At 43.4% G+C, this 144,179-nt stretch overlaps 2 protein-coding genes and 2 long non-coding RNA genes across 5 annotated transcripts in view; 2 read left to right on the top strand and 2 right to left on the bottom strand.

Moving 5' to 3' along the window:
* TLN2 (talin 2) overlaps nt 1–41 on the bottom strand; it is a 438,278-nt gene extending 438,237 nt beyond the window's left edge. Inside the window, exon 1 of the mRNA XM_086710846.1 lies at nt 1–41. This exon is cut by the window's left edge and continues 109 nt beyond it. The gene's annotated coding sequence lies outside the window, so the exon portion shown is untranslated.
* An 83,274-nt stretch (nt 42–83,315) lies between these two features.
* On the bottom strand, nt 83,316–89,041 carry LOC147580262 (uncharacterized). Its single transcript, XR_015252697.1, has 2 exons — nt 88,786–89,041; nt 83,316–87,214 (listed from the first exon to the last, which is right to left on the bottom strand). It is a non-coding gene; the product is annotated as an uncharacterized LOC147580262 (long non-coding RNA).
* A 33,182-nt stretch (nt 89,042–122,223) lies between these two features.
* LOC147580261 (uncharacterized) lies at nt 122,224–134,709 on the top strand. Of its 2 annotated transcripts, none has more exons than XR_015252695.1 (2): nt 122,224–127,123; nt 134,465–134,709. It is a non-coding gene; the product is annotated as an uncharacterized LOC147580261 (long non-coding RNA). The 2 variants fall into 2 exon arrangements; XR_015252696.1 differs by lacking the exon at nt 122,224–127,123 and adding an exon at nt 129,019–130,711.
* A 6,586-nt stretch (nt 134,710–141,295) lies between these two features.
* Nucleotides 141,296–144,179, top strand: part of LOC147580260 (C2 calcium-dependent domain-containing protein 4A-like) — a 3,296-nt gene continuing 412 nt past the window's right edge. The window contains exon 1 of the mRNA XM_086710845.1: nt 141,296–144,179. This exon is cut by the window's right edge and continues 412 nt beyond it. Coding sequence (XP_086566971.1) covers nt 143,279–144,179 — 901 coding nt within the window. The 5' untranslated portion in view covers nt 141,296–143,278.

Below are 144,179 nucleotides of genomic sequence, written 5' to 3'. Positions count from 1 at the left end.
CGCCGCCGCTGGCTCCGGGCGCGGAACAAGAGCCGAGGGCGAGCGCGAGCGCACGGCCCGCGAGCGCCGGGAGGGCAGGAAGCGCGTCATCACTCGGGGACGGCGCGTCCCCGCGCGGCTCCGGTCCAGCAGCGGCGCCGTGCGGCACCCGGGCTGGGCCGGCACGGTCACCTCCTGGGTCTCTGCCGGGCGGCTTGGTGCTGGGAGGATCCGCGTGGGGAGGCAACGTGCCGGCCGAGTTGCCGTGGGGAGAAGGGGTCGCAGAATGACCCTGGCTTTCCGAACTCGGGCTCCGCTGTGAGGGAGATAGGAGAGGAGGGGAAGCGGCGTCTATGGAATGGGGCCCCTGGGACCGCAGAGCGCTTCCCGAGGACCACTGGCCACCCTGGAGCCAGGGGCGTGGTTCCCACGAGAGTCCAGTGGCGCGCTCTGGGGTCCTGCTGCGGCGCTGCTGACCGGAGCCGGCAGCTGGCTGTCCCTTTCTGCACGTGTTGCACACGCGACACAAATTGGTGGTCAGAGGTCACTTAGGGTTTTTGAGAAAGGCTCTCGGGACGGGGGGAAGAGGGGCGGGAAGCACTCTCTTAAATTCATAAGAAAAAATGTTCTCCTGCCTGCTATGCCTTTGAGTAAGGGCAATTATATACCTGTTACATTTACACAGTCATTAGGAAACGTAGGATGACATGAAACAACGGGAAGGTTATTAAGGGGACAAGGAGACAAATCAGAAAATACTGTGTACCATAAGATCTCATTTTCTTAAATTACGATAAATGGAGAGACGTAGAATAAACTGAACAGATAAACACTGGACAGAGGTTAACTAGATCCCTCAGTGATTGGTGGAAGTGTGGGTGATTTCTCTATTCCTGCTTAGTTCTCTAGTTTCTGATTTTTCTGTCAGGAACACATTACTTTTATAGTTAAAAAAAATTTTTTTTAATATACCTTGCATTTTTTTCCCAGCCCAACACAAAATGAGTAGGATAGACCTCTCTTCCAAAGAAATAAGTAGCAAATCTCTCCAGTTACTCATAAATGAAACTATGGCAACTTTTAAGTGTTTTTTCAGAGCATGAAACTGCCGTTGCTATGAACTGGAGAGTGGGTTGATTTTGTAAACTGAAACTATCGTGTAGAAGTCTATTGGGACGTTGGATAAGGCTGGACATTCTGTAAGAACAATGGCATGTTCTTGTCTGGGCTGATGAACTTGATTTTATTATGGCCACAGAGAGTAATACATAATACATTTATGATGTATTATAAGAGTACAGCTTTGTAACTTACGGAGAACAAACTTTAACATCACAAAGCACAATCAGAACCAATGAATTGGCAACTTGAGAAAGTCCTAGAAGTTACAGGACTGAGACTTGCTAATTACACAGGTAAAATGTTTCTGTTCATACCTTTCTTTAAATTTTTTTTTATGTTTTATTTATATTTAAGAGAGAGAGACAGAATGTGAGTAGGCAAGGGGCAGAGAAAGATGGAGACAGAATCTGAAGCAAGCTCCAGGCTCTGAGCTGTCAACACAGAACCCGACTCAGGGTTCCTTCGAACCCACAAACCGTGACATCATGACCTGAGGCGAAGTCAGACGCTTAACCGACTGAGCCACCCAGGTACCCCCTGTTCACACCTTTTTAAACAGTCACCAGTCTAACAGAGTAACTGGTGGTGATGGCAAATCACCTCAGGGGATGGTTAAAAAGTAAACGTTTACTGAAAAGTAAATTATTCCCGTGAGAGATTACTAATAAGCTCATTGAATTAATGCCACTTAAATTGTCCCTTGATTCACTGACAAAGAGCAACCGGGGTTTTATAGTTCAAATGCCAGGTTTACATAAGAAGCTCATCAAAACTGAGACAAAAATTGGTTGCAACTAAAGTAATTTTCTCTTCTACCTTAGTCCTTGGTTCATAGGGCCCGCTGGCTTCCCATCATACATCTTAAGATCAGTTTTGCTCCCCCAATCTAGACTTAAATTTTTTTCCATGACTTAATTTACCCTTAAAGTCTCCCTGTGCTCTTCCTCTGCCTGCCAGTGAAATGCTGTTTAATCTTAGAAGGTAAGCTCCATCAGAGCAAGGATCTTACCTGCATCTCTGTGCCTAAACGTGGGTCTGGCACATAGTGGGGGCTCGATAAATATTTATTTCATGATAATAGCATGTTTGTTCACTGTCTACTTGGCTAGACATCCTAAGATGTTTAAAAATTCCTCTCTGCTATTAGACCATCAGCGTAATCCTAGGATGGTAAGGGTTTGTAGAATTATAACCCTGGTTTAATTCAATAATCTCACTCTTCAAAATAACAGCCAAATCCTAAGACGTTTCAAGTGGTGGGATGCAGGTATCTGAATATCTCATTAATCCAATTAGTCCTATTCTGTGGCTCTCCGAGATCAATCAAACCCCTTTCCCCAGTGAGAAAGAACATCAGTCCTAGAATTCTTTGCTTTAGTCCTGACTTCTAACCAACTGACTTTTGCACCCTTCCCTTATTTTTATATTTTCTCATTTTCTCTAACCTCTCTATGACGTCAAAGCCATTTGCTATTTCTTTAGAAAAAAACAACTCTAACCATTCTATTGCATTATGTGTTTCAACAAGTTCCCCAAGAGAAGTAAAATTGATTTTACCAGTAACTTATGGTGAGTGCTTTGAAATTAAGATTCCTGCCCTAGACCTGAAAAGATACTTATTTCTAAATTTAGAGTCAGCTACTAGTAGTCTCTCTCTGTACTAGTCACAGTGATCATAGTTCAGTAGAGACCAAACAAAAACTTCTTTTAACAAGTTTGCCTGCTTGGACTTTGTCTCCACCCAGCAGAGGGAAACGTGCTGGCAGTTTTCTTAGAGTATCTAGGACCAGAGATAAAACTCATCCCATCGACACAATTTACCAAGGCTTCATATTGTCTCACTTCCTGCCAAGCAGATAATTAGAAACTGAAAACATACTCATTTTCTGTGAATAAAGAGTACAGCATTTGGGGAAGTAAATCAAAGAGATAGCTTCCAAGTGACTTATAAATGCATCTGGAACTACAATCCATTTTTTCCGCAAGCTAGAGCTGTAAATACCAAATAAGACATTGCTTGGTGTTAGAGCCAAATGCTACGACATTACTCCCCTCCTGTCATTGTACTATTCGCCTTAACCTCCTGACAACCTGTCTGCATGTGTGTATACCTGAGCAAACCCAACTGTGTCATACTGAAGGGCCAGAAGAAAGTTCGGTAAATATTGCTTCCCACTTTTGTTTATAAGGTCATAATTGGTGCTGTGTGAAGATATCTTCTAGGGCATCCTTGACATACACGTCAACAGTTCATGACATTTTCCCCTTTTTCAAAATTGTTGTATCCGTTCTCAGGAGCAAGGTAGATGTGGGAACCACATTTTCTAAAAATTGCCTGTTACTCAGAACCAGAAATGAAAACAAGATGCTCAGGCTTCTATTTTCATTTAACCTCTTTAGGTTTATAGAAATCTCTCCATTTCTTTTCTTGTTATAAGTTCTAGGAGAGAATATTACCCGATAATTATAGAGGGAATATTACCTGAGTTTCAATACAGCATATAGTCAATAAGTTACTTTCATTTTATTTCAAAGGCAGATGATTGACACTTTGCAAGAATTAATGTTTTAGTTTTATGGGGCCCCACCTCATTCCTCATTATTTGGGATGGAGTGATAGATGCAGATTCAGATTTCTTTCTTTTCTTTTTTTTTTTTTTTAAGAGCAAATTGCTTACATAGACTCAGGAAACCATTGTTATTATTCTACCCATCACAGGACATAGTTGATGATGATTTTTCTTTTCCTATGGTATATAGAACACACTATGGAATGTTCTTTTAAATGCCCCTGAAGAAACACGCTACCTAGAAGAATATTTATTATGCTAAATTGGAATTCATATTTAAATAAAATGTGAGGCAGGTTGTTTCTCTTTTGCTTGATTGCTCATAGACTGGAGAAAACATGTTTGGGGTTACACAGTGGTTAACAATATTTTTATAGTATTTTTATTGTGGATCATCAAAACTGTTTAAATTATACATGTAACTTTTAAGTCTCTGGTCATGTGGGGTTTTTTTAATGTTATGTAAATATGTTTTCATGAAACGTTCTACAATGCAAAGATACTATAGAAAGACTACAATTTATGGGGCGCCTGGGTGGCGCAGTCGGTTAAGTGTCCGACTTCAGCCAGGTCACGATCTCGTGGTCCGTGAGTTCGAGCCCTGCGTCGGGTCTGGGCTGATGGCTCAGAGCCTGGAGCCTGTTTCCGATTCTGTGTCTCCCTCTCTCTCTACCCCTCACCCGTTCATGCTCTGTCTCTCTCTGTCCCAAAAAATAAATAAATGTTGAAAAAAAAATTAAAAAAAAAAAAAGACTACAATTTAAAAAAATGTTTGTTTTAATCTGTGATCATAGCCAATTGCTTCTCTATCACGAAAACAAGTTGGATAAAACTGGTTTCCTTGTCTATGGAGATGGGTTTGTTTAACTCTTGTGAAAATACTTTGTTTAGGTATCAGACCAACTTTAATTTAAAAATAATATATTGATGGGGCACCGGGGTGGTCAGTGGGTTAAGTGTCCGACTTCGGCTTAGGTGGTGATCTCAAGGTTTGTGGGATTGAGTCCCACATGGGCTCTGTGCTGACAGCTCAGAGCCTGCAGCCTGTTTTGGATTCTATGTCTCACTCTCTCTTTCTCACAAATGAATAAACATTAAAAAAATCTTGAAAAATAATATACTGGGGCACCTGGCTGGCTCAGTTGGCAGAGCATGTGACTCTTGATCTCGGGGTGGTGAGTTGAAGCCCCGCATTGGGTGCAGAGTTTACTTTAAGAAATTAAAAAAATAAAAATAGCATATTCATTATCATGTAGGAAATATCATATGAAATCTACCTCAAATGAAATAAATTCTAAACAAATATGATTAAATTTTGTCCAAGTCATTGTTTTTTATGACAGGATTAAAAGTGAACTGCAATATAGAAAATGTACATAGAAATTAGATAATTTTAATGTAACTTTAGAGAAATAAGTGATGACTCTGTGTCTACATCAAAGATAAATATAGTGGCCCCTGGGTGGCTCAGTCACTTAAGCGTCTGACTCCTGATTTCTGCTCAGGTCATGATCTCACTGTTCATGAGGCCGAGCCCCACATGGGGCTCTGTGCTGGCAGTGCAGAGCCTGCTTGGAATTCTGTCTCCCTCTCTTTTCTGCACTTCCCCACTCATTTTCCCTCTCTCTATCTCTGTCTCTCAAAAACAAATAAATAAACATTTAAAGAAAGATAAATATATCCAGCACAATTGTTACTTGCCTGTTTCTTTAAATCAAACTAACAAATATTTATTAAATTAGTGCCAGGACCCATTATGACCAAAACACTCTTCTTCCCAGGTGGGCAGAATCCACCTGAATAAAGTACAACCCTTGCCTTTCAGGAGAGATGGAAAGATGAGAGAGGACACATCAGATATTCAAACTGCTATTGTTCATAAGAGATCTTGAATGGTCTTTCTCCCTGAGGAAAGTGACCAGAGGAAAGTTCCAGAGATTTAGAATACACACACACACACACACACACACACACACACACACACACACACAAAGATGTTTCTTCCTGACAGGACCAGTCCTTGATACAGAGGAATAGCTGTGGTCCTGTAGTCCCATGTTCCTGTGGCCCAGAGTAGCCCAAAGCAGCTGTCTTAGGATGTCAACTTGGTATCATCTAGTACCCACTTAAACCTTTAAGGTCAAGTACAAAGCAGGAGTTCTGATGGACTGGCTCATACATTATTTGTCTCCCTATTTTGAATATTTTATTCAAATCTTCACTTTTTCTTCCTGCTCCATCTCCTGGATCTATCTTCTCCAGGTTAGGAAGTCTGATTGTCTTCACATTGCCTCAAAAGGTGATTCCATTGACATTTGTCAGACTTTTGGCATTATCACGTTACTCTATTTTTATATTGCTACACTCAGATTTTTTTCAGTATAATCAGAACAACATTTGCAAAAACTGTAGTAAAGTTGGCATGGTACAGAGACGTGTAAAAGGTAAGCAAGTTGGGAGAGAAGTGGAAGAGATGGAAAAAGAAGGAAATATTCACTCAGATGATTTGTAATGCATCAGCACTTAACACTATCCTTTAAATATTTCCCCCAATGCAATTTGAATAAAATTAAAACAAAACAACCCCCCCAGCACCAAATCAACTATCTCAATTTTTTTTATCCAAAGATAAAATAGAAATAAGGGACCAACATCCTCCCTCACATCAGAAAGATTATTTGCAAAACTAGTGGTCTCCTATGAAATTAAAGGGTTTTTATCTTTTTTAATGTATTCATATGTAGCTCAGAACCACCAAGGCTACTATGGAAAAAATGAGACTCTTTATGTAATCAGTGGGATAAAGTGGTATTTTAATATCACTTAACTTTCTAATTCCACTCCACGACATTCTAACTTTTGTTTAATGACCCTTATTACGATAGCACCTAAGTACAGAGTACCCAACACCTCAACTTTCTACGTTCACTGGGTTTCAGTCACACTACTAACTGAGGAAAATCTTTCTTCATTATCCTTAGAACTTGGCACAGCTAAATAGATTTCTTAATGAGTCAGAAAGAAGACTGTCAAAATAAGAGAAGGGCCACCCTGAGGTTCCTTCTATATATGCCAAGAATAAAAAGGCATTAGTGAATTGGTGTTAAACCCCATCATTTTGATGATAAGTGACTCATCTTTTTGTTCTCTAAGACCTAGCACCCATAGCAGGCACTGAATACATGTTTATTAAAGAAATTTCTCTGTCATTTACATAAACTTTTTCAGTTCAATATGACCCACAAACTGTAAATGCCCAGTTTACAACCAGTAGATGACCAGGGCATTAGGAGGAATAAAACCAAACTTACAAGGGCCAAGTTCGCAGACCCAATTGTTCTCCTTATGTAATGTCTCTATCCTCTTTTCAAAAAATTATTTGAGTAGTCTCCTTTCCATCCCTGTCCCCGGTCACCTGGTTCCTCTCTCCAGAGGCAATCACTTTTGCCAGTTTCTTGGGTATCCTTCCAAGATATTCTATGTCTATACAAGCACAAATGTGTGTTCACTTTTTTCCATAAAGGGTGACACGCTATTCTATTGTTTGCTTTCTTGGTTATTCTTTGTAGGTAGATTTTTTTAATTTTAATATGCAATTATGAAAATACTAAAACATGTGGCAAAAGTAGAGAGGATCGTACAACGAACCCAATGTATCCCCATCACCCAATTTCAACAATCTCTATACATTACCACTTACTTCATCTATCTTTTGTGTATGCATCTTTTATTTTTTTAATTTTATTTATTCATTTTGAGAGAAACAGAGAGAGTGCAAGCATGAGCAAGGGAGGGGCAGAGCGAGAGGTAGAGAAAGCAGGCTCCACGCTGACAGCATATAGTCCTACATGGGGCTTGAATTCCCCAACCATGAGATCATAACCTGAGCTGAAATCAAGAGTCAGATGCTTAACCAACCAGCCACCCAGGCTCCCCTTTTTGTGTATGCTTATTTTAGAACAAATCTCAGACATCATGTCATTTCACCCCATCCACTAAAAACATTCTATCTGCTCTTTAAATCATATAGATGTTTTCTTATATAAGCACATTAGCATTATCACACCTAATAAAATTAATAATAATTCCATGGTATCATCTTGTGCTCACTCTATATTCAGATTTCCCTAATCGACTTAAAAATGCCAAACATCAGATTTTTTTCTTGTGTCTCTTTTCATGTTTTCTAGAGTTGCCCATCATTATGTTTTCTATGGTACTGACTTCAAGAAAACTGCTCAACTATCCTGTGGAATATTTATTCTATACTCCAGATCTATCTGTTGCTCCCTTGCAGCATTATTTAACTTGGTCCTCTATCCCCTATTTCTTGTAAACTGGGAAGATGTCTCTTGGAAGTTGTTTCTGTCAACTAAATTAGGCTCCAGTTTAACTTTTGGAGAAGCACACTTCATAGCTGGTGCTGTGTGTCTCTTACTGCATTATATCTGGGGGCACATAATGTCAGCTTGTCCACATATCAGTGAAGCTGAAATTGCCCAGTGGGGTCAGGGCCTACCATCCTGATCCCAACATTGTAAAGTTCCCATCAGGTTTTTATCAAGTGGTTTCCTTTACTGATGACTGTTGCCTGAATTAATGACTCTTTAAGGACTACAAAATGGAGATCATTCTAGTTCTAGCATTAGTGTGTGAAAGAATATATTTGGTGAGAAATACCTTCTTTCCCTGAAAAAGTTCATGAGACCTTAGAATTCACTGAACTGGAATATTTACAACAAAGCTCATGGAATTAACATCATCACAGAACATTAGCATTAAGAAGGCTCCAAATCACTCTAACTTCCATTCAAATGAAAATTGAAAGCCTGTAGTTTCAAAGGTTTTGTTTGTTTGTTTTTAGACATTGAAAAAGTCTAGGTCCAAGGTGACTGAGTAGCTCAATGGGTTGAGCATCCAACTCTTGATTTCAGCTCAGGTCATGATTTCAGGGTTTGTGAGATTGAGCCCCATGTCAGGCTCTGCGCTGAGTGTGGAGTCTGCTTGGTGGGATTCTCCCCCTCTCTGCCCCTTCCCTGCTCAAACTCTCTCTCTCAAAATAAATAAATAAAAATTTAATTAAGTAATTAATTAATAGTCTAGGTCCATTTAGGAGCAGCTGATATTGTCCCTTGGAGGAAGGAGGTTCTACAGTTATAAAATGTCCTAAATATAATCTATTGGGAATTTTTCCCATTTGCATGATAGGCCCATTCATATCTTCAGGAAGAAACATTCTCACCCAATCTGAAATTAAATATAGAATTATTCCATTTATAGAATGTTACAAAGATGGAAACAATACCCTCTGGAGATGAAATCTCCAGGGAGATGAATATTCTCAGAATTGCAGATGAGATCAAGCAGAGAACCAGTGTGTGGTCGGGAGGCTTTCTAAGTATTGGGCATTTCTCTAAAAGGAGGTGAGACTCTCATTAAGCAGAGGCTCTCAAACTTGGACTCACTAGGCTGCTCTTTCAAATGCCTAGGCCTTGCTCCATGAGAGCCAGATACACTAAGTCTCTTCCTTAAAAAGCATCCCAGGTAATAATGATGCAGTTAGTCGGGAGACAGCATTGGGAAAACCCTATCCTAAGTACCAGGAGGGTTCTGAGTTTCACACCCATGCCGGTTGAACATGGCCTAACAGAGTTGCTTCATTATAACACTATTTGTCCCTGAAGTGCTTCCTTAACAACTACAGTCCATGACACTACACTGTGAAGATGTACGCATTTTATCACACCTTGCTTGCAAATCAAAAGGAGGGCCCTCCTGCCCATGAACATCCGTGCACCTTACAGCAGGGGCTGGTCCATGTCAAACAGCCCTCTACTGGCCCTTGGGTCACGTGTGTCCTTCAACAACCACCTTATACTCCACCATGTACTGCTTCCTGCCATTCTTTTGTGTTCTTAAGAAGTTTTGACCCATGATGGCTGGCAAAATGCACCAGTGGTAGTGAGACCCATCATACAGGAACAAAGGCAGAGCCAACGTGGGAGTGAGAACACATGCTGGATAGGGCTGAAGGCCTTCCAGGAAGTCACTGATGAAAAGAAGGGTAAGGAGCCGTGGGCCAGAACAGATTGGGGGAGAGAGACTTTCCAGAGGATGAGGGGTATTGTGGGATGTAGCAGCAGGGTGGATGGCCCAACAAGAAACTAGGAAGGGAGGCCCGAGACTTCAGAAGAGACTAGAAGGGAAGTGAGGAGGGCCCACCAGTGCATGCAGTTGGGAACACCTACCTCCATGGTCACTGCTTCATAACAACCGCAGGCAGCACTGTGTCAGGGAGGCAACCTCACCCCAGTTCACCCCCATTTCCTCACAAAATCGCTTACTCCTGCATTGGTCTTTAGGCTGGATAATGAACCACATATGAAGGAAAAAGCTCCAAAGTGTCAAAGGTGAGTTTGTGCGTGTGCCCAGGCATACTATACTTCCAAGCTCTCCAGGAAGACCAGGAAACAGGAAGAGACACTGATGCGGCGTGGACCAGCAGTTTCCCCTAGGATGGGCTAGAGTAAACGAATTTGTGACTAAGTCCTCGAGGAGGGCTAGAGGGAAAATGTCCCGGATGGAAGAGTTTTGCTTGTTTCCAGGCTGTATTGAGGAACTCCTATTCTAGGGAAATAAGATAAGACTACAACACTAGAATGACTCAGTAGCAAAAAACTGGGAGCATGTCCCAAGTCAGAAGAGTCAAGAATAGGGGCGCCTGGGTGGCTCACTTGGCTGAGAGTCTGACTCTAGATTTCAGCTCAGGTTATGATCTCATGGTTCATGAGTTCAAGCCCCACATCAGGCTCGCTGCTGTCAGCTCGGAGCCTACTTCAGATCCTCTGTCCCCCCTCTCTCTTTGCCCCTCCCCTGCTTGTGCACTCACTCTAAAAAATTAATAAATATTAAAAAAAAGAAGAGTCAAGGACAGGTGAGATGCGGGAGCATGAGATGCAGGGACTGGGATCAGGGAGAAGCCAAGCTTTGATCTCCTGAATGAGACTTGATCTAGAATGGATGAGACACTTGGGTTCCCTCTACATGTGTGTGCTTCAGAAACAAAGCAAGACCAAACAGAAGTTTTAGTTCATTAAAACTCTTCACTCTTGAGAACTTCCTAACGAACGGTGCTGGGTCATTCTATTAGGTATATTTCTAGTATCTAGCACTGTGCTAGGTACATGGAAAGTTCCCAGTAAATTTCCAGGATGAATAAACAAATAATGGGTGGAGCTCAAGCCAAATGACGTGTTCTGCTGAGCAAAATAAACGGCTGGAACTCTTCGTACCACAGACACCTCTAGCACCATCCCACTCCTGATACTTCCACTATGTTTTTAATCATAACACTTATACTTGATTCATATTCATATATCTGTCTTGTCCCTGAGATCAAGCTTCCTGATGGCTGGGTTCCTGCGGGGTCATGTCTTACTTAACTTCCAGTCCTCAGTTCTTACAATAACACTTAGTATAAGTGGGTGCTGAGCAAATAGCTGTTGAAGGAATGAACAACTGGCAACTTGTCGAAGAACTCAGATCTTTAATACTAACCCAGCTCAGTGTCCTCTGAGCTGCCCTTTATGTCCCCTCCACCCCACAGTTCACCCTACATGTCAGAAGAAATAACTTATATGAAGAGGAAAAAAATGAGCTGGATGGTTCTAGAATAAAAGGAGACCCTTAGCAGATCATGCTATCTTTTGGAAAACAGTGAGCACTATAATAGGCTGCAGTTATGGTTTACCAAACAACCCTAACAGAAGCTGAATATCACCAGTGTGGTCTGGTGTTGACTCTGGTGGTTTCCTACCCACATGCTCTTTGGTGTTTTTTGGGAAAAGACTCAGAAACCATTTCTCATTTTCACAAATGAGCATAGCTGGGGCTGGCCAGTCCTTCAGAAGAGATGGTGGCCTCCCACATTGCCACAAATGGATGGAAAAGTTACAAAATATGAAATTGCTCATAAGCTGAGGGGAATCTTTCTAGGCCCATGTCTTGACTGACTGTTTTGATTTTTTTCTTTTTTATCTTTTTGGATTTTTGTTTGGTTGTTTTTGAGAGAGAGAGAATACGAACAAGGGGAGGGAAAAAGAGAGAGGAAGAGAGACAATCCCAAGCAGGCTCCATGCTATCAGCACAGAACCTGATGCGGGGCTCAATCTCACAACCATGAGATCATGACCCTCTGACCCAAAATCAAGAGTTGGACATTTAACTGGCTGAGCTACCCAGGCCCCCCTTGACTGACAGTTTTTAAGATCAAAGATATTTGTTTGAATTTAATTCTTCTGCGACTGAGGACCTATTTCAGGGATTCTGTTTTCTACTTTACCTGATTCTGTTCAAGATTACACAGATCAGTTCTGTGAAAAGTAATCCCTTTCAAAGGGAACTGTGTACTGAGGAGCAGAATAAGGCTTGAAATGGGAATCAGGAAATCCAGGTGACTTCACAGTAGATATGTGACCTTGGACATGTCCCTTGACTTTTAACATCAGAGTACTCTCGTTTGCAAATTGACCCTTTCAGTCAAATGATCCATAATTCCACTCCTAGCTTTCTACCATTTTTCTATGCATCTAATCAACAGTGCCACACATATGACACTTAAAATCCACTGCTTTATGCTGTAGTGAAAGCACATATCTTGTTCCCTCAACTAGAGTGTATGCTTCTTAATGGCTGAAATGCATCTTGTACTTTGTGGTGATTTCTGTGGTGCATCCACGGAGGCACTCCCCTCAGGTGCGGGAAGTGTTGGTGGCTGATGCCTCTCATCTAAGTCTCTGGGGACAGTCTTCCCCTGGACTGAGGGAAGTGTGCAACTCAAGGGGACAGACACAGCGAGTGTCTGATGACTAAATGGTTGATGGTGGTGGTAGTGGGTGTGATAAAGGGATCCCTGAGGTTCTTTTGTGACTACATCGCAGTCCAGCCTCTTCCTCTGTTTATCCTGCTTGCCTCGCTCTTTTATTCTCCGGGACCTCCTACATGCAAATCTCAGACCCTGAGTCTTTCTGGGGGTCATAATTATGTTCCCCACTACCTTCGCCTCTTACCTCATGTACCCATCATACCCCCGTGCAAGGTGAGTTAAAATGAACTGAAGTCCACAGCAAGGTGGGAGAGAAGCCCATGCTGGGAGACACCCTGTTCTTTACCTCCACAAATACCGAACCTGACAGTGTTTCTCCTGGGGCCCAAATCTCCACTGGCCACGCCGGGAGCAGAGACAATGTTCTCCATCGGTCAGGCAAGGGGAGTGTTTTGTTACCGCTCATCTCTTTTCATGAGAATGCCTAATTCCTGGAAGCAGCCAGAGTGGAGGGACTGGGCCCTACATAACTTGACTAAGACCAACAGAATATTTAAAAGTTGGCTGGTCTCCTGGTGCTTCTAAAGCCAGAGAAAGACCTTGGTTTTCAAACTGTTTCCTCTTTCAAATGAAAACCAGGAGGAAAGTGGTCACACAGTGATGGTCTGGGATCCATCAGCATAGATGGTGTCAAGGTGCTCCGTAAAGCTTGCTGTTCCCTTCCATAATAAAGGGGAAAATCGCTTTAGGCAACTGCTGGCTCCCCACGTGTTCTAATACATTTACTTTGTTCTTGCTCTTATGAGCGTGTTGCATCATTTTAACCAGATTAATTTAGAATCTACACGCACAGCCACACACACATCTTTACCTTTGGAGCCGACTGACCGCATTAAATCATCTTGTATTCACATAAACCTTTCAAACGAATACTTGCTTTTGTTACGCAATATCATTTCCTTTCTGCTGTACAGTTTCCTTGGATAGCCAGGAATATCTGTCCCTCATTTTTTTCCCCTCATTTTTTTTTTCTTTTTGGTTAGAATCTCAGACATTCGATATGATTTATGGAAGCCTAGCCCTTTGAAATGATAAGACAATGAACTGCAGACTTGGGGCATATTTAAATAATTCAAACATTGTCTGATATTGTGCGGTTCCAAGAGGAAAGAGGAACAGCCGACACCAGAAAATTTCCTGCTGGAATTCTGCCAAGGCATAGCTGGCCGTCTTGGGGAGGTCCATCATTATGGGACTTTGCTGTTTGTAAATTTAATAAACGGCTCACATCTGCTTATAATATTATGGAAGTCTGTGCTAGAAGTATTATGTAAAGCACATGGTTTATTTTACAAATCAATCAGTGCTTTCTGTTTGCAGGGTTTGTCAGGGTGCACAGGAAAACACTACACCTGCATTTACAAGAGAGTCTAGGCCATGGCATCGGTGTCCTGCCGTGTGCTTTGAACCATAGTGTGATAGGGTTGAAACCTTAGTAGTCATCTAGTCCTTGCACAGCATGGCACAGCAGAGACCCAGAAGAGGCGGGGGGCTTGAGGGCAGTTCACTCAGAGTTACTGACGGAGTCAGGGCTCAGAGGGTGTCACAGCCCCTTCTCCTTAGCTCCCTCCCTTCCTCCACTTCCTTCTTCCACTTCCTTCCTCCTTTCCTTCCTTCTTTCTTTCTTTCTTTCTCTTTCTTTCTTTCTTTCTTTCTTTTGTTTTTTACTGTTGTTTTTTAAGTTTCTATTTAAATTCAAGTTAGTTAACATACAGTCAGTATAATATTAGTCTCAGGTGTAGAATTCAGTGATTCATCATCCTTCCTTCTTGCTTGCTTCTCTGCATGACCTTAGTTCGTGTTACATTAGCAACATTGTGGGTCGGGGCATGGTCCCTCTCACAGTTGACCCCATGGACTACTTGCTTCCTGCCCTTTAGGCAGCCATTCTGATGTGTTTAATGTGCTTTGTTTCATTTTTATGAATCTCAAAAAGTACATATTTCCCCCTCCCCATCTTGATGCTATGCTTGGAAACCCTCCCATGTTGACACATGCATGTAACTCTGCCACTACAGAGCTCCCCCAGGCCACAGATTGTCACCCCAGGGATTATCTCTGTATCCCTTCATCCCACAGTGGTCCACGACAGCCAATGTTCATTACTTGTTCTCTCTCAAGCAAAAACCACATTTCCCCCCTTATTAAACTTATAAGGCAGAAAAAGCCCAAGGAATACAAGCAATTTAACAGTGGCTTCAGTAACCATTTACCTCTAGATAAATTACTGGTATGATTTAATACATTACAAACAGAAAGTGTTCAAAAGCTGTTTTTATTCCATCACAGTGGGCTGAGTGCCTTAAAAGTGTTTTGCCATCACAAATTTTGATTCTTAAGAGACATACCTTTATTGTTAGAGTTAATAACCTATTCTTCTCAAACTATTCAAAAATACAGAAAAGGAAGGAAACCTTCCAAATTCATTCTATGAGGCCAGCATTTCCCTAATACCAAAACCAGATAAAGACACTACAAAAGAGAAGGGAGGGGGGAGAGAGAGAGAGAGAGAGGGAATTACAAGTCAATATCTCTGATGAACATAGATGCAAAAATCCCCAACAAAATATTAGCAAACTGAATCCAACAATACATTAAAAAATCATTCACCACAATCAACTAGGATTTATTCCTGGGCTGCAAGGTGGTTCAATATTTGCAAATCAATCAACATGATACATCACATCAGTAAGAGAAAAGATAAAAACCATGCCATCATTTCAATAGATGCATAAAAAGCATTTGACAAAGTACAACATGCATTCATGATAAAAAAAAAAAAGTAGGTGTAGAGGGAACATACCTCAACATAATAAAGTCCATATATGAAAAACCCACAGTGAACATCATACTGTATTGTGAAAAATTGAGGGCTTTTCCCCTAAGGTGAGGAACAGATGTCCACTCTGACCACTTCTATTCAACATAGTACTGGAAGTTCTGGCCACAGCAATCATACAACAAAAAGAAATAAAAGTTATCCAGATTGAGAAGGAAGAAGTAAAACTTTCACTATTTGCAGATGGCATGATACTCTATGTAGATACCCTGAAAGACTCCACCCCAAAACTTCCAGAACTGATCAATGAATTCAGTAAACTCACAAGATATAAAATCAATGTACAGAAATCCATTGCAATTCTATACATTAACAATGAAGCAGCAAAAAGAGAAATTAAAAAACAATCCCATTTACAATTGCACCAAGAATAAAATACCTAGGGATAAACTTAACCAAAGAGGTGAAAGACCTGTACTCTGTTTTTTGTTGTTTTTTTTTAAATTTTTTTTTCAACGTTTATTTATTTTTGGGACAGAGAGAGACAGAGCATGAACGGGGGAGGGGCAGAGAGAGAGAGGGAGACACAGAATCGGAAACAGGCTCCAGGCTCTGAGCCATCAGCCCAGAGCCTGACGCGGGGCTTGAACTCACGGACTGCGAGATCATGACCTGGCTGAAGTCGGACGCTTAACCGACTGCGCCACCCAGGCGCGCCCCGAAAGACCTGTACTCTGAAAACTAAAAAACCAATAAAAGAAATTGAAGAGGACACAAAGAAATGGGAAGACATTCCATACTCATGGAGTGGAAGAACAAATGTTGTCAAAATGTCTATACTGTCCAAAGCAATCTATAGATTTAAAATGCAATCGCTATCAAAATACCAACATCTTTCACAGAACTAGAACAAAAATCCTAAAGTTGGTAGAGAACCACAAAGACCCCAAATAGCCAAAGCGATCTTAAAAAAGAAAAACAGGGGCACTTGGGTGGCTCGGTCAGTTAAGCATCTGACTCTTGATTTCAGCTCAGGTCATGATCTCGTGGTTTGTGAGATCAAGCCCCATGTCTGACTCTGTGCTGACAGTGCGGAACCTGCTTGGGATTCTATCTCCTCTCTCTCTGCCCCTCCCCCTGCTCACATGGACTCTCTCTCCCTTTTTCAAAATAAACAAAGACTTAAAAAAAACCTAAAAGAAAAACAAAGATGGAGTTATGACAATTCCAGGTTTCAACTTATATTACAAAGCTATAGGAATCAAAACAGGATGGTACTGGCACAAAAATAGACATCTGGATCAATGACAACAAATAGAAAGCCCAAAAACAAACCCATGATGATATGGTTAATTAATCTTTGACAAAACAGGCAAGAATATGCAATGGGAAAAAGATAGTCTCTTCAACAAATGGTGTTAGGAAAACTGGACAGCTACACACAAAAGAATGAAATTGTGCCATTTTCTTGCACCATACACAAAAGTAAACCCAAAATGGAGTAAGGACTAGATGTGAGGTCTGAAACCATAAAAACTCTAGAAGAGAGCACAGGCAGTAATTTCCCTGACATCAGCCATAGCAACATTTTTCTAGATATGTCTCCTGAGGCAAGGGAAACATAAGCAAAAATAATCTATTGAGACTACATCAAAATAAAAAGCTTCTACACAGCAAAGGAAACAATCAACAAAATTAAAAGGCAATCTACTGAATGGGGGAAGATATTTGCAAATGACATATCTGATAAAGGGTTAGTCTCCAAAATACATAAAGAACTTGTAAGCTCAACACCTGAAAAACAAATAATCCAATTTGAAAGATGGGCAGAGGACATGAACAGGCATTTCTGTAAGGAAGACATACAGGTGACCAACGGAACCTGAAAAGATGCTCAGTATTACTCATCATCAAGGAAATGCAAATCAAAACCACAGTGAGGTATCACCTCACACCTGTCAGAATGGCTAATATCAAAACCACAAGAAATAACAAGTGTTGGCTGAGGATGTGGAGAAAAAGGAACCTGCATTCACTGTTGGTAGGAATACAAACTGATGCAGCCACTGTGGAAAACAGTATGGAGGTTTCTTTAAAAATTAAAAAAAGAACCACCCTGTGATGCAGTAATTACACTACTGGGTATTTACCCAAAGAATACAAAAACACTAACTCGAAGGGATACATGCACCCCTATGTTTGTTGCAGCATTATTTACAATAGTCAAATTATGGAAGCAACCTAAGTGTCCATACAATAGATGAATGGATAAAGACAATGTGAGATAGATAGATAGATAGATAGATAGATAGATAGATAGATAGATAGACAGACAGACAGACATATAGATATAGATATCTCGAGTATTATTCAGCCATAAAAAATAATGAAATCTTGCCATTCACAACATGGATGAATCTAGAAAGTATATAATGCTAAGCAAAATAAGCCAATTAGAGAAAGACAAATACCATGTGATTTCACTAAAATGGGGGATTTAAAAAACAAAACAAATGAATAAAGGAAAAATAAAGAGACAAACCAAAACCCAGACTCGTAACTATAGAAAACAAACTGATGGTTCCCATAGGGGAGGTGGGTGGGGGGATGAGTAAAATAGGTGAAGGGTATTAAGAGTACACTTAGCCTGACAAGCCCTGAGTAATGGATAGAATTTTTGTACACCTGAAACTAATATAACACTATAGTTAACTATACTGGAATTAAAATTTTTTAGGGGTGCCTGGGTGACTCATCAGTTAAGCGTCAGACTTCGGCTCAGGTCATGATCTAAGAGTTCGTGGGTTCGAGCCCCACATCGGGCTCTGTGATGACAGTTCAGAGTCTGGGCCCTGCATCGAATTCTGTGCCTCCTTCTCTCTCTCTGCCCCTCCCCTACTCACACTCTGTCTCTCACTCTCAAAAAATGAATAAAACATTTTTTAAAAATTTAAAAAAATGTTTTCATGCATGAAATAGAAAAAAGTCTTCATTGTTAAAAAAAGAAAAGAAAGTTGGCAAGAGGATGGAGGAATGACCCATTTTTCTGAAAGGCAGTTTGGTAATATGCATCCAAAGCTCTTGATCTGGTAATTCGGCCTCTGGAAATTTATCACAAGGCAATAGTAAGGAGGGAGATGCAAAGATTCACCAAAGAACGTTCACTGCAGCATTTCTTGCAATTGTGAAAAAAGCTGGGCTCAGTCTCATTGTGCCACAATAAAGGAGAACTCTATTTTACTAATTAATTTATTCAACACATATTTATCGAGTTCCTGCTGTGTGCCAGGCACGGGGCTAAAGGCTGGGGGTATAAACAGGATCATAATAGATGAGGTCTCATTCCGGAAAGTAATGAGCCATTAGACCTGATGCATTGGGAACACTCATGATAAATAAATGATAAAAAAAAAAAAAAAAAAGTTAAAAGAAAGAGTATTATAATTACAAAGTGCAATGTTTGGTTTTTAGATTTATAATCATAGAGAGTCATTAAAAAAAAAAAAAAAAGCAAAGGTGTTCCTGTAAGTACAACGTAATAGATATGATTTAAAAAAAAGAAAATTACTCCAGGCAGCAGCCTGTCAGCAGAGCAACGGGCGCACCCTCGAAGGCAATAATGATGCCCAGAGGCTGCCTACTTGGGTAGGTGAGAGCCAACTCCATCATTATAAACCAAGTAGTTCTTGGGCCACTGAGCTGGGAGCTGGGAGGTCTGAGTTCCTGCTAAGACATCATGAGGTCAAAGACAAGCTTCCATCTGTTCATGACTCCACTTCCCACCGTAAAATGAAGGTGCTGGACTTGGGGCTCTCAAGCCGATGATAGGGTCCCCTGTGATTTCCTTCAGTCCTGAAGTTATTCCTTTTCTTGTGATCGGGTTCCACAGACTGTCATTTTTCTTTTTTTTTTTTTTTGGCTGTGTTGTGACATGTTTGTGTTTTTAAACTCTCTGAATGACTGAATTGGGTCACTGCTCCACAAATCCAATTGTCAGTGTGTCACCTGTGGAAATGACTGGAAATACTTGATTGCCCATGCTGAGAACAGTGAAGCTGTGCTGTCCCCGTATGTCCTTAGGGTTTTCTTCTCCGAACTGCATGTGTTACTAATAAATAGTAAAGCTGATTCTGCCAATCACACACAAAACAGTCGGGGTTTTTATAATTATATCCCACATCCTCTTCCTATTAAAAATGTTTCCTTATAGGGGCGCCTGGGTGGCGCAGTCGGTTAAGCGTCCGACTTCAGCCAGGTCACGATCTCGGGGTCCGTGAGTTCGAGCCCCGCGTCGGGCTCTGGGCTGATGGCTCGGACCCTGGAGCCTGTTTCGGATTCTGTGTCTCCCTCTCTCTCTGCCCCTCCCCCGTTCATGCTCTGTCTCTCTCTGTCCCAAAAATAAATAAATGTTGAAAAAAAAATTGAAAAACAAAATGTTTCCTTATATAGTTAATTTTCTACTTAAAGTAGATTTCAAATTTTCTCCCTTTTTATTTTAGAATTAGCAAGTCAAATGTTATTTCAAAATAAGAGCGTATTATTCCATCAAAACTCGTGGAAGCATTTCTTATTAACTTCCTTTACAATAAATGTATTTGTTTAATGTTTATTTTTGAGACAGAGAGAGACAGAGACAGAACATGAGGGGGGAGGGGCAGAGAGAGATACAGAATCTGAAGCAGGCTCCAGGCTCTGAGCTGTCAGCAAAGAGCCTGGTTCAGGGGCTCAAACCCACGAACCATGAGATCATGACCTGCGCTGAAGTCAGATGCTTAACCGACTGAACCACCCAGGCGCCCCTACAAAAAAATACCCTTTCTGGTTGCCACTGTACAATGATTGGACTTTGAGTTATTAAAAATCCAACATGGTTCCATTTTAGGAGATGGACAGTGCCTAGATGTTTAGAACAACTGAAATATTTGCTGGAAATATCTGACGGGCACTTGTCTGTATGACATCTCACTTGCTTGTATGCTGTCCCACCCTTGCCTAGTATTTCTGGACTTTTTTAGCTTTCACAATTTTAATCGATACAGTATTTGATCACGGCATCTTATGTATATTAACTAAGTTTTTCTAAAGGTGTAATCTGCACACCTTTGATTGGACAAACAACTTGCTATGCTCGTTAAAATCAGAGATTCCTGGACTCAGTCTTAGACCCTACTAAATTAGAATCTCTGGGGTTGAGGATTTGCGATCTGAATTTGTGGACAACCCCCTCCAGCCTCTCACCAAGTGATTCTTACAAGCACTTAAACTTGAGAATCCCTAAACTTTATATTTTATAATTAAATTTAGCCACTCTCAAGTGTTTTATCTGCTCACTTGCAATTCCATTTTCCTTTTGTCCAATATGTCATAATTCCCAGGACTGATCCTTGAAATAGTCTCCACAATTAACCTTTCCTCCTGGAAAATTGGCTATTAATTTCCTGAGTGTGTTTGTGTGTGTGTCTAGTTTTATCCAGAAAGGTCCCATGGCAGGATCTCATTTCTTCACCACTGTTATTATTTGGACCTTTTTTTTGGTTTGTTTTTTTTTTTAAGACACTAAGGTCCTTATGAAGACAAAGCTGATTTTATTCTATGGTGGCTTCTGGAATTAGAAAGTCTTTTTTTTTTTTTTTTTTTTTTTAAAGAGCAAAAGAAAGAAAATGACTGCTCATCATTCCCACTCAAGTACTTCTCCACTGATACTTGAGCAGCTTTAGATGTGGGTGGGGCACGCCCCCACCCAACATCAGCCTGCTTAGATCCTGCTCATGGAAAGAAAGGAGAAGAGAGAAAAGACTAACAGCACCTAAAGTCAAAGAACATGTTTTAAAAAGCAGATCATTGATGTAAAATATACTGGTCTTTCCCTTTCTCGCTGCAACCTCCCATCTCTCCCCTCTGAGAGTGAGTCCAGTCACTGGAATCTAGTGGTTAATTTTCTGACCAAATCTATCATATCATGAGTCACATATTCAGGTGACTTTCGGCTTAAGCAGTAAATATTTATTATCCCACAGTTTCTGTGGACTCAGGATTCCAGAGCAGCTTAGCTGGGTGGTGTGGTTCAAGGCTTTCATGAGGTTGTAGTCAAGATGTCTGCCAGAGCTGCAGGCTTCTGACAGCTTGCTGCAGCCAAAGGGCTTCCCTTCATGTGCCTGCCAGGTTAACACTGGTTGTTGGCCCTCACATCCTTCCCAGGTGGACCTCTCTACAGGCTGCTTGCGGGCCCTCACAACATGACAGCTGGCTTCCCCCAGAGGGAGTGATACAAGAGAGCAAGACAGAAGCCACAGTGCCTTTTAGAAGCTCACGTCTAAAGGCAGACTCCAACATTTCTGCAATTCCCTATTTAGTGTGGGAAGGATATGAATGCCAGAAATAAAAGAATCAGAAGGGAAAATCTCCTTTGTGTGGGGTTAGTTCTGGGACAGGCAACAACGGAAGGCCCGTTCAGAGAGGCACCGAGGGAGCTTAGGGACATGGAGTAGCTTTGGGAGTTTTTCTCAGACTCTCAAACTCTCCATTTCTGGGTCTGAGGTCATTTATGGTGGTTTTTGAGAGCTTTTACCAAAACTCACATTAGAAAAATGGTTGGGATATTTAAAAAAATGTTTTGGTTTTTGTGGCAAAAGACTGATGGTGAAGGAGGAAAGTAAAATTTTTGAATTCTCCAAAGATATACAGATTACAAGTAAGATTGTAATATGCTATATCTGGATTTGGATTAATAATCTCCTAGGCTTGCCTAAATGTTTTGAGGTCCAAGATGGGCTAGTTGTGAGAACACGTTTCCTTGAGTCTTTAGGAATTTGAGGCACAGGAAGTAGGGATTATCTATTGGAAATATATTTTGAAATGGATCAGAAGTATATTTGTAAGTCTTCCTCAACCCTGGGCATCTAGGCTTTTAATCAACTTATTTAGTTTTGCTGACATAGGAGGAAACAAAAGCCAGAACCAGCACTCTAGAGACTGGAGGCCTAATCTGACCTGGCCTCTGACATTATATATGATGCCTTGAGCCACGTTCTCCATAGGAATACATGGTTGATTATGCTTGTCTTCTTCTGTGTCAAGTAAGAGTCAAAATATCAAAGGTCCCATTATTCCTGAACAGCTTACCTAAAGACTAAAGAATGGGCCTGTTTAAGGCCCTGGAGTTAATCAGTAGATAAAGAGAAGGAGGGTGGTAGGAAGGAAAAGAAGAGAAGATTTTAGAAACAGTTCAGCCACCAGCTCTGCGTAAGCAGCTAACTCTGGGAGGTGAGAATATGGAAGGAGTCAAGAAAGGAATTTTTCCTCTCTGCAGCATAGTGATGACCGCGCATCAAGAGGGGACAATCAAAAGGAACAGTGCACAAAGCAATTACAACTCCCTTTGGAAGCCTGTATTTCTTCACCCAGGTCTGTGGTCCAGGTAAGGTTTGTCACATACTTTTACTAAGAGTTGGTCAGTAAAGTATCCAGTATAGTTTATTTTCTTCCCACAGGAGAATTTTTTTTAAGTTTTTATTTATTTATTTTGAGAGAGGGAGAAAGCACCAGCAGGGGAGGGGCAAAGAGAAAGGAGAGAGCAAGACTCCCAAGCAGGCTCTGCATCGCCAGCACAGGGCCTAATACAGGGCCTGAACTCACGAACTTGAGATCATGACCTTAGCCGAAGTCAGACGCTTAACAGTTTGAGCCACCCAGGAGCCCCAAAGGAGAATTTAATAAAATTTTAGGAGTAGTATGCAAAGTGCAGGCATTCATATACAGTCATCTTTAGTTGAATCCATTCCTAGGACAGATTTCTAACATATAAAAACTATCTTTCATTTGATAGCTACTTGTCTGGGACCTTTGTGATAGAGTCTGCCTTTGAATTTTATTTATCTGTACATTTCTTTTTTTAATCACTAAGCAGCTATGGGCATATCTCGATGAAAAGCATTGAACTTTTAACACATGGTCCTTTTGTGTATATCTGATACAAATCATCAGAGAAATCGAAAGTGTTATATGATGGACAAACAGAAGCCTAACTCTGCTCTTAAGAAACTCAAGTGTAGTGAAACTGCCCTCAACCTGGCTTCAGGAGGTCTTGGCTGGAAAGCCCTCTCTGCCACCTTGAACCAGTCACTTAACCTTTTCAAACTTCAGCTCCTCAAGTGAAAAATGGCATTATAATATCTACCTAATGGAGATGTTGTGGGAATTAAATATAATGACATATGGGACGATGCTTGGCATATTCCCATTACATGGTTGTTGGCTTAATCCATGGTCATTGAATCAGCTTCTCTATTTATTTATAGGGTTCCCCCCAAATTTTTAATTCTTTACAAGTAGTTATTTAGAATGGACCATGAGCCAAGCATGTGCTCTGTGGTGAGAGAAAATAGCGAATAAGATGGCTAATGTCCTTGCTCTCATGAAATTGACAGCCTACAGAAGAGTAAATAGGTCATTATAATAAAGGACGCCAAGTACTCTGGTGTGAGAATTCTTTTAATGCTCATATTGTGTTCATCCCAAACCTGCAGCCATGTAGCTTTCAGAGCCTGTAAACCCGGGAATGGAAGTGCTGGGCAATCTCAAAGGCAGCATGGTGCTACCTGACAGAGCCATTACTGGGCTCAAAATAACAGTTGGTGCCCTCCGTGACAAAACCCGGGAATGTAGGAGGGGCCATCCCTCATTTACCTGAGCAGCTGATGCAAGATTTTCTTCCCTCATGAGATTTTTAGAGGTTAGTTTTTGTACCTTCAAGACCACAGGTGAGCGTCAGCCCTTGCTTTATCTGTTTATTTAATTTATTTTTTTTATTTTTAAATTTTTTTTAATGGTTATGTATCTTTGAGACGGGGGGAGGGGCAGAGAGAGAGAGGGAGGCACAGAATCCAAAGCATCTCCAGGTTCTGAGCTGTCAGAACAGAGCCTGATGCGGAGCTCGAACTCATGAACGGTGAGATCTGAGCTGAAGTGAGATGCTTAACTGACTGAGCTACCCAGGTGCCACATCTGCTTTTTTTTTTTTTTTTTTTTAAGAATTTAATGAAGTAAACTTAACACGCCATAAAATTCAATCTTTTTAAGTGTACAACTCAATGATTTTTAGTACATTCACAGCCGTGCAACCATCACTACAATCTAGTTTGAGTACATTTCCCATTCACCCCCCAAAAGCAACCTCATGCCCATTTGCAGCCATTCCCTGTTTGCACCCCAACCCCCAGACAACAACCAATCTATTTTCCATCTTGACAGATTTGCCTCTTTTGGACATTTCATGTAAATGGAATCAAACGATATGTGGTGGTTTATGTCTGACTTCCTTTACTTGGCATAATGTCGACAACGTTGCAATATTCCATTGTGTGGGTATTCCTCAAGTTACCCATTCACCAGCTGATGGACATTTGAATTGTTTCCACTTTTTGGCTGCTGTCCTTGATTTCTCTTAGCCCTTCTGTGGATGGGTCTCATTTTCGACAGAATTGTCCTTGGTTTTGCCCCAAATTTAAAAACACAGGGGCTTTAAAGGCTTGAAGCAGTATCCTCAACGGGATTTCATTCTGTTTTTTCCTCGGGTCATCTTTCTCTGAGCCATCTCTAGCCTTCTCCTGCCTTTCCCTGCCACTTCTCCCTTTTTCCCTTGCCACACTGTCACCCTCTCTTAACTGGTCATGACGCCTACAGCATGGTTCGCTGGCTAGAGCCTTAAGTGACAAGCCGGAACACCTGCTTGTAAGTCTGGGTTTAAGTCTCCTGTCAGCTAGACCCTCTGTGAGCCTGGGTGACTTCATTCTGAGAGAGACCAGTTAGAACAATTTTATTTTCTTCTGTTAGCAGTATCATTTTCTTAACATAAAATCTTAGTAGAATCCTAATGCATAACGGATTAAATCGGTAAACAGTTTGAAGTGAGGGGTGGAGTTTGGGATTCTGTTGACTCTGACTTGTGGGGTGTTCTGTGGACCTCAGAGCTCTAGAACACATGGTTTGAAATGCCCCAGGCTATTTCCATCCTAAGAGTCTACATAAGTGTTTTTTAAAAACTCTGATGATCCTCGCCCTTTTCTAGTATATTTATATGGAAGGCACCAGCGGTAGCGGCAAAAGTAGTGGACATAAGAATCAGAAGACTTGGCTCTGACACTTGACCTGGGTAACCTTGGGCAAATTACTGGACCTGAATCTTAGTTTCCTCACCTGTAACTTGGAAATGGTAATAGATACAGTGATGTCACAGCATATGCACATTTAACAAACAGGAATTCAAGGCTACAATTGGCCCAAAGAGAAATTCAGTTATTATGCCGGCCCTGATTCTGTTTGCCCTCAGTTCCGTTTCTCACCCTCTACCTGCTCTGTGTCTTGGGCAGCGGAGCCCAGCCCCACAGCCTGCGTCTTCCAACTGTCTTCCACCAATGGGAGGTGCTAGTGGGACACTGGAGGGCAGGAAAAACAGGCTAGGGTCTTTCTCCCTCTCCTTTTTTTCTTGGGTGGCATCTTTTTGGCTCTACTTCCTGAAGAATTGGCTTTCCTGGTTCCAGTGGAACTCCAGTGATCCTAGCCCCTAGGTTCTGGTTACACCTCCTCTTGCAGTTCTCCTTCAGCCAAGGGGTGGAAGAGGTTTCCAGAAGTCGGGAACTGCTAGGCTGCTTCACTCTCTTTTGTTTGGCCTCTCAGCTCTCTTCTTCTGAACCCTTCTACCACCTATGTAACCAGTCCCCTGTACCTAGTGTGGTTTCTGTTTTCCTGTCTGGACCCTGCTTGATGTAACAAACACTTGGTGAAACTGAGAGGGAGAGAATAAGAATCTAAACAGGTTGGACAACTCTGCTAGCCATTCCTCTTGATGAGTCCATGGACCCAAGCGGTGGGAGACATGAGACCCCCAGGCAGCCTCAGACCCTAGTGTCCCTCATTGGGCTTAAATTCGGGGAGAGTTTTGTTACATCTAGTTCTCTAAAGGCAAGTTAACTTATTTACCTGGACACCAAACCATGGGTTCTGTATTTTGTGGTCAGGAAATATCAGGTCAGGGATTTGACCTTTTCTGGGGACTACACAACTCAACCCCCCCAGAGAAGACCAAACTCTGTTGAGAATCATAGGACAGTATGAGAATCAGACAAAACAGTATAACTGAAAGCACATTATAAAGTGTAAAGTTTCAAACCAATATAGGGCATTACTATTACTTATATTCCAAAGCCAGGTCTTCCAGGAACAATGTGACTTAATATTATCTTTTTATGGGATTTAAGAAGTAACTTGAGGGGCACCTGGGTGGCTCAGTTGGTTAGGTGACCGACTTCAGCTCAGGTCATGATCTCACAGTTTGTGAGTTCGAGCCCCACGTCAGGCTCTGTGCTGACAGCTCAGAGCCTGGAGCACTCTTTGGATTCTGTGTCTCCCCCCCTCTCTGTCCCCTCCCCTGCTCACATTCTGTGCCTGCCTCTCTGTCTCTCAATAATAAATAAACGTTAAAAAAAAAAAGAAGTAACCTGAAGACTTTTCTAGGGTTTTCCATGGCTTTATACAAATGTTCCATAAAGGAGACAAGGAGAAGTCATTTAACCAGAGCAGTTTGGTTCTTTTACTAGAGAGACAAAACAACAACAACAACAACAACAAAAAATAAACAACCCAAAAGTAATGTTCTTTTTCTGTACAATTCATTGGAATTTACAGAATCATAAAAAGGCCACGTCTCTCATTGTCTTGGAGATGAAATTGGTTTGGGGAAAATATGAAATTTTTGGCTTTACTTGCTAAGCACACAATGCCAAGTGAATGTGTCTTAGTATTTCCCTACATCTTCCTTCTCAAATTAACCCTAAGCTTAAATTAGAAAAGGAAAAAAACAATTCCATTTGTTTTTCTTTTCCAAGGCAGAAAAGTGATTTTTGACAACCACAAGATTTTCACACGGCTGGCTAAACCACAAATTCTATCAATGTGAACTAACCCCCTCCCCCAAATTTCTTCCTTGCAAAATATGTATCTCATGAACATCTATTTTGAACAAGCAAACGTCTCAAGTCTTTGTTCAAATCTTTAATCAAATTGCTTTCCTGGCCTGTCTTTTAGCACCAAGAACTGAACATTCTATTTGAATCAAATCAAATCAAATTAGTTTTTTTTACCTTTTAAGAGGTAAGAAAAGCTAATGAAGCCAATGGGACACCAACGCTAGCTGGCCTGTTCAGTTTCTCATTTTCATTTAATAAAATGATGATGATGATGATGATGATGATGATGATGATGATGACAACGAGCCCCATAAGATTCCCGTCTTGGCTTTCTTAAACTAGAATTAAGAGTTGCTAGCCAAACTTTGTAAGATGTGCTCCCTGGTTGCTGTGTTTGATGACTTTGCCTGGAGACACATAGCCTGCTAGCCCCACAGAGTGATGACATACCCTTTTTCTTGCCTAATCTTTGTACCGGCTGCTAACTCAGCAATAGATCTGAATTTCTGTGTAGGTGTTCAGGTTTTAGATCTTTCCAATGCCTCAAGAAATGTAATAAAGAGCCCCAAATCAATTTTTTGAATAGTTTGAAATGCAGTCTTTTCTACTGAGACAAGCATTGACGGATGTTGCTAGCCGCCTGCCCCCTGTGGGGGGCAGGGAGGATGGGATGGGGAGAGACGGAGAAGGATGGGGAGGGACAAGCAGGGTCTGTTCTGTTTCACACAGGGCCAGAATCTTGTAGCACATGCCATGTAACCAGGCTAAGGACAAATAATCCCCTTGAATACATTTTCAGTGAATTGACCTACATTTCACATTAGATAAAGCACACTTAAGTCATTAAATGAATTTCTCCCTCTGGTTCATTAGTTCTCAGCATGCTCTGATCTTTTACCCATTTGTCATATAGCTCGTGAAAGCTGAATATGGGGAAAAGAAACTAAATCATCACATGCATCCCTTTACCAGGTCAGGACATGTTCTCCATAGAGGAATTATTACAGTGTTGGAGATTGACTGGGTCTCTTCTTGTTCTTGGCTAAAAGAGAAGCTACATTCGATGAATTGGCCTTATGGCATTCTGCCAAGCACTGTGCACATTAGCAATGATGTGCCCATGCTCACATTTACCCAGGAGCCTCTAGTGCTAAGAGCTTAGACTCAGCATTGTGAGAGCCCTCGAGAATGGATCTAGTGACAGTTGAGGATTAAAGAGGTTGGCCTTTTTAAAATTCTCACTTGCAACTCAAACCCACTCTCTTTCTGCTCTGAAGATACTCATTGGGTGAAGACGGTGTTCCATCTGAACCCACTGTGAGTCAGCCTCAGGTAGTATTTGCCACAACCAAGTGGATGCATTTTTAAACTGCATTATCCTTGGTGTGGAACTCATGGGGTTTCATGAAGTTGTTGGTCCGCCTTTGGAAAGTCTGAGTAACAAACCAACATTACAACAATAGCAGTTGAATGTAGTATTTGAATAAATCAGATCGGACACACAGGAGTGGTCTAAGGTACAGACAGGAGCTCTGCAAAGGAGGAAAAAAAAGAAAGCCTCATAAACAAGACTCATTATGTGTCATCAATGGCTGCCCCTAAAACTTAGGGAAGCTAGGCTGGCATTACTAAAGGTATAAGCAATGAAATAAAGGAGGTGCACTAGGAAGACCGAAGCTACGATATTTAAGAATTTTGGCCAGTACCGTAAAAGGAACATAGGCAAAGTGGAGCATGTTCAGAAGTCAGTAATATAAAAGATGCCATATAAAAAAAAAACAGATTCTATTTAAATAACATAGCTGAGCTAAGGGCTAGAGATACAGAGATAACTATGAAACGCTCCCTACCCTCAAGGAGGTCACAGCTAGTAATGGCTAAAACACCTGACAATTTGTCATCAGGTAAAAAGAAGACCATAGATGCTCAAATACTTGAAACACCATATAAAAAGGGGAATTAGTTCCATTCTATGTGGTGCTAAGGGTAGAATTAAATCCCGGGGTAGAAGCCACAAAGATTCATTTTAGCTCAACATGAACAAATAAGGTTGAAATTTCCAACCGTGAGAGCTGTCTAACTGTATAATGAACAGCTTGAAGAAATTGTGAGGTCCAGGTAGTTAGTACTTGGGAAGGTTTGTGAACCTCTTGGCAGAAACGGGGTGGGGGGGTGATGGAGGTGGTGACGGGGATGTCTACTCACCTACGCATTCACTATTTACCTACTATGTACTAGTATGCCAGGTACACTACTGTGTCCTAAATTTTATGGATATTCTGGTGAGCCAAACCCAAAACGCTTCTCTTAAGGTTGCTTAAGCCTAGAGGGAAGAGACAAATGGGAATCAAATAATGGTAGAAATGTACAGAAAACTGTAACTGGGAAGTGTTTGGATAGAAAGGCACGAGGTATTTACAAGAGCAGACAGCTCTTTTGACCTGGTTGGGAAGGTCAGGGAAGATTTTAACGAGGAACTTTCAACTGAACTCAGATCCAAAGCGTGAGTTGGGGTAGAAAGAGTCATTCCACGCAGAAGGACAGACAGTGCAAGGTCCTATGAAGACACATCTCAGATAATGGTGTCTTGATGACTTTTCACATTCCTTTCTTTTTTACATCATTTCCTTGTTGAATGGGTAATACATAAATGGAACAAAATTAAAAGCTAGGGAAGGGCCTGGAGTGCAAATAATTCTCCATTTTTTTTCTGCTCTAGCTTTCCAGAGACAGTGGCTGTCACCAGGTTTTTCTGATCCTTCGGGAGGTATTAGATGCATCAACCAATATTCCTTTATCTTGCCTCCATGGACTTGTAGCATGCTCTACACCATTCCACATCTTGCTTTATTCTCCAGATGGTGGATCTTGAGGCTGTTATGGTACATTACAGCTACCTTGCAGGTTTTTCTGGAAGCCACACAGCAATCCATTGAAGGAAGCCCCATAGTTTATTTAGCTTCTCCTTTGGGAGGATTGTAGGCAAAGCAGCCATTAATATCTTTGTATGTACATAATTTTGCACATTTTTATTATATCTATAATGAAAAATTTTGGCTTTTTTCTTTAAAAATATTTCATACCATTTCTGATTATAAAAGTGATACATGCTTCAGGAGAATATTTGAACATCGCAGAAATACATCACGCAGAATGTGAAAACACCCAAGAATCCTGCCCTCCATAAATAACCACCATAATTATCACTTTGCCTAGATGATTTCTAATCTAGAATAATTGAAATAGAAGGCACATGTGGCATAGAAAGCAGATAGCAGATTCCAGAATATCTGTCTCTATGGTTTGGGGCTCCCACGGGAAAGAAGCTGGCAGAAAGTACAGATGCATTCCTCTGCCACATAAAGGGTTTTTAACTTGGGTTCCATGGATGGCTTTGAGATGTAGATGAGTTTATCAGCATATGTTTATTTTTTAAGGAAGGGGTCTATAGCTTTCATCAGATTCTGAAAGGGATGTAAGACGCCGCCTAAAAGTTAAGAGCACCCACCAATAGAGAAAGGCCATCAGGTAGGTTTCGTTTTGTTTCAAAGTGATGCTAATCTTGGCAGAGGACTCTTCCAAGGGTTCCTAAATTGTTGTAGAATTTGAACAAGTTATTTAGCCTCATCTATAAAATAGGGATAATATTAACAAATTATATGGTGGTTGTGAGGATTGATTAAGTTAATATTTATAAGCACTTAGAAAAGTTTCTACCAAATAACAAGGCTTACGTACGTATTTATAAAATAACCCTAGTGCATATGTCCCCCGCCTACCCCAACCCCGATGAGAAAGCCAAACTCTGTAAGTCAAGAACAGCAGACTCTTGCCAAGTGGCCCCGACCTCCTGAATAATTTCTAATACAGAATCTACCCCAGGGCAGCATGCTATCCCTATTCAGGGATCAAAATGTATCTAGGTCATTTGAGGAAGTAGCTAGGCAAGAGGATGTTGAAGCCCTGCAATAAAGCTCAAGGTTAATTTTGCAGCTAGTAAGGAGAGTCTCTTATAATAAAAACGCAAATTACACGAGATAGATACATACATGCACGCATGCAGATGTAATACATATATATGTCATATTTTGATATGAAATTATTTAACTTTCAACCGAGGTTTTTTTTTTTTTCCCCAACAGCAAGAGAAAGAACTGTGCCTCTACACTAAACTGGCTGAAAACTCAGGATACATAACCGGCAAGAATTAGGATTGCTTTACTTTTTTCTCCCCACTAACCCCTTCCGAGATACACACACACTTCATACACACAGACATATATGCATTATTTTACTTATAGAAGAATGCAATTGAATGGTGTTCTCTAAAAGGCACTTGAAATATTTCAGAGACCTGAGGACTGCTGGAAAGCCCCTGCACACTTTAATCCCAGGTCCTGTATTTTTCTCTTTCCATCTCACGATGCAGCTCAGTGGTGTCCCTGCCCTGCACTGGCTACATTTTAGGCAGAGAATGAATTCAGTTGTGTCTGACAAGTACTTACGGATCACCTAGTCTGTGCCAGGAGTCTTGCACAAAGCAGAGACATCAGATGGAATCTTAGCTTGTCTGTAAAATCAGTTGCTTGAATTAGATGGTTAATCCATTTTTTTTTCCGACTCTGAGTTCTGTGATTCCTGTGATGCTGAAGTAAAACCAAGCAATTATTTGCAACCAAAAATTCTTTAGAGATACTTGTCAGTAGGCTTCCTGATGACAGGATGGCTACATAAATCCCATCCCCTCAAAGATGCTCCCTCCCCCACTTGAATCGTTAACAATGTATCACTGAGACTAACAGGGTATCCTTAATAATGATGGGCTACTGGCACAGTGCTCCATAAGACAAGAACTGTTCACAACAACAGCGGGTCCAAGAACACTGCTAGTCGCACCTCTGTTTTCACGGGTGAGGAAGCTGAGGCTGAGAAAAGTTAAGAGTGGCAGGATAGGGATTGGAACCAGGTGTGACTTCAGGTGGGGACTCTGTCTGCTCACACCACTACTGCCCTTAGGAAATGCTATCGGGCATTGTCCCTGGCACGTGTCCGAACCTTTCCTCCCTCCCTCATGGGCAGGATCAGTCCTTTGTGTCTCCAACATCCTGTCCACTTTCAACAGACACCTGCTCCCCTCGGGACAGGCCATGTCCTGCATGTGATTGGCTGGCCTGCGAGGCTGCTTTTGGATGTATCAGGGCTCTGTGGACAGGCGTCAGAGTAGGCGGTTAAAAAAACACTGTTCCCTAGGGCCCCAGGCACTTGCACTGATGGCTCTGTTCCCCAGGCCGGAAACGGAACCCCGACTTCTTTGTCCATCTTATCCCGGCATCAGCAGGCCCTGAATTGTTCATTTGAAACTCCCTGAAGGAAGCCTGTTATCAGCTGAACTTGTTCTTTTTAAGGTTTTGATCTCAGCAGAGATGAATGGGTCATTTTAAGTGCTTCTGTGTGTGGCTCCGAGAGACATGCAGTGGGGGCTACAGGGCCAGTCTGTCACATCAGTTGTCCAGGCTGAGCTCCGTACTGACCCAGCTGAGGCCAGTCTCCACGGGGACATTTCCAATAGTAATCATAAGACAACGCGCTTGTTTTATGCATTCTAGCAAGGCAGTGGGCATATTCTCCAAAGCACAGCCACCCTCACACAAACAGGTTGGGGCAGGCATGACTGACCCTCCTTTATGGCTGAGAAAAGGGAGGAGGGTCAGGGATGGGAGCTCATTTCTTGGAGCTATTAAGTTGCAAAGTTGAGACAGGAATGCAGATCCCCCGACACCAGGCCCTGTGATCTCTGCGTTCTGTCAGTCTTGGACCACCCTGTAGAGTTGGCCAGGTTTATCGCTGAGACTCTCTTCTCCCCTCTGGTGGTCCAGTGCACTTCACCAGCCAGCCAGGAATCCCCTGCCTTGGCATCAATCTAAGACCCGGCTTTCCTTGCTGAAAGGCACAAGTTCTGAAACTGCCCTCTGTTCCATCCTCCCCATCAAGTCCCTCCCTCTCTTTCAAAACAGACCACAGTTCAGAGGGGAAAGTGACGGGATCAAATGCATCTTCAGACAGGTGTGAGTTAATAAATAATTATTTAATGTACATGTCAGGGATACTTTGGAATCCCCAAACATAGGCGTCTCGAAGGGTGGAATTTCAAGACCCACTTCTGGGCACACAAAATACATTGTACGGTGTCTGCTTACTTCTTAAACTCCATTCTAGATGCATCACCACGTAGATGCCTGGTTGGGCCTGGAAAGAAGAGGCTCTCCGGCCCAGGACATCATTTAAATTCTGAGCCCATGAGCAATGACAACACTAATAGTAGGCAGATAGGATGCAAAAGATCTGTGGCCAATTCAAGTGCGGACAATGAATTAACCTGCAGACACAGCTGCTGAGAACAAAGTCAGGTACATGCTCCTGGGTCCCGTTGCTAGGTCTAAGGCTCTGCACATGTCTGAGTCATCTTAGAACCATTCAACCCTGTTCCCAGCACCAGGCCAACCAAGATGGTACGGCTCCGCTCCTGTCCTCTACTGCCCTCGCTCCCTAGCCTGCTTGTTCTGGAAGCCCAGTAATACTTCCACATCAAGGGAGCATTAATTAGGGAATCCACTCTGAGACTCTGCGGCTCATGCCAGACAGGAATCTTGGAGCTCATTGGTTCGCATATTCCCCCAAGCACAAAACTCAGAATCCCCAGACCCCCTTTCCTCTCCACCAACCACTATTACATGTCTTTCCAGACCCTCTCTGAGCCTTATGCTTCCTTTCCTCTTACGATTGAGGTGTACCCTTCAGAAACAGACTCTTCTTCTTTCCTGTCTACTCTGGACTTTGAGCCTCGCCTAGCAGTGCTTTCCCAATGCCCAGGTACTCTCTTCCATGCCAGGAGACCTTCCACTAATGTGCCATCAGAAGCCTCATTGTCAATGGGAATATGCTGCTAACCTTAGCTGGGCGCTGACCACAGCTCAGGCACCATGCTAAGCACTTGGCTTGTATTATCTCATTTAATCCTCCTGACAAACTAATGACATAAGTACTAATAGTACCAATTATACAAGTGAAGAAACATGCACAGGTTAAGGTTAAGTAATTTGCCCCAAATCACATAGTTGGAAAGTGGAGGGAATGGGGGTGTTCTTGTGAATATAAACAATGCTCCAGGGCGTAGCCTTATGTCTCTATTTTTCCCAGATGTTGAATACATTCTTTGAAGTAGAATGATGGGGTCAAACAGAAAGCGCATTAAACATTTTAATAACTCCTTCCAAACCGCGCACGAAAATGATTGCACAAATTATACCCCCATCAATAATGTATGAGAGCAGCTGTTGACCAATGTTCTTGCCAATAGGGAGTATTTTTTAATCTAGTCTCTTTGTCAGTTGGATAGGTAAATGATCTTGTTTTAACTTTTGGCCTTTGGTTAAGAGTGAGTTTGAGCATAACTGCGTGTTTATTGGCCAGGTATAGTTTTCTGTGCAGATACAAACATCAATTGTGCAACACACCTGATTTCTCCCACAAAGTCTGCATTTCCTTTATCGCCTGTTGGTTGCTGGCCTGAGTACCCACCAGTAACTCGAGATGTTAACCCAGGAATAGACTTGGGTTCTTCCCTTTCCTCTGCAGCTGGTCAAACAAGCCACATGGATTCTGCCTTATCAATGCCTCCTCTGGGATGGACTCCTCCTTGTCGTCCCTGGGGGCCCCCCCGGGATGCTGCAATCCCTCATCACCATGTGTAGAACAGTCTCTGGGCACCGCTGCTGAGGCCACTACTGCACGCGCTTTGTCCCATGTCTTCTGCCTCACAGGCGGTGCCATTATTGCAACCGTACCTGATTCCCCCAGCTCGCACTTCACCATGAGAGAGCCGCTGAGGGCCCCCTCTTCTTGCCTTCTCTTTCCTTCATTCCAAGGGCCTTCCTACCTCCCCCACCTCCTGTGGAAGACTGCCTCACCACAGGCCCACTTCAAACCCCTGGGACCCAAGGAAGCCCCTGCAAGGTCAGCGAGCTCAGGGCAAGGCCACACTGACTGGGAGTTCGCGTCGTGATCCATGGTCTCTCTGGGACTCTGACCACCTTTCTTTCTCTTTCTTTCTTCTTCTTTTTTCTTTTATTTCCTTTTAATGTTTTATTTTATTCTATTTTTGAGAGACACACACAGTGTGAGCATGGGAGGGGCAGAGAGAGACACACACAGAATCCAGAACAGGCTCCAGGCTCTGAGCTGTCAGCACAGCACACGGGGCTCGAACTCATGAACGGCGAGATCGTGGCCTGAGCCGAAGTCAGATGCTTAACCGACTGAGCCACCCAGGCAACCCTTTTAGAAATCTTTTTTTGGGGGGCGCCTGGGTGGCTCAGTCAGTTGAGCGTCCAACTTCGGCTCAGGTCATGATCTCACACCTCGTGAGTTCAAGCCCCGCGTCGGGCTCTGTGCTGACCGCTCAGAGCCTGGAGCCTGCTTCAGATTCTGTCTCTCTCTCTCTCTCTCTCTCTCTCTCTCTCTCTCCCCCTTCCCTCCCCCACTCACACTCTGTTTGTCTCTCTCTCTCAAAATAAATAAACATTAAAAAAGATTTTGTAACCTTTAAGTTTATTTATTTATTTGGAGAGAGAGAGCATGCACAAGCAGGGGAGGCGCAGAGAGGGAGGGAAGGGAGAGGGAGAGAATCCCAACAGGCTCCTCACTGCCCGTGCAGAGCCCCATGCAGGCCTCAAACCCGGGAATCGTGAGACTGTGACCTGAGCCGAAGTCAAGAGTCAGACGCTTAACCTCCTGAGCCACCCAGGCACCCCTCTTTCTCTTTCTAACCCTGACTAGCCTCCTCTCTTTTTCTTTCTTTGGTATGTGTTGGCCTCTCCCTTTCTCTGAGCTCCCCTCCCCCACTTCTCTTATTTTCTGGCATCTTTGCTTTACAGTCTTTCTTCCTCCATGTTTTCCCATTCGTGTCTCTGTTCCTCTTCTCTAGTGCATTTGAGTGCCTTCTGGCTTCCTCCCAAAGAGAAGAGGATCTCGGGGTCCCAGGTGGGAGGCAGGAGGGGACGGGCACCACCTGATTCTCCACTGCATGTAGACAACAAACAGCTACTTTCCCTTGTCTCTCGGGATAAGCAAGCAAACCTCCCCCAGAGCTGTGCTCCCCGGTCCCGAGGCTCACCACCATCTCTCACCCCCAGGAGTCCTCCTTCTCACCCCAAACTGCCATCGCCTGTATCCCTGTACTCACCGTTTCCCTGAGACAGCTCATGCCCTGTTCCAGAAACCAGCCAACAGGACCTTTGCCCCCGAGCATCCCCCCTTTGGGGACCCTCTGCCACCATACACATTTTTCCATCCCCACACTGTCCCCAAGAAAGGTTAGGACTGCCCCAGACCTCTCTACCCATTTTCACCCGGATGCCAGCTGGAGTGGCATCTTTTTCAGGAACTCAGTGACACAGCACCCTGGAGGCTGGCCTCACGAGGTAAGAAACCTCAGAGATTAGTCACACAAATCTTGATAAAGCCAGGTATATCTCATCTTCCTCAGAGGGAAGCTGAGTTTTCTTAGGCTGCTCACTTTTTTAAATGTTTTGTCTTAAAACACCTCTAAGTACATAAGAGGTAAAGAATAGGCGGTCGGAGATGATGCTGAGAAATGAGGCTGATGGGCGAGAGCAAAACAGGATTCTCCCAGCCAGACCCGGGGCGCATGTTGTAGGGGCAAGGGGCTGTTTCTGAGGAAGGCGAGGAATCAGATGGAACCCAGTGAACCGCGATCTGCGGCTCAGAACACTTGGTGACCCTTACAGTTCCAGGCCTGCATTAGCGAGCACGTCTGGAGCCAGATGGGCTGGGGTAGAGAAACCCCAAGTCCTCGCCGCGGGGGGGTGAAGAGGCTGCCTGCGCTCAGGTTTACTCCCCACCTGCAGTGGCCGGGCTGTCAGGGCCCTCCCCATGCCCTCGCCCCCCCACCCCCAGCCCCCTCTCCCCTGCATGTAGGACAGTTGACATCCTCAGAGCTTCAGGGCATCCAGGGCGGGGAATGAATAGCCCGCCTTCCTGCCCAAACAGCTGTCCCATTGGCCTCCTTGTTCCCTCCTGTGGTGCATCAGCCTGTTTAGATCAGGTTTCCTTTCTATTAGAAACACTTTTACTCTCAGCTTTGTTGAATTTAACTGAGGTTTGGATGTTTAAAAACAAAGTCAACATCTGTTTTGTGATTCTCCTGAAGCTCGTTCACAGTGTAAGTCTCTGCAGCTGGCTCCCATTTGTGCCACGGTTATAGGGTCTCCACCATCCCAGTGTTTTCTAGAAGGGCTGCTTCGTAAACTTGGGCATGCACCAGAATCACCTGGGGTATTTCTTGAACATGCAAATACCTGGGCTGCTCCCCACACCTACTAAATCAAAATCTCGGGGTAGGGGAGCAGGTGTCTACATTTTTTAACAAGCTGCCCACGGGGGTTCTGTTGTACAACAAGCTCAAAACGATGATCTATAAGGGGAGAGAATGTGGCCTCTGGGTGGGAGGCCTGGGCTATGAGCCTGACTTTGCTCAGTGACCTTGGAAAAGTTACTTAACCACTCTGTGCCCCAGTTTTCTCATCTTAACTTGGGGCTGATAGAACCTCCCCAAGGGGATTGTTACAAGGAATGAACAAGGAAATGTGTGCAAATCTCTCCTAAAACACTGCCTTCATGCAACAAATGCTTAATAGACTAATTCTCAAGTCCCCAGCTTGTGGAGTGGAGCTCCCAGCGTCCTGTGTGCTATGATTGGGGCTGAGCCGGCTGAACACAGGAGGTGGCAAAATCCTGCCTTACCCATATCTCTAAGTTTTCAAAACTGTGTATTTTTTTCTTCCCACAAACAGGCAGCCGCTCTGGGACGGTCTTGCTCTGCTCCTCTCCAGCCCCCGGACCCCTAGCAGAGGGCACAGGATGGAGAGGGAACACAAGAAAGCTAGTTCCATGACCCTGGCCTTCTCCCAGCCAGCTCAGGCCAAAGCATTTCTCCCCTGGAATTTGAATGTTTCCTAAAATAGCAACGCCATCCCCAAGGCTCCTGTGCTCCTGCCCCTCCTGGTAGAGACATTGCGTGTGCTTCTTCCCACAGTTAAAGTCCCTGGACCTGTACAGGAAAACCTTGGTTTGCGAGCATAATTTGTTCCGGAAACATATTTGTAATACAAAGCACTCGTATATCAAGGCGAATTTCAAGAACCTTGGCTCAGGTGTGATCATGTGACATTCAGCATCACGTCCGGCTTGTATCGCCAAGACATCGCTCGTTTATCAAGTTAAAATTTATAGAAATGTTTGCTCATCTTGCGGAACACTCCCAGAACAAGCTGCTCGCCATCCAAGGTTTTACTGTATTTGACAATCCGGTGACTCTGTGCCTGCACAGGCTAAGCACTTCACATACCACCTTCCCAGCAACTCCACGAAATGGGTAATGTCATTATGCCTGTGTTTCCATCAAAGGAACTAAGGTTCAGGCATGTCCTGTCCCTTGCCTGAGTCCACACAGCTCATAGATGGTGCGGAAGGATTTGAACCCAGGTCTCTGACTCTAGAGTCCACTCTGACCCGCGACAGTCCTCCTGGCAGGCGCCTGCCTCTGTGTCCCTTTGCAGCATTTGGCCAAAGAGTGATGCTGCAGGATGCTCCCTGATTGTACTTTTCATCCTTTCCAGTCACCCCATGCAAGCACCACAGGCTTGTCAGTGACACACAGCCCTGGACTTTGACAAAGCCTCTGAGTGAGGCTGAATCTCCTGCTAGCTGTGTGATCTTGGACGAGTTGGTTGGCCTCTCTGGACCTCCATTTCCTCATCTATCCAATCTGACTCACATTGTGGGCTGCTCAAGGGGCTATTGTGAGGCTTATGGACCGAGCTTGGCTCAGTGCCAGCACTAGTCCTCTGTGATACCATTTCCATGCGTCACCTATGGACTCACTTGTGGTTACCCTACATCCTCATCTTTTGAGGCAGAGGTTGACAAACCTGGGCTCAGTGGGCTCAGTCAGACCCATCATATTTTTATATGTCACAGGAACATTTTTTTCACATTTTTAAACGGTTGAAAAACAATCAAAGGAATAATAATCTTTCATGGCATGTGACAATTATATGTGACTTAAATTTCCGTGTCCAAAAATAAAGTCTTACTGACATATAGCATGCCCACACATTTACGCATTGCCTGTGGTTACTTTCACTCTACAGTGCAGGGTTGAGTAGTTGTAATAGACACTCTATCGCCAGCAAAGCCAAAAATATTTACCGTCTGATCCTTTACAGAAAATGTTTGCCAATCCCTCTTCGAGGGCATAAGGGGCTCATGCTAAAAGCTTCTACATAGCCCTGTCGTGGGCTGTGAATAAGAAGGACCCTCTGGACTTGAGCCCCTGGCAGTAACTGAAGACCAACACGGCTTCCATGTAGGTTGAGATCACGTTGGAAGGAGTGGGTTATGGAGTATTGTCACAGTATAGGTCCTGGACATAGTGAGGCAGCAGACAAAGGGAGTCAGAGAAAACAAAAAGAAGAGAAAGTCATTACCTGGGACTCAAAGAGACCCACAATTCTCTCCCAGGAAACACACTTCATCATCTGGTTTCCACAACATCTCAGCCTGCCTTGCATTGAATGGGACCATGTGATTAAGTCCTGGACGAGGACCTATAAGCAAAAGAGCAGGGCCAGCTTCCAGAACACTTCCTTAAAGATAACCAGCGTGTATTCTTCACCCCATCTTGGCTCTCTACCTTACCCTCTACCTAGAAGATGGCTGGAGTTCTAGCATCCATTTTGGACCATGAAGATATGAACCACTTCTTTTTTCTTTTTTTTTTTTTAATGTTTTTTTATTTTTTTAATATGAAACTTGTCAAATTGGTTTCCATAGAACACCCACTGCTCATCCCAACAGGTGCCCTCCTCAATACCCATCACCTGTCCTCCCCTCCCTCCCTCACCCCATCAACCCTCAGTTTGTTCTCAGTTGTTAAGGGTCTCTTATAGTTTGGCTCCCTCCTCTCTAACCTTTTTTTTTTCCTTTCCTTCCCCCATGGTCTTCTGTTAAGTTTCTCAGGATCCACATAAGAGTGAAAACATATGGTATCTGTCTTTCTCTGTATGACTTATTTCACTTAGCCTAACACTCTCCGGTTCCATCCACATTGCTACAAAAGGACAGATTTCATTCTTTCTCATTGCCACGTAGTATTCCATTGTGTATATAAACCACAAAGTCTTTATCCATTCATCAGTTGATGGACATTTAGGCTCTTTCCATAATTTGGCTGTTGTTGAAAGTGCTGCTATACACATTGGGGTACAAGTGCCCCTATGCATCAGCACTCCTGTATCCCTTGGGTAAATTCCTAGCAGTACTATTGCTGGGTCATAGGGCAGATCTATTTTTAATTTTTTGAGGAACCTCCACACTGTTTTCCAGAGCAGCTGCACCAGTTTGCATTCCCACCAACAGTGCAAGAGGGTTTCCTTTTCTCCACATCCTCGCCAGCATCTATAGTCTCCTGATTTGTTCATTTTAGCCACTCTGACTGGCGTGAGGTGGTATCTGAGTGTGGTTTTGATTTGTATTTCCCTGATGAGGAGTGACATTGAGCATCTTTTCATGTGCCTGTTGGCCATCTGGATGTCTTCTTTAGAGAGGTGTCTATTCATGTTTTCTGCCCATTTCTTCACTGGATTATTTGCTTCTCGGGTGTGGAGTTTGGTGAGTTTTTTATAGATTTTGGATACTAGCCCTTTGTCCAATATGTCATTTGCAAATATCTTTTTCCATTCTGTCGGTTGCCTTTTAGTTTTTTTGATTGTTTCCTTTGCTGTGCAGAAGCTTTTTATCTTCATGAGGTCCCACTAGTTCATTTCTGCTTTTAATTCCCTTGCCTTTGGAGATGTGTCAAGTAAGAAATTGCTGTAGCTGAGGTCAGAGAGGTTTTTTCCTACTTCTCCTCTAGGGTTTTGATGGTTTCCTGTCTCACATTCAGGTCCTTTATCCATTTTGAGTTTATTTGTGTGAATGGTCTGTCTCTCTCAAAAAGGAATAAACATTTAAATACATACATACATACATACATACATACATACATACATACATATGAACCACTTCTTACAGATGGCACAACGGTGATCTGGAAGTAGGCTGAATCCCTAAGACTTTGAGAAACAGAGCCACCACTCTAAGCCTGAAGTGCTTACCTACAGACATTCACATGAGGAAGAAAAAGCAAAACAAAACAAACAAAAATACGTTTCTGTCTGTTGAGACCACTCTTATTTTGGAATTGTTATTCTAAGTCAAACTTAATCCTAACGGGTATACTTCTCATGATGTCTTTTGGTGATAACTTCCCGGTTTTTTCCCTTTCCAGTTGTCCTTGACTTTTACATTAACAGATTTTTCCCTGTATCAGAGTATGGGGGAAGCTGTGTGCTGAGGGGACAGGCATCCTTGGGGATGGCAGGGGTGGTGCAGGAGGGCAGTGAGGTGCATGGGCTTGCGATTTCTGTGCTTTGGCCGCTTTCTGTACTTGCGTCCCTCAGCCCAGCAAAGGAGAACGGTGGCAGTCCCTTCCTTCATTCATCTCAGCACTGAGCTGGGCACATCCAAAGAGGTTTCACTTTATTTTCATTTTTTTATTTCTTAAGCTAGCTCTTTGTGTCATCATCATTGTTTAGCCTATGATAGTTACCCAAATACTGAAGGCAAGCATTGTCTTTATAAAATTTACAAAACTGACACCTGGTCATTCCCCCCAGGGCTCCAAAACTTTGGTTAACCAACATCTCAGATTGCCCGGAAAGCCAATGTCCATGTCCTTAGTCCAGCCACAGACCCCTTGGCAGTGCGGCTGAAGCCAACCTCTTCTTTTCATCTCCTACCTCTCTCAGAAAACCAAAGTGTAGCCATGGCAATACCTCTGAAAGTCAGCCTTCCAGTGCCATCCTGTTTGCACAGGGTATCGCATTGGTAGGTCATTAAAGGAACCCTTCTCAAAGTCAAAAACTGGAATGGGGGTGGGATAGGGGCTTCAAGGCTTGATTACCAGCTTCCTCACTCAAGAGCAGGTGGTAGGAGATGCTGACCTGGACGGGGGCCTTGGGTGTTTATTCAGGCAGCTTGGATCAGGCCTCCGGAGGCAGGAGGAGAGTAGGGATGAAAATGAGAGAGAGAGCACTGGAAGATCTGGTCCAGACCTCCCTTGCTCTAATACTCTCCGTACAAAGTCAGGGACTGAATAGGATTACCTTTTGCGTTGGCCTCAAAGTCTTGTCTTTCCTAACTCAGGAACACAGGAAATAAATAGATCTTGATATCGTAGCATGCCTCTCCATCTAAACTCACTCCCAAACTCAGGAATCAAATGGATCGGATCGTGGGGGATATTTACACTTTACATGTTAGGAGGAAAAAATACGTTAGGCTGTAAGATAATAAAATATTTTTCTATCTAGTACCTAATGAGTCAGTTTTTCATAAAGATATAATTCTTAGCTTATAGAACTAAATTTAGTACTTTAGAGTCACGTTTATTGAAACATTGCATCTTTTAGGCTGCTTATGTTTTATTCTATGAAACCAGAATGAAGACATGATTTATAATCACCGTTGTTTTCATGACCACATTTTAGCTACTACAGAATCAAGTTCAATTTCCTCAGACTGATGTTCAAGATCCTCGGTAATATTACTTTTATTTTCCACTGCAGCTAAGATATCTCACCGCCCTGCCCACCCACCACAAGTGCCTGATCTGTTCTTCCATTCTCTGTGCTGTGCGAGGAGCTCACCTCTTCCTCTCCCGGGCCTTCCAAATACAATCCCTTCTTTAGAGAGAAACTTTCCTGAACTGGAATCCTCAGAGTGCGGGACACAGACTTTCACACTGTGGAATATACTCCATCTCTTTGTTTTCTGAAGTTGCATGTTACAAAAGCCTCATTTTTAAGCAAAACTGTAAGGTACCTAAAAACGAGGTCATTCTTTTTCTTTTCTTTCTTTTTTTTAAATTCCTTTCTTTAATTCTTTATTCAATGTCAGACCAGTAGCAGACTTTCAGTAAATATCTCTGAATCACTGCTAAATTTGCCACTTGTTCAAAGGCAGACATTTGACTTAGAAGTGCAGCAGGAGCAAATGGGAACCAGAGATAATAAAACGCTGTGAAATGCAATTTCCTGTTTTATGTAATGCCAGAGTCAAATATTTCTACCATATCTCCTAGGAAATATAGAATGAAATTGAAAAAAAAAATGTAAGGAAGCCACACTGAGTGGCTGCTAAGGAAGCAAAACGAAAGCACAAGCTTTCCTAACTGTGGACACCCACAGGTGACAAGTCTCAGAGTAAAGATCAGCCTTCCCATGTGCAGAGCACCGATGAGCCCAGAGCCTGCCCACACCTGTGCAGTTGTGGCTTCTCCTTCTATCTTTTCCTTTGGCTTCTGTTAACATTTAAACCCTCTGCAGGTGACAGACTGCCTGACTGTTCTCCTAGCAGCCCAGGCAAAACGCCAGGGACCAGATGGCAGGACCTATGTCTGAAAGGGTGCATTGCTTTCAGCTTTCAGTGAGTGGGGGCTTTCAGCTCCAGTCCTGCCCTTCCTTGGGTCTCCAGCCCGGCAGAGGTAGGGGCAGCGCCAGTGTGTGGGGAGGAAGCATCCAGACTATATTCCCCAGATCTCCTGCCAGCTGCTTTTGGTGGGAGTCTGCCACTGAGGGGCATCAGCAGAGCCAAAGAGAAGAAAGCAGCTTACGCTGTCTCCTCCCTGCCGTGGGGCCTCTGACAGTGACAGCAGCCACAGGAATGTAGACTCCATGGCCAGCAGCCCTATCAGGGGTAGTGGTGAAGCTTCCAGCAGCCCAGCAGCCAGGGCCTGTGGGCACCAGCGTCGTGATGTCTGAGCCACCCCCTTTCCCCTGTGCTCCCCCATGCCCTTCAATATCTTCGCAATCAGATCGCCGTGCAAAATCCTTCTCTGCACAAAATATGTAGAGCAGGTGCTGATTTCTTGACCAGACCTGACTAATATAGGTGCCAAGTTAAACTGTCCCAAACCTGGGTCCTGTGGACAGGACCAGGGGTCCAGTTATAGAATCAATCTGGGCAGCAAAGTGAGGATGTGCAGGGTGGAAACAATATCAGACCAGGAGGACAGCCACCTGCAGGAAGCTTCCTCTGCTGTTGACAGACATGAGTGAGGGCCCAAGGGCCAGCGAGGGGCCCAGCTGGGTGTAAGGTCTGTCCCAGTGCAAACTTGGGGTCTATCTCCAGAAGGGTTTCAGAAGGAGAAGGGAGGAATGGGGAGGGCACAGAGGCAGTGACAGAAAAGAGAGGACTGCCAAGAGGCAAAGTGGTGGCCAGATTACCAAAGACACACTTTGCTATTTCACTGCATGACTTAGGACTAGCCTTGTAGCGTAGAGTACTGAGAAAATTGGATTTCATGCTATAACTTAAGAACACACATTGGAGTTCAGGTGGATTTGAGAATGCATTCTAACTTGGTAATATCTTAGGGTTAAGATGAATTTGAGGAGTTCAAGAAATTCAAATTCTGTTTGGGCTGTAAGTTTGGTGTTCTCCAAATAGAAGTTTCCTTTTTTCTTTCTAAGCGTTCCTCCGTCTCAAGCCTGTGCTTGATTCTACAAAATAACATAATGTAAAGGTGGGATGTGTCTTCCAAGAGTAGGTCAGAAAGGCTGTGACTTCCATCTTGCTAGTGCCCTCTCTATCTGGCTCATCTCATTTGCTGGCTTTCATGACACCAGCTACCATTTGTGAGCTGCCCTGTGGAGAGGGTTGTGTGGTAGGAAACTAAAGATGGCTACCGGCCAACAGCCCACGAGTAACCGAATCTTGCCAACAGCCTTATTATGAGTGGGCTTGGGAGCAGATACTTTCCCAGCTGAGTCTTGAGATGTCTGCAGCTCTGGTTGGCGCCTTGATTACAGAGGACCCAGCTAAGGCACACTCAAATTCCTGATGTATAGAAACTATGAAATAATGAATGTTGTAGGCCTCTGAGTTTGGGGGTAATTTGTTACATATCATAGGCAACTAATACAGATACTCTACCTTGAGTCCAACCATGATGGGGGCTTCTCTCCCCTTCTACTCTGCCTGCAGGTCCAGAGCATGGGCTCCATTCAGCAGTGGATGGACACAGATAAATGACAAATGACCCGTCCAGAGATTGACCCCAAGGAGAAGCAGGATCCTTTGAAAGAAGGAGGAGTACAGGAGATAAATGAACCAAGAGGGAGCAGTAGGGGAGTGGTTCCAAGAGGAAAGGTCCTTGAGAGCAGAGAGCTTGGCCCACACCTGGTAGAGGGGCTGGGTAGGGAGTTTCATTATTCATCAGGCCTGAATCTTAGCCACAGACTAGGAGAAATACTACAATAGGAGTATAGGAGAAATACTACAATACTTGGTTTTTCTTAAATAAACTTATTTCTACCTAAAAGTCCACTTCCTGCTGGGCAGTCATCCTAGGGCTGTGCCACTTTTCCAGGGTAGAACAAAGGCTCTGGGTCTTTCTTGGGGTGAGGTCACCCCCCCGCCCTCCAGGTATCGCTCAGCAGACCCCTGCTGCCCTAGTCTGTATCTTGTCTTCAGGTCTGCCTGCTCTGCTGGTCCCTCCCCCCCTTGGAGCTGGAGAGTCTTTGACAAGCCTTGGGCCCAGGCCTAGGAGTCAGCCTACCTGGGCATGATGCAGTGCTTCCCTCTTTGCTGCTGCCATGTTCTTGGTTCTTCCAGGGAGCAGGACGCTGGTCCTCTCTCATACTGGGAGTCCCAAACCACTGTCTCCTGAGATTTCTGTGCGTCTAAGACAATTCCTTCTATTTATCCTGCCCCTTCCTTCAACTCCTCCTGTTTCTTCCCAGTAAGCACATACTTTTGGAAATAAAAGCCAGGAAGACATGCCTAGAGATAACTACCTCTTCCTACCTTGCCCTGTATCTCCACTGAGATAAGGATCAGAGTCTTCTATCTGCTCAAATGGGTGAAGGGGAACTATAGGAAGAAAAATATAATTTCTCCAAAACTTCTCCTGTCAGGGTTGAAGATGTTGAGAAGCTATAGCCCTTCTGGAAAATTCGTGCCAATTTGCCCTAAGCTGAATCTAACCGTGAAGAATCAGGCAAACACAAATTGAGGAACAGTCTACAAAACAACTGCCTGTGCTCTTCAAAAAAAATGTTGCTGTCATGAAAAAAAAAAAGACCAAGAGCCACTCCAGAATACAGAAGACTCATACAGGCATGAGCTATAAAGGTGATGGAGATCTTGAACTGGAACAAACCAGGAGCAGGAAAAAATGCTACAGAGGATATTATTGAGACAATCATTAACATTTGAATATCCTCTATATGGTATTTATGGTATTATATTGATATTAAATTTCCTCCATTTGTTAATTATACTGTGCTTACATAAGAAAACATCCTTGTTGTTAAGATATTCACGGGATGTATTCCCAAGTAAAGATGTAAGATGTCTTCAACAGACTCTCAAGTGGTTCAGCAAAAAGTTCGTATGTATATAGAAAGCAAAATGAGGCAAAATGTTAGCAATTGGTGACTGTAGGCAAAGGGTATATCAGGAGGTTGGATTACTCTTAGAGGTGGAGGCAGATCCATGGGCAAGGTGGTAGGAGGACCAAAATGGACAAAAGCTACAGAGGCAGCCACTTTGAGGTGCTGAGATGAGAGACAGAGCAGGTGATGGGGTGCACGTTAGATGCTCCCAGGAAAGAAAAGCTTCTGTGGAGGATGCAGAGTTGGCAAGGGGAATGGCTGAGGAAGTGGCAGGAGTTAGATTCAATTACGGAAAATTTACAGAGATGGAACGCATCGGAGGACTCTGGAAAATTCACGGGATTCTGCTGAGCGATGTGTGAGTTCATTGACCTAGTGTGTTATCTGGGGGTGGCTTTGGATGGGATGTTTGGGAAGATAAAGAGCAAAGAAGTGTCCCCAGTTCTTGACCAATGGGTAAGTAGTAGGTGCAGCAATTTCTACTTATTTAACGTGATTCGACCAAGCAGGGCAAGGGACGAGGGGGGCTTGGGGTAGAAACTGGTGGTCTAGATAGTGTTGGCAGGAGGCCTGTACAGGTAGTGCAGCTGCCTCCCCTCCAATGGAATCCTCCCCAGCAAGGCAGCTAGCTACGATGGAAGATTGATACAAGGCAGTCTGGCTACTCTTTGACCTGGGATCACCTATCAAAAGCCAATCAGAAGAGGCTGTAATCAAAGCATTGTCCATGTACTAAGGCAGCAGGGACTATGAAGATCAGGCCAAACTCACAGGCTGCTCCAACCTTCTGCATGGATGGGGGCAGGATGGGCAGGTGATGGCCCATGGTTGCCTTAGTGGTGCTAGGGGGGATGCAGGTATGCAGGGGACTGATGGGGAAAGGGTCTGGGGTCCATGGGCGTCATGAGGTTCAAACTCTGAAGGCTCCAGGCTCTCGCTGCAGCCAACCATGCATGGTACCCACATGTTAGCTCATCACTGTGTCTGGTAGGCCAAGGGCACTTCTGGTGACATTCATAATCTAAGTCAGGCATGCTGGTGCAGTTGGCTCCGGGAGGCTAAGACAGGCAGCTTTGGACCTCCACAAACCATCTCCCTGGTAGGGAGGTGTCAGAGAATTGGGTCTACAAGGCTTAAAATTCAGAGCTCCTCAAGAGCCTGTGGAGTGGAGGGAGCATTGAAAAGGGTAGCAGTAAAGGAGCTGTGAGTCATGAGGTGACATCAGGTGAGTATTTCACTCAACAAATTCAATCCCCATGCTAGAGGCTACAGTAGAGGGCCGAGGGACAAAGAGGAGGAGAAAGGAAGGAGAATGAGAGCAAGAGGCAGCATGAGAGAAAAAGAAAAAGAAAATAAAGCAACCCCCCAACCCCTGTATCTTTCTCTCAGCACCATTTATTCACCTTTGGCATGTGCCTTTTCTTCTGCTCCAGGACATTGACCTAGAAAAAGGTGAGGCTTACTGGGAGCATATGTGACACTAGCACCCAATGCATTTAGAAGAAAATATTAGCCCCAAACTTCCTACCTGGGACTATGCAGACAAATGAACCTGGACACTTAGTGAGAATTGACTTTTATTAGTAGAACAGGAAAGCCAATACCTGGCCCCACACTGGTGACCGATCCCTTTACTCCCAGTGTCCGGGCATGGCCCACTGGCCACACGTGTGCGGTGAGTGCGTGTGGGTACAGAGTCTCCTAGGTTTATGGGTTCCCTGCTCACATCCAGGACTAGTCACACATAGTTGTAGTTGCTGCATATGTGCTTAAAGCCGAGCTCATGACTACAGACTAAACAAACTCCCTCCCACAACACTAGCCACAGAGCCCCAAGTTTACAGGAACATCTGTATATACATAGAGAAAAGTCTAAAGGAGTAACGATGGTTACCTCTGGCCTATGGAATTAGAGAGGACATTTTTCTTTCTACTTTGTATATTTCCTTTTTAAATTAATTAATTAATTTGTATTTATTTATTTTTTTAAGTATAATTTATCGTCAAATTGGCTAACATACAGTGTGTAAAGTGTGCTCTTGGATTTTGGGGTAGATTCCCATGGTTCATCGCTTACGTACAACATCCAGTGCTCATCCCAACAAGTGCCCCCCTCAATGCCCATCACCTATTTTCCCCTTTCCCCCACTCCCCATCCACCCTCAGTTTGTTCTCTGTATTTAAGAGTCTCTCATTGTTTGCCTCCCTCCCTCTCTGTAACTATTTTTCCCCTTCCCTTCTATTTCCATTTTGGTTAATACTTTAAAAAAGTCTTACACTATTTTCATAACGAAAAATACGATACTACTGAGTACTGTAGAACCGCCTTATACATTTTGAGTTGGATTGCATTAAATGTCTACATTAATGTGATAAAGAGTTGTCATCTCTAGAATAATTTATCTCCTCTTCCTGTACATGGAATGCTTCATTTATTCAATGTTAACTTTTGTATTTTCCAATAGCATTTGGTTATCCTGAGTGTGTGTGTGTGTGTGTGTGTGTGTGTGTGTGTGTGTGTGTGTGTGTTAGGAACAGAATAAAATATATCAGGTGACTTCTCTGTCCATAGGCCTCACTTGTAATACCATGAGCAAGGTACTTACACGTGAGGACACAGGCTCCATACTTGCTGGGGGAGTGGAACGGGGCTCCCAGTCCAGATCCAGATGATAGGAAGCTTGAACTGTACCAGGTCCCCCACATTCTAAAGGATGTAAACGGGGTGTGGACTGGATAAGCTGCGTGATACCCAATACATATTTCCATGAAGATTTTCCCCTTTAGACAACTAATTACAACCTGAAATATACCACAGATACATACATTCATGTGAAGTTATGAATTGCCCCTTAAAATACTGAAATTTAACTTCAATCTAATGACTGTACTAGCCTAGATGAAGTACTCTTATTTCAAGGATCCAGGACTTTAATTAGCATTAAAAGCAATCACCCTCAGGCACTTTTGGAATGTGTCATGAATTTTCCCATTTCACACGCCAGTGGTCATTTTGTCTTTAAAGTTATTTATTTTTAATGGTATAAAGACATTTTTTATTTTTTGAAATAGGAGTTCTTAAAGAAAATTCTGGCCAGATGAGTCTCTTTTCTCTCTGAGGCTCTAAGCCGGCTACCAAGCAGCATTTAGGTAGGGGAGAGTGAGCCCTCTGGAGTCAGATGGAGTTAGGTTTGAGCCCCAGCCCTGCCACTTCTTGCTGTGTGTTGTTGAGTAATTATTTAATTTCTTTGTCGGGGAAGTGGAAACCCACTGGCTATTTTACCCGGGGAGAATTTATCCCGGGGAACTGGCTGCATTCCATGGTGTTGGAGGATTGTAAAAGCTAGGACTGTAAGAGCCAGGGGAACCCAGAGAAGAAGCTATAGTTCTCAGAATCTAGAAGCTGGGAGGGGGGGAACTTGCGAAGCAGGAGCCCAGATTCCTGAAGTGAAGGACCATTGCTGGGAGGATGCTGATGGCACAGGAGGCAAAGGAAGGGGTGAGTGCCTTCTCCCTCTTCCTGGCACCCCAGTGGCAGAGCCTGCTGCGGCAAAGCAGAAATGAACTTTGCAGGGTCCCAGCCCGAGTCACAGTGCAGTGTAGAGAGTGGGCACGTGGCCTCAAAAGCTTGTTACGAGGACAAAGTGAGATAATTACTCCAAACGCTCCATTTTGGGTGGCTTACTGTTAATAAATCACATTAAGGTCAAGACATAAGCCAGTGAAATCAGTGTCAAAGAATAACTAAGAGACATTTACCTTGCATGCAGAATGTTTACTCACATGTGGTGGGGAGCTAGTAGTCAGCCAGTAGGAAGAGGGGTGAGGCGAGGGTAGAGGAGGCAGGGAAAAATTGCCAAAGTCTGGAAGCAGTGGTTCTTTCCTGAGGGCACATTTTGGGTACACTGATGACCTGGCGGCTAGCAGAGGCCAAGCTGGGCGTTCTTCTTTAACTAGGCAGATTAGGAGTATCAGTTTATGGATTCTCCAGAATACCCCGAAAGCTTGGCTGTGGGCACACCTGGCAGACTGGAGTGCCAGTGTCCTTCAGGCTGGGTCTCGCCCAGCACTTCTCAGCCTGGGCTGACCTTGGAATTGCCTGGGGAACTTTGAAAAACAGATGCGCCCAGCCTAGCTCCATCCCCAGAGATTCTGAGGAATTGAAAGGGGGTGGGCGGTGGGCAGGGCTGGGCATCAGGATTTCCAAAAGCTCCCCAGGTAATTCTGAGGGGCAACCAGATCTGAGAACCTCTGGTCTAAGCCAACAAATCAGTGTGAATGGGTGTTGTCTGAGTGAATACATCAATTACAAACATGTTCAGTTTAATAAAGGAATAATTGATAGTGGGTCAATTTTTTTAACTTAAGAAAAAGAAAGAACCATTAAAGAAAAAGCATGAAACACTTTACTAAAGCAGTTCAAAGTAAGAAACAAGTAAATACTACATGGTCTTTCCCAGATCTATTGCGCTAGAATCCAGGAGATATGGCTGGATATCTGGAGTTTTAGAAACCACCCCAGGTGATTCTGATGGTCAGCCAGGGTGGAAAACCCCCAAGTAAAGTACAGTTCATTCACTTTTCAAACATTCCTCTTGATATTAATATCAATCTTGGCCTACCTGGCCCTGGTGTTGCATCTGGGCTTAATTCGAGTACATCTCCCCAACACCCCGTGCATCTTTGCAGCACATCATTCCTGGGCTTGGAAGGTCCCTCTGGCTTCAAAATCCCTGCAACTTTTTTGTAGTTGCAGGCTGTGCATCATTCACTGAAGGAAACAGTTCTGTGGTGGCCTTTTCCCATAACCTGAGGTTGAAAGAGAGAAGATTTCAGTCCCTCTGGGATCCAATTTCTCCCCGACCACAAGTGCCAAGGGTTAGCAATGTCTGACAGCTTGAACAATCAACAGTGCAGTCCTGGGGAGGTTAAGCGACTGACTCTTGATTTTGGCTCAGGTCATGGTCTCACAGTTATTGAGATCAAGCCCTGAGCTGGGCTCTGGGCTGATAGTGAGGAGCCTGTTTGGGATTCTCTCTCTCTCTCTCTCTCTCTCTCTCTCTCTCTCTCTCTCTCCCCTCTCTCTCTCTTTCTCTCTCTCTCTCCCCCTCCCCCATGTGCACACACAGTGCTCCCTCTCTCTCTCCCTCTAAATAAATAAATAAATAAACATTTAAAAAACGGTGCAGTCCTAGAAAATGACCCTGTCTGGGGACAGCCAGGGAGGTGGGGCTGAGGTGGGGAAAGATGAGGTAACCCTAGCCCTTTGATTCTGAGTCCAAAAGGCCAACATGCCACGTGTCTTTATTCATTAGTGAGGAATGGTACAAAAGGCGTTGTTTCTGGAATGGATCAGGTAAACTACACCAAGGCCAATTCCAGGCCCAAAAGCTGCTGCAGATCCATCAGATGGCCCAGGGGCCCAGGTGGAGGCCCATCTGTAGTGTCCAGATCACCTCTAGGGCCAGACATGTCTACATAGGGTATTTAGAATAGAGCAATCTCATAGAGGGATCCCTCATTCATGGTCACAGAGGAGGCTCCATTGGCAATTTTGAAAGCCAACGTATACGAACACACTTAGCTAAATGTAGAGCAATTTGGGGGTGAAGTGTGATTGGCATGTGTTATCAGAACCATTTCAACGCCCACTTCAGTCAGAATAGAGTTATTTTCTTCTCATCTTATGGAGCAGTGTTGTAGGAAAAGCAAAGAGTGGGAAAGAATGAATTAGAAAATAGTGCAAACTATAAGTTTCAGCTGTGTAGAAAAGTATTTTTATGACTAGAAAAAGACTGGAGGGATAGATTAAATAATGAAATGCTAATAGTAATTATCCTTGAGGGTGAGGCTTATGAATAATTTAAAATGTCCTCTTTGTTAATCTACATTTTCTAAAATTTCTACCAAATATATTTAATTGTCAAATTAAAACTCAAAAGTATAAGGACTGTCTTAGTCCTGTTCATGTGCTATAACAGAAAACTCCAGATGGGGTAGCTTATTAACAACAAATTATTTATTGCTTGCATGTCTGGAAGGTAGGAAATCCAAAATCAAGGTGGTCACGGTGTCTGGTGAGAGCCAGCTTCCTGGTTTGCAGATGGATGTCTTCTCACTGTGGAAGGGGCAAGGGAACTCTCTGGAGTCTGTTTTATGGGGACACTTCCTTTATGAGGGCTCTGCCTTCTTGACTTCATCCAAGTCCCACCTCCTAATACCATCACCTTTGGGAACTAGATTTTGATGTATGAATTTTGGGGGACAGACATTTATCCTATAGCAATGAACTTTCTCTTTTTTTAAAAAAAAGATTTATTTATTTTGAGAGTGGGGAGGGGCAGAGAGAGAGGGAGAGAGAGAATCCAGGCAGGCTCCGTGCTGTCAGTGCAAAGCCCGACACGGGGCTCCATCCCAGGAACCATGAGGTCGTGACCTGAGCCAACACCAAGAGTCAGATGCTTAACTGACTGAACCACACAGGCAGCCCAGCAATGACCTTTCTTAAAAGGAAGGAAAAGCTGTGGAGAAGTAGAGTCTCATGTGGGGTGGGGACAAGGTCACTGGCAAGCCAAGTGCCCAAGCCTCTGTGCCTTTGCACAGACATGTGGTAAACTTGCACAATTTATCAATATCTGTACGTTGGTTGACTTGTTCACATCCACAAGGAAAAAATTAAATGAGGAATGTCTGAGGGGGAACATAAGGAAACCATCCTTGAGCCTTTGCCTTCATTTTTCACTGCGGAGTACCTCATAGGTCTCTGCAGAGAGTCTTAGATAAACACCTTTTTGATGTATTTATCTAATGAGGGAAAGAGAAAAATTTTAAGTGGTAGCCCTACAAAGAGAAGGCTAATAAAATACAGTACAAGTTAAATATTTGCATCCTGGCAGGAGCTTTTATTTTCTGACAGAAAAGAAGGAAGAGCAGAGCAAACCCTGTTCACTGTGACACTCCCCAAATGAATTTTGACCTTCATTCCTCCAAAGAGAAAATTTCCACAGTTAAGTTCTCTCTCCATTACATTTTGAGGGCCTTTGATCTCCTCAAATCCATCCTTTAGGAATAGCCAACTAATTAATCTTCTCCCAGAAGCAGATGCTTCAGAAAAATGATAATTAGGAGGTGAGCAAAAAAAGCTTTCATCTCAAATATTTACTAATGAGTAAGATGTTCATCTTACCTCAAAGACCTCAAAGGCCCCAGAAGACCACAGAGTTCTGTCCACCCAAAGTCTGATTTCACAACACTCTTCTTTATTTTTTTCTTTTTCATCTCAGTTTCTCATGTGGCACCATGTTTTGGTAAGCAGTGGAGTTTTGAGGTGGTCTTTGTTTTGATTCATGGTTTGTGATCTTCATTGTAGCAATCAAGCCAGACAAGGATCACATCTTCTACTATACCTAATTAGGTGCCATCTGCTAACCAGTTGGGTAGCCATAGGAGGAGCCCCCAGCCCCCAAGGTGCAAAGATGGGAGGGGGGTGGGGTGGGGTTGCACTGGAGTGGGAGCATAGAAAATGATGTAAGCCATATGTGTAGGAACTCCCCTTCCAACCTTCTGAACATTTTTGAAATTAATTATTTTCTTAATAGATAACATATGTTCAAGGCACAACATTCAAAAGGTGCAAAAGTGTATACAGTGGTGTTTAGTGTATTTCATGTAGGCACATTGCATATGGCCAGGCAGGTAATATCTTGCACAACTCCAGGAACCCCATTCCCATGGTTTAAAATTTTTATGTATTTATATTTTCAAGATAAACTTTTTTTCTTATTATATAAATGATATATCTTCTTAGGGGGAATGTAGAAAACACTGAAAAGTCCAAAGCACATAAAAATAAACTGTAGTCCCAGCCAACTAGCGATAACATCTGCCTACATTTGGATGTAGTTAGTGCCTTTCAGTTCTTTTAAAAACACATATATTTGCTAAGTGCATTAAATAACACAATTGCATTAACTAATTGCATTTCTACTTCCATCTGCTAGACCCTTTGGCCTCCTCCTCCCAAAGCCCAGTGGTAGCCAGGCTGCAGAGAAGGCTTTGTTTCGTGCAAATAAAACACCATTTGCATTGGGGATGCCTGGGGTGGTGAATCCAACCTTTCCCTTGTCATATCCAATTACAGCTTCTCAGGGAACATTCCAATAGGCCAGGGAGTGGAGGCACGGCTCTGGGTTTGGTCAGCAAACCTCAGGACTTTCTGGCAACTTAAAGCAACTTCCAGACAAACCCTATTCCCTTAGCCTTCTGGGGTTTTAAAAGAGAGTGGTTACCAAACAGCACAGGTCCAGGAAGAGGTTTTATCTATTCATATTGAGGTTAAAAAAAAAAAAAAAGAAATGCAATATTTGCAAAGAGTTAAATTTATTCAATATAAAAGGATTGTCTTGCATAATGTCCTACTTTATGGTGTTAAAATAGGTTTTTCTTTTAGGAAACTAAAAAAACAAATTTTTTTTAAAATAGAAAAAAAAAAAAGAGGTGGCAACCCTTTATCAATGCCCTAAGTTATTTTTGAAATTTTAATGATCTGTGAAATCCAGAAGTCTCAAAATCATTGAACTCAATAGGAACATCTTATTGGATAAAACCATCCCAGGGAAGACTGTTACTCATTCATCTGACTGGCTCACCCAAGGCGCTCACTATATGTTTCTTACGCTACCATTCACAAAGCTGGGGTGGGGGGTGGGGCAATTGGTTAGGAGTGTAGGGGTGTGCAGGTGGGTAGGGTTGAGGTGGGGGCTTGATTGGGCTGAGAATCTCTGGAACACTAGATCTGAGAAAGGTATTCACATTGGCTGCATTGCCGTTATTGCCTACCTGAAAGGAGGTGCTTTTAAGTCTTCTTGATATCTCTGAACTACTCACAAAGATTTTAAAAGTATCTGTGTTCTCATTTTATGGAAGAGGAAATGAAGACTCTCAGAGATTAAATTGCCTAAAACCACACAGCTGGTAAACTGCAGAATCCAGAATAGAACCCAGGCTAGTTGAAGGCTAGTGACCTGATGTCTCCCAAAACACCACACCCAGATCACAGACCACCAGCTGAGGACCCCTGATCGGAGGTTTGAAAATGCCTTTATCCACCTCACTCTTCCCCAAAAACAAGACAAATATTAAAGGAGAGGAAGGATGGGGCGCCTGGGTGGCACAGTCGGTTAAGCGTCCGACTTCAGCCAGGTCACGATCTCGCGGTCCGGGAGTTCGAGCCCCGCGTCGGGCTCTCTGGGCTGATGGCTCAGAGCCTGGAGCCTGTTTCCAATTCTGTGTCTCCCTCTCTCTCTGCCCCTCCCCGGCTCATGCTCTGTCTCTCTCTGTCCCAAAAATAAATAAACGTTGAAAAAAAAATTTTTTTTTAAATAAAGGAGAGGTATCTACTCAATTCTCAGTACACTTTTGTGGATGAGTCTGAGCTCCTTAGACCAGACTCTTAATGGCTCCATTTAAAAATCAAATTGAAGAAAAATCATAAAGAGCTAATCCAATTCTGCATAGAAGTAGCAGATGAATTATCTCTGCTTACCCTCAGGTTCTCTTTTTGCATTTCCCCCTCTTCAAATTTACTGGCTTGCACCCTAACCAAGCTCAATTTGATTTAACAGAATCCCTTAAGGCTGAGTAATGAATATTTATTCACAATTGTATGTGCAGAGCACACAGATCCAGGCTTCTTGAACTTTAAGGTGCAAACAAATCTCCCATGAATCTGGTGAAAGTGCAGAGTCTGAGACAGTAGGTCTGGGATGGGGCCTGACAATTTCGCATTTCTCACAAGCTCCCAGTAGAAGCTGGTGCTGTTGGTTCTTGGCTGACGTATTCAGCAGTGAGTTTAGGTAAATACTGTGTTAATTCTTCTGAGCTAGATCCCACAACTAAACCTTCCTTCAGGGAAGGTTGTCTCACAGACACTTCACCATACCGTGAGCTCCATCCTGAGCTCTGTGAAAGGAGTTGGAAGCCTCAGCAAACAATTGTGCGGTAGCTCTTTATTTTATGAAAGGAGATCTTCCTGATTTTCGAAGTCAGAAGAAAGGGCTTGGGAAGGAAAATTGGCTTATGATAGAAGCCACTTCCAGACACTTTTTAGCTCTCGGACTGTTTCTATCAGCTACACTAATAAGTGCCTAGTGTATACAAAATAAACACCATGCCTGCCTGCCTTCTTTCTTCCTCCTTTCCCATCTACCCATCCACCCATCTATCTCTCAGAAATGGGGAATTGTCTGGAAATATAGATGTGCTGGGAAGCAAACATTAGCTTATATGACTTGCATGGAGCTATAATTTAGAGAATTAGAATTTAACAAAACACACTTAAAAGCTTTTCCCACAGTATGGCCCATTGAACACAGCTTTCAGAGATGAGGCTGGGAAAACCAACCAAAGGATATGTGTGCACTCTTATTTAATTGGGGGAATGCCCTAAATGTTGGATTTGGAATCTACCTCTTAGAGATTTACAATGCCTGCTTGTATATTAAAAAGTCTGAGAAGTACTTCAGTAGCAAAAAACATTCAAGTTTTGTTTAAACTTTGAATAAGATCTGCAGAGTTGGTCAGCTAAATGTTTGAGTTGTTTTTTTATTGGTCTGTGATAACTACTGAAATGAACTGAGTAAGCGTTTAGAAACTTTTGAGACGTTTGACAGAATAATTTAATGTCTATTGACCCTAATAATAAAACAATCGAGCGTCTTTTTATGTGCCTTTTTATGTCATTTACTTGGTAATTTGTTTTTCTTATATTTTACCCCAAAAAAAAAAAAAATGGCCTGAGACAAATTGGAAACCAAAGAAAAAATGGTCCTTCGTCACAGAGGGTTTGAAAGGCATTGGCTTAAATCAGTTTTTCCAGAGGTATCTGACCAAAGAAACCTTATTATTATAGCCACCCTGTTAACAGCTTAAAGGATTAGAGTTTCACACACGGTATTTTGAGAAATGTCATGCAAAAATTTAACCAGGCATAATTCAATCTTTTTTTAATAATTTCAAAAGCACTTCAGGATTTTGAGTGTCTCAAATTCCTACTCCAGAGCAACAATTCTGACTGTGCTGTATACAGCTGGGTTGTAACCTCACTTCCTAACCACATACACCACACGGCCCACCTGAGTATAGCGTTTGCTGCGTTTAAAGTCAGCCTATGGTCCATACTAAGGTTACAGTTTTTGACAGCCTGAGCAAGGGAGGAAATTTGTAAAACAAAACAAAACAAAACACACACACACACACACACACACACACACACACACACACACACACACACATAAAAGACAGAGAGAGGGAGAGAAACGCGAAGTACTTAGTGCCAATTAAAATTTCATGCTTAGTCAAATCAAGTGCTCATATTTTAAAGAAATTTAAGACTGCAATATAAGTTATGAAAATTTTATTTCGTTTTATCATTCCTTCAAATCTGAGTTGAAAGGATTTTCTTTTTAAAAACCGTCCTTATTTCCCCCACGTTACCTTCCTTTAGTGCTAATTTCATCTCTTCATTATTAATTCAAATTTGCAAAGTTAAAAGAAACCGGTTTCTCTGTTGATTATGAGAAGAGAAAGGAACGGCTTTATTTTACAATATACCCACAGGATTGCTTTTTAAATGTCTCTGTCAATACGCTGGTCATTTGTGTTTTGGGAACTTCATTTCCCAAACGTTCGATCCGATCCTGCCGGGTTCTGTGCTAAGGAGAGGCCAGAGGCCAGAGGGCGAGAGGAGTCCCCCCACCCCCAACCCCCCGCTTCTGGGGGCCTGGCTCCCACGGTGGAGGGGGGGGCCCGCAGCCTCTTGCTCAGCTGGCTGCCCGCCACCTCCTGCAAGCATCTGCCCAGGGATCCCTGGCAGTTTCCCGATGGCTGGAGCCCCTCCCTGGAGGTCCCTTTGCTCCCTGGCAAACCCCCACCTCCTCCCAGCACAGTGGGGAGTGTGCGCCGGGTAATTCTTCCTCTGGCTTTGATTGCCCTGCACCCTTGAGCGCATTTCCTCAGATTCCTAACACTTGCCTTCTGTCATCTTCCCCTTTCCTTCTTTCAGCCCTTTCAATCCTTCAGAAACCAGTTTTCCTGTATTACATCTTCTCTGAACTGTCTAGCAAGGTGCTCATCAGAAAACCACTCTGGAGAAAAACAGATATTGGCACCCTATTTAAATACAGGTATATATGTGTTTGTGTATGCATATAAATAATGCATATGCATATGTATAATAATTATACAACATAATGCATTATATATATACATATACATTATGTATTTTATTATCCAATAAAGACTATCCTTGAAAAAACATTTTAAAATCCCTCTATCAAAAATTGTACAAAACAATCAGTTGATAATAAACTAATGAAATAAGCAGGTAAAATAAAGATAGCTAACGATGAATGGGAGTGAAAATCTGTATTTTTGTAAAATGTATAGGAACAGATACTGACTTTTAAAATATTACTGGGGCACCTGGGTGGCTCAGGAGGTTAAGCGGTGGATTCTTGATTTCGGCTCAGGTCATGATCTCACCATTGGTGGGTCGAGCCCCATGTCAGGCTCTGGGCAGACAGTGTGGAGCCTGCTTGGGATTCTCTCTCTCCATCTCTCTCTCTCTCTCTCTCTGTCTCTCTCTCACTGCCCCTCTCCCACATATGTGCACACACCCACTCTCTCTCTCAAAATAAATAATCCTACAAAAATAAAATGTACTGCTTAATGTATTTTCCTACAGTTTCACTTCTAAGTGGGTTGGATAATAGTTTCCCAAAGTGTGTTCCACAGAACAGTTGATCTATACATCGAAAAAAAGGCATTCTCTGTTCACGTAAATCTGGCACTGAAAGCATGTTAAACTACTCTTTTCCAAGATGCACAATGTGTATTAGTGCCTTAACCTGTTTGGGATGCTATAACAAAAAAATCACAGATTGGCTAGCTATAAAAAACAGAAGTTTAGTTTTTCCCAGTTGTGGAGGCTGAAGTCCAGTGTCAAGGTGTCAGCACGGTTGGGTCCCAGATAAGCCCCCCTTCTGTATTGCACACTGGCAACTTCTCAATGTGTCCTCACTTGGCAGAAGGGGCTAGGGAGCTCCGTGGGCCCTCTTTTGTAAGAAGACTAGCCCCATTCATGAGGGCTGCACCCTCATGACCCAAACACCTTCCAAAGACCCCACCTCCTAACATTACCACTTTGGGCATTAGGATTCCAACATGTGAATTGGAGGAGGATACAGACATCTGGACCATAGCAATTCATGCATAAATGGCTCTGAGGCATCCTGCAATAAAGATACCTGCTTAATTTTGTTTAAATCAAATTTTCCAAAATTTAATTGATCACGGAGGTTTTTTTTTTTTCTATTTATCAATAGTAAACTATTGTATGTTAGAGTTTACTACGGACCAGGCATTTTGCAAGAATTATTTTCTTTAATAGTTCTTCCACTGCTGCGCGCGCACACACACACACACGTGTATATTATGCAATTTAAAAAATGGATATAATTGAAAGATAGCATTGTGTAAGCTTAAGGTGTATAACATGATGATTTGATACATACATATATTGAGAAATAATTATCACAGTGAGTGCAGTTAATGCCTCCACCACCACATGTAATTACCTTTTTTCTCTTTTTGTAGTGAGAACATTTAAGCTTTACTCTCTTAGCAACTTTCAAGTATATAATGCGGTATTCTTAACTATAATCACCATACTGTACATTAGATCCCCGGAACTTACTCATCTTTAAAAGTTTATACCCTTTGACCAACATCTCCCCAGATCCCACTCCCAGTCCCTGGCAACCACCTTTCTGGTGCCTATTTCTATTTCATTTTTTTAGACTTCACATACAAATGAGATCATACAGTATTTGTCTTTCTCTGCCTGACTTACTTCACTTAGCATAATGTTCATGTGTGTTGTTGCAAACGGCAGCATTTACTTCTTTCTCATGGCCAAGTAACATTCCATTGTGTATATATATATATTACATTTTCTTTATCCATTCATCCACTGATGGACACTTAAATTGTTCTTGGCTGTGGTGAACAATGCTGCATTGAACATGGGAGGGCAGATAGCTCTTTGAGACAGTGATTTCATTTCCTTTGGATAAATATCCAGAAGTGGTATTGCTGGATCAGATCACATGGTAGTTCTATTTTTGTTTTTTGGGGAAACTCCCATCATTTTCCACATTGGTTGCACTAACTTACATTCCCACCAACAGTGCACAGGGTTCCGTTTTCTCCACATCTTCCACAACTAGTTACGTCTTGTCTTTTTGGTAATAGTCATTCTAACAGGTGTGAGGTGATATCTCATCGTGGTTTTGATTTGTATTTCTCTAATGATGAATGTATCTTTTTGTCTACCTGCTGGCCATTTGGATGTCTTCTATGGAAAATGTCCATTTAGGTCTTCTGACCATTTTCTGATCAGATTATTGCCATTTTTGTTGTCGTTGTTACTGAGTCATATGAGTTCCTTGTATATAGGATAGATGATTTGCAAATATTTTCTCCCACTCTGTAGGTTGCCTTCTCATTTTGTTGATTGCTTCTTTTGCTGTGCAAAAGCCTTTCAGTTTGATGTAGTCCCACTTGGGTATTTTTGCTTTTGTTGCTTGTGCTGTGGTGTCAGATTTAAAAAAATCATTGTCAAGATCCACGTCATGGAGGTTTACCCCAATGTTTTCTTCTTCCTAAACAGTTTCAGGTCTTATCTTTAAGTCTTTAACCAATTTCGAGTTCATTTTTGTGAGTAGTGTTAAGGTAGGGATCTAACTTCATTCTTTTACAGGTGATTATCCAGTTTTCCTGATATTATTTATTGACAAGACTATAATTTCTCTATTGAGTATTCTTGGCTCCCTGGTCAAATGTTAGCTGACTGTATATGTGCACACACATACAATTTCATCACTATCCCCGAACAGCCGTTGCTGGGTTTTTCTGAATCAAAGGAAATGTTAGGTAAAAAGATAAATTCTTCATCATATGTTATGCTTCTCTCCTTACACATTTCACTCCATAGCATATTTGACCTCTTGGTATTTTAGTTATAAACATTTCCTTGTTCAATATAAATTGCATAGATAGCAAATATATGGTTTTCTTTAGCCAATGCTGGCAACACAGTGTGATTGACAGTATTTACCCCAGAAACTACTTTTCTTCACAAGATGTCCTGGGATTTAATCACAGAAAGATGTAGGCGTAAAGAAGTCTTTGGTGCTTTCCACATTTGTATTTAAATGCAATACTCATCTTAAAGAGATAAATAAAAATAACTGAAGTCCTCAAGGAAATAAGAGAAAAGCCCAGCTTAATGTCTTTGTGCTTTAAGCTGCAGGGTAATAATTGGAGCAATACAGTATCCCACATGCCAAATGGCCTCCTGAGTATGGAGCAAATCTGAGCCAGATTCCATTCAGATCGCAGGCACCCTGTAATGTTTCGAGTTCAAGGTAGAGAACCACAGCACCATCATAAGAAAGGCTGCTCTCTTCTGCTCTTTATGTTAAAGTAAATCAGCTGTTGGAAAGAAGGTTTTTAAAATTTGTTCATGTGCGAACAAGCCTCAATACATCCTGCAGCCAGAGATGTAAGCACAACTTGGAATTTGAATCCTGGTGGTTCCCAGTAGGAGCCACAATTTGGATTTGGCCGAAAATCCTCAATCTGATTTTCCGGGACAGGCTGATGACAGCTGCTGGCCAGCGCTTAGGCCTGGCCTGGCAGAGCCTGCTTCTCTCCCCTTCTGTTTCCTTCCCTCTGCTTAGGCCTCTGAACTGCCCACGAGCTAACAGTTGCTGGAGGCGGGCAGAAAGGCCTGGCGGGGACAGGTGGCCCCACCTGTGTTTCTCTCAGTGGTGTCAGCTCCAACAACTGGTCACCAGGCTGGGAGATGGGCCGTGGGGCAGAAAGTCAAAAACAGGGATGAGGAGAAGGGGGGCCAAAGAGCTGGAGGGGGAGTTAGAGCCTGGGAGGGCAGGCAAGCTTTCGTGTCAGGGCTTTGGCTCTTCTGAGGGATCTGCTGCCATCACTTAGCACCGGTGAATCAACAATAATTCTTTTACAAACATGGCCACAAGGTAGTTTTCTTCTTTCTTTTTTTAATTTTTTTAAATGTTTATGTATTTTTGAGAGAAAGAGAGAGAGCAGAGGAGGCACAGAGAGAGAGAGAGACAGAGAGAGAGAGAATGTGAAACAGGCTCCAGGCTCTGAGCTGTCAGCCCAGAGCCGGACACGGGACTGGAACTCATGAACCATGAGATCATGACCTGAGCCCAAGTCAGTTGCTTAACCGACTGAGCCACCCAGGAGTCCCAAGGTAGTTGTTTTAAATCCTGTGATCCTGCAATCCCAAGAAGAGTTTGAAACCTGCTAACCTTTACTGACTCCACCAGAGGCAAACAGACCACACAAACTCCCAGCTCTGAGGTGAGTTCCCTCTGAGAGCAACATTCAGAAGGGCAAACCCCAGAAGCTCAGGTTTCAGAGAGCCATGCCAGAAGGCTCCAGGGGGAAGCCAGAGAGCCAGGGGGGCAGCAAAAGTGAGGGACAGTCTGAGCAGACTCCGGCCCTTCAGAGTCCTGGCCGGTTAACTTGAACATCGAACATCAGCACGTGCTCATCACCTAGAATTCTCACATCTCTTCTTTTCAGGTAAGACCCTGAAGGGCTCTGTGTGCTCACTTTTATGTAACCAACCCAGCTCTGGTGTGCTGGGACTTCAGGTACCCGTGACTCCTCTTTGGAGGACTGCCCTGGGCTCCTGGATCCATTTGGCCACCTGCACAGAGAGCCCGGAAGGCCTGGGAGGTTCTGCCTGTGCCCTCACTCAACGACTCTGAAACCCAATTTTCTTACCTCACGTCAGTACGGACTCCGAGGCACATACAACTTGCCCTCCAGAGCTCCCTTGCAATATCAGACTGAAGCTATCTCCTGTAGGATTTTGTCTCACATCACTCCTATAGCGGAGAAAAAATAATTTCCCCTCTATCTTTCTAGATTCTTGGCTGGGACCCCCTGTAATAAAAGACAGATTGACAAGAGAAAAACAATTTTAATTATGTATGTGCGTATATACTTATGGGAGTCCCAAGGATGTGAAACTCAAAATAGGGTCCAGAGCAGGGCACTTTTATACCTTTTAGACAGTGAAGCAATATATTTGTGAACAATTGACGAGACAAAGGGACTTGGGCTAGGGTTAGTGATAGGGTGAAGAAGGGACAAGATTTGTTTATATAGCCTTCTTGGCCCTAAATTTCCTGTCTCTGGTAATAAGGGTGTCTCCTTCCTCTTGGCACAGGGAGGGTGCCTTTCACATGGGAGATCTGTCTTCTGCTTTTAGGGAGGAAGGGCGAGGGTGGAGCCACCTTCCTGCTTCTGCCAGTTTCTCGAACTCCTTCTGCTGAAGATCTGCAATATGCCGAGGTGCCATATTCGCGGGTAGCACGTTCTGAACTCCATCACACCTTTCCCTGCCTGCTTCCCCATCTCCTTCCCAGCTTTCCCAGGAAGCGCTTTGTTAATAATTCATTTGCACCTCATCTCTCGTCTCAGTGTCTGCTTCTGGGAAAACCAACTTAAAACAGGCAGTGTTTTAAAATCCAGGTGTTCCTGAGAAGAGTAGTGCCTTGAGGCATAGTGGTTTAAGACGTGAATGGGCCCGGCTGGCTCTGATTATTCAGTAAAAGCTGCCCTTGGCAAGACTGAGCTTAACGCAGGTGAGTTTCAGTTTTCTTTCACCCTCTGGAGAAATTCTTGTTGGGGTGTGGCATGAACCCAGGAACAGCCAAACGTTCTCATGGGTTTGTGGATTGAAGGGCAAAAGGAGAGCTTTGCCTGGGGCTGCCTCTGCCCAGGGGTGTTAAACACAGGGCACGGGCTCAGTCAGTGATGTGGGGACCACTAGGCTGGCCAGGCAGGCTTCTAGGCTTGGATTTCAAAGCATAAGAGCTACCTACATTTCTGGCAACTTTTTATCACTACTCCCACTCTCTATATAAAGAGAATGCAGGTTGGGGGAAGTTTGAGGCTGTACTGTTTTAATGATTTTAGCAATGTTTTCCACTATCTGAGAAGCATAGCCGATAGCAGTGATGAAAAAATCCTTTCAATGGTCTTTCCCTCTAGGCACACAGGTATTTTGTTCTTAACTGTATATGGCTCTGTTACATATTTTAAAAAGTTATGTGTGAACAAGACACCGTTTACTGAATATAGAGACGAACAATTTGAGCAGGACAGGAAATGTAAACAATGTGTACCTTCAAGCATGAGTGAGAAAGTATGGTAGAAATAGAAAAGTCTAAATATATGAAATCAACTCACATTTATGTTACATAGTCTGGGACCACAGTGCAAAGAATTTGGCATTAATTTAACTTAGTACTTAGGGTTGAAAACATAGGGTTTTGTTTTTAGAATGTGAGGAAATCTAGTCTCTGTTTACCTTAAAGTCCTAGATGTCTATGATTACTCATACTTTTTTGCTCAGTTTGAAGCTGGGAAAAGGTATGGGTGTTAATAGTACATGAAAGCTTTTAAAAACTGATTCTAAACTTGTGGTTGTGAAGTATATTACGGCAGAGAATACATAATGCATGTGTACAGTTTGAGGAATTAATGACACCTACCCTTCAGCATTAGCAATTGAATGTACTAATACTTTGAAACACTCTGTGAATCCTCCCCTCTCCCTGACTACATCCTTTCTTTTAAGACGTAATAGTTATCTGAGGGTTGGTGGGGGGTGGGAGGGAGGGGAAAGTGGGTGATGGGCATTGAGGAGGGGACCTGTTGGGATGAGCCCTGGGTGTTGTATGGAAACCAAGGTGGCAATAAATTTCATGTTAAAAAAAAGACATAATAGTTATCCTAAAATTGGTATCAGTCATTCCTTTGCTTTCCTTCACAGCTTCGCACATGGGTATGGAGACTTGTATTGTTAAGCTTTGCATGTGGTAAAACTTTATTGTAAATGGACTCACATTGCACGTGTTTTTCTGTTAGCAGCTTTTATTTTTCTTTCCACATTGCTTTCGAGGTTCGTTAGCTGCCGTCCATTCATTTTCAGTGGCACTGCATTACTCCATTCTAATTACACCATCAATTTTAACTCATTCTGCTCTTGACGGGATTTAGGTTGTTTCTGATTTTGTGAAATTACAAATTGACTTTTATGAATTTTCCTGGTGCACATTTTTTAGCTTCTCTAGGGTATACCTAGGAGTAGAAATACTGGGTCTTAGGTATGTGCGTCTTTAACTTTACGTGAGTTAATGTTATATGGGCGGTTCCCAGCCAACTTTTTGTGAGTGAAACCGACAGTGTGAGCCCCAGGAATGTGGCACTACTAGTAATGGCCTTCGGGGGCAAGCCTCTGACTGGTGGTGGATGAAGCCCATGGATAAATGTCTCCCCCTTTCTTTTCACCGTGTATAATCAAAGATGCGTTTTATGCAGTTTCTCTCTCTCTCTTTTTTTTAATGTTTATTTTTGAGAGAGAACGCAAGCAGGAGAGAGGCGGAGAGAGAGGGCGAGAGAGAGAATCTCAAGCAGGCTCTGCACTAACAGCAGAGAGCCCAATGCCAGGCTCAAACTCAGAAACCGTGAGCTCATGACCTGAGCCGAACTCAGACGCTTAACTGAGCCACCCAGGCGCCCCCCTCATGCAGTTTCTCCAATGAGGAGCCAGAGCATCTCCACTAGCAGCACAAAATGCATCCTTACCCCACTCTCACTCCTTTCCTGCTTCCATTCCCCCTTCTTTTCCCCCTCCAACACCCTCTCCAATTGAATGCTTTAAGTGGGCTATACTTTCTAGGAAACTCAGGCTAAGATACTTCTATTCTATTATACACTTTTACAGCTTTAAATTTTCTTCTGCGTATGTTCATTAGTTGTATCTCAGCACGTTACGATGTGCAGATCTTTTAGGGGAACGAGTGAATTCTAAGACTTTCCCAATTTTCACTATTATTTCATCATGGACCTGTTATTTATATGTGTGTCTTTATATTTTCAATTGCATGGATTTTAAAAGTTACACTTTTGTTATTAATCTCTATCTTAGGCACATTGTGATTGATTAGAGAATGTGTTCTGTTAGACACTGGTTCTTTGAAACTTACTGAGACTTGCTTTATGGCTTACAACATGGTTGATTTCTATAAGTGTTTCATTTGTGCTTTAAAAAAAAGCCATTTCGGGCGCCTGGGTGGTGCAGTCGGTTAAGCGTCCGACTTCAGCCAGGTCACGATCTCGCGGTCCGTGAGTTCGAGCCCCGCGTCAGGCTCTGGGCTGATGGCTCGGAGCCTGGAGCCTGTTTCTGATTCTGTGTCTCCCTCTCTCTCTGCCCCTCCCCCGTTCATGCTCTGTCTCTCTCTGTCCCAAAAATAAATAAACGTTGAAAAAAAAATTTAAAAAAAAAGAATACCTGGATTTGCATAGCGCTTTATAGTTTAGCAGGTTTTAAATAAGGATGATTTCCTCATTCTGTTAACCTGAGCAGATCAGGACAGGTGGCAATGTCCTTATTTCTAAGCTGGAAAAACTGGGCACCTGGTAAAGGATGCACCAGAGTACCTGAGCCTGAGTAGTGACTGAGCTGGAATTAGAGCCTGCTTTGGCCTCTGACCATCTTGGTGGTGACAGGCCTTTGTCTTAGAACAGAGGTGACAGGGGCGCCTGGGTGGCGCAGTCGGTTAGGCGTCCGACTTCAGCCAGGTCACGATCTCGCGGTCCGTGAGTTCGAGCCCCGCGTCAGGCTCTGGGCTGATGGCTCAGAGCCTGGAGCCTGTTTCTGATTCTGTGTCTCCCTCTCTCTCTGCCCCTCCCCCGTTCATGCTCTGTCTCTCTCTGTCCCAAAAATAAATAAATGTTGAAAAAAAAATTAAAAAAAAAAAAGCCATTTCTTTGGTTTTGTTGCTACAGTATTCTATATTATTGTTCTCTTCAAATCCTCTGTATACTTACTGATTGCTTTCCTATATGTCTAATCTGTCAATGATGGAGAGAGGGATGTTAATATCTCCTACTATGATGCTAAGTTTGTTACTTTCTCTTGGGCAGCCAATGTTTGCTGTATGTATTTTTGCTTTATATAGTCACAAAAGGTTAGTCAGGCCTAAAGAATGGAGTGGAGGACAAGAACATGATTGCTTCAGCATTTCAAATTCTCCTAGGCTGTTTGGAAAGGAAAGACATGGGTAAGCCTTGGCTGGGTTAGTTCTTTTTTAAACTAAGTAATGGGTGCCCAGGTAAGGAAAACCACATTTGTCTGTAGTAAGTTATTCTATATAAATACATGGATTTTCCACAGAGCTGAAGTTCAGGCCGATTAGATATCTAAACCTTTTGAAAAATTAACTGTTTTCCCTCCCCATCCTTCTATCTTGAAAAACTTCAACTCTGTCTAAATTTGAAACCAGTACAATGAAAGCACACACATTCTTCTAAATTCACCAATTGTTAATGTTTTGTCACATCTGCCTCCCCCTCCCCCTGCATATGTTTGAGTTGAGCCATTAGAAATTAAATTGCAGGGGCACCTGAGTGGCTCAGTCGGTTAAGTGTCCAACCTCCGCTCAGCTCTGCCCCTCCCCCACTCATGCTATGCCTGTCTCTCAAAAAAAAAAAAAATAAACATTAAACAAAATTTAAAAAGAGAAATTAAATTGCAAGCCTCCTAGCTCTTCACTTCTATGTATTTTAGCATGTGTCTCCCAAGAACAAAGATATTCTCCTAAAGAACCACAATACCATATGACATCTAAAATTTTAATATAGTCAATAAGATAATCAATAGAATCATCTGAGATATAGTCATATTCACATTTCTCAAATCAAACTCCAAAATGACATTTGCACTTGGTTTTTATTTTTTAAAACCTGAGTATTCAGGTAAAGTCCCCATTGTATTTGGTGGTCATGTTTTCTTGGTCTCTTATTCAGATGGCTCCCTTCTCCAAACCTGTTTTTGGTCTTTCAAGACATCAATATTTTAGGAGTCTTATAGAATGTCCCATTGGCTGGATTTGTCAGATAGTTTCCCTATGCCGAAGATAGGGTATTTTTAGCAAGAATACTGCAGAGCTGATCCTTCCCATACCTGATATCTGGAAGCAATGATGTCTTAGGTTTCCATTATTGGTAATGCTAATTCTTTGATTAAGCTTATTAAAGTAAATTAACACAAAACGTAGTCTTTTTGGTGTCTATACTTCCATGAGTTCTGGATAAATATATAGGTACATACCCACCATTTCAATCTAGATATGGAGTATTTCCATCATCCTCAAAAGTTGCCTTATTCCTTTCTGTCTTCCATCCCTTCCCCAACCCCCAAATCCTGGCAGCCACAGATCTGATTTCTGTCACTCTATTTTTGCCTTTTCATGAATGTAAAATAAATGGAATCATACATTGTATAGCCTTTTGTGTTTGGCCTCATTCATTTAGCATAATGCTTTAGGGATTTATCCCTATTGCTGCATGTATCAATAGTTCATTTCTTTTATTTTTATTTTTATTTTTTAATGTTTAGTTTTGAGAGAGAAAAGACAGAGTGCAAGCAGGGAAGGGGCAGAGACAAAGGGAGACACAGAATTTGAAGCAGGCTCCAGGCTCTGACCTGTCAGCACAGAGCCTGATGCAGGGCTTGAACTTACAAACGGCAAGATCATGACCTGAGCCCAAGTCGGACACTCAACTGACTGGGCCACCCAGGCACCCCCATTAGTTCGTTTCTTTTTATTGTTGATGAGCATTTCATTGTACGGATATAACACAAGTTGTTATTCCTTAGCCAGTTGATGGACAATTAGTTATTTCTAGCGTTTAGCTATTATAAATAAAGCTGCTGCGAACATTCATGTGGAGTTGTTTATAATTCTCTAGAGTAAAGACCCAGGAATAGGGCTGCTAGGTTGCATGGTTAAATATATGCTTAACTTTGTACAAATCTCTCAAACTGGTTTCCAGCGTGGCTGTACCATTTTGCACACTGCCAGCAATGTATAAGAATTTTAGCTGCGTTATACCCTGGGTAGCACTTGGTATTGTCAGTCCTTTTCATTTTAGCTATTCTGGTTGATGTGCAGTAGAATCTCAAGACAGGGTGATGCTAAATTTACTTATGTGGCAAAGCAGTGCCCATCACATCTGTCCATTGTAAATACTCCTTTGTCATTAATATGCAATTTTTAGGTGATACTTTGGGATCTTGCATGTATTTTCTTTCATTCAATTGTTTTGGCATCTATTAATGAAATTTGCCCGAGTCAATTTTATGATGGTGATTGCAAAATAGTGATTTAAGAAAATTTTTTATTATTTTTCTGCATTAATTGAAGCTCTTTGGAAGAAAGAGTTTCTCTCCCTTCCCTCTCACCCCTTCGGATTCAGTGTCTATACAAATAGATTTCTTTGTTATATTGTCCATCATAAGCCATTACTGCCACTATTAGTTTTGTTGCCCAGATTGTCCTGGATTTGACCATGGGACCTATTCAAGCTGGCTCCGGGGTCCTTTTGACATGTCTCCATCAGTCTTTGCGCATGCCCTTCCTTTCTAGAACAATAAGCTTTTCCAGACTCATCTTATACTTTCCTGGCACTAGTTATTTCTCTAAGGAGCCTGCTTTCTTTTATTGAGGAATGCTATTTAAACAGCAAATTCTGAACGTCCTTGTTATGGAAGTATCATTGTTTCTAAGTCTGTGCAGTGGGTAGACCTGGAACACATACTATATTTTAAAAAATAATATTGAGTGTTATTAATACCTCCAATTCAAATCCTATACCGTACGGATCTTTTTCATCTTCTCATATTTCACATTCTCCCACAGTGAGAATCTTGGTTCCCCAAAATATCAATATATTTATTTTTCTACCCTACAATTACACAGAAAATAGTTTCAAAATGTTCACACTGGTTGTTTTTCTAACAACAAACCTGTTGAGTACACTCAAGATTTCTTTTGCAATTCTTTTTGCCCTCAGGAGGTTTTCAGCTCAGTCAGATTATATTGTTTTCAAGAATTACTTGGATTATTTTTTCTCGAGTGCTATGTTTGTTAGCAATTTGATATACAGTTAAATTCATGTGTGTCTGAATTTTAGAGTTTGATTCATTCATCCTTTTAAACTTTATTTTTGAACATAGAAATACATTTTCTTGGTTTAATAATGTAGGCCTTATCTTGTTTTCAACAAGATGGGCGATAAACTTCTCCTGATAACTTCAGAGAAAGTTTTATCTGTACAACCATCCCAACCAAATATTGGAATATGGGTCAATCTAATTTCAGAGGAAGGTTTCAAGTGACAACCATAGGACCCTGTGACACTACAAAAATAGTTATCAGTACCCTTCCCTTAGATGGTAAGCTCCTTTGGAACATGGGCAATGTCTTTGAATCCCCAGAACCTGACAAATCATCAACACATAAAAGTTGTTCAATAACTCTGCATCGAATGAATGGAAGGATAAACAAACAATTGGGCAGAAGGAAAGAATATCTCAACAAACTCAAATAATGAGCTTGCACCAACTACTTTAAATTTATTAGGACGGAATGAAGTGTGACACGTTAGAAAAGTAAAAACACTTGGGCGCCTGGGTGGCACAGTTGGTTAAGTGACCAATTTTGGCTCAGGTCATGATCTCACAGTTTGTGAGTTCGAGCCCTGCTTCGGGCTCTGTGATGACCGCTCAGAGCCTGGAGCCTACTTCGATTCTATGTCTTCCCCTCTCTCTACCCCTCCCCTGCTCACGCTCTGTGTCTCTCTGTCTCTCAATAATAAGTAAACGTTAAAAAAAATTTTTTTAAAAGAAAAGGAAAAACAACACTTGTACAAATGTATAGAATATGGGATTCCTGGCTTACCAGCAATGTAAACAGACCTGAGAGCTTTTGTTGATGCATTATTATTGCTTAAAAAGCTCAAAACCCTGATACATTTTTAGACTTTGTTAAAATAAATATTTGTTATACTTGTATAATATCCAGATAGTCCCACTGCCCACTGCCCTGGTCAGCTGACCCTTAAGTGCTATATCCAATTCTAAATTACTTACATTTTAAGCAGGACAATGACATAAACAAAGGGTTTTTAGGGGGGTGACCGTGAGCATGGGGGTCTGAAAACCACATCAAGGTAGCAGATGGTGGAAGGTACCGGAGAAGCTTCCCTTGGAGAAGACTTTGAGATGAAATAACAACTCAACAAATTTGTGAAAAACATGGAAGAAAAAGATCAATTCCTCTGTGGAGCTTCAGATTGCAGAACTAAGATCAATTCACGTAGGGTCTAGAGGTTCACTTTAGCCCAGTATAAGAAAACAGTTTCTTACAGACTTGAACAGAAAGGGAATGAGTTCCCTCAATTTGGTGAGCTGCAGAGATGGTGAGGTCCATGACGTTGGCCAACACTGACTGTGATCATCTTTTCAGAATGTTAGAGGGGCATGCCCTGCTTTGAATAAAGTACCTTTATTCCAAAGGTACTTGAAGGAACTGTCCCACTGAAAGATTCCACATCCTAATCCTTTGAGTCAGTGTCATCGTTAAAGGTCATTGGTGTTAGACATCATTGGTTTGGAGGAATATTTCCAGCACGAATAGATGTGATTTCTGTGTCACTATGTCACTCTGTGGCTCCAAGCTGTTTACTAAATCTAGATCACAAAATACCCATCCTTAAGATGCTTCGTGTAAAAAGGAATATCTGATGACCAAATCCATTTCTAAATTACTGCCTAATACAGTACTCTGAGAAATTCACAATCATTCACAACATATTAGAGGATGTGAGAAGAAAGTTGTTGTAACTTGAACTCAGAATTTCCTAAAGTTAATTGCCAGTGGAGCTCTCCATTTTTAACAAAATAAATATCTCTTCTTTAAAGGTTCCTTGAGGGGCGCCTGGGTGGCTCAGTTGGTTAAGCATCCGACTTCGGCTCAGGTCATGATCTCACGATCCGTGAGTTCGAGCCCGGCATCGGGCTCTGTGCTGACAGCTCAGAGCCTGGAGCCCGTCTCAGATTCTGTGTCTTCCTCTCTCTCTGCCCCTCCCCTCTTCATGCTCTGTCTCTCTCTGTCTCAAAAATAAATAAACGTTAAAAAAGAAAATTGAAAGCTTCCTTGATAATGCTGCCTGCCTCCTTGTTTTTCTGTCTCGTCCTTCTGGGGTCATCCTCAGATGTTTAATGCCGTTTCTGCAAGCCTGAAGCTGCAAACACAATTATCTAAATCAGCCACAAGGTGGCTCTGCTTGTCTTACAAAAGAAGGCTACAAACACTTTGCCGCCTCGGGGTTTGAGTCTGTGCTACAGAAGGTGGCAGGAACCCAGAAAACTGGGGTGTTACCTGTGTACACAGGTTAAGTTGGAAATATTGTCATCTGACTTGGATGGGTAGTTTGCAGAAGAATGTTTTAATAACTGGGGTTCTCTGGTCATCTGTCCAAGTTTCTATTTTTTTAGGATAAATTTCCATGAAGTTCTTGAATGTGACTCTTTTCTTCTAGGTGCCTGAACAGCGAAACGCCTGCAATCTGGGAAGAGCCTATTCCTGAGAAAGTAACTCTTTCCAACTAAGCACATTTTCATTTCCTTTTAGATATTTGAGAACAAAGGGATGTTGAAGCAGGAAGCCAGGACTGTTGGCACTGAGCTCTTTTGCATCATAACCTCCGGCTTAACCCTCTGTGCTGATGAATTCATTTTAATTAGCAGCAGCAGGAAGAATTCAATGGTGCTCTGATCCTGATTGCACCCTTTTTGAAGAATTGAATTTTGCAGGTGTATGCATTTGTGATGAATGGGAAAAATAATTGTCCTCAAGGCTAAGAAAAGGATATTTCTGACTGAGTTGAAAGAGCTTCAATGGGCTGTGTTGTGGGTGGGCAAGAAGGGTGAATGATTTCTAAGGGCGCCCAGTATCCTTGTGGTTGATAATCCTGAAGTCTTGTGTTCATGAATGATAACTTCAGATATCTCTAGAAAAATCTATCTTTTTATATCAGTTTTTTTTTTTCTGTGCTGTCCACTCTGTTCTTTCTTTTAAAGTCGTCTCTCAACTTTAGGATTGCATTCATTCATTTATTTGAAAACTTTAGCACTTACTCTTTGTAAAGCACATGTCGCTAAGTGCTATAGGGGATTCGGGGATGAATTGACATGAAGGCTGGGAAGTGTGTGATAGACAAATACATAAAAAGTAGCAAGTTAGGAGCCAAAGGTCCAACAGAACAGAAAATGGATGCTGAATATGGAACTTTCAACCTGTAGATTCTAAACTAGAACACCGCATCCTGACGTGAAAGAGATCTCTTTAAAAGCGTCTCCCAGGGGCGCCTGGGTGGCTCAGTTGGTTAAGTGTCCGACTTCAGCTCAGGTCATGATCTTACAGTTCATGAGTTCGAGCCCCACGTCAGGCTTTGTGCTGACAGCTCAGAGCCTGGAGACTGCTTCGGATTCTGTGTCTCCCTCTCTCTCTGCCCCTCCCCTGCTCACGCTCTCTCTCTCTCTCTCTCTCAAAAAACAAAACAAAACAGAAAGCATCTCCCAGAGGGTTATCTGGGCTCAGTAACCATTTATCCTGTTACATTGTCTACAAGTTCTCAAATAATTAAGGAAAGGAGGATCAGTGCTTTGTCACCTCAGGGTTCCAAGAAGGATATTACTGACAAAAAGGTAATAGTATCTGGAAGACGACTTAGCTGCTATTTTGGTTGACCAAAGACATTTTCTTGATATTTCTGCCCAGCATTGTATGACATTTGATATAGAAATATTTTGTCTTTTTCCAAATGGCATTTTCTTTTTTTAAAATTTTTTAATGTTTATTTATTTTTGAGAGAGAGAGAGAGAGAGAGAGAGCACAAGCAGGGGATGGGCAGAGGGAGAGGGAGAGACAGAATCCGAAGCAGGCTCCAGGCTCTGAGCTGTCAGCACAGAGCCCGACGTGGGGCTCGAACTCACGGACCACAAGACCATGACCTGAGTGGGAGTCATACACTCAACTGACTGAGCCACCCAGGCGCCCCCAAATGGCATTTTCATTCCAATTTTTTGTTAGTAAAAATTCTTAAACCTGTAAGAATAGTACAATGAATATGCATTTCCTCAATACCAACATCTAGCTGTTGCTAACATTTTACCAATATTAGCTTTATCTCTGTATATGTTTCCAAAATGTCTTGTTTTTTAAGTTTATTTACCTATTTTTTTGAGAGAGAGAGAAAGAGCAGAGGGACAGAGAGAGAGGGAGGAAGAGAATCCCAAGCAGTCACCATCAGCACAGAGCTCAATGTGGAGCTTGAACTCATGAACAGTGAGATCATGACCTGAGCCAAAATCAAGAGTCAGATGCTTAACTGACTGAGCCACCCAGGTGCCCCCCCAAATGTCTTTTAAAGATGCATCCCTTCAAACCAGGATCCAATTAAATCTCATGCATTACATTTGTTTATTATGTCCCTCTAGTCTCTTTTGAGCAAGGAGAGTCTCTCTTCTTTAAAAAAAAAACAAACTACTTTTTGAAGACAACATATCAGTGGTTTTACAGACTAGGAATGTCCCATTTTCTACATCCATCTTATGGTTTCCCGTTGATGTTTTAAGACTTGCTCCACTGTCTTCCTGTATTTCCTAAAAATTGCAAAGTTAGGTCTAAAGATGACCCTGCACGTCATCTCTCCGGCTTACATTTTCTAAAAAATACATCTTTAGTCCTTTCATCTTTTGCCTGGTTAGCACAGGGAATCTGGGATTTTCCTACACCTTAACGATGTTCAGCCAGTGATGGAAAGGACAGCAAATGTTGGCAAGGACATGGAGAAAGGGGAGCCTGATACAATGCTGGGGGAAATGTGAAATGACGCCGCTTTGGAAAACAGTTTGTTTCTATAAAAGTTCAGCACAAATTTACCATGTAACCCAGAAATTCCAGTCTTAAGTATCTGCCCAAGAGAAATACAAACATATGTCCACACAAAGACTTGCACGTGAACGTTCACTGCTGTGTTGCACATAACGGCCAAAAAGTAGAAGGAACCCACATGTCCATCTACTGATGAATGGATAAACAAAATTTGGTGTGTCCAGACAATGGAATATTATTCAGCAATCAAAAGTTAATGAATTATTGCAGTTCTTAAACAAATAGAACTACTATAATCTAGCAATCCCACTTCTGGGTACATATCCAAAAGAACTGAAAGCAGAATATTAAAGAGATATTTGTACGCTCATGTTCATAGCAGCATTATTCACCATGGCTAAAACATGGAAGCTGCCCAAATGTCCATCAAAGGATGAATGAATAAACAAAATGTACATATACATACACATACATATACATATACACATACATATACATATGTATGTATACACACACATACAATGAAATGTTGTTCAGCTTTATAAAGGAAGAAATGTTGTCACGTGCAGTAACATGGATGAATCTTGAAGGCATTGTTTTAAGTGAAATAAACCAGTCACAGAAAGAAAACTCCTATGTGATTCCGCTTACATGAGGTACGTAAGGTGGTCACGTTCATAGAAACAGCAAGTCGATTGATGGTTACATGCCTCCTCGACCTCCAGATTCTAGCTGGGTTCAGCCACTGGGAGGCAGTGGTAGGAGACTGGAAGGCAGGAGGGGAGTGAAGCAGGGTACTGATTACTCCAGGTACTTCTTGAACAGGTTGCTGTGGACTGGTGGCAACCTTCTATCAAGGCCATAGCTGTCAGGTGGCCCTCTCTATAAGGATGTTCTCTCAGGATTCTAAGACCTAGTCCTTTGCCTTGTTCTTTTAAATCCAAGAGTAGTCATTTTCCAGGGCTACTGCATTGTACCTTGCCAATTTCTTTAAACTCTGCAATCGCTCTTGCAAAAATAATTCCTTTATTAAACGTACTTAAATTGCCCAGTATGAGTGTGCAATCTGCTTCCTGGCTGGGTCCTGAGTGGTTCATTGGTTTGCACCCACATTTTGGTGGAACGCTACGTAAGTAGCTTCCTATGAAAAAGTAGAAGTATGAGAATTAAAATTTTGTAGATTTTGTGGATACGGTGTTTGGCTAGACAACATCCACTCTACTCTAGATAATTAGTTCAAGACAATAATGCTAACTCCACCCTTGTATCAGTGACTAGTTCAAAAGCGAGCATGGGACCCAACCTAGGAAAATGAGATGTAAGGAGAAGTCTTTGGGCGGGGGATTCTGGTGAAAGTTTTCTTGTTTTTAATAGAGAATCACAAGCAGATACATAGTACCAACTTCCTCTTGATACTGATGTGCTTGGAATGCCTGTGTTTATCTTGCTAGATAGATAGAAGATAAAATAGCTGAAAGATAAAGTCAATAGCAAAGATATGAGTGGAGGGATGGAAAGATCCCATGTCCTTGATGTCATTGTTGAGCCAGTGAATTCGTGCATTCTGGAGCCAACCCTACCTCTACAATTCCTTTCTGCAGAATAATCTTTTTGAAAAGTTATTTTTTTAATTAAATTTAATTTTTTTAAATGTTTATTTTTGAAGCAGAGAGTGCAAGCAGAAGAGGGGCAGAGAGAGGGGGACAGAGGGTCTGAAGAAGGCTCTGTGCTGACAGCAGTGAGCCCAATACAGGGCTCAAACTCATGAACCACGAGGTCACAACCTGAGCTGAAGTCAGATGCTCAACAGGCTGAGCCACCCAGGTGCCCCTATTTTTTAAAATTTACATTCAAGTAGTTAACATACAGTGTAGTCTTGGCTTCAGGAGTAGAACCCGGTGATTCTTCTCTTACATATGACACCCAGTGCTCATCCCGGAAAGTGCCCTTCTTTTTTTTTTTTTAAAAAAATTTTTTTTCAACATTTTTATTTTTTTATTTTTTTTTATTTTTGGGACAGAGAGAGACAGAGCATGAATGGGGGAGGGGCAGAGAGAGAGGGAGACACAGAATCGGAAACAGGCTCCAGGCTCTGAGCCATCAGCCCAGAGCCTGACGCGGGGCTCGAACTCACGGACCGCGATATCGTGACCTGGCTGAAGTCGGACGCTTAACCGACTGCGCCACCCAGGCGCCCCTGGAAAGTGCCCTTCTTAATGCCCATCACCCATTTAACCCATCCCCCACCCACCCCCCCTTCCATCAACCCTCAGTTTGTTCTCTGTATTCAAGAGTCTCTTATGACTTGCCTCCCTCTCTGTTTTTATCTTATTTTTCCTTCCCTTCCTTTACGTTCATCTGTTGAGTTCTCAAATCCCACATGTGAATGAAATCATATGATATCTGTCTTTCTCTGCCTGACTTATTTTGCTTAGCATAATACCCTCTAGCTCCATCTATGTTATTGCAAATGGCAAGATTTCATTCTTTTTCATCACCGAGTAGTATTCCATTGTATAATCTAGCCTGAATCTGTGTTTCTGTAAATGACAGCTGATTTGTTGAATGTCTAAACTTGTCTTTATTTTATCTTCAAACTTTAATGATAGTTTAGTTATAAAATTCTAGACTTAAAATTATTTTCCATCAGTATACTGTAGTAGTTTCAGACAGACTCTGAAGTGGGATTTCCAAGGTTCAGATCCTGGCTCAGTCATTAACTAGCTGTGTCTCTAGACCAGTACCCCATGCATCAAAGATTGCCAGATTTAACAAATAAAAATGCAAGATGCCACGTGACACACAAATTATTTCTAATTGCCTATGTAATGTACACAGAGGTAAAAGAAAAGTGTTGCTTGGAGCATGTTGGAACTAAAAATTATTTTTTATCTATACCAAATATCTGATGTATCTAAATTATGTGCTTCTTTAATTATATTTCCCTGATGATTTGGCTCTTCTCTAATGGATCTTTGTTTTGTAGAATTTGCTTATAAAATTCCTTACAGGCACAGTCTAAGTTCCACTGCTTTGTAAAATAGCTTCTACAGTGGTCACAGCTAACTCCTGATACTCTTTCGTCTACTGAACATTACTGAACATTAATGAGCAAACACACTCAGTATTTGCATGGTGAGTCAGTTTACTGAGCACATACTGGCATGTAGAGTTAATAACTCTGAGAACTGCTCTCCAAATTTGATTTGGTGAAACACAATACTATCTTTTCTGGTATATGTTGCTTTTCCATTCTTCAGGATTGCATCAGATCTTTTGATGCATGACTTTTAAAAATGCTCACTGACCAAAAAAAAAAGAGTATTATCATCAAATTTTATTTCATTCTTTAACACTGCACATGAAAATTTTCCTTGCTCCCATGCTGGAAGAGTATTTAGTAACTCTATGAAAAATAATAAAATTCTTCAAGGCATTAAATCATTTTTAAAAAGAGTCATGGCAAGAAGAAGAAGAATTATCCACTTCAAGTAGAAATTTTATATATACTTTTGTTTCTTTTAAGAACAGCCTTGACATTTAAATGGATCAATATTTTGCCAATATTTTCTTTAATGTATTTTAAATGCATTCAGCAATGGAGTTCTAAAATAAAGCTGTTAATTCTTCTTTCAGCATGCATAATCCTATTGCTAAAGAGATTGAGAATTAAAAGCAAGAAATAAATAGGCTTCACACAGAGGATTTTTGGAGCCTTTTCTTTAGCTTTTAACTATTATTTCAGTGCTTGAAATAAACTGGCATTCTCACAACTATATTTGTTAAGAGAGGCAAAGGAGTTTTGAATACTAGAGAATTGAAGAACACTGAATGACAACTGTGTCTGTGTCAGGGGTATGAAAGACCACCCCTACACTCAGAAATTTGCTAATAGAACTTACCAGACACCACATATAGTAGCACTCATTATTACGACTTATTATAGTGACATACTTAAAACTCTGAGATCAAGAGTCGCATGGCCTACTGACTGAGCCAGCCAGGCACCCTATAGTGACATACTAAGGATACACAGCCAGGTCATACAGGAAAAAGACACCAACGGAGGCTGGAAGAATCCACACACAGGCGGCCTTATTCTCTCTTCCTCTTATGGGGGCCACACAGAATGCACTCTTCCTCTAGAAGCATATATATAATATTTCTTCCCAGGGAAGGCCATTGGTATCTCAGTGCCCAATGTTTTTTTTGTTTTTGTTTTTGTTTTTGTTTTTGTTTTTGTTTTTTTTAACGTTTATTTCTTATTGAGACAGAGAGAGACAGATATGAACGGGGGAGGGTCAGAGAGAGGGAAACACAGAATCTGAAACAGGCTCCAGTCTCTGAGCTGTCAGCACAGAGCCCGACACAGGGCTCAAACTCAGGGACCGTGAGATCATGACCTGAGCCGCAGCTGGCTGCTTAACCGACTGAGCCACCCAGGCGCCCCACGATGGTTTTTTGAAAGTGAATTTTTCCTTTTAGAACAGTTTCAGATTTACAAAAAAAAAAAATTTACAAAGATGGTAAAGAGTCCTCATTCCCCTATATATCTATTCTCCTCTTTATTAACATCTTACACTGGTATGGTATATTTGTCACCACTAATGAACCAATATTGATACTCTCTTATTCACTGAAACTCATACTTTGTTCAAATTTACCTTAATTTTTTACCTGATGCCCATTTTCTGTTCAAGAATCTCATCCAAGATGCATTATATTTAGTTGTCAAGTCTCTTCAAGCCCTTCTTGACTGAAAGTGTCTCAGACTTTCCTTGTGTATTGATCCAATTATTTTTTTAATTAGTGGTGGTTACTTTCTGGACTTGGGACTTTGGTTAAAGGATAGTTTTTCCAATGAATAAATTATGAGAATAAAAGGCACCACACAGGGAATATAGTCAGTGATACTGTCATGCATTCTGTGGTGACAGATGGTGGCTGCACTTGTGGCGAACATAGGATGACCTATACAGAGGTTGAAACACTATGTTGTACACCTGAAACTAATGTAATAACATTGTAAGTCAACTCTACTCAAACATTTTTTTAAATAAAAAGAATGGTTTTTTTTCCCTTTCATGAATATGAAAAATAAGTGCTTTACTTGTTCCCCTCTTTTGGTCTTCCTTTAGCTAAGCCGGTAGGAGAGACCATAAGGAAATGTCCATCTCTTTGTTTGGGGTGAGAGGAGGTATATGATTTTAGTTGGTGTTACCATTTAAGTGATGCACACACCAATAACTGGCAGAAAAGGAAAGCTTTAATTACTAAAATTTGTAATTTATTGAAAAAAGCTGAATATAAGACATTTAGGATATTCTGACAAGGTCAACATAGGATCTGAGATAAAATCATTAAATATAAGGACATATTCTGCATATTCAGGACATCTGGGAACCCTACCTTGCGGTGACCACCTCGGACCTTCCTCTGGCCCGGGTGAGGCTTGCTCCAACCCTAAAGATGGAGACAGCCTGGGATGCAGGGGATGGGTGGCCAGCCCCGGGGCCTCCAGTGATGGTAGACTTCCTCCTTTCATCTGGATTCTGGCCCTGGTAGGAACCTTGCTGGTACCCATGGGCTCTTAATATTTTCCATTCCTGGCTGTTTTACAACAATTCACCTCACCAAAGGGTGCACCCTTCCAGTGAGAGGAACCCAGGGCTGGTGAGTGGAGGTGGCCCACTGCATTCTGGGCTCAGGGGAGCCCCAGCCCAGTGCTTTGAGAAAGAGGTGGCAGAAATGTCTTCCCAGCCAAAGGAGACAAGCTCCCTGGCCAGTCTGAGGCCTCACGGTCCCCCAGCAAGCAGGGGGACACCTTCTTGGTTCTATGTGGGACTCCAGCCCCATCCCTTCTAGTTGCCTTTACCTCGCTGAGCCCTACTGGCGCCTCTGCACAGTGAGGATGACGACAGTGCCCGTCTTTCAGGGTCCTTGTGAGGCTTGAATGCTGCACATTTGGGTCATGCAGGGAGCTTTAAAACACACCCGGCCCATGCCCATCAGAGATGCTGATTTAAGGATATGGGTGCAGCCTGGACATCAGTATTTTTTAAAAGCTCTCGGTGATTCACTCCAGCCACAGCTGGGAACCACTTGCCTGGATGGGAAAGCACTGTCCTGGGGACTCGTTACAGGTACAACTGCTCCTTTGATGAGCAAGGGCACGACACCGCCCATTTTCTCGAACATGCAATCCCATGGATGCCTGAAATCCCCTGACAGAGTAAAGGGAAAAGCACTTTGAAAAGGCAGGTGAGGAGTCCCGCAGGTTTACTCAGTGCCTTTCCAAGTCCACCCTGCCCACAGACAGACGCCTCTGAGCCACCAGCCCGGTCCCACGCTGGAGCCCCACAGACCTGCCCCAGTGACCCCTCTGCTGGGTGGGCCAGGTCCACCCCAGAGGGACTCGGGCCTGTGGCTCCCTCCCAGACACAGGCCCTGAACCCGAGAGTGGGACCGTGAGGTGGAGGTGACCCCACTCCCGTCACCCCTCACTGCATGTTGGGGTAAAGGGCAGCTGTCACTACAGAATTAACTGGGAGAGAGGCAGTGCCCCAGACTGGGGAGGAGAGGATGTTCAGGGGCCCGGTGGGGAGAGTGACATCTGCCTTCTTCACCCGCAGAAGGTTCCACAGCCCAGAGGAAGAAAACAGCTGGAGAGCTGGGCCCCTCAGGGAAAGCAAGTGGGGAGCAGCACATCTTCTCACAGTGACCCACCCCCCAGGCCACCCCTTAGCGGCATATCCCAGAGTTAGTCTGGTCTTGGACACAGGAGGAGAGAACAGGTTCTCCCCAGGGGGGCAGCACAGCCCCTGCCTGAGGAGCTTCAGCCAAAGTCCAGGCCCCCAGCAGAGGCCAGAGCCCACAGCCTAGCTAGGCCTGAGGTTCTACAACAGGGCAGTGAACAGGCCTGGGGACTGGGGTCACAGGAGAGGTGGCTGGTTTTCCTCAGGCACTCGCTGGAGAAGTGGTTCTTCTGAGGTTTACTCACTGTCCTGTGACCCCGGCTCCTGGCCAGGGTAGGGAAGGAGAGGGAGGGAGAGGAAGGGGGTCCTGTGTGGGGTCTTCATACCCTTATGAGGGTGACTTGTAGTTATGAATTCGCAAAGGAGATTTTATTTCCCCTTGAAAGTAGCAATTTAAGGTAGGTACTTTTCTTTGCAGTCTGTTGGGAAGTAACAGTGCCTTTTATGCCATTTGTCTATTTACTGAGGGTATAGTCCTTTTAGGTCCCAATCTTTTGGGAGAGGGGGGATAGGGTTTTGTTAGATTTCCACCTTGAGTGTCCTGGTTTCTCTCCTATCACCTCACCTCCATGAGGCTGTGAAAACTGAAGTTCAAGTTCACTTTCAAGACCGGGAGGTGTATCACAGATTGGCTGACTTTACAAAAGTCCTTATGATAAAAGCTAGTTTCAAGGCTTAGATTATCTCTCCAGATTCTTGGGTTTGGGGCTTGAGTAGTTCTTATTTTCTTCCCAGCTCATCAGTGTATTTAAGAAAATTAAAAAAAAAAAATCAGAATTTGTTTTCAAGAGGAAGCTTACTCAGGGTACTTAGTCTAGTTTACCACCAAAAATGGAAGTATTCCCAGTTTCTTAATCTAGAAGTTGGGATAGCTGGACTGGAAAAGAAGGTCCTAACATTTTGGGGACAGAGTCTTGAAGACTTGAAAGAAGTTAGGGTCTGGGGACTGACTGTCTTTCCACGAAAATGTATATGCACATACACACAATGTGTGCACGTGTGTTCCCCTGAAGGTGTTCACGGGCTCAGGGTTAAGAACTCACACGCCAACTGTTCTCTTGAGATCCCTGCTAGGACCGACTTTCCATAGCCTTGCAGTGTTCTCTGTGGGGTTGAGGGCAGAGACTTTCCATGTCTCTTTCCATGTCTCCTGATAGGTCTGAAGAGCCAGACTTTTGTTTCTGGCCCAGAGTTTCCAGCACCTTCAGGACCTGCTGGGGAAGGAATCTGCAGGCTAAAGGCTCACGCAGAGCTGGAGCAAAACAGAGCTTGTCATTCATTCCCAAAAGATTTACTGAACTTGTTCTAATGACCTATTGCTGTAAAACAAACTACCCCCAAACTTAATGAGTTGAACCAGAACAATTATTTTTATCTTTCATGGTTCTGTTGGTGGCAGGGCTCAGCTAGATGGTTTTCACCTAGGATTTTTCATGTGGTTGCAGTCACGCAGTGGCTGGGGCTGGAGTCGTCTCGAAGACTTAGCGTGACGGCTAGACCTTGATATCGTCGGCTAGAATCTCAGCTGGAGTTGTTAGTTGGAACCCCTCATGTGGCCCAGGATTCCCCACAGCAGGGTGGCTGGGTAAAGAGGGTAAGTATCCCAAGAAGTAGAAAGCTGGGTAGAAGTTCTATTACACTTTAGGACCTAGCCTTGGCAGATGCAGGACACTTCTTGATGGCAGAAAAATTAAAGAATATGCAGACATGTTTTAAAACTACCATCTACCCCTTCAGCACTAGACAGACACTGGACAGGGCACTCGGAACAGAGTGGCGAGTCATAGAAACCCTGCCCTGATGGTGCATATGGTCTAGTGGTGAAAATAAATGCTAACAGATTATTACAAATAAGCACACAATTGTAAACATTGGCGAACACAGGGAGCCATGAGAAATTATATCACACATTTGTATGATCTGAGCCAGAGACCCAAAGGAGAATTTCCTCAAAAAGAGACATAAACTGCCAGCAATTATTGTTTAGTTCTTAAAGGCTTTCTCAAATCTGTCCACTCCTCTCCAATTCCACTGTCACAAAGCCACCAGCATCCCTCACGCAGATGATCACCCCAGGCTCCTGAGGACTCCCTGTTTCTATTCCTATCCCCAACAGTCCCTTTTCATGGCAGTCAGAATGTGTTAAAAAAACACCCCAAGTTAGATCAGGTTGCATTTTTGTATGTCTTTATTGAGTTATAGTTGACGTACAATAAATCATACATTTTTAAGTGTAAGATTTGACGAGTATTAACCTATGTACACACTCATGAAGCCATCACTACAATAAAGATAATGAACATACCCCCCAAATTACTCATGACCCTGTGCAATCTAACCCTCCCTCATCTCTAATCTCTAGGCAATCCCTAATCTTCCGTCACTACAGGCTTGTTTGCATTTTCTAGAATTTTATATAAGTACATATTTTATATGTACTCTTTGGTATGGTTTAACGATTTCATTCTGTTATCAACAGTAGTTCCTTTTTATTGCTGACTAGTGTTCCTTTATATAGACCACACTGTGTTTCTTCATCTACTTTTGGTGTACATTTGGGTTATTTCCAGTTTTTAGCTGTTACAAATAAAACCGCTGTAGCATTCACATAGAAGACTTGTGTGGACATACGCCTTTCTATTGGGCAAATACTGGACAGTGGAATGGCAGGGTCATATGGTTGGTGTCATGTTGAGCTTTTTAAGGAATTGCCACAATATCTCCCAAAATAGTTGTACTATTTTACCCTCCTACCTGAAGTGTCTGAGCTTTGCGATTGCCCTGCAGGACCTCCAGCAGTGGAAACGGTCGGTCTTTTGCATACTAGACTTTCTAATATAGGGGGGTAGTGGTGTCTTGCTCTGGTTTTAATTTGCATTCCCTGATAACTAATGACATCAAGCATCTTTTCATGTGCTTTTTGTCAAGCTCACACACAGGTGACAAAGCCAGGACTGGATGGTTCAGCTTACGATACGAGCCACTCCTCAATTTAGATCATTACTTACATAGACAGTGAATAGAAGAGTCAGCCAAAGATGTCAGCTCCCCATGGGTCTTGCCCCACACAGCAGAAAGGAGGACATGGAGACAAAAGGTGCCAGATGGCCGCAATGTGACATGTGGGAATCCCTGTTGCTGAGGAGCCATTTCTGGACGACAGCTAAGAGGCTTTATATTCTGCAGCTCTATTCTGGGGGTGAGTTGGAGGGCAGAAAGCCAGATCAGAACCCAGGAGGAGAGGAGAAGCAGTCTCATGAAAGCTTCTCAGGGGAGACTGCCGTGAGCCCCTCACAAGCCTCCCATCCTCTTCTGTTATGGGAGGATCATGAGGCATTATGTCAAGATTCAGGCTGTGGTTCAAGCCTCTGTCTGTGGGGTCCACAGGGTCATGGCAAAGCTGTTCCCCAATGCTTATTTACCATTCATAGATCTTCTTTGATGAAGTGTCTGTTGACATCTTTTGCCCACTTTTATTTTTAAATTATTTTTAAAGCTTTAATTCTGGTTAGTTAACATACAGTGTTATACTAGCTTCAGGTATGCAATATTGTGATTCAACACTTCCATACATCACTATCTCTTGCACACTTTTACAACTGGGTTGTTTGTCTTGGGGCACCTGGGTGGTTCATTCGGTTAAGTGCCCGACTCTTGATCTCGGCTCAGGTCGTGATCTCACGGTTTGTGTCTGCACTGACAGTGTGGATCCTGCTTGGGATTCTCTCTCCCTCTCTCTCTGACCCTCCCCTGCTTGAGCTCTCTCTCAAAATAGATATTTAAAATAAAATAAAATAAAATAAAGTAAAATAAAATTGGATTGTTTGTCTTATTATTGAGTCACAAAGGTACTTTAGTATTCTATATACAAGTCCTCAATTGGATGTTATATTTTGCAAATAATATTTCCCAGTAGGTGGCTTACGTTTCTTAGCTTTCTTAGTGGTGTCTTTTGGAAAGTTCAGGTTTTGCTTTTTGATGAAGTCTGGTTTATCAAATGTTTTCTTTTATTGCTTGTGTTCTTTGTGACATAGCTAAGGAATCTGTGCCTGGCCCAATGCCACAAAAGCTTTCTCCTGTGTTTTATTGTAGGTTCTAGAAATATTATGGTTTCAGTTCTGACATACAAGCTTGTGATACATTTTGAATTAATTTTTGTGTGTGATTTGAAATAAGAGGTTCATTATTTCCCCACATAGATATCTGGTTGTTCAGTGCCATTTCGGGAGAAGGTTTCCCTTTCCCTATTAGATTACCTTGGGAAATTTGTTGAACATCAATTAACCACATACACATGGAACCACTTCTATACTCTTTTCCATTCCATTGATCTGTATGGTTATCTTTATGCCAGTACCACACTGTCTTGATCACTGTGGCTTTATGCTATATCTTGGAATCAGGCAGGGTAAAGTCCTCCAATTTTAGCCTTCATTTGAAAAACAATTTTGGTCATCCTGGATTGTCTGTCATTAATATGCTTTTTTTCAAAAAATAGTTGGTGGCTTTTCTTCTTTTTCTAAGTTGCCTGTCTATGCAGCAGTTTTCTACAGTTTGAGCAGAAGTCCTCCATGAAACTTTCTAGGCCCGATGCATTTTTGAAGGATAAGTAGTTGCTGTGTGACAATTTCCCAAAAAAGTATCGATTTTCAAGTATGTTTACCTAGAGGTGAGAAAAAGAATCCCTTGTAATTCTAGTTATCATTTTTTCCCATTGGTGGTTAATTGTCTTATTTGGGGAAGTATTTGTGCCCCTCTTTTTCCTTGACTAGGTTATATAATTTATTTTTCAGAGTTAATGTGCTTTAAAGTGTCATTTTTTAAAGAACTGACTTTTAGATTTAGCCTTTTCCTGTTTTATGTAATATAATGCTTTTCCATTTTATTTATTTTTATGTATTTATTTTTTTTAGCAGACTCTATGCCCAACATGGGGCTCAAACTCATAACCCCAAAATCAAGAGTCTCATGCTTCATTGACTGAGCCAGCCAGGTGCCCCAATGCTTTTCCATTTTAACCTTTATTAATGAATTACTTCTTTCTGCTTTCCAGATTTTTGAGCTGAATGCATTAGATCATTTTAATTATTTTTTACTTAATAAAAGAATTCACGGCCATGCATTTTATTCTGAGAAAGGTTTTTCCTGAATCCCATAGGTTATGATACTTGATGTTTTCATTGTTATTATTTTATGGATATTCTACAATTTTAGTATTCATTGCCTGTTGTACTCAAGAGGTAAGAAAGGTCTTTTACCTTTAATAAAGTGATCCTTTAAGAAATACTTTGGGTTCCCCGGGTGGCTCAGTCAATTAAGCGTCAGACTTCACCTCAGGTCATGATCCCCCAGTTTGTGGATTCAAGCCCCGGGTCCGGCCCTGTGCTGACAGCCTGAAGCCTGCTTCAGATTCTGTGTCTCCCTCTCTCTCTGCCCCTTCCCTGCTCACACTCTGTGTCTCTCTGTCTCTCAATAATAAATAAACGTTTTTTTTTAATTTAAAAAAAAGAAATACTTTAAGATACTTTTAAAAAGTGATAGTTTTTTCTATCTCTTTTAGTTTTGTTGATTATATCCAGAGAATATTGTCTATAATATTTTCAATACAACATTTCTACTTTGGGAAATCTACTGACATTTTCTCTGTGGTATGAGAAATGGTCAATCTTATTAATGTTTCAAGGACCTTTAAAAAGGTGTAGTCTCTCTTTTTTCAATGAGCAGAGTATACCATCTATTAAGATTTACCTATCTTTAAGTTTAAAAACCAAGAAGGTATTTTTATGTTTAGTGGTAATATACTAGACCTTTGCCTCACAGCCCCTTAGAAATCATGAAGTCTTACCTATTTTTCCCTCACTTGCCTGTTTGCCTCTCTCTTTCTCTCCTATCTATTCTAAGCGAAATAAGCAAATTAGTTTGATTTTTAAAATTAGTTATTTTAATAACGGAAAATAACAAAAGTTCCGTGTTCTTGATTCAAAAGGCATGTGTTGAGTAGAATGGTTTTAGACTTCTTCTATTATAAAGAAAAGGTGTATATTGAGCAGTTAGTTTAAATTCACATAGCTTCCCACTCCTTTTTAAGAGATAGTGGACTTGCACATGTGTAAAAAAATAGACCATCTAGGAGGAGGGTCATTGGGGTGATTGTAATAGGGTGACAACCTAACACATCATCAATATGTTTATGGAGTAGTATGCATTGGTCAAGAAAGAAGAAGAAAGACTCACCTATATGAACATGCGATCATCCCAAAACTCTGAGTGAAAGATGGAGCATATGTGTCCATGCACGTTTGTATAGACAGAAAAAGTGACAGATGAGCAAGAGGTTTTGGCAATCGCTACTTCAGAAGGGTAGGGGGGCAATAAATTGTACATTTTGCCTTTTATGCTAAATTCTTCCTAATTTCTTGATGTTTATATGAGACCGCACAAGTACAGTGTTTTATTATTTTAAAAAAATGTCCAGGCCTTCAAAAGTAGAGGATAAGGGGAGCCTGGGTGGCGCAGTCGGTTAAGCGTCCGACTTCAGCCAGGTCACGATCTCGCGGTCCGTGAGTTCGAGCCCCGCGTCGGGCTCTGGGCTGACGGCTCAGAGCCTGGAGCCTGCTTCCCATTCTGTGTCTCCCTCTCTCTCTGCCCCTTCCCCGTTCATGCTCTGTCTCTCTCTGTCCCAAAAATAAATAAAAAACGTTGAAAAAAAAATTTAAAAGTAGAGGATAAAAGTGCTCGTATCTCTTATCTAGGTGTAGCATGTATGGCAGTACTATGGAGTAGACATTTTCCTTTCTCCACTCTTCAAAAGACCTCTCGATTCTTTTTTCATACCCCCTTTCAGAAGAGTTATGGCAAACCCACTACTCCTCTCAACTATCTTTGACTTCCAGAAATCATCAACCTTGACGTCAGTCCTTAGTGAGGGTAATGGGCAATGTGTAGGTCCACCCCTACCCTTTTCCCCTAAAAAAATCTATGTCTCATTAAGTGAATATGGGTAGTAATATAGTAATATATACAAAAGGCTACCTTGAAGCTTTTCAGAAGCAGTAATCATGCATGAATATTTTATAAAAAGGTAAATAATGAAATACGCTAGGTAACTCTTAGAAAAGACAACGGACCCAACTCAGTATGAATGACCATTTCTCAAAGGTTTCTGCATCCCTTTGACACCAGCCTGGGGATCTGGGGTGCATGGCAGATCCTGCCACATGGGATCTGAAGTACAAAGGCTATGTTGGGTAGCCTGCTGATTGTGCAAGTCTGAAGACACAAGCAGGCACGCCTTGCGGTTTAGGCGCCATTTGGATGGTGATGTGCAAGATGAGTCTGGCGGGTAAGGCCATGCCCTGTAGAGACGTAGTCCTGATAACTTGGTCGTGGACCTTGGAATGGGGGGCAGTCCAGCTGGTTTATCAGTTTCTTGGAACAATTCTTCCATTTCCTTCACCTTGGAAGTTTCTGAGCAGCAGGCTTACTCTCAGAACATTTTCAGGGATGAAGTCCCTAGAATCTAGAAATCTTAGGCAGAAAGCACCTTTTCATCCCAATTCTTTTTCATTTACTATAAGGATCTAGGTTCGCTTTTACCCTGCTTCCTAAGAGAACTATATCATGTGAGAGTCACTGAGGGACTCTGGGAAACCACAGTTCATCTTCTTATTTTACAGATGAGGTCACTGAAGGTCGGTGAGGGGAAGGGGCTTGCTCAGTGTCAAACAGCTGACAGTAACACAATGTACGCAGACTTGCTGCTTTGTCTTCCAGCTTACAGGCAATCAGATCCTTCATGCCAGTGAGCACGTCACTGATTTTCCCTAATAGTTTCATTTTCAAATACTCTACCTCACCCTCAGACAACACTGTTAAATTTGCTAGAACCTTAGACCTACTGGATGAGGCTGATGATGAAATCAAGGATTTAACTCTCAAATTCCAAATCCGAAACGTTTTTAGATGTTGGAGTCTTGTGGGGAATTTGAATAAAAAACCCATAAATCTCCTCCCCAGAAAAGTCCTACTCACGTATGCAAATACATGTCTGCATACAATTTTCAGAGTTTTATAAGCCAACGTCTACAAAGCATAGGTTCAGAGTGCCTGGGCCCCAAGTAGACGTTTGATGGAGGAGCATGGAAGCACCACGGTAGACAAGACTGTGCAAACGGGAGCCCGCAGCACTCGCACCATAAGTACTACAATGACAAGTGACATTCCCTGCTTCACACCCCACAAAGAGCCTTTCAACTTTTACCCTCCCTCCCCTGTGTGGTCAGTAGTAGCATACCAATTTTGTCCATGCAGCAAGAGAGGATCAAAAAGCTCGGGGGACTACTCCCTTTTTCTGGAAAGCGGCAGAACCAGAACTAAAACAGAATTTTGTTCCGGTCTAGCGTCTCCTCAGCTCTATGCTACTTGCCGCTGTGTCTCAGGATCCTTCCTGAACAACTAAATGCCAGCCTCTTTTTTAACTACAGATCTTTTCGAGATCTTGTTTTAAAAACCCTTGGAAGAGCAATATCAGAAAGAGGTTTATAAAATAACCCCGGAGAATATAACCCTGTAGGTGATCCTCTGGGCTATCTTTCTCTAAGACCCTGGGGCAGGTCCCAGAAGAGACTGGCTGTGACTCAGGATGAGTTCTCATGATCACCAGGGCACATTCTGCCAAGGAAAGGGATTTAGGATCCTCCTCATAATTGTGCCTTCTCAAGAGTTATCCTAAGCAATGGTGCCTGACATGCCATCATTACAACTTCATTAGCATAGTTCAAAGCACGGCCATTGTTTTGAAAGAAAAAAGAACTTTTCTAGCATATTCTCGATTACCTCGTTCTTTTTCCCCCAAAGGAAAATTGAGAGATGGGCTTCCACGTGGAGGAGGCAGAACACCTGTCACAATCTTAGAGAAGGTGAGGTAGGAGAGCAAGAAAAGAAATTTTAATTATTTCCCAAGCGAAAAAGGAGTCTAAAACAGGATGGTGGGACAACACAGAAGTCGAAGTGTAAGTCAGAGATTGCAAAAGCGGTACCAGTGACCTCTTCTATAATACTGGTCACCCACCCCAAGCAAGTGGGAACAGTTCAAGTCCTGTATAAAGTTCAAGCCTCACTACTTATGATCACTGGGCCCAACACTTGTACATAACTTGAAGAGGCCAAATGGGGAGCTATAAGCCTTTTTCACGGTGGTGTGAATTATTCTGGCCTTATGCCAAAGGACAGATGAGGGTTTTATCCGGAAGAAGTCAGCAGACTAAAATACTGTAAAGCCCTTGTTAGAGGAGAATGGAAAGCAGAGCTTTATGGGGAGGTAGGAGACGCAAAGCTTCCTCATTTTGGAAAGAGATCAAGGGCAGTCCCTGAATAAAGCTTCTGTGCAAACCTAGAGATTCCCCTCTTCCTGCACAGGGTGGCAGGTCCCAAAGCAGCGAGGTTGAGGGCCCAGAAGGTCTACTGAGAGTGAGCAATTTCAGAAGACATACATTAGCCGTATCTGGTAAGAGGGTTAGGGTTCAGATTCCTGTATACTTCAGGCTGGATTCTTGGTGATTGGCAACAGCTTGGAAAGGGAGAAAGAACAGGGATGGAGGACTTGGACAGTCTTTTTGCCTTTAGTTATCTGGTCCTTTCTCCAAACATGGACGAGAAATGGTTTTGAGAGAGGAGTGGGAGACAGACCATGAAAGCTCTAGACACCCAAAAGAGGGCTGTGAAGAGTAACGCGGCATCAAAACGGGAGGTGGAGTAGCTGGAAAACAGTCAAGCGTCCTCAACAGGTCTAGGGCAGGCTGCAGGAAGGCTCCATACAGATTCCAGAAACACCTCTACAGAGAACATGGTATAGCATTAAGCTTGCAGGACAGGGTTCTACAATCCATTTGTAAGTCAGATTATTTCAAAAATGACCCCAATGAACCTCCCCCAGGAGTGGGAGAAAAGTGCAGACCCCCAAGAGCTTCAGGCTACATTCTTGTTGGTCCATCCACCTCTCCCTTGGGAACCAGCTCAACAAATCACAAGCGGTCAGGGAGAGAGCTCTGGTGTTCACCTTAGTGAATTCTCTGGCCTCTTAGAAAAATGACAACTTGGGAGTTGATTTTGCACAGGTGGAAGAGAATATCAAGGGAGTGGATGAACATACCTAGGAGGTGACTGGTAAGAAAGTAGAAAGTAGTGTACATGCAGTAGCTGGGAGAGCAAACAGCGAAGTTCCTATATTTCCTAACAAAGTCTAGAGCAAGTCATGGGACGGAAAGATTCCAATGCCCCAGAAACACCTTCCACAGGAGAGGGTGGTATGTTCCAAGGCAGGGCATGAGGAGGACGCAGAACATGTCAGTCAGAGGGTTTTGAAGGGGCGTCACCTATCTTGCTCCCAGAAAGGAGAAAGAGTAGATCTGTGTAAGCCATTCATGAATTTCAACCTCTGTTTCTTACGGATTTGCTCAAGGAGAGGCACACAGAGCTGTGCGACACTGAGGTGGCTTCCAAGGAGCCCGAGCTGGATTGGTGGAGTGGATGTCAATCCCAACCCAAAGAGCAAAGAGGATCCAGGGCAAGGTGTTCACTTGGTGCCAGCAAAAGGAGGAAAGAAAGTGTTTCCTGTATTCTGACAGTCCTTCCTATTTTGGGGTGTCAAATGTTTTTTTTATAAAATGACCCGATAATGCAAAGCTGCTTTGCTGTCTGAATTTTTGTCACCATGTTCTCGCCGGGCTAGGTAAAAATTGTCGAGCCCACAATAGTTCTTTTCTTGGTTTGTTTACATTTCCTTTGTCCATGAACTCTGAGACCAGCTGAGCTAGTCCACGGTATCCTCAGATGACTTTTAACATCGCCTCAGGAAATGGGTTGTCGGGAGCAGGGAACATTTGACAACTTCTCCCATATCAACATGCATCTGCCCTTCCCCTTGTTTTTCTCTTCCGGGAGCAAATGGGTTTCTGGACCCAGGATTGGTTTGGAAGCATCTGCAGGTCCTTCAGATCTCTAAGGTGCTACCCAGGTAGGGCTTGTTCCCCTCCGTCACCAGAACAAACTCTACCTCATTTCCAAATGACATCACTGCTCTATCTACAGTTAATATGTAGAAAGATGCTGCGTAACATTTTCTTCTCTTTTCACAGGGACAGTGGGATAATTTGGAGATGGAGACGAAAAGAAACAGGAACCAAAGGAAGGAGGAGCACCAACTAGCAGCAAGAAGCGTTCCCTGGTACATAATGGAGCCCACTCTGCTCCTGCCTGGACTTGCTCCCAGGCTTTGAAGGGCCGCTCCAGGAAGCCATCTGCTTCCAGCTGTGTTGGGGGTGCAGGCCAGGCTCAGGGCATTAAGGTGCCTTCAAATACTGTCAGCGGGAGCAGCCAACGTCAAGAGATTGCTAAGGAAGGAGTTACTGATCTGACCATCTGACTTTACAACTTTGTTTCTCAAAAGTGCCTTCTGAGGCACCCTTCAGTCCCTGACCATGGCCTGTGTCTATGCTTCCGACCGAAATATAACACAAAATTTGAATCTCTCAGAAGACTGACTTGTCTAAACACCCTCTTCACAGAGTCCCAACCCATCCATGAAGTTGCATGGATGGTCTACGAGGGAGACTCACAATAGTATCCCCATCCCCCCAAGACCCTTCTCCTGAGGGGCAAAATCAAGGATAACAGCCGACCCACCACACATCTCACCCCACAACCCTATGCGAGACCCTTTGAGAGCAAAGATTCTCGACCAAGGCTCCATCTACTAGGTTAGGGGCCTAGAAATGGGGCTCCAAGTATACATAATACTTTCTTCTCTTTCTCTTTATAGAGTACTTTCTATTACTTTAGGTTAAACTGATCTTTATTCTCTTCTTCTTTTGTGTTCACCAGGTTTCCCACAATTTCCCTACCCTGTTCTCCTTCATTCAGGAAAGACCAGACAGTGGAATGGCCAAAAGAGAAGGGCCCAGAGGAGAGGTAGAGCTTTGTGACACCACAAACCAGTAGAGGGGGACAGAATCAGAAAAGGAGAAAACATAGTTCCCCTCCCCCTGCTCCCTCTCTGTCTCGGGATACGGAAGTGAGAGCAGGAAACATCCATCACCCTGTCCCCCACACAGGCCCCTACACAAGAGCCCTAAAAGTTACCCCCAATTACCCCCAGGGGAACATGAGCACCTTCGGAGGGCTGACCTTGCAGCTAACACCTATATCACTTGACATCCTGCCCAGACACTTTTATCACCCAAGAAGATAAACACAGACCTCATTCTAGGGTTTGGTAACCAGTAGTCGGTCCTTCTCCCACCTCTGACACACCCATAGAAAAAAGGCCAGCTTGGAAAAGGCCCCTCCCTCTGCCATAGTTTTATCCTCAATTTAGCCTGAAGCCAAAGATTTCAGAAATAATACATGACCCCTCTCCTGAGATTGGGGGTGGGGTGTGTGTGTGGGGGGGGAATCCAGCCACAATATTGGTCAGAAAACAAACAAAAAAATAACACAAGAAGAAGTTGTATTTTCTACTTTTGTAAGAGTTATATGGCTGCATCCCAGAGGACAACCAAGGGCTTGTTTGAATAAGGGGAGAGTGAGAGCACGAAGGCTCTGGACACCTGACAGGAGAGTTCAGTGAGATCAGTTGAGGGGTCGAGGGGTGGGGAAGCCAGAAGACAAACACCTAAACTTCATGGCAGTCTACAGCAGGCCCTGGGAAATGCTCCAGATACAGCTGGTAAGGGTGCCACCTGCCACAGAAGTCGGGGGCCAAAGTGGAAAAGATGAGATCCCATAATCCACCCATGAGTCAATGGTTTCAGAAGTGACACCAGTTACTCCTCTCTAAGAAAGGGGGAAATGTGTAGGTAGATCCCCATAAACCTCTAATGACATTCCTAATCCCCAGAGAACTCCTTCCCTAGGAACAGGTTGTGAGCAAAAATGGAAGCCTGGGGGTCTGTCTGACCATAATGCTAATTATCTGGCCTCTTATTGAAAACAGCTTAAAGCAGATTTTGACAGATTGTTGCTGAGGACACCAAGACACTGGGCATGAGGTAGGAGGCTGCTAAGAAAATGGAAGAGAGAGTGTAATGCCCGAAGTTCCGAAACCTCCCACAAAAGACCACCAGAGTCATAAGTCAAAGCCAAGCGGCAAGGGTCGTTTATTGCAGGTTCGAACCTGGACCTCTGCTCACTCATTGCTGGTGACGCTAAGAGGCAAGGCCGACTGATCGGGACCAACATTCTTGAAAAGAGTGTGGCCGACCGATCAGGACCAACACTCCCAACAAGAGTGTGGCCGACCGATCGGGACCAACACTCCTAACAAGAGTGTGGCTCCGAACAGCCAGGGTACAGAGTTTTTAAAGCCAATCATATCGTTTTATCATTATCTGGGAACAGAACAGAGAAACAGTTTCTAGATGAGTTAGAAATAGTTGCCAGATGAGTCAGAAACAGTTATCGAATGAGGTGATTATTTTAGACTTTCTGCCACTAAGTTGCAACCAGTGGATCTCCTTGACCTTGTCTCTGATGCTCTTTTTTGAGCTTTTGTTTCCTTCAGTGGTAAAGCCTGATTCACAAGAGTAAAAGCAAGGTTGTTATCTTTTGACCTTCAGTGTCAGAACAAAGTTATCTTTCAAGCTAAGCGTTAGCCCTACAGTACAATTTAACCCTTACAAGAGGTCAGAGGGGAAGGAGAACGAGAGCAAGAAAACAGCCTTGCACATTTCTGAAAGGAATTTAGGGAAAGTGCTGAGGAAAGATCTAACCATACTCTATGGATACAGTGAGGCCTACCGCAAAGCAGGCATGACAATAACAGTCCATCTGTGTTTCGGAGATTTCAGAAATGCATCTGTCCCCCGTCTCCCTGGAAAGGGAAAACGTGTAGATCCTGGTAAACCCAGGCAATCTTCCTGTTTGCCACTGCAGCCTCTCTTGGGCACTAAGATGAATGTCAAAGGAGGGACTGTGGATCTTCTTCACCTTGGTTTGATGATGTACCTGAGCCCTTGCAAAGGATACCTGGTTTTTGGTTTTGATAAGGGAGGAGACAGAATTTGAAGGCACTTGTTGACCAAAAGGAAGACTTGAAGAATGCTCCAGCATTGAAAAGGGACCTGGAAGAACTAAGAAATAACAGCCACACTTTGCAGAAGCTCAAAACAAAAAGACCCCCCTGTAGATATGGCCCAAAGATGCCGCAGCAGGAGGCATGTCCAAACACAGGCAGAACGAGAGCGCTTCATGAACCTGTGGCTCAAAGTGACATCAGCTACCCCTCTGCTGAGACGGGGAAGCCATGTCCTTGTGAGACCTAGACCTCCGTCTTTGTCCCCATGTCCTCCTTGGGCAGTAGTTTGGAAAGACAGTAAAGGCAAAGGGTTTTTATCTCACTGACTGTGACTTATGTGGGCTCTTGCCAAGGACAGCTGAGAGCTTAGCAGGCAGCAGGGATTACGTGAAGATCAAGGAATTGGGCTCCGCAGAGGAGCCTGCCATGTAGAATGCTGACTGTATAACAGAGGCAGAGCGGGAGCTGGATTGCAACACCCAAACCTCATAGACTCCAAAGCCCATCTCGGGAAAAGCTTCATATACAGACCTAGTGATGTCATCCAGAGCAGAGCAGGCAAGCTCCAAAGAACATGGGAGGCAGACCATAGTTTGGTGTTGAAATGTCTTATCTTTTATCAAATGACAATGACAGTACACCACAGGTGTGTGTGTGCATGTGAGTGTGCATGTGTGTTGTTTAATCCCCTTTAATAGATACTGATCTAGGAAAAGAGGAAGAAATGACCTAATTTCTCCCACAACATATGTGTGGGAGGATGAAGCAGTCCCTGCCCAGCGCTCATAGAATACCCCATTAACACAACATTTTCGGGGAGGCCAGAAACTTTAACAAGTCTCTGAATCTTTAGCTACTACCCACATCATTGGGTTCCCAGTCCCCGGCATAGTCTCAACCAACAAGGCAGCTGTGGACCCAAATTTAGGGTGATAAATATCCATCTCTCCCCAGTGTATGCACAGAGTGCCCTGCCCCCACCAAACCTTGCCTCCAACCACAGCCCAACCCCAAGTTCTTCTGCATTACTCCTGTCCTTTGCAGGGTACCGTGCAATTCACTAGCAGGGAGTTTAAGAGTAAGTAGATGGTTTCATTTATCTTTCCCCCCTCCTTTCTAGCCTAGAGCATGGCAAAGTCCAGCTCTCAATATTTATTTATTAAGGAATAATGGGAGAAAGGAAGAGAAGAAGGGTTGGAGAGCAGAGAGAGACAACATGCTTATATCTAAATAACATAGGGGAGGAAGGATTCTGCTAAGCACACTCTTTCCCTCTTAAAGGACTCTTTTTGACCCTGTGCCTTCTTTTTCTTTCTTTCTTGCCCTTCTTCTTCCAGTGATAAATTCTCTTTTAGCTTTTAATGTCACTTTATCTTTTCTGTTTTTGCTTTATTTCTACCCTTATTTGTTTTCTAGATATTTCTACTATTCTTTTTCATTCTCTGCATGTCTCGTCTGTTTCTCTTTTTTCCTCCTTGAGCTCTTGTTCTATCATCTGATAACTCTTTTTAAACAGCAATGACAGGGCCCCAGGAGAGTGAGAGGTTCAAAGAGTGGCTAAGCGTGAAAGGGCACCATCTAATAGTTTCCCAAGGGCACAGGACCCATTCATCCTTCTCCCCTTGCATTGTCCCATTGAAAAAGGAAGGACCCTTCAAGGCTTGTACTACCCTCATCTCCCTCTGGGCTCCGGCTGCCCTTCAGATCTACCAGTTACCATCAACAGGGGAGCTAACCCTTCCAGGCACAACCTGGCCCTCTGTCTGTCCTGTACTCTACCACCTCAAAGAGGCTGCCCCATGTCCTGAGCAGCACAAAGACCCATATTCCACAAAAGTCAAGAGAGCTCCCTGGTTTTTTTTCTCGTTTGCTTCCCCATAAGCTGACCTCTGAGAACTTCACACGCCCACATCTGGTCTTGGTTCAGAAGCTTCTAGGCCACTTTGTCAGACATGCGCAGAGGCTACCTCTCACAAAGGGGTGACTCCCTAGTTCCAGCTTCCAAGTGCAGCTTCACCCTGAGGTAGCTCCACTGACCCCGAAGAGCCCTGACAGGGCAGTGCTATGTCTCGTTCATCCTTGAATCCCAGCCTCATTGGGGAGTACCTCGCCATGCTAAGTTCTCCCTGAAGAATAATATGATTTCCCTAAAGGCATTAACTTGTATACAAGTTCATTTTCTAGAGCATTATAATACAGAATGGGGTGAAGAGAAGGCAGAGACTGTGGCTACTAGACCCTAGTGGTGGTAAAGGCATGGCTTTATCTGGAGGCTCAGATGGCAGGTTTTCAGACTGCAGTCAGTGACTGTCTGTGAAACTCCTGCATCTGGGATCCAATGACATAAAGGTGCACAAAAGGGTCTTCCTCCTTTCAGAACTTTGGGTCTGCAGCTGGCAAAAGGATCTTAGCAGGTGCAAAACCTGACAGCTAGAGTCACCACCTGTCTGATATTATGACCCTCAGCTGATGACCCATGCTGCTCAGACACCAACCCCTTGAAAAGAATTAACAGTCTGACATTCCCCCCAGCTCTTAAGATCTCTGAATAGCTTTGCTTCTGGAATTTCTTGAAATAATGTGTGTGGGTTTAATTCTTGCATTGTTGTTTAGATTGTCATACATTGACTCTACTGATTTGCAAGCGTGTTCCACAGTACCTCTTAAATTTAAGTAGGGAGGAATTGTATAACTATCTTATAGGTTTTGACTCTCAGACCCTGGTGATTTAGCTCTTGTTATTTGTTATTGAAGTTCCCGGTGTATCTGCATTTCCATCCTCCTCATGTTTGCTTCCATTTTTAAGAGACTCCTACAGTATTCAGTCATTTTGCTCTCTGGCCTTGAACCCCAACATGCAGAGACACCATGTCTGTCCACATGGGAGGTGTTTTCTAATAAGTAAGTAGCTCCTTCCTAGTTGGTTGAGTCTAAAACTGTTCCCGACCTTTCCTTAGATCCTTCAGGGTCGGTTCAGTTTGGGCACTGGACAGGGTGTGAATGTGCTTTGGTGATCAGCTCTTAGAAGGACAAAATTTCCATCCTTCCCAAAGTAAGGTTCCCAAATGCAATGGCCTGTGACTAACTGAAATTTCATTATTATCCTAATTTCCCAAAATCAAGCTATTGCCCTTTGGATCAAAGTGAACAAAAGTGCAAAATGGTAGTTAAGAGCATGTTTTGAGGCTAAGAGGGAAAGAAAGGAGTGAAGAACAGTAGGTACACAAAGGAGGGGTGCCCAGAGGATGAGAGCATACTTGACACTCCACGCTCCCCTTGTTTGCTTGCTCCCCTTGCTCCCCTTGCCTGTGAAAGCCATCACAATGCAGGCAGAGGTGTCTCCTGGGAACAGCCCCATAAGGCCAGAGAGCCTAGTCAGCTACTTCCAGACTTATTCCAGTCCCTCTGTCTTTATTCTCATCATACCTCACACCTTATCGATCTCTCTGGCCATCTTCTCTGGTGTCATCCCTTTCCCTGTCCTCTCAGATGCCTCTCTTTGTTATTGACACTCCCTCCTTCTCTGTTTCCCTCTTTCATTCTCAGGCTTTCTCATGGTTTCTCAAATTGTGTCATGATCTGCACCCATACAAGAACAAAAGACAGCAAAAGGAAGGAAATGATTTCTAATTTATGAACTGCCTCATGGAGCCAGGTTGATTCTGTAGCCCATGCTCCATCTTGTTTCCTTTGGTCTTACACCAGGTTGTTTTATGGCCCTTCCAAATTCCATCATCATGGAAGCTCCACCACTTTGGAAACGGTGACCTCAGTCAATCTTTAACCTTCAAAAAGAATGTTCAATTCCATTCCGGAGGCTAACATAAGATTTGGCTACTTAAAGTCTGGTTTCTTCACACATACTTTTGCCCTTTTTCTTAGATCAGGTGTCATGTCTCCCAATTCTTGCTCCTACCCAACCCCAAACACCAGTTTAGCAGACTAGCATCTCTGCTGATTCTCACACCCTGCCCTGAAGCAAAAGGATTACATGGTATGAAATATTTCAAGGATCAACCTGTCAAGGCCATGTCAGATGTTGGCCCTAAAAGTAGACAATCCTGAGAGTTTTATGCCATTCTCATACCAGGTGAACTTTAACGCCAGACCCCTTACCTTATTAGAAAGTCACATTAGTTGTTCCACTGGACAGGGAATTCTTTGAGGCCAAAAACCATGGTTTCATTCCTCATGCCTTGCAATGAGGCCAGCAAACTCTCTAATTGATTGAAATAATTTCTCCAAATACATAAGAAAAACAATCAAAATTTATTTTCTATAGTGTTTTATCTAGGTTTGATAAGATATAAGAGGGAAAGCATATGCTTCTGCTACATGATCCAAGGCATGGAATGAATGGGATTTGGTTAGTGAGGGGAGAAGGGCAACAGGTGAATCCCAGACAGAAGATACTCATGGTTGCAGCAGAATATGCATGGGGCACGGATGTTCATTTTTGGTGACCCCAACTGCATCTGGGAATAAAGAAATCAGTGACCTGGAGATCCCTAAAACACAAAAAGTAGGTTTTCTTCCCATTACTCTCTTGTATTCAAGGCAGCTACTGGAGAGACAAGAGACAGCTCCCCTTGTATTGGAGGAGAAAATTACCTCCGTATGTAGCTAAACAAATTATCTGCCCTTCCTTTGGTCTATATTCATTCAATTCTATAATAGAATATAAAATAATATAATAATATGATAAATCTATTACATTCTATCATACATTTTTTCTATAACAAAGTTTGAGTTTGGAGGTTAAATTTGAGGCCACTACACACTGACCCTACTAAGAGGCTTCATAGAGTTGAGCAGTTTATACCTACTCTCACCCCAAGGTCAGGATCTCCTGAAGACCACTTCCTACACAGCAAAATGTGGGCTCAGTTACATTTCAAGCTCTCAGCTACCAAAGCTTTTGGTTTCCATCTTGAAATTTCTAGGGTGATCCCGTTTATGGTAGGGGTCCCTTAAAAAAGGCAGTTATCTTTACCAGGCCCTTTGAACCAAGAGTAACTAAAGTAACAGACACATTTCTAGAGGACCCCACTCTCTAAGGTGTGATAAGGTCAGAGTTCAGAGCTTACATTATCTCTTGACAGGTTTCCTGGCAGGGGCCATCATGTATCCTGGCGACATTGCCAAGTTTTCCTGTTAGGATCTTAGGGCTTCTTGACTGGAGTTCTGGGCATGGTGGTTCGTTCAGAAAGTACAGGCCCATCCCCTCTAACAGTTCACTCTTTCATTCATAAAGCTTGTTGTGGATGGATATCTACAGCATGCCTCTCAGTGAGCTTGGCAGTGGGTATGCAAGAGGACAAAAAGAAGGAGCTGAGGGTCATCCCTAGCAATAGCACCCAGGGCTTCCTCCAGCCTGAGGTGGTTTCCAGAAGCTGTTCCTTCTTCAGTTCACAATGTCTACAGTGTTTATTGTCTCTTCAAACAACTCCAATTTCCTATCTTGCCTCACTTCTTCCTTCCCTGTTTTCCTAGATCTTTTTTTTTTTAATTATGGTAAAATACACATAATATAAAAGTTACCATCAGTGATACATATAGCCCATTCCCAATGGTGTGCAACTGTCACTACCATTTAGTTCCAGACCATTTTCACCACCCCAAAAGGAACCTCCGTACTTCTTAAACAGTTGCTCCCCATCCTCCCCTACTTCTCCCTCTTCCTCCCCCCACCCCGTCCCTTTTGCCTCCCTCCCCTCCTCACCATCTCCTCCACACCACCCCAAGCAGCCACTAATCCACTTTCTGTCTCTTTGAATTCGCTTGTTCTAGATATTTCTTAAAAATTGAATCATGCAACACGACTTTTTGAGTCTGACTTCTTTCACTTAGCATAATGTTTTCAAGGTTCATCCATGTTACAACGTTTGTCAGCATTTCCTTCCTTTTCATGGCTGAATAGCATTCTATTGTATGGCTATATCACATTTGTTTATCCATTCATCAACTGATGGACCTTAGGGTTGTTTCTGACTTTTGACTGTTATGAATAATGCTGCTATGAGCTTACAAGTTTTTGTTTGGACACCTGTTTTCATTTCTTCCAGGTAAAAGTCTAGGAGTGGGATTGCTAAGTTATATGGTAATTCTAACTTATTGAGAGATTTCCAGACTTTTTCACACAAGTTGTATCATTTTGTAATCCAACCAGCAATATAAGAGCGTTCAAATTTCTCCACATCTTCACCAGCACTTGTCCTTGTCCGTTTTTACATTATAGCCCTGCTAATGGGTGTGAAGTTGTACCCCATTGTGGTTTTCACTTGCATTTCCCTAATGCCTGATGATCTTGAGCATTGTTGCATGTGCTTTCTGGCCATATGTATATATCCTTTGGAGAAATATCCTGCTAAGTTTTTGCCCATTTTTTAATTGTTTTGGTTTTTGTCTTTTTGTTGTTGAGTTATAAGACTTTTATATACTTTGGATAATAGATTCTTGTCAGGTACATAACTTTAAAATATTTTCTCTTATTTTGTACGTTTGTCTTTTCATTTTCTTGATAGTGTCCTTTGATGCACAAAGCTTTTGATTTTTTTAATGAAATCCAGTTTATCCATGTTGTTCTTTTGTTGCTTATGCTTTTGGTGTCATATCTGTAAAACTATTTTCAAATCTAAGGTCATTAAGATTTACCCCTGCAGCGTCCGGGTGGCTCAGTTGGTTAAGCTTCTGACTTCAGCTCAGGTCATGATCTCATGGGCTCATGAGTTCGGGCCCTCATGGGGCTCTGTGCTGAGAGCTCAGAGCCTGTAGCTTGCTTTAGATTCTGTGTCTCCCTCTCTTTCTGCCCTTCCCCCACTCGTGCTCTGTCTCTTTCAAAAATAAACATTAAAAAAAAAGATTTACCCCTATTTTTCTTCTAACAGACTTATGGTTTTAGCTCATATTTAGAGCATTTATCCATTTTGAGTTAATTTCTGTATATAGTGTGAGGTAAAGGTCCAACATCATTCTTTTGCATGTGGTTATCCAGCAGTCCCAGCTTCCCCATTGAATGACCTTAGCATACTTGTCAAAATCAATTGACCTTAGATTTATGGCTATATTTCTGGAATCTCAATTCTAGTTTATTGATCTATATATCAATCTTATTTCAGTACTGCATTGTTTTGAGGTAAGCTTCATCGTTTTGAAATCAGGAAGTAAGTGTTAGTCATCCAAATTTGTTCTTCTAGTTCCAGATTTTTTGGCTATTTACAGCCCCTTGAAATTCCATATGAATTTTGGAATGAATTTTTCCATTTTTGCAAAAAATATTTTTTTATATAAAAATTATATTCAATCTGTGAATTACTTTGTGTATTTTTGCCATTTTTTAACAATACTAAGTCTTCTAATCCATGAACATGAGATGTCTTTCCATTTATTGATGTCTTCTTTAACTTCTATTAGCAATGTTTTGTAGTTTTCTGGGCACAAATCTTGTACTACCTTGGTTAAATTTATTCCCAAGTATTTAATTCTTCTTGGTATTATGTAAATGGAATTGTGGTCTTAATTCCTGTTTGGATTATTCATTTCTAGCATACAGAAATAGAACTGATTTTTGGTTTGTACCCTGAAACGTTGCTGAATTCATTTATGAGCTCTTCTAATGATGGCTTTTTGTGGGGAGGGGAAGAGGGGAGTTTGTTAAACTCTTTAGGATCTTCTGTATATAGGATCATGTAACCTGTGAACAGACTTTTCGTTCTTTTTCAGTTTGGATACATTTTACTATTTTTTCCTTGAATAATTGCTCTGGCTAGAACTTCCAGTACATGTTGACCAGTAGTAGTAAAAGTGAGCATCCTTGTTTTATTCCTGATCTTTATGGAAAAGATTTCAGTCTTTTATCATTGAATATGACATTAACTATGCATTTTTCCATAAATGTCTTTTATTATGTTGAGGAAATTTCCTACTATCATTCCTAGTTTTCTGAATTTTTCTTTAATCACTGAAGCGTGTAGGATTTTGTCAAATGCTTTTTCTGCATTAATTGCAATGCTTATGTGTTTTCCTTCTTTATTCTATTAATGTGGTGTATTACACTGACTGAGTTGTGTGGACAAATGTCCACATTACTGGGATAAGTCTCTATGGGTTTTTAACACTCTAAGCTGTTTATCTCCCTTTTCTAGTTCTCCTATTTTACTTATTTCTGGCTGTATGTATATTATTTCTGGTTCATCTTTCTTAACATTTGTCACTCAGTCATTATTCTGTTTCTCTTTTATTACTTGTGTGTCTTGGGATCGTTATCTCAAATAATCGCTTTATATTCATCCTACTGTCACAGACAGATAAGAACCAAATTAACGATGGAGGGCAGAAGGACTCAAGGAAGAGGACACTGGTTGACCAATTACGGGGCAGAGCCCACTCATCTAAGACAAGATGAGGTCACAATGTCCATCTTTCCCCCATGCCCAATCCTTATAGGTCAAGAATGTTGATCCAACTGGAATCTTTTAAGATTTTGCCCTAAAAGAATGGGGAGAAGGGCTACTATCTTTAGGGTATTGTCATGGACTACTGATAGTCTCCCTAACCAATGAGAACATGTGTACATAACAGCATTTGGGGAAGTTTAGAAGCATCAGGAAAGCCTCACTCTCTGAAAGAACCAGACTAATACCTGCTAATAATGCATTCAAGTATACCATTAGAGTTTCATTTCTTAGGTAAAGAGACTGACCTCTCTTAGATATGTAACACTCTGGTAGATCAGATATCAGATATCTGGTAAACCAGATATTTTGTAAATATACATGAACAAGTCCAAAGAAAGGAAGAGAGCAAGAAGCTCAGGTGTAGTGAGAAGAGGTTTTAGGAAAAGGGAAGAGAGTGCACAGAAGAGCAGGTTGGGAAATAGGTAAACATACTTCCCCATTGTACAAATGGGCCCAGGGTGAATTCTGAGAAAAGGATCCAAAAGACAGAAGTTACCTTCTATATGCTGGAGAGGATGTGGAGAAATGGGAACCCTCTTGCACTGTTGGTGGGAATGCAAATTGGTGCAGCCACTCTGGAAAACAGTGTGGAGGTTCCTCAAAAAATTAAAAATAGACCTACCCTATGACCCAGCAATAGCACTGCTAGGAATTTACCCAAGGGATACAGGAGTACTGATGCATAGGGGCACTTGTACCCCAATGTTTATAGCAACACTCTCAACAATAGCCAAATTATGGAAAGAGCCGAAATGTTCATCAACTGATGAATGGATAAAGAAATTGTGGTTTATATACACAATGGAGTACTACGTGGCAATGAGAAAGAATGAAATATGGCCCTTTGTAGCAACATGGATGGAACTGGAGAGTGTGATGCTAAGTGAAATAAGCCATACAGAGACAGATACCATATGGTTTCACTCTTATGTGGATCCTGAGAAACTTAACAGAAACCCATGGGGGAGGGGAAGGAAAAAAATAAAAGGAGGTTAGAGTGGGAGAGAGCCAAAGCATAAGAGACCCTTAAAAACTGAGAACAAACTGAGGGTTGATGGGGGGTGGGGGGGGGGTGGGTGATGGGTATTGAGGAGGGCACCTTTTGGGATGAGCACTGGGTGTTGTATGGAAACCAATTTGACAATAAACTTCATATATTGAAAAAAAAAAAAGAAGTTACCTTCTATAATCAGAATGTGAGTTCTCCATAAAGAAGGCAAGTGCCCAGATTTGCCCAGGACAAGTCATGAGACACAGGTTTCATAGCGGATGCTGTGAAAACCTCTCTCTTGAATGAGTAACAATTCAGTTACCAGTTTCCAACTAAGTTACACTAAAGCTTTGCCAGTTTCCATTAACAAGGGAGGGAGCAGCATAAAGTATTTTAGAGTCTAAATTCTCACCTACCATAGTGGTAATAGTGTTACCAGCTCTCAACCTTTCAACATAAACCCATCAAGGAGTCAGTTTCTGGCTCCAATCCTAGGTCCCACTTTACACCCCCCACAGATTTGACTACTATAGGAAATTCCTGTCACATCTCTTTTTTCCTAAAACTTGTCTCATCCAAAATTCTCAGATTCTTATAAAATTGTCATGTCTAGGGAAATACTAACCCCTAAACCAAATATATCAGCTGTAAAAAATATCAGAAAGATCATATTCCAGTCAAGTTTTCCTATTTGAAATTGCCTTTAGCTTCTAATTTGCAGTCATTTCTTCCCTGATTTTAGGTTACTAAGCCATTTTTCTGCTGACAATTGGATCTGGTCCCAAGGATGACTTCCGTGGTACATGTCATGATGTCACCATCTTTGCCAAGCCCCTGTCAACCAGGGGAATGAACGTTCATTTCCACAGGGAAAGATGGAGAAACCAAAATAATCTCATGTCCATGTTTGATCTAGGAAACTGGAGTGGCTGAACCCCAGTGTTTAGAATATGAGTCATCTCAGGGTCTCATTATTTGAGAATCTCTCCTAAAGTAGCTTTTATGTATGAATTTAATTCAGTGTTTAAAAAAACTATTCACGTAGGCTTCAAGCTTGTCTACCTCCGTGTGATGTTTAGATCCCTTCAGATGATTGTGAGTGGTGACCTAGAGGAAAGGGATGGCCATAGGTACCTAAGAAATGGGGAGAGGGCGCTGAAGAAACCAGCAGGAGGGCGCTGACAGAATAAGTCCCTCATTTCTCCAACCCATCTGCTGATGACACCAAGAGGAGGCATCCTGTCATGCGGAGCAGGTACTCCTAACAACCAAAGGAAGCATCCCTAAGGCAGCCAAGTCTAAGGCTTGTTTCAAACAGATTATGTTTGAGATAAGGTAGGGAAGGATGTCAGGGTTCAGAAGTGACACCAGGACTTTTCTCATTTTAAGCCTAATTGGGAACAATCTTGACAATCACTAAGCCTCATTTTCTCCACATCAGAGCCACTTAGCAGTACACGCATTGTTTCAGGTCATTCAAATGGTGCCCTAAGTGAGGGCTAGATTTCAACTTTTTAGCTTGAGAAGAAGCATGTGGGGAGCACTTACTCAAAGCAACTTGTACAAAAAGAGTTAACATAGCAGGCCTGAGACTGCTCTCCTTGAAAGGCCTGTGTGCAAGGTTGTCCCTTGGCAGGCATCTAAGAATGTGGGTTTTGGGAACTAGGATTTAGGGTTCTCACCACCCTAACTGGTAAGAGTGACCCACTCTGCCTAAACTGTTTGTACAAACAATGCGATTTGTGCTGAACACCTGCATTCCTTCTGTTGAGTCTGAGATTTTGATACACGGTAGGCAGAGGGTGTCTAACTAGCTCTCAATAAAAACGCTGGACACGGAGTCTCTAATGAGCTTCTCTGGCACACAATATTTCACATGTGTTGTCATAACTCATTGCTGGGGGAATTAAGCATGTCCTGTGTGATTTCACTGGGGGAAAACTCCAGACTTTGTGCTCCACACACCTTCTCCTTTTGCTGAGTTTGCTTTGTATCCTTTCACCATAATAAATCATAGCCATGAGTACAACTATATGCTGAGTCCTGGAAGTCCTAGAGATTCATCAAACCTGGAGTTGATGTTGGGGACCTTTAATACACCACCCAGTTCTTCTTTTCCTTTATCCTCTTAGTTCTTATACCTAGGAAACACTTTGAGGGGGGTGGGGGTAAGATGGGAGAGGAAGGGGTAAGGAACATTTCTGTCATTCAATCCCAATCTATTCCTCCTTGTCCCTTTCCATTTCTGCTCCATTCAGACACACCCCTTAAACCACTTATCTTGCCTCATCTCTTCCCCTCAGACTTACAGAAAGAAATTCTTTGGAAGAAGCTTGCCAACCATGACAGAGATGCCTGAGGTATTGTTCGTTCCTAGGGACTATCTTCCAATTGATAGCAACATACTTCCTGTATGTTGGTTCCTGATACTGTGAGCCTTCATTTCTCAGTCTTTACTGCCTCCTTTTACTTTAATCTTCCCCTTTTAAACTTGTTTTTCCCCTTCCCTCTGCAATAGTATCCCTCTACATTTTTTTTGTTTGTTCTAGAGCTATCCCGAAATATGTCTCTGACACAGTCTCAAAACTTCAATGTTTGTATGTCTTCCTCTCTCACAGCTGAATACATTTCAAAGAATTCTTTTCCAGGGAAGCCTAGAGAAAGAAACCATCTGAGTACATGAGTACAGCTACTTAAATCATCTCTCTGTGAATAAAGAATATTTTTCTCTACTGGGCCCCACTGTGTGAGAAATAATTATGTAGATACTACCTGCTCCTGTTAAAATCTGTGCTTCAAACTGGTTGCCTGCAAGCTCACCCACTCTCAGCAGTAAAGTGAATATTCATAGGGGAACTGTACCTTGACCCAATACAGGAGTACCCACAGGCCAAGATCTCCATCCTTCAACCTAAAACCTCAAGAATTGGTTTCAAGAGGGGCTTCTGGGAAGGTGGCGGTGTAGGAGGAAGCTGGGCCCACTGCGTCCTGCGGATCATTTAGATTGCACCCACACCTGCCTAAATAACCCAGAAAATCGCCAGAAGACTAGCAGAATGGATTCTCTGGAGCCAAGCGCAGACCAGAGGCCCACGGAAGAGGGTAGAAGGGCAGAGAGGCGGTGCACGCTACACGGACTGGCGGGAGGGAGCCGGGGTGGAGGGGCAGCCCTCCAGCCAAGCAGAGGCCCCGAGTCTGGCTTGCATAAAGCAGAGGGGCCGGGCGGAGTGTGTTCGGACAGCAAGCGGGACTTCACATCTGCTCGGAGAGCGGGAGGGCTGGAGGACAAGAGGGACATGACAGGAGGGAGAGTTGTTGAGCCCCGGACAACAGAGCGCAGCTTGGCAGGGAACAAAGGCACTCGCCAGCGCCATCTCCCTTGCCCATCCCCCAGCCAAAATCCCATAGGGAACCGGTTCCTGCCAGGGAACTTGCTTGCACCTCACAAACACCCAACGTTGTGCTTCTGCGGATCCATCCGTCCGGCGGCGGGTCTGACTCCCTCCCAGTGCGGAGGGCCCCTCCTGAAGCGGATCACCAAAGGATAAGTGAGCTGAGCCTACCCCTCCCGCCCCTGTGCACCTTGCCGATCCACCCCAGCTAATACGCCAGGTCCCCAGCACCACAAGCCTGGCAGTGTGCAAGTAGCCCAGATGGCCACGCCACCCCACAGTGAATTCCGCCCCTAGGAGAGGGGAAGAGAAGGTGCACACCAGTCTAACTGTGGCCCCAGCGGTGGACTGGGGGCAGACATCAGGTCTGACTGCGGCTCTGCCCACCAACTCTAGTTATACACCACAGCACAGGGGAAGTGCCCTGCAGGTCCGCACCACTCCAGGGACTATCCAAAATGACAAAATGGAAGAATTCCCCTCAAAAAAACCTCCAGGAAATATCAACAGCTAACTGATCAAAAAGGATTTAAACAATATAACAGAAAGTGAATTTAGAATAATAGTCATGAAATTAATCGCTGGGCTTGAAAACAGTATAAAGGACAGCAGAGAATCTATTGCTACAGAGATCAAGGGACTAAGGAACAGCCAAGAGGAGCTGAAAAATGCTATCAATGAGCTGAAAAATAAAATGGAGATGACTACAGCTCTGATTGAAGAGGCAGAGGAGAGAATAGGTGAACTAGAAGATAAAATTATGGAAAAAGAAGAAGCTGAGAAAAAGAGAGATAAAAATAATCCAGGAATATGAGTGGAAAATTAGAGAACTAAGTGATGCACTAAAGAGAAATAATCTACACATAATTGGTATTCCAGAGGAGGAAGAGAGAGGGAAAGGTGCTGAAGGTGTACTTGAAGAAATAATAGCTGAGAACTTCCCTGATCTGGGGAAGGAAGAAGGCATTGAAATCCAAGAGGCACAGAGAACTTCCTTCAGACATAACTTGAATCGATCTTCTGCATGACATATCATAATGAAACTGGCAAAATACAAGGATAAAGAGAAAATTCTGAAAGCAGCTAGGGATAAACATGCTCTAACATATAAAGGGAGACCGATAAGACTAGTGATGGATCTCTCTACTGAAACTTGGCAGGCCAGAAAGGAATGGCAGGAAATCTTCAATGTGATGAACAGAAAAAATATGCAGCTGAGAATCCTCTATCCAGCAAATCTGTCATTTAGAATAGAAGGAGAGATAAAGGTCTTCCCAAACAAACAAAAACTGAAGGAATTCGTCACCACTAAACCAGCCCTACAAGAGATCCTAAGGGGGATCCTGTGAGACAAAGTACCAGAGACATCGCTACATGCATGAAACCTACAGACATCACAATGACTCTGAACCCATATCTTTCTATAATAACACTGAATGTAAATGGACTAAATGCACCAACCAAAAGACATAGGGTATCAGAATGGATAAAAAAACAAGACCCATCTATTTGCTGTCTACAAGAGACTCATTTTAAACCTGAGGACACTTTCAGATTGAAAATGAGGGGATGGAGAACTATTTATCATGCTACTGGAAGTCAAAAGAAAGCTGGAGTAGCCATACTAAATCAGACAAACTAGACTTTAAATTAAAGGCTGTAACGAGATAAGAAGGGCATTATATAATAATTACAGGGTCGGTCTATCCATCAAGAAGAAGAATTGGTTTCAAGTCCCAGGACTTGACCAGTGACAAGGGCCAACCTTCCCAAAGTCTCCACCATTTTGACCGAAGATTTGGAAACACCACACCCTTTCCTTTTTTGGCTAGCTCCTCTGGGTCCAGGTGACTGAGACACAGCTACTGTTTTGTTTTAAAACTAAACAATAATAACCTTCCTTCCCGTCCCCTACTCCAATAGAAATCATTGTTGCAAAGGCAGAGACAATATGATAACACACATGCTGGGGTCTCAACCCCAGAAGGCTGTCAACTCCTGGCGGTGTTTCCGCAGCTTCCAGACAGGGGTCCAAAGCTTTCTGGTAGGGTTTCCAAAAATTTCAGATGGGGGCTTCCAGGCTTCCTTTTAGAAGTTTTGGGATTTTATATTAAGATTTCAAGGAATTCTTTGTAGGAACTATCAGACGTGTCCAAGTTTCCAAAGCTTCTGCACAGAGGTTACAGGGCTCCCTGGAAAGGGCCGTAGACTTCTTCTATGAGCTATTCAGAAGTTGCAGACAGCAGCTCATAGCATTGTCTTCAGTGCTAAGGATTCAGGGAGAAGCTGATTATTTTTATAGTCAGGGAAGCTTCTAGAGGGTCCTATCAGCATATGCTTTCCTCAGCCACCTCCTTTCATTCATTCATTCAGCAAACATTTAGAGAGTATCTACCACATCCTCGCACTGAACTGGGTCAAACTTATGACACATAGCATCAGTGCCAAGGAGCTCACAGACAGAGCTGCTCCCAAGGCTCTCCTGCGGGTGGGGGCTGCCACCATCCCTTCCTGCCTTTAGCTCCCACAAGCCCCCTAGTTTATACATAGCTGTGGTTCCCTTCCAAGCTGAACAGCTCAGGGTTAATCTTTCAGTTCTATGGTTGGAGAGGAGCTACTCATGATGGGAGTCTCCGGCAGCAATTTCGTTCCAAACTCCTTCAAAAAGTTTCCTAACACCTCCTACATGGAGTGGCAGTTGGAGAGCGAATCTACATCAGCCCACCAACTATAATTCTTAGGCCCTCTGTGACTTCTTGGCTATACTCTGAGGCAATGGTAGGGCTCTTCAAAGAGCAAGAATCTGAAAAGGCCATTTAGCCAAGCACTAGCCCTACCAGCCACACTTTGTTGGCCTGCTGGCAATACTTTTCATGCATTTTCAAATTTATTCCTGGAATATTTTCACAATCCACACCAAAAGAGGAATATGTTCTTTAAGGCGACACATGTGGAGTAGTGTTAAGGCCTTCTCACCTTCAAGAGTTTTGCTCTGCCAGAACCTTCTTCCATACAGCCAAGATTTCAGCCAGCTTCACGACTCTATTCAAGGGACTGAGTCCTACTACAATGAAAATCCCCAGAAGATGTCCAGCTTTTGTCAGACTATTTCACACTCCTACTGCGAGTGAGCAGATCCTTTCAGAAAAGATAAGTGAGGGAGGGTGCTGCCATTTGAAAGGAAGAGAAAAAAACAAGATGCACTGGGCACCTGAGAGGGAGAGGCAGCTTCAAGGGGTAAGGACCCCAAATGGATTTCTCTATTGAATAGCTGGCCATTGGGTCAACCCTGAGAACAAGATCCAAGTGAGTGCTAGAAGTGATCCCTTTAAGCAGGGGACACCCTGTCTAAGAGAAGCAAAGCCAGGGTCCACTGAGCACGGTGGGCTTCTAAACAGGGAGTAGGTCATCTCTGTCTTCTAAACGCCCAGTACTAGTACCCCCTAAACCCAGACTGACACTCCTCTCTGCGTATTTCCACACCTCTTCCATCCAATAGACCAGAAAAGCCCTGATGAGGTCTTTGAAAGTGTCACATAAGGGTTCTGGCACTATGAGAGGGAGAGATGAGGCTCCAGTAGAGGAATAATAACAGCTAACAGCCACAGCAGTATAACCCCTAACGCGATGAAGCATTCTATGTATTTTGAACTCACTTCACCTATGCAGGATGCCCATGAGGTCAGTACTATTTATGATTTCATTCCCATTTTACAGTTAAGGAAACTGAGAAACGGATTTTAAGTAGCTCATCCCAATGTCACACCGCTGGTATAATAGCAAGACTTGATTGCTGCAAGTCCCCCTTCTGACTGCTCTAACCCCTGGCCCTCTCCCCGGTGACTGGGAATTTCTCTCACGAGACTTACTTCCCATCACTTTATCTTCCTTTTAGTTTTTCGCACCTTGTAGGAGTTTAGCTGCTGGAGACCGCTCTGGGTCCCCTCATCATCCTGGAACAAAAGTTTCTTTCACTTTTCCATCCCTGGCCCAGGTTCGTCAATCCCTTCTAATTTGGCCTTTGTTCCGCTACTCCCTCCTGAAACTTGAAGCCTTGCACACAGATCTCTTTCTCCCCTTGTTTGGAGCTGGGAACTGAAGCAGAGTCTGCTGTGGCAAGAGAGCCAGCAGCCCAGGTCAGAGCCCCTGTGTGGCCAGCAGGGCCTGAGTGTGCCCCTGTCTCTGGCTTCTTCGGCCTCTCCACTGTCCCTGACCTTGTTCACCTTGCTTTTCATTGCTCCTTCTCTGCTACCAAGCTTCTGGCCTGTCGGTCCTCCCACGCCATCCATCGTCCTTTGCACCTTTTTACTGCTGTGTCTGTTTCTCTCCGCCTTGTTTGCCTTCTGCTACAGATCTGTCTCTGGGATATTTTCTTCTCAGTTTACTCTTTCTGTATCTAGCTGAAGGTGTATCTGTGTCGGTTGTTGTTTTTTTTTTAATGTTTTATTTATCTTTAGAGAGAGAGAGAGAGCAGTGTGTGTGTGTGTGTGTCTGTGTGAATGAGAAGGGGCAGAGACAGAAGGGGACAAAGGATCTGAAGCAGACTCTGGGCTGACAGACTGATAGTAGCAAGCCCGACACGGGGCTCGAGCTCACGAACTGCGAGATCATGACCTGAGCGGAAGCAGGACGCTCAACTGACTGAGCCCCCCAGGTGTCCTTATCTGTGTCTTTTTATTGCCTTTTGTTTTTTCTTTCAGGCTGACCACAAGAGGGGAGCAGAGGCTCCCTACCCCAGGATAAAATCTGTTGTCTTTTAACATGGTTTCAAGGCCTTTGCGTCTGTCTCCAGCGCCAACTCTGGCCACTTGTGCCCTCCAACATGGTGCTGCAGCCATAAGGAACTTAATTGTTTCCCTGAATATGCTCTGCCCTCTGCAGGTCATTCCTGCTGCTGGAGAGACTTTATCACCCCGAAGCCAGTACTCCCCTAACTCCCGTTCCTTTAAGCCTCAGACACTGCTTCCTCCAGAAGGCCTTCCTGGCTGAGGCATGTCTCTTAATGACTGTTTCCATCCTGTATTTCTACAGCTGGAGCAACGATCACATCGACTTCATTTTGCCTGTTTGCTTATACCTTTCCCCATAGACTTAGATCTTGGAAAGCAAAGATTTACTCCCAGACTTACTTCCTTTCAACACAGTACAGCAAACGGCTTCTGGTATCGTTCCTTCCCAGCTATTCTCTCCCCATACCATCGTCTGAGACGCTGGCTCATTTTTGCCTAATTTGGGGATTCTACAAGTCCAAGTACTATCTGTTTCCTCCACACAGGCTCAGGAGACTTTGATCCCCTGGGCAGGGGGGAGGTGGAGGGTTCTTCTGGGGCTTCTCATGTCAACCTCTATTTTTATAATTAATCATGAAAGAAAGTGATGTTAGGTAGAGATTTTGTGGAGTCCATCCTTTTTTAAAAAAATTTTTTAATTAAAATTTTTTTCACAATTATTTATTTTTGAGAGAGAGAGAGAGAGACAGAGAGACAGAGCATGAGCAGGGGAGGGGCAGAGGGAGAAGGAGACACAGAATCTGAAGCAGGCTCCAGGCTCCGAGCTGTCAGCACAGAGCTGGATGTGGGGCTTTAACGCCTAAACTGTGAGATCATGACCTGAGTCGAAGTCGGACGCTTAACTGACTGAACCACCCAGGTGCCCCTTATGGAGTCCTTCCAATAACTGTGTTGGTGGCTCCACTTATACGTAGGAAACCTGGATGAAACCAATCACAGATGAGTGACCGCGTCCACTGTCCCTAACGACAGTGTGCCTTCCTCCAAGGCAAGCACCACGTTGCATTCTTTTCATCCCTCGCCCAGTGCCCTGAGAAACATTTGTTGAAACACTTCGTTCATATGTGTATGTGTACGTGTTGTGTGTGTATATGGATGTGTGTACATACCTACACACTATCTACATGCATGTATAGATACTTCCTTTACGTAGACAGGTTTCATTCATATATATCTATACACACACACACACACACACAATTTAGTAGGAGTACAGGTTAGGGATGGGATATGGGTCGTAGATGACAGACACCCTCTGGTTTTTCCGGATGCATCTGAGAAATTGTGTTTGGGCCATGAGTTGGGTTCAGGGAGGGCCCAATCAGTTTCAAACACCTTTAAATCTAAACCGTGAATGCTTGTATAGTCTCCTAAAGGAAAATATCTTCCCTAGCCGCTGTTGCTGAAGAAAAACTACCTCACTGCCTGGCAGAAGTGACATCCCAGTACCCTGCCTGTAGTCTCTGTTTATGAAGTGAGTATTTGAACATTGTCCAGTCAATTCACCTCTTTTCATCTCCGGATGCTCCCCGTCCCTAGAGAGGGGATGTGAGCCGTGGTATACCAAAGTTTCTAATGCTGGCTTCCCCACCAACCAGTGCCTCTGGGTGGACCCATTCTGCTCTGGACGCCTCTCAGCAGAGGCAGCCTCCTGCCGCCGACCCCAGACCCTGCTCCAGCAGCTGAGGGCTCACAAGTGCCCCCTCTGCTCCGGCATGGCAGCGCCCGGCTGAGGTGCCCGTGGACACTTCTGTGCTCCAAGACTTTGCTCTCAGCTTTCTTGAGGAACTTAGGCCACGTCGCATGACGTCAGTCCCTCAATAGTCTTCCTGTACCTGATTTGTCTTAGCTATTTTATTTTATTTAGTTTTTTTTCTTCTTCTTCTTTTTTTAAAATATGGAATGCTTCATGAATTTGCGTGCCACCCACACCCAGGGGCCATGCCAATCTCTAACGCCCAGGTGGCATCCCGATTTTACTACATCTGCTGCCGGAATGAGCACTTTTCTGAGCTATTTTAGACATTTACTCTACCCCCTGAATTCCAGGATCATCATATCCAATTTTGGAGCAAGAAACAAAAGGATTCATGAGGAGGTTTTTATATTTATTTATTTATTTATTTATTTATTTATTTATTTATTTATCATAATTTATTGTCAAATTGTCAAACACCCAGTGTTCATTCCAACAGGTGCTCTCCTCAATGCCCATCACCCACTTTCCCCTCTCCCCCACCCCCCATCTCAACCCTCAGTTTGTTCTCCGTATTTAAGAGTCTCTTATGGTTTGCCTCCCTCCCTCTCTGTTTGTAACTATTTTTTCCCCTTCCCTTCCCCCATGGTCTTCTGTCAAGTTACTCAAGATCCACATATGAGTGAAAACATATGGTATCTGTCTTTCTCTGACTAATTTACTTCACTTAACATAATACCCCATGAGGAGGTATTTTTACCTCCCCCACCGTAATTTTGTTTTAAAAATCAAGTTCTCCCTGCATGTCTAATAGTTTTTGCTTGATACACTTAGCTGCTGGATTGTTAGGCGTAAACATATTTTTGACAATTAACTCAACCTAGCGCATCGTGATGTTGCTATTTCTGCTCTCTTGTATACATATTTGCATTTGTCCGTTTCTTTATCTTCTAGGTTTTGGAAGCATTTTGTTTCAAGTATGTTTCTTTTTTTTTTTTAACTTTTTTCTTAACGCTTATTTATTTTTGAGGCGGCGGAGGGGCAGAGAAAGAGGGAGACACAGGATCTGAAGCAGGTTCCAGGCTCTGAGCGGTCAGCATAGAGCCCGACTCGGGGCTCGAACTCACAAACCCTGAGATCATGGCCTGAGCTAAAATCAGGTACTTAATCCCGACTGAGCCGCCCAGGTGCCCCTCAAGTATGTTTCTCATTTAACAGCATGTAACAGGTTTTTCTTTTAAACCCCATCACATAGTGTCTTTTAATACAGGAAAATTCAGCCCATTAACATCTTCTGATAATTATGCTATTATACTTCATTTTATTCCTTTCATACTACTGTATGTTTACCATTTATTTAATTGTATATTTGTGTGTGTGTGTGTTTCCTTCTTTTCCATGTATTCTTCCTTTTCCCCTTATTAATTTACAAATTCTGTGTTTTTCCGTTCTGCTGCCATTACCTGCCAGTTACCCAACACTCATGATCAAATGTATGTTTCTTTACTGGTGAACAACAACAACAAAATGTAAATTTTCTGCCATCCGCCCCTCATATTCCACACATGTTGTCATGAAGAGATCACCAGGCCCAGCTCTTCAGGCACAGCTGGCTGGGGGGGCCAGCAAGCAGAGTGGGACTCTAGGGGCCCCATCAAGTCCCTGTCTCCACAGACAGACTAGATCTGACTGTTCCCAGTGACTGATACCCCAAACCCTACTTTTAATTGTTTTTTATTATTTTTAATGTTTTATTTATTTTTGAGAGAGACAGAGTGTGAGTGGGGGAGGGGGCAGAGAGAGGGAGACATAGAATCCTAAGCAGACTCCGGGCCCTGAGTTGTCAGCACAGAGCCGAATGCGGGGTCAAGTTCACAAACAGCGAGGTCGTGACCTGAGCCGAAGTTGGGACGCTCAACCTACTGAGCCACCCAGGCTCCCCCCAAAACCCTACTTTTAAAGCTGGAAGTGCCTCTTTCGGCCTTAAGGGACGAGTCGCTTAGAATAAATAAGGCCAGATGGGACTGATTTGGGAATGAGGAGATGAAGGCTGCCAGGGCCACTGGGGAGGAGGATGAAGGAAGAGGGAAGTGTGCTGAAGGGAAGTTCAGGGGGTGTCACTGCACCATGAGGCCATTCTGCCTGGCCGTTCTCTCTCTGCAGGTACAGAAGTTCCCCAACACGAAAGCTGGTCGGGGCATTGGGAAGGATGAGCACTCTGATCCCAGGCACTTACAGGGAGAAGGGTGAAAGCAGGAGGGGGAAGAGCACCCCTTGGGAAAGGGGAGACAGTGGAGGATGGAGTGGTCTGGGAGGGTGGATGGAGGGGCCCTGCTGCAGAGACAGGACTTTAGGCAGATGTCCAGGACAGATGGGGCCCACAGCAGGGGCCTTCCTGCTACGGAGGAGGTACAGTTTTGAATGGGCAGGAGAGGACAGTATCCCAGGTCCAGCAACTGAAGTGTCTCCTCTTGGAACGCAGAAGGGGCTCAGGACAGTCAGGTCAGCCTTAGGTTGGAATAAGGCGGGTCCTTTCACCCTTGGCCCTCAGCTGCATTGGGAGGTTGGGTCAGAGCCTGAATGCCCTGGGGGAAGGTGGACCCCCCCCAACTGTGGTCAGATTCCTCCAGAAACCCAGGGCCCTGGACTCTGGCACACCTGAAGGGACTGTGAGAGTCAGGAGGCACCCTTTCTCAGGGTCTGCAAAGACAGCTTTGAACAGGAAAACATCTTAGCTCCACTCTCTCATACAGAGAGTGCCTGCAAAGAGATGGGAATACAGATGACAATAAGGCACATGCTAAAGGCCTTGGGCTCCTGGGTTAGATAATGATGGGAAAGCAGAAAGAGGGCTACCAACTGTTGTTTGCAGAGCACTGACTGCTTGACAGGCACCATGATGTATAGTAAAATCCTTACAAGTATCGTCATCACTCATTTAAAGGTGAAAAATCAGAGGACCTCTGTGTTTCGATAGCTTGCCCAAGGTTTCATACCTAGCAAGTGGGTGAGCTTAGATGAAAACTCATCTCGTCTGATTTCAAAGCTCAAGTCTTAACAACCTCTTAGACTCTCCCAAGTTGTTCTGAATACTTTGGTAGCCTTCATTTGGAATCTGGCCTTACACTCACCAATGAATGGGGAAACAAACCAAAGATTGAACAAATAAAATATGACAGGGAAATCTGTGCCCAGTTCACTTCTATACTTGCTTTTCTTGCGCGCATGCACACACACACACACACACACACACACACATACACACACGTGTGTTAGGTGGGTTGGCTGGTCCCTCCCTTGGGAAGTTACAGTGAATCATCCAGGTTCCTCAGCCCTCCAAACATGGTCAGAATTGGGGCACCTGGGTGGCTCAGTTGATTAAGTGTCTGACTTAGGCCCAGGTCATGATCTCACAGTTTGTGAATTCGAGCCCCGCGTCGGGTTCTGTGCTGACAGATCAGAGCCTGTTTCGGATTCTGTGTCTCCCTCTCTCTCTGCTCCTCCCCTGCTGGAGCTCTGTCTCTCTATCTATCTCTCAAAAATAAACAAACGTTTAAAAAAATTAAAAAAAAAAAACAACCATGGTCAGAATGCCCACTAACCTTTGATATACCAGCTTCCTGCACCCTGCCCTAAGCCTCTTCTCCTTTCTGTTAGAACCCCACAGTGGCAAAGGCCTTCAAGTATTAGGAAAGGTTCCCCCAGATAGTAGACAGTCCTTTGATCAGATTGTCAAAGGGCTTAGTTTGTTCTTCCTGGATCCCACAGTCTCTTCATGTCTCTGATCCTCTTTAAACTAAAAAGATCTTTTAAAATATATATGCATGGTAGAAAATACAGTTAATAAAAAGGACAATAGAAAACATCTCATTGCTCACAAATAACCACTGGCTCATCTCTCTCTCTTTACCCCAGGAAAAAATAAGTGTAAGAAACAGCTTAATTGTTCAGGGAGCAGGGGTGGTTACGAAGTTATTACAGTTTTCGGGCACTTAGATGGCTCAGTCGGTTAAGCATCTGACTTTGGCTCAGGTCATGATCTCACAGTTTGAGTTGGAGCCCTACATCAGGCTGTGTGCTGACAGCATAGAGCCTGGAGCCTGTTTCAGATTCTGTCTCCCTCCCTCCCTCTCTTTCTCTCTCTGCCCCTCCATTGCTTGTATTCTCTGTCAAAAATAAATAAAACTTAAAAAAAAGTTATTACAGTTTGAATTGCTCAAAAGTCTATTGAATTGCTCAAAAGTCTCAACTATCCTTTGTTACTGTATTTCACATACAATTAAAGCTGTCATCAATGAGTAAACGCTCAAGAAATAGTGTTTTTAAAAAATGATATGTATGAAACACAGGAGTTTAATAAACCACAAAACAACAATATAAGCGGTGAGTATTGCCATCCGTGAGCACAAGCCCTTTGAACCTTAAGGAAGAATGAGGTAACAGATATACGGTGAGACCTGGGAGAAGGCGATAAAAGGACAGCATAGAAAGTGCCAGAAAGACCCTAGGGGCCAGAAATACGGGAGTGAGAGGAGATCAGATGCCTCCAATGCTTCCAGACAAGAAGGACACAGCAAGGTTGCTGGGAGGATGGCCTCTTTATCCTCAGGGGAGGCCAGAGGTGTGGCTGGAAACCGGAGACATAGTAGGAGAGCCTCTGAGCCTAAAGGAGAGGCAAAGGGCGGGATCACTCCATTTCCAGGGTGTAATGAGAGGTGGGAAACGGGTGCCTGCTCCGCCCTCATGATCCAGAAAAGTATTTGAGTATCCAACCAATTCGGACGAAGGAAACGGGGCTAGAAGGGCCAGAGAAGGGGGAGAGGGCCATAGCAGGGGGCGCGTCCCTGGGTCCAGTTCAGAGCGAACCTCCGAGCATCCAGCGGGCCCACGTGAGGCCGGCCCGTGTGGCCTCGGGGGAAACGGGGAGGAAGCCGCCGCTGACCGACACGGCAGCTGGGACAGAGCCCAGGACCGGCACCAGCGAGCTTCCACGCAGCACCCCCAACGTCTGCAGCCCAGCCAACGCGCAGGGAGGTGAGGTCTGTGCGCTGAAGGCGGGACACACTAGCGCACGGGGGCGGGGCTGCCGAGGGGCGTGGCCGCTCGCGCCAGCGGCACACCGGCTCTGCCATTGGCCAGGCTCCTGCGAGGAAGCCCCAGAAACCCCGTCCTCACTGGCTAGTCCCTGCCCCAGTCACCCTGGAGACCCCAGCGCCCTGAGGCCCCCTGGCTGCCGTTGGAAGGCGTTGGCCACTCTCCTCCTGGCTTCCTGCCGTTGGGTTGGGTTCGCTGCTTGAGGATCACGTGTTGCTCCTGCAGGCCCACGGGGAGGCTCAGCGGAGTTGCAGAGCCCCAAACCTGAACTGTTGCCAAGACCTTGAACCATATATTCTTGTGGTGACAGTGGCCTTAGGGGAAAAAATTCTCTCTCCGGGGTGACTAGGTCAGAGCGGCGCAAGCCTTCTTAAATAATGCAACTGACCTATGTGGTGGCCTTTGGAGGGACCACGGGTAACTTTCAAACCCTGTCATGGGAAGGGGGTGGATTACAGAATGGATGTTAAATTGGGTGACAGTTGTAGTTACACCCATAAATACTGAGTTCGAGCTGCCAACTAGGCAGATAACTTCTCTTTAGGTCAGGCTGAGGATTTTTAGCCAGCTTCTCTGCAAGAGGGAAGCAGACATGTTTCCTGCTCTTTTGAGTGATGTCTGTGAGACACTAGTAGTCGTTTTAGTAAAGCCTGCAGCCAAGTCACCGACTCAGCCTCTCCACCCAGCTCACAGATTCCTGTCACCACCAGAGAAGCCTAGGGGTTACTACCATCCAGGATATAACCTGTTTTCCTTCTGTTCCTTTCTTTTCCCTATCAAAACCCTCTCATTCATCTCTTATGGTAAAACCACGTACCCCTCACTGCCCACCGCTACTCACTAGATAGGGGGAAAACTAACAAAATTACTTTTAAATCATTTTGATGTCGTTGGAGAAGTCACTTAACAGTTAGGTGTGCTGTTAGGTCCAAGGGATTAAACAAAGGATTATTGCCCTAAGTGAGTTCCCTCCCTAATGCAGACATTCTGACTGGTAAGGTTAAGTAGGGTGTGTGAGCTGCATAGGGCTCCAATATTTGTCTGTTAATGCGGCAAATATTTTTGGTGGTCCTGATTTGGAACCCTGAGATATTAGGTTGAATCTAGATGTGGGCTCCCCAGAGTTGCTGGGCATTGTGGGATTGGGGGGGGTGTTGTTTCTTGAAGCCAGAACCTCTGTAATGAAATAGATACCAACTGGAGTAGTAAGAAAGGTGGGGGAACTCTTAAACTCTACTTTAAAATAGGCTAAACCTATATGTGAATGTTCACATTCATAGTAGTGGTAACTAGAGAAGACTTAACGCAGTCCTTAGCGACCCAGAGGAAAAGAGGACGTGACATCATTGGGTAGTCACTTCTGATCTCAGGGACACATGTGGACTCAGAAGAAAGTCACTTCTTCCTTTCTCCTCAATTAGCACCCTGTCTCTGTAAGGGGCCTGGAAAATAGAGATGATATTGAAGGTAACTAAAAAGTAGTCCAGATGTAATTTTAAGAGCTGTTAAGAATTTGGGATCCAATCTTAAGACTGAATACCCTTCAGTATGCAAGGTCTGGAGAGGGGTATCAGAGTTGCTGGAGTCCTGGGTGGAGGGTGTTATGTGATATTCATTGTTAGGCAGGTAGTCACTGTGAATGGCATCTCCATGGTCTGCTTAGATGTTCTTCCTAATCGGAAGGATACTGGATGTATGATCAGTTGTACGTCCATGTTCTAAAATGGAAAAGTCTTGTTTGGTGATTTGCTTCTTTCGTCTCTTAGCTCTCCCCTCCGTGTTATCATCACTGAAGTGCCTAAAGTTAGCATGAGCTGTTTGTTCCACACTGAAAACCTGCCTTCTGTGGTGCTGGGCTGGGTGGTCAAGAGTGCTGGATTCTGGTGGGAACCTGCAGTTGAATTCCTAAGTATCCTAAGTTCTGTCCCTTCCTCCAGCTGTGAGATCATCTGATGAGGCCAAAAGCCTCTGAAACCCAAATTAGAGCTGGCAAGAGGGAGCTTGCTGAGATATCAGCCCTGCCAGAGACGGGAAGATGGGGCAGGGACATGAAGCACTGGTGGTGGGGTGGAGCAAGGTTTCTTCCCCAGTTTCTGGGTGCTGGTTGGGGCCTTTGCTGTCTCTTGAAAAGAGGACCCGGTGCTGACTCTTTGGAGCAGAGTGCTGAAAGACAAAAGGCCGGTTGTTCCCATGTCGCGTGAGGATGCACACTGTTGAAAGTGTCAGTTCCTCTGTTGATGGTAACTGGAAGAACTTTTGGGGTGACTTTGAAGGAGCCAGAGAATAGGTTAGAAAACACAGGAAGAGAAATTTCTCATCCCTCGGGATAAGGCAAGAGGGAAAGGGAATTAACTACTTCTATTTACTGGACCTATGGGCCTTGCCTTTTTGGATAGCACATGGTACTCTTCTTCTTAGCTTTCTACTTAGGCAGAAACTCTGTAAAAGATAAGTTAACATTGAGGAAAGGGCACAAACTTAGAAGAAAGAAGGCTGTGGCAGAAGCAAGAAAACCAGAAGCAAAACCTCCTTCCCTCTGTGTGTGTTTCCTTCTTTCTTCCCTCCTTTCCTTCCTAAAAACACGGGAGTGTCTACTGCATGCCAATTTCTAGCTAGGTACTGAGGATAAACGATGAGCAAGACTCATTCCTGGCTCCAGAAGAGCTCATACGTAGTGGGGAGATAATGTCATGGCTGACTGTAGGGCGTGGGGGTGAGAAGTGGCTTTCTGAGGACTGCCCTTTCTGTGTATGTAAGGAGGGGGCTAAGAAAACAAGAGACCCCTAGAGTGGGTTCTGAAGTTACCTTTGTAATTGCTACAGGGCTGAGGGTGGAGGACCAGGCGACACACATATACAGAGGATTCATACTGTCCTTGTGGCTTCTTTTTGGATGGTAGCTGGGGTGGTGGTAAGAGGGACTGAATGGGAGTCTGAAGTGAATCAGGGATACCATGCTTCCTGTGTCCCCCGTGCCACACTCAGAGGCACAGTGGCAGGGGTAACGTTATCAGCTCTCCCCTCGCTGAAGTATCTGTGTGCTGCTGTGAGTTGTCCGGCTGCAATTCACCTTGAGTCCTTCCTTGGTCATCATGCTATGTGCACAAGGGAGAGCAAGGAAGTTGAGAGATCTGAAAAATACAAAACGAGGAAGAAAGAAGAAACACCCTTATCCCAAAATAACAGCGGCAAACCTGAAGAAAAACATTTTGGTGTCCTGTTTTTAGGTCCCGGATGTCCAGGAAGCCCAAGGACCAGAGAGCAAATAATGCTCTGATTGGAGAATCTTCGACTGACGTTTAAGGGCAGGTTAAGGGCCTCTGCTGAGGCTGGGGGAGAAACAGAACAAAAAGCTCCTAGGTTTTCACCCTTTGATGAGAGAACCTCTGTGGGGGGAAGTGCTTTTGTGCAGGGATTTAAAAACTTCCATATTCTTAACAGGTGCAAGGTACAGAGAGTTCCCAGAATGTAGGTCTCCTGAGGGAGTCGTGTTTGTTGTAAATCTAGGTTTGCTTTGCAAATCAGGCATTGAAGAGTAGCTGTAAGTTTCCAGAGTTTTGGGATGTCACCAGATTGGTAGGTCCTAACTGGACCTGGGAGACCTTTCCTACATGGTTTATTTTGAAAGTATTCACTGCTGTTAAAGCTAATTGGAGGAGGGACTTAAGGTTGCCTGGCCACAGCCTGAAAGAACCTGGAATTAAGGCAGCATCTGGATAGATACTCCAACCCATAGACACAAAGCCAGGTGAAGGGCATTGACTCTTAGTGCTGTCATTTGGCCAGATGTTTCGAAGAGTGTTTGGGGTACTAAGGTCCAGTAATGACGGCCAGTGCTTTAAGTTGGGTAGATATCTTTACTAAACCACAGTGCCATATTTTTCTCAGTTGACATGGGCCATTGAAAGCTTTCACAAGATTGCCACAGTCCTTGGACAGCATTTGATTGCCACTGATCTAGCTCAGCTCTACAGCCTTACCAACAAGGGCAAGTCAATAGCTTTCCCATCTTTGCTTCTTTGAGCAGATGGCCAAGAAAGGAGTTCTGCATCATCAGGAATATGGCCTGAAACTTTGTGGAGGTTCTGAAATTTCTAGCTTACGGATTGGTTAGGGGTTCTCACCCTGCTTCCCCCATAGGAGGTATTTCTCTATGGCTATTGAGCAAATTTCCCAGCGTCTTAATCTTTTATAAAGTTTGGAAGTTTGTTTTCTGGCTCTCATATTTCCCTTTTGGTGTGTGTATTGCGTTTTCTCAGATGATTTTGGCTCTTCTTCCAACTGACTTTCAGCTGTTCTTTGGGAAAAAGGCCAGACAATTGACTACATTGAAAAAACAAACAAAACTAAACAAAACCCCCAAAACCTGTGTGTTTTACCACTTCTGGCATCTGGGTTTGTTTTGTTTTCCTTTAAATGGTGGTTAGTTTCTGTACCCAAAGGCCTGTACTTCTAACGGCATACTTTACGGTATCCTTGCCTGGGAATAATGCGCGATGGGCTACAATCTGTAGTCTCTCATGGTCCCCTCATGCTTGTTTACTTTTTAAAAACCCTTGTTGAGGGGCCCCTGGGTGGCTGAGTCGGTTAAGCATCCGACTTCAGGTCATGATCTCACTGTTCATGGATTCAAGCCCCACGTCGGGCTCTGTGCCGACAGCTTGGAGCCTGGAGCCTGCTTCGGATTCTGTGTCTCCCTCTCTCTATGCCCCTCCCCTGCTCACACACACACACTCTCTCTCTCTCTCTCTCTCAAAAATAAATAAAACATTTACAAAAATTAAAAAATAAAAACCTTGTTGAAACGGCTTGCCATTGAATTCCCCTTGGGTAGCCAGGAAGGACCCCAATTTCAAAACTGAAAATATTAGATGTGAAGATGTTTTGAACAAGGAACAAAAAGCCTGTATTTTAGTGCCGGCACTGCCATTATTATCCATGTGAACTCTGGCAAATCTCCAGATTTCTTTGGGTTGCGGTTTCCTCATAGGTAAAATTGGGATATTAATACCTACCTCACAGGGTTGTCATGAGGATTAAATGTGCTCTGTAAACTGTTGTGCTATACAAATATTTGCGAATTTTTGTTATGATTTAAGAGCCATTTGAAAGTATTCCATGACCACATAGCAGACATGCTAATATTTGTACTATCTGATCAAGGGTTTTCATGGTCATATACTGCATATTTAAATTGCTGGAACAAAATTTTATGTTTCTGTATAAATGTTTTTGTGTGGAGAGGTCCCATAGTTTTCACTGGTTTTCTAAAGGGGGTCCATTATCCCAAAAAAGTAAAAGACAGTGCTTTAGAATTGAAAAGTGGGATTCAGTAATGGAAATAAGTGTATTGCTTCCATAACCCCCCACTTATCACATCTGCAGTAGAAGTTGCAATGCTTTTTGGATAGCGAAATTGCTAATGCGGCCTGGTGACTGACTGTACAGAACATTTGAAATTGGGACAGAAAATCTTGGCCATATGGTCATGGTAGCCATTAGGTTATCCAATTGCCTGCCGTGTGAAGGTGGAGGTAGAACGAACTATTAGCTATGTGGCCCTGCGAAAGTCACCTTGCCTCGTGGAGTCTGCTACCTCATTTGTAAAGTGAAGGATTTGACTTAAAGATTTCCAAAGTTCCTAGTTTGAATTCCCTAGGGAAGTGAAATCAGAGCTGGACTTGGATGGAGCCCTTTGCAGCAGAAATGAATGAGGCTTTGTGTAAGAGGAGAAAGGAGGAGTGTCAGGGAGACGAGGAGGGGCAGAGCTTGCAAGGAGCCCCATTCTTGATAAAGCTGGGAAGCAAGCCTGCTGAAGGGAAGAGCCAGAGTAAGGGGGGCAGAAAGAGAGCTGGTGGGCTACTCCTGAAGATCCAAGACTCTGGTGGACCAGAGACTCAACCTCCACATTTCACCCTGGGTCTGACTTGCCAGAACACAGGTGATCCTCAGTGAGCAAATCCTCTGCCCTCACAGAACTTGACGTTCTCTCAGGAGCAAATGCCTGGGGTCTTCCCTCTTCCCACATCGGGTGGTTTGGCTACTTCAGGAAAATGCTGCCCTCCAAATGCCTCAAGGCACAAGTAAGTCCTAGGGGTAGAATTAAGAGGATTGGAGGATTAAGAGAACCGCATATCTGTACTGTAGGGTGTACTGGAATCCTCACCCCCACAAGACGAATTTTAGGGGAAAGATCCTTATTTTTCTAAATCACTATGATACATTATTGTTAACTATAAGCTAGTCCATAGCTTATATTAGGTTCACAATTTGTGGGTGTTGTGTGTGTGTGTGTGTAGCATGTTGGCATGTTTTAAAAAGTAGGTTGAGGCTATCTTGTGTGTAGATTGACTAGCTCATCATATGGTAGGTTTATACTGAAGTGCCAGAGAAACTACCAGATTGTTCTCCAAAGTGGTGGTACCATTTTACATTCCTACTACCAGTGTATGAGCGTTATCCTCACCTACACTTGAGATAGTCTTTTAAATTTTATCTATCATAGGTTTAGAGATATCTCATTGTGCATTAAATTTGCAATTCCCTAATGACTAGTGATGTTGAGCATCTTTTCTTGTGTTTATTTACCATTCACATATTTTCTTTGGTGAAGTGTCTGCAAGTCTGTTCTCCTCTCCATCTTTTATTTTTGTTATTTTTTTAAGTTTATTTATTTAGTTTAAGGTTTATTTATTTACTTTGAGAGAGTATTCTCATACTCTCATGAAAATGGGGGAGGGGCAGAAAGAGAGGGAGAGAGAGAATCCCAAGCAGGCTCCCCACTGACTGCGTGGGGCTCAATCTTATGAACTATGAGATCATGACCTCAGCTGAAATCGAGTTGGGTGCTTAATCTACTGGGCCACCCAGGCACCTCCATCTTCTATTATTTTTAAGAGTTCTTTTTGTATGTTAGATATAAGTCCTTTATTAAATACATCATATGCAAATATGTTCTCCCAGTATGTGACTTGTCCTTTCATTTAATAGTGTCTTTTAAAAGAGCAAAATTTACTTTCTTTCTTGAAAATAAATAAACTTTAATAAAAATGGGGGAGCCTGGGTGGCTCAGTCAGTTAAGCATCTAATTCTTGATTTCAGATCAGGTCACGATCTCATGGTTCATGAGTTCAAGCCTCACATCCAGCTCTGAGCTAACAGTGCAGATTTCTTTCTCTTTCCTTCTCTCTCTACTCCTCCCCCCCTTTCTCTCTCTCTCTCTTAAAAATAAACTTTAAAAATTGGCAAAATTCATAATTTTGATAAAGTACAGTCTATCAGTTTGTTCTTTTATGGATTGTGTTTTGGTGTAGTGTCCAAAAAATTGTTGTCTAACTCAGGGTCACAGAGGCTTTCTTCTGTTTTCATCTAGAAGTTTTATAGTTTTAGATTTTATATACAGTCCTATGATCCATTTTGAGTTAGGTTATAATTTGTATATGGTACTTCAAAGTATGGCTCAAAGATTTTGTTTGTTTTGCATATTATATCCAATTGTTCCAACACCATTTATTGAGAAGACTATTGTTTCTACACTGCTTTTCAACTTTGTCAAAGATCATTTTCCCACATATGTGTAGTTTATTTCTGAACTTTCTATTGTCTTCCACTGATTAATTGTTGATTTAAAAAAAATCCAATGCTTATTTATTTTTGAGAGACAGCATGAGTGAGGGAGGGGCAGAGAGAGAGGGAGACATAGAATCCGAAGCAGGCTCCAGGCTCTGAGCTGTCATCACAGAGCCCCACGCGGGGCTCGAACCCACAAACCCTGAGATCATGACCTGAGCCAAAGTTGGACGCTTAATCAACTGAGCCATCCAGGCGCCTCTAATTGTTGCCTTTTATGTCAATGTCACACTATTTTGATTACTGTAGCTTTATAGTAAGTCTTGAAATCACATAGTATTTATTAGTTGTCTGATTTCTTTTTTAAAGTTGTTTTGGCAATTATTCTAGGTCCTTTGCTTTTCCACGTGAATTTTAGAATATACTTGTCAAAAATGCTTGCTGGGATTTTTATTAGGATTATGTTGAATCTATCTATACCTTAACTTTAGGAGAATCGCCATTTTACTACTGAGTCTTCTGAATTATAAAACATGGAATAGCTCTCTATTTAGATTTTCTTTAATTTCTTTCAGCAGCATTTTGTGGTTTCAGTTACAGGTTTTACACATCATTTGTCAGATTTATCCTAAGTAGTTCAAATTTTTTAGTGCTGGTAGTAATAGTACTTTTTAAAATTTCAATTTCTAATTGTTTGTTGCTCATATTTACACATACAACTGAGCTTTGCATATTGATCTTGTATTTTGCAAATTTGCTAAACTGACTTATTCTAATAGTTTTTTGAAGATGGCATCAGATTTTCTATAGAGGCAACCGTATCCTCTGTGAATGGACGGTTTTATTCCTTTTCTAATATGGATACTTTTCTTTTTCCTGCCTTATTTGACTAGTTAGAACCTCCAGTACATGCTTTGCAAGTTTATGTATAATCCTTTTTTTTTTTTTTTTTTTTTACATTTATTTATTTTTGAGAGACAGAGAGAGACAGAGCACAAGTTGGGGAGGGACAGAGAGAGAATGAGACACAGAATCTGAAGCAGGCTCCAGGCTCCGAGCTGTCAGCACAGAGCCCGACACAGGACTCAAACTCACAAACCGTGAGATCATGACCTGAGCCGAAGTCAGACACTTAACCGATTGAGCCACTCAGGCACCCCCAATCTGTGTGTGGCAGGCACTAAAATAAAATGTACATTTTTGGCCTGACAAAGAGTTTACGTGTATAGTATATCTTACAGGGACAACACAAGTTCAATAATATGAGTTCTAATTGTAATAGTTACAGATGTCTTCACGATAATTATGTGACTAGATAGTTAACATTTCCTTTCCCATTTAAATCCAGTCTGGCTTGGAGTTCTCACTTGAGGAAGTCAACAAGAGGTGTTCTGTGTTTGTCATTTCCCATGACTGTTTCCCCACCATGTGGGTGTCCCAGGCCTGACGGGGAGACCGGTTGGTGGGGAGGTGGGTGGGTCCCTGCTGGCTCAGGCTTCTCCCAGGCAGGCCTTTCTTCCCCAGGCACCCCTCACCTCGTGCTGGCCACAGACCCTTGGTGCCCCTCTCAGTACAGACATGGGTCCCCAGCCCCCTGGGTGGCCCCCTGTGTGCCCTTCTCATTATGAAGGAGGAAAAAATACTTTTACAACCTATTTCCTCTCTGGAAATTCAAGGTGTTTTTCAGAAGTTTCCTTGTTCACGACAAGGGGATTTCAATCCTTAAGGAGCAACTTGATGGCTGTCGGCCAGTCTGGAGCAGCCTCAGGAAAGTGACTGAGCCCTATTTGAGCTGGCTCACTTTCATATTTCCCAGGAGAGGAAACAATTGTACGTTTCTCTATTCAAGGACCAGAAGTGTAGAAGTGATCTCTGCATGCTGTGCTGGGGATAGGTGGCTCAATTCTTTTGAGGGTTTCTACTTTTTTTCCTGCTTTAGGTTATGAAATTGCCTCGCCCCCCCCCCGCCCCCGCACGCCCCTTCCCTCTATTCCATTGGGTTGGGAAGCTATTGCTGACAGACGGATCGGACAAAGTACAATTTAGCCACTGTTACAGGTTCAGATGATATGTTGAAGATCTAACCTCAGGTATCTCAGAATGTGAGTATATTTGGAAATAAGATCTTTGTAGATGTAAGGAGTTAAGATAGGGTCACACCAGAATAGGGTGGGCCCTTTATACAATAGAATTGGTGTCCTTATAAGAGGAGGAGAGACACAGAGACGCAGACACAGGAGAGAACACCATGTGATGACGAGGCAGACATTGGTACGCTGTAGCTGCAGGACAAGGACCTCCAACGACCAGAATTTAGGAAGTGGCAAGGAGGGAGTCTCCGTTGCAGGTTTCAGAGGGAGCATGGTGGTGCTGACACCTTCATGTTAGACTTCTAGCCTTCAAGTTCATAAGACTATAAAGTTCTGTTGTAAGCCCCCTGACTTGTGGTACTTTGCTACCCTAGGAAACTACAGTAGTCAATAGTAGGCAACAGCCCTAGGAAATAAATGTAGCTATTATCACAAAACTTTTAACTAGATTGCTCTGGTATTCTGTCTTGCAGTCATAATCTGCCCTGTAACTGCTTAGAGAGATCATCGATTCAGATCTTCTGGTGAAAAGTATTACTGTAGCTCTAGTAAATAGTCAACGTATGGACATGATTTAGGAGCTGAGAGGTCCATTTCTAGTTTAGTGAGGCTGAAGGAAAGCTAACAGAGTAGCCGGGGACCTGGGAAGTCACTGTCTGGATTTGGCTGGGGGCCAGGAGGGGCTTCCTTGTGGGACCCTATGTGGCTGCTCTGTAGAGTTCATGGATTCTGAGAAGGAAGCCCAAGAAAGGAATTTGAAGATTACCTGGTATCATTGACTGTCCTGTGTCATGTGGAGAAAACAAAATCTGCCTTAAGCTCTTTACCCAAGGGCCAGCTGGTAAATAGTAGAGACAGGCCCGGAGTCCTAAGCATCCTCAGATGCGGGTCGGTGTTCGTGCCCCAGCTCTGGACTCCCTTGTAGGCCTGACAAAACATGGTGCAAAGTCATGAAGAAACTCTGAGAAAGCTCCACACTGACTTCTCAGAACTAGTAAGGGCCACAAACTGGGCTTTGGGGACAGGTCCACCAATTTGTTGGAGCCTCAAGTAACTTCTGAAGGCAATGGTAACATCACAGACTTTAGGCTCACGTATCAGATAATAGCGTTTAGATCCTACCTCTGTGGTTACAGACCAAGTAATGTTAGGAGGCATTGCTGAAACTCTCTCAGCGAGAATTTACCTCTAAAAGCTAGGTAATTGTAAGCCTGCAAGATTGATGAAGGGTCAGATAAGGGACTTTTTGCAAGGGCTTGGGCCAGAATAGGTGCCCACCAAAAGGAGATGTCTTTCTTCCTCATTTTGTTCCTTTCAAGTTCTCGTCTGGGTCTGAAAATTTTCACCTGATATAATAAAAATGAGTATAGCAACAAAATTCAGTTGCTACCTTTACTACTATGACTACTACCATAAAATAGGTAAGAGTTACTGAGTAGATGCCAGACAATGTCTCATAATGGCTTTACATGGATTATTAATCAGCATAACCCCAGGATATAGTTACAATTGTTAACCTCACTCTATAGATGACAAAACCGAGGCTTACATAAATTAAGAAACCTTCCCAGGCTCACAGAGCCAGATAGTGATGGAGGTGGACCCAGACAGGCCGTGACTAATAGGAAAAATCAAAATGAGCATCATTTAGTCTCCTGTATCCATCAGGAAATTAGAGGAGAGTCATGTTGCAAGGCAGGAGGACCAGAGGCTGTTTACATCTGATTCTTTACAGTTACCAAAGTCTGTCCATTTATTGCATTTGCTGAGTCATCGGCAGCCTTAAACGACTTGTGGCTTTCAAATAAGAGCCAGAAGGTGAAGTGTAGCCCAGATAAGATAACCCAGTAATTTGAGATAATATGTAAAATGTTAATGTTTTCAAGGAGTAGTGGCTGCTGTACTCAGATCCATGACCAGACAGACAATATGGTTTATACATCTACATGATCGTGGAATCCAACTTGTCAGATCTCTACCTCAGGATTGTCCCGGCTATTTGAACACACTCAACGATAAGGAGCATACTATCTCTTAAGGAAGCCCTCCTTACCTTTAGGGAATGCTAACTAAAGATTCTGCCCATTGGTGGGTGAAAAGCCTAAATATGAATAAGCAAAACTTTTAAAACATCAGAAGAAAATTAAGAAAAATATCTTTATGACCTAGGGGCAGGGAATTATTTCTTGAGCAAAATCACAAAGGAAAAAGTTGATATATCCGATTACATTCAATTTTTAAAACTCCCGGGGCACCTGGATGGCTCAGTCCGTTAAGCCTCTGACTCCTAATTTTGGCTCAGGTCATGGTCTCACAGTTCACAAGTTCGAGCCCCATGTCCGGCTCTGCACTGACAGCGTGGAGCTTGCTTGGGGTTTCTTTCTCCCTCTCTCTGTCCCTACCTGTTCTCTCTCTCTCTCTCTCTCTCTCTCTCTCAAAAAATAAATAACCATTAAGATTTTTAAACTACTATTTCCCAAAGAGATCATAAAGTGTCCAACATGTATATATATGTATAAAAGAAGGAAACAACAAAATAAAAATATAAAAAATGACTTTTAAAAGAAGTTTAGGGAAGAAAACTGAATGGCTAATTAACATATGGAAATTTGCTCAATCTCAATTATAAACAAGAGAAATACAAATTAAAACTTTGATTTTTAACTTGTTGTATTAGTTTGTTAGGGCTGCCATAACGAAGTACCATAGGCTAGGTGGCTTAAACAACAGAGATTTCTTTCTCTCTCTTTTTTTTAAATGTTTACTGATTTTTGAGAGAGAGAGAGAGATACAGAGTATGAGCAAGGGAGTGGGAGAGAGAGGGAAACACGGAATCTGAAGCAGCTCCAGGCTCTGAGCTGTCAGCACAGAGCCTGATGGGGGAGGGGGGCAGGGCTTGAACCCACAAACCCTGAGATCATGATCTGAGCCGAAGTCAGATGCTTAACCAACTGAGCCACCCAGGTGCCCTTTTTTCTCTTTTTTTAAACTACCGAATTCCAGTTAGTTAACATACAGTGCAATATTAGTTTCATGTGGACAATATGATGACAGAGCTTTATCTCTGCACAGTTCTGGAGGCTAGAAATCCAACCCCAGGTGGTGGCAGCATCGATTTTTTCCGAGGGTCTTTCTCCTGGGCTCGCAGATGACCGTCTTCTCCCTGTGTCTTCACATGGTCCTCCTCTGTGCATGCTTGTGTCCTAATCTCTACTTAGAAAGACACCAGCCCTATCAGATTAGGGAGCATCTTAATGACCTAATTTAACCACAAATACCTCTTTTTCTTTTTATTTTTTTTTAATGTTTATTTATTTTTGAGAGAGACAGAGACAGAATGAGAGTGGGGGAGGGGCAGAGAGAGGGAGACACAGAATCCGAAGCAGGCTCCAGGCTCTGAGCTGTCAGCGCAGAGCCCGATATGGGGCCTGAAACCACGAGCTGTGAGATCACGACCTGAGCCGAAGTCGGGCGCTCAACCGACTGAGCCACCCAGGCACCCCAACCACAAATACCTCTTTAAAGACCCTACCTCCAGATCAGTCACATTCTGAAGCACTGAGATTTTGGACTTCACATACGAATTTTGGGGAGACACAGCTTAGCCCACAACACTCACCATATTAGCAATATTTTAAAAGCTGATAATACAAGGTAGTGAAGGATGTGGAACAACAGAAAATATTGTCTACTGCTGAAGAGAAATGAGATTTTGCATTAAAACCGAAGACGCAAATACCCTCTTACCAGCTATTCTATTCCTAGAGATGTACTCTCAAAAACCAGGACCCGGGTGACTGAGAAGACACGCAGACAATTATACCAGCACAAGAAACCCTGGAAACAATCCAAACGTTCATCATCGGCCAGAGTAAAGTATGTTTACACAATCGGATTCTCTCTGGTGGTGAAATGAATGAGCGAGAGCTATACATGTATATGTAAATGAGTCTTGCAAACAGAAGACTATAAACAATGTAGAATAAAGATATGCAAACTGCAGAAGAATATTTCTAATCTTCTCATTTTTATAAAGTTCAAAAACAGAAAATAAACAATGATTTTTAGGGATATATACATATGGCATAAAACTATTATTTAGAAAGAACAATGAGCCCCAAATTTGGGATAATACTTAGCTCTGAGGCAGGAAAGAGACAAGAAGGTGGTCGAGAAGGATTATAGGGGGCTTCAACTATTTTGAAAATAGCTTATTTATTAAGCTCGCTGGTGGATAAACAAGTGTTCACTATATTATGGTTGGTTTTTTTTTTTTTTTTTTACATGAAGTAAATGTCACACAATTAAAAAAAAAACCTAGAAAACCTACAAAAATTGAAGCAAATGTGAATGGGGTCTAGATATTGTGGACAGTGAAACAAAAATAAGTCTTTAACGGGAACTTTGTTTTTGGTCAACCTTCTAGTAGTTAGTGATGGAAAGGAGAATGGAATGCTTGAAACTTTGCTTACTGCTCATAGAGAAAAGGCAAGTAAGTCAGTGACCAACTAGAATGAAGCAGTTGGTTGGGGATCAAGACCAGAGGGGTGCTTGGGTGGCTCAGTCGGTTGAGCATCTGACTTTGGCTCAGGTCATGATCTCATGATCTGTGAGTTCGAGCCCCATGTCGGGCTCTGTGTTGACAGCTCAGAACCTGGAGCCTGCTTCGGATTCTGTGTCTCATTCTCTCTCTGCCCCTCCCCCGCTCACACTCTGTCTGTCTGTCTCTCTCTCTCTCAAAAATAAACATTTTTAAAAAGAAAGGCCAGAACAGTTTGGGGGCACCTGGCTGGTCAGTTGGTGGACCATGCCACGCTTGATCTTGGGGTTGTATGATGGGGAGAATACTTTAAATTTTTTTTTAATGTTTATTTTTGAGACAGGGAGAGACAGAGCATGAACAGGGGATAGTCAGAGAGAGAGGGAGACACAGAATCTGAAATAGGCTCCAGGCTCTGAGCTGTCAGCACAGAGCCCGACGCGGGGCTCGAACTCATGGACCGGGAAATCATGACCTGAGCCAAAGTCAGACGCTTAACCGACTAAGCCACGCAGGCGCCCCATGGGGAGAATACTTTTTTAAAAAGTCTAAAAAAGACTGGAACAGTTTGTTTCTTAGGCAGCCCGTGAGACAAGTTAATAAGTCATCTCAACTACTTGATTTGAGTTACCATAATAAATTGGTATCATAATGTAAATGCACCTACATGGTTGAAAGTTTGAAAGACTATTTGACCTAAGGAAATTGAAATGACGTTAATGACAATGAACATAACTCGAATTAAGCAATAACAGTTGTATTAAGACAAGCACCAAAGGAAAGAATACAATAACCCCCTTAGAGTGGAATTAAAAAGTTAATACTAGCTTCTCACCTGGTTCCTTTTTAGGCAAAAATAGGAACAATTAAGGTAAATTCTCAAAAGGAGGAAAGGGACAGATCTAAAAACATTATTCTTAACCTCAAATGAACTTAAAAATCTGTTAAAAAAGACAAGATACGTGAGCACATAGAAAAAACACCCAGTTAACTCGCATTTCGACTGTGACTAATTTCAGCAAACATCCGACTACCAATGTGCCAGTCCTATGCATGGTTTCTGGGGTATGGAGGTGAGACACAGAGTCTCCTTCCAACAGATCTGTGGGAGAGGCAGACAGGCAAGCAAACGTTTTGAATGCCATATGAGAAGTGCTATCATAGCAGAGGGCACGGCCCAACCTGGAGAGGTCAGGGAAGGCTTTCAGGTGGAGCATCTGCTTGAACTGAGTCATCTTCTTCTTCTTTTTTTAAAGTGTTTATTCATTTATTTTAAGGAAGAGAGAGAGAGTGAGTGCAAGCACAAGTTGGGGAGGGGCAGGGAGAGAGGGAGAGAGAGAATCTCAAGCAGGCTCCACACTGTCAGTGCAGAGCCTGATGCAGGGCTCCATCTCATGAACTGTGAGAGTGATCATGACCAGAGTCAAAATCAAGAGTCAGATGTTCGGCTGACTGAGCCACCCAGGTGCCCCTGAACTGAGTCTTAAATAATGAAGAGAACTTATGAAGGCAGATGGAAGCGGGGCTCATCGGGTAGAGAGAACAGCATCAACGAAGACATGAGGTGAGTGAATATGTGCTTTCAGGGAGCAGAGAGTACAGGGACTGAAGTCACAGGCATGGGGGTAATAGCTGGAAATAAGGCTGAAGACAGAGGTAGGGAGAGGCCAGACCGTGAGGACTCTTGTACTCCAGGCAAAGGAGCTGGGCTTTATCTAAAGGCAACGAGGCACCACATTAGGCTTGAAGTCGGGGAGTGATGTGATCAGGTGTGTTTCTTAGCTCCTGGGAGAAGTGGGTAGGGCAGGCTGACTGGAGGTGTGGGGCACTGACCAGCGCAGCCCCGGGAAGCAGGCACAAAGAGATCAAATTGAATCCCTGGAGGTAAGTCAGAAGGGGGACTTCAGAAAAACTCTGGGAACAGCAGCCTTTCAAAGGTGGGCAAAAGCAGAAGAGAGTAGCCAGAAGGAGATACACGCAAATTTGCTTCAATCTCTTGAGTAACTTACTTCCTCGTGATAATTCTCGTCCAAGCTGCTGCAGCTAAGAAGCAAGCTTTCCAGTACATTTTATAAACACCTTGGGCCACAAGCAACTGAAAACATTGTTTTGGGAAAAGATCATAAGCTATGGGGTCAAGAACAGGGTTTGAGTAATCACTCAGCCAAGTGCTAGCATCTCAAAGCGCTGAGTCTCAATGTCCTTACCTGTAAAATGAGCATTCAATTGATGTGATTTTTAGAATTAAATAAGTATGCTATTTGTAAATATGACTAGAAGTACTCCGCACATGGAATACATAACGTGTACATAAATGGGATGCATCTCTGACATGAGAGGAGAAAGCCCAATAAGCTGAAGACTCTTAAAAGGTAACCACAGGGGCACCTGGATGGCTCAGTCGGTTAAGACTCCGGCTTCAGCCCAGGTCATGATCTCACGGTCCGTGAGATTCAAGCCTCGCACCAGGCTCTCTGCTGTCAGCACAGACCCCACTTCAGGTCCTCTATCCCCTTCTCTCCCTCTGCCCCTTCCCTACTTACATGCTTTCTCTCTCTCTCTCTCTCAAAAATAATAAATTTAAAAAAAATTTTTTTAAAGGTAACCACAGATTAGACAGTTATCTGGAGGGAGAAGCAAATAATAGGAAGAATCTAGGCACTCCTCTTCAGGGAAAAAAAAAAAAAAGGAAACTGATAAGGAAATTGATAAAACTAACCTTGATTTTCATTTGTTAGCTTGATAAACATTTAACTGTGATAATATTAATATTCTGCAATTATCTCAATGTGGATAAGGAATTCGTTTTTAAGTTGTTCCATGTGTTTTTCATTAGCCATCTTCCAAAGGTTTCAAATGTAAATATAGACTTAATATGTTTTAGCAAACTCAGCAATTTTGAGCATTTAACATGGGAAACTTAATCCAAGGAAATTATTTCAGTAATAATAACCAAAATTTACTGAGCCGTATTATGTCCTTTGTGCTTTCTATGTTCTCTCTCTAATCCTCACAAAATAGAGGTAAGATAAGGTTAATAGATTAGAGTGGGCTCAGAGGATTTTACTCACGTGGCCAAGGTCACGCCAGTAGAAAGTGGCAGAGTAGGATTGTGAACCCAAGTTTGAGAGACTCCAAAAATTCGCTGCCATGCCTTCCCTTCACTCTGGGAAGGAAGATCACAGAAAAGGGGCCTTTGACCAAACCTGGGCAGTCATAGAGGGCTTTTGTGAGGATGTGATGTTTGAACAGAGTCCCAGGAATCTTGAAAGCAGGTGGGGGCAGGGTGCAGAATATGAAAGGAACGGGAAACAGGAAGCTTGCAGAGAATAGCTTTATGATTTACAAAGTACTTTCACATGCAAGTTCCCATTCTATCTTCAGGAAAGAATGTTCATTTTTCCCACTTAATAGATAAAAACAAGTCATATCGGAGGTGCAGTGACTTGCTCAAGGACCCAGAAAAAGTAAATTGCAGGACTGGAGGTCAAAGTCAGCTCTTATGATGCCAGATCCTGGACTTCTGCTCTAGTGCTGTGACAGCTATAAAGAAAAAACCTTCACTACGTATTTTCCATTATAACTTCATTTCTGATTTTATCTGAAATGTTACCAGATTTTGTCAGTACTCCGCTTACTTCTTTCATTTTATCTGATCATGTAGGCTTGCTCAAACTAACTTTCAATGAACCAGGGCATAAACTGAAAAAAAACTTCAATACCCACAAAAAAAGAAATTGTGTTGATGTTGTATATTCCCATCCAGCTCTGGGCTTTGAAACCACATCTTTATCCAACTGTGATGTTAAGGGATATATAAGTTTGCATATTGTTAATTTCTTTGAATGCTCCAACAGGAACATGCTTCTGTGTTGCTCCAGTCTTCTTGATGATGGTTTTCCATGACTGTATTTTTTTCTGTAAAGGAGACAAGGCCATTCCCACACCATTGGACACTCAGACTGGTTCTTCACTGGTTTTCCAAGGCTAGTGGACCATGAGGGTCCTGTAGGATTTCTCACTACCCCAAGCCTTCCCACCAGAGCTTTCTTTCACTGCCTTCACATCTCATCCATCCCATTCTAGGGGGATGGGTATTGGATATGTGTCAACTGGGACCTCATTCAGGGTTCTTTACTCAGATAATTGCATGCCTTTTCCACTTTTACCAAGTCAGGCTCTAGTCCCTAAATTCCCTAGGTCTTTGTTACGTAAATCACCTCAAAACCCATTTTGGAACAAAGTATGGTATAAATAAAGAGAGTGAGTAGACTTCCTGGGAGGATAAGGATTCTGCTTCCAAATGATCCAACACTACTGTGCAAAACGAGTGATTTCCTGCTTATAACAATTGCATGTGTTACTCTGTTAGGTGCTGGTATAAACAATAAGGTGTACAGTTTAACCCAAGGCCTGGGAACAAAGGTCTCTTTCTCTTTTACTTTAGAAAAGGTGATGGACTGATTCAGAAGAAATAGCTTTGAGGGAGGCACTGTAGGGAAGCGGTTTTAAGCACACAGGATAATGAGCCAGTTGGATCTGGATTCTTCTCCCAACCCTGCTTTTAATGGCTGTGAGCCCCTGGGCAAGTTGTTTATTCTCTATGAACCATAGTTTCTACATCCTTAACTTCCTTAGAGGATTGTTTAGGGATTAAATAAGACCCAGTATATAGTGAAGGTGGAGTAAACATTAATATTATCCTTGGGATGGTTTCTCTGAAATCACAATTTCAAAACTTTTAATACAAGATAATAACACACACAAAATAATGACACAACTGGAGTGATCAGAATTTCCACTGAAGGGTTGTTTTTCACTTTTTTCCAGTGTGATTTTCAGAATCAGGAAGAAAATCAGGCCTCTAACTGTGGATACAGCCTGCAGCTATGGGCTTAAATGAATGAATGAATGACTGGAGTGTAGTCTCGGGTAAATAATTTAATTTCCCTGTATCTCACACTTTCTCTTCTGTAGAATACTGATTCATGGAAAACTAATGGTTTTGGAAAATCCTCTAGATAGAGGCTGGATTTGCAGCCGTGCTTATGTTGCCCTGTGAATATGAAAGTGCTAGCAGCATAATTCCTCAAATCCCACATCCTGTTTGGTGGCATTTACCCACCAATGGAATATTTGTGTGTTCGTGTCACAAAAGCCCTTGGAAGAGCCATTTTCATTGGGATCTAATTTGCAGTGAGCTGGCACATTGGCAGGACATAATGCAGGTGTGCTTCGCTTTAGAGGAGACCACATGCCCACTAAGAGATTCCAGACACCTCTCTGCTTGCAAGCTGGGCTTTGGCAGGAATTGTTTCTACTTCCTGGTTGCATGATTCATGCTTGTCCCATCAAAAAAGGACATTCTAAAGGAGAACAGTGATCAATTAAGAAAGAAAATATTATGGGGCGCCTGAACGGCTCAGTTAGTTAAGGGTCCGACTCTTTTTTTTTTTTTTTTTTTTAACATTTATTTATTTATTTGAGAGAGAGAGAGAGAGCGCGCGCACGAGTGCACAGGCAGGGGAGGGGCAGAGAGAGAGGGAGACACAGAATCCGAAGCAGACTCCAGGCTCTGAGCTATCAGCCCAGAGCCCGACGTGGGACTCGAACCCATGAACCATGAGATCGTGGCCTGAGCCGAAGTCAAATGCTCAACCAACTGAGCCACTCAGGCGCCCCATTCCACTCTTGATTTCTACACAGGTCATGATCTCACGGTTCATAAGTTCGAGCCCCGTGTGGGGCTCTGCAATGACATTGCAGAACCTGCTTGGGATTCTCTCTTTCTCTCTGCCCCTCCCCCACTAGTGTTCATGCTCTCTCTCCCTCCCTCTCTCTCTCTCTGTCAAAATAAATGAACTTAAAAAACGGGGGGGGGGCACCTGGGTGGCTCAGTCAGTTAATCGTCCAACTTCAGCTTAGGTCACGATCTCGCAGTTCATGAGTTTGAGCCCCACGTGGGGCTCTGTGCTGACAGCTGGGGGCCTGGAGCCTGCTTCAGATTCTGCGTCTCCCTCTCTCTCTGCCCCTTGCCTGCTCACACTCTGTCTCTCTCTCTCTCAAAAATAAACATTAAAAACAAAAACAAAACAAAAAGGGAAAGAAAATATTAATTACTAACAAAAGGAAACATTCACTCGTCTTATCTCTAAGGATTTGGAAATAATGGTACTTATTGAAAAGCAAGGATAATGGAAAATACTTAATAGTAGACTGACTTGCTTTAAGAATTAACATTCTGGGTGTAAAGTGCGATACAATCCACACATGCACACAATGCGTGACACACAACAGACTTGGTGAATTATAATGAACTGACTGAATGGAGACGAAGAAAGAGAGAAGGAAGGAAGAAGTTAGCCAAAAGCTGGGCCTTAGGAAACAAGGTACGATTCATAGTTTCAATGACCCTAGGCAAGTCTCTTAACCTGAGCCTCAGTTTCTCATCTGGTAAACAGAAGCAATGTCCACCTCACTGGTTTGTTGTGAGAAACTGAATAATGCAGTTAGAGAGAGATGTGGTTAAAAGCACCTGACAGTCATAAGACCTGGATTGTAGATCAGGTTCAATTCCACACAATATAATTCACTCAAATATTTACTGAGCACTTATTATTTGCCTGGCATTGTATTCCAGGTGCTGGAATTGGATAAAAATTAATAAGACAGCTAGGTTTGTCTCTTGTATAGGGCAACTGGGATGGAAGCAGGCCCAGATTCCGAATCAGAGCACTTTTATTTTACCTATATTCAAAAGAGGTCCCCCCAAAGTCCCTGAGTCATGCCAGTCTTTGCCCTCAAGAAACTCATAGTCTCTTAGGGGACACAAACCTGTAAACCAAAAATTCCATAGCAGCATGCTAAACACAGCAATGGTGGTATAGAAAATATGTACGGAGGGAATAAGGAAGGGCTGAGGAACTGTAGAGGGGGAGTCCGGTAAAGGGTCCTGAAGCAGATGCTGTCGCTGAATTACGGAAAACAAACAGGAGTTCCTACAGAGAGAAAGAGAGAGAAAGGACATTTTAGATAACAGGAAGCATTACGTGCAAAGCCAAATAAATAGGAAGTTGCTAGTTCCAGGTTCTGCCATTGACTGACTTTATTTACCTTCATGGAATTTCCCCAAGTCCCTCCAGCTTCCAGTTTTCTCATATTAGAAAATGAAGTTTAGGGGAGGGGGGGGAAAGAGGCAACATAGATTTTCTGTAAGGGGCTTTCTAACTGGTACCTCCCCACTGAAGCAGAGAGAAAAGGGTAGCGTTGGAAACATCACGTGCTATTTTTAGGGTATGAGCCAGAGGCCCCATCTTTTGTGACAAAAGATGATCCCCGGTCGTCTGGAAAGTTTTGCGTAATTCACCCACTTCACCAGTATTTATGGCATTGACTGAGCCAGGCTGTATGCTAGTAAGGAGGCCACCACCCAGCAGAGGGAGACATGTAATAAGTACACGAATACCATGGAAACCATATTGGTCGGCTCATGGCGGGTGCGTGGAAGCAGTAAAATAGAAGAACCTAGGGCATGTCCCTGTGCAGGGTGACAGGATTTAGCTCCTACCAAAAAGGAACTTCCTGCTTCCTCATCCTGTTTCACCTTCTCCAACAGGCCGCTAGCATTTTCCACCACCACAAGTTCTCCCTGGGCAGGGCGACCAGGCGTCCTCTCTTCACCTGCAACCTTTTCCAGGCCTGTGTAAGGGGCTCCATGCGCGCAGAGTGGATGCAGGTACCAAGACTGACCGGAGGGTCACACCCAAGCACCCACTGCAGGGACCCCAGCAGCGGCGGGCAGGGGTGACTTGGAAGGCGGGCTGTCCCCTGGCTCCAGGGGTTGGGCTCTAGGCCGGCTGGGCGGGACTCAGGCTGCCAGTATAAGACAGGAGCGCCACTGTCCTGGCCAGAGTGCTGAAGCTGGCGCCCCAGCCAGGACCGCGAGGCAGCCGGCCCTGAACTTGCAACTCTCGACCCACAGTGACTGAAGAAGAAGGAAAGGTCTGATTTCGATTACTTCGTTTATTTAGTACCAATGAATGGAAGGCGGGCAGGTTTATGGGTGGAGGAGAGCTCGGCTTGGATTGGCCAGGGGTCGCAGGCCCGTTGGTACCCCTCGGGGGGCCCCTGGTAGCGGTCTACACTCAGCAGCTTCTCTCTCGCGCAGGAGGGCCTCCTGCCACCACTCTCAGCCTCAGCCTCGGAGGATGCGGCTCCTCGGGAGACTCCGCGCCTCCACTCCGGAGCCCGCTTTCTCCAACGTGCTCACTCCGGACCGCATCCCCGAGTTCTGCATCCCGCCGCGGCTGCCCGCGTCCTGCGCGCCCGAGTCTCCGCCTCCGGCCGCCGCTCTGCCCCGGCGCTGCGCAGCCGAGCCGGACCTGTGGCCCAGAGGAGCCGACGACAGCGCGGGGCACACGGACTGGGACCCGCGCTCGCAGGCAGCCCTATCGCTGCCGCACCTGCCCCGCGCGCTCACCGCCTACGGCTTCTGCACGCTGCTCGAGAGCCCGCACACCCGCCGCAAGGAGTCGCTCTTCCTCGGGGGCCCTGCAGCCGCCCCGCTCGTGCCCCGGGACTCGGCTCCGGCCTCCGCCCCCGCGCTCCCCGCGGGCCTCCGCCCCACCCCGGACACGCCCGCCCCGCCGCCCCGCGCTCGCCGCCTCCTGCGCGCCCCCGAACGGCTGCTGAGCCGCGCGCTGCGGGCCCGGACGAGCAGAGGCCTGGTCCGCGCCCCCTCCGTGTCCAGCGGGGACGGCGACGAGGACGAGGAGCGCGGCGCCGTCGCGGGGCCACCTTCCCAGGCCCCCTCCGCGTCCCCGCCGCAGCCGCCCTGCCCCGGCCCGCGTCCCGAGCGCCTGGAGGCCGAGGGCACCGTGGCCCTGGGCCGCGCCGGGGGCGCCCTGCGCCTGGCCGCCGAGTACAGTCGGGCCAACGGGC

The sequence above is a fragment of the Puma concolor genome, chromosome B3 (genome assembly GCF_028749965.1).
Source record: "Puma concolor isolate L17-30 chromosome B3, mPumCon1.1.hap2, whole genome shotgun sequence".
Taxonomy (NCBI): domain Eukaryota; kingdom Metazoa; phylum Chordata; class Mammalia; order Carnivora; family Felidae; genus Puma; species Puma concolor.
The sequence above is the reverse complement of the archived record's forward strand: the minus strand, read 5'-3'. Positions and strand labels throughout refer to the sequence as shown.